Raw genomic sequence first — 144,179 nt, 5'->3', positions numbered from 1 at the left:
TATACGGTGACTATACCAACTACTATAATTTATGCTCTCTTCTATGTTTATTTTGCAATTTACTTTGACGCTATATACCTAGAGAAGTTTAAACAATTCCTATTGATTATACAACCGTTGTACGTTAAAACTGAATTGTAAATTGTTTATTTAATTGAAAATTAATTTAAATTTATATACAGGACATTTGCGTAATTACTATGCATTTTTTCGTAAGTAATTATTTTCTCAGGAATTAACTACGATATCCACTTGAAACGAAATTCGATTTCAAGGGCGTTTTATTTTCTATCCTATGGTATAAGTATACATGAAGTGTTTGTAGATTTAGTGTTACTATTCAGAGGAATATTGAGATATTCGAACGAAACATTCCGTAAACTTTTGTATTTCCATCAGGAAGTTTCTACAATTCCTATTGATTATATAGACTGGCGTGCAATAAAACTGGCTTATAAATTATTTATTTAATTGAAAAAACATAAGATACATAAGTTAACCCTTTGCACTCCGAATTATATTTGAATTTTGTTACCAGCAGCTTCCAACGCTTTTAAGTGTTTTATTTGAAATTTACGTTAGCTACAAAGTAGGGGAAATTTAAACAAATAGAGGAACAAACAAATTCAATTAAATATCTGTTTTATTTACATTATTGTTGTATTTTTTAATTTTCAAGTGTATGATATGTCCATGGTTTGAACTTGAAAAAATGTCGTGTAGGACTCGACAAAGGAGCTCCTGAGATAAAAATTGATATCGAGTCACACTCGACATAGGTGTGCAAAGGGTTAACATAAGTTCATTTAGTTCCTATTGGAAAAGGTAGGGCTATGGGACGTGTGATTCGAATGAAACGACAATAATTACTAATCGAATGTACTTTTTATTAAATGATATGTAGAAGGTATATCTAAGAGTTCAGTTCTGTTCTCTAAGAGATCTGTTGGAAGACTGTGACTTCACCCGCAGAAGAAAGGCGAGAGTGAAGCGCAGTTCGCCCTAGCGACGAACTCTTATCTTTGTATAATAAACACCATTGAGTTCGTAGAACCCATGGCCAAAACTCCAGACATATACAATCGTCACTGGAGATGATTTTTGTAACAACGTGAGACGGTTAGGAAATCCAACAGTTCCCATGTTGCGTGCAGTATATTTCCCACAAACAGGATCGTCACTCAAATCATCAAATAAACAAACAAAAAAATCCTCGTTTTAATATATTTCGAACCAAACGCACCCGCCTCTATATTTACAGAACGAGGCTCGTAGTTTCGCGCAGCAAAATCAAAGCCGACTAGAAACCTGACTCTTCAACAAAGCACCTAATTACACGAGCAACGACGGAATTAGTCCTCCGGGCGTGGAGAATGCAATAAAACCGCTTCCAGTTACCAAAATGTTTTCGCAGCGAATTTACCTGTCCCGGTTTACCGCCCCCCCGCGCGCGTCCCACTTTCCCGGTCGCGCCAAAAAGCTCGGCCTCGGGTAGACGACGAGCGCCGACGGATGCGCGCGATTGGATCCAGGTGCGGACGTCTGGCCAAAGTCTGGACATTTCCCGACTGGTATAGGTGCAGCCGGCCGGAATGGAACGAGGAGAGTTAACGAGCCAGCCGCCATAAAGTCTAATGCATTTGTCGTCGTTGACGATGCACGGGCTCCCGGCTATGCTGGGTCCGCGAGCACGACGCCCGTGCCGAGGCCGTGGAATTTACGCAGCGCTCGTAAAACCGGGGGACGGATTGACACGTCGACGGTAGTAAACGTTGCCGCTTGCTACCCGCCAACAATGCAAAGTGCTGCATTACCGACTGCATCGTCGCGGTGCAGCGACGTCGACGTAACCCCCGATGTCAGTGGTTTGCGCTCGTCGACAAATCCACGTGTCCTTCCCATTCCAGTCGCCGGACACCCAGGCTCGCCCGTCGCCCTCCTTCGCGGCTCGTTGCATCTTGTCTACCTTATCACAACTGCTACGCTACCCCTTTTCATTCCCCCGTTTTATCCCCGTGAAACACTGCCCGATTCAATCTCACCGTTCCTCGTCTCTCTGTTACGTACCGGTGTAATTAAAATAATATTTGTAACCGGTACGCCGTCCACCCCACCTCCCGTCAAGCATCGCGGATGACCACTCGTCCTACGAATTAAATTAAAATAATATTTGCAACTAGAATATCCCCGCTATCGAGCACCCATGACCATTCATCCTACGAATTAAATTAAAATAATATTTGTAACTTGTACATCCCCCCCCTGTGCACCGTCGATGGCCACGGTTTTGCATTCCGCTAATTATATTAAAATAATATTTGTAACTGGTACATCGCCCGCGTCAAGCATCATGGATAACCACTCTTACGAATTAAATTAAAATAAAATTTGTAACTAGCGTATCCCCTCTATCGAGCACCATTGATGGGTTTTACATTCCACGAATTAAATTAAAATATTTGTGACTGCAACCACCACGATTTCGTAGTAAAATCGTCCATGTTTGGGTGATACCATTTTCCACTAATTGTAAGCATAAAAATGAATACTCTTTGGATGTTAAATTTCACGAGGAGTGCGAACTCAGCAGAATCGTTTGCATTTGTGAGCATAATAATTCTGAGCAGCTATTAAACAGCAATATCGAGACTGTGCAAGAATAAAGTTCATCTAAAAAATTAACGAATTCAAATTTTCCATTCTGTAATTCACTGCATTGGCGTTCCTAATTTTTCCCGAATGAATAATATACCTCCTTGCATTATACAACTCATATATACCGTTTTGCGACGCGTTGCTATGGGATAAATTAATATCAAATACTGTCGAATGAATTCTATTCTTATCTGAAACATGCACAGCATCGCGCAACTATATTTAATCTTGTTTCCGTCCGTCAATTCGCTGAATTCTCGGCAACGTTTTCTGGACTCGTCGACATTACAATGGAAATTGAACTGCTTGTGTGTACATAACGATCAATAGCATTTACCGCAACTCTGTCGTAACATAAATCGTTTCCCTCTAATTCATGCAAAAGTCTCAATTAGAAGATTTTAATCTGGGAACTCGAACCCCCTAATTCAATGGTCACGCGGTTTGATAGCATAATGAACTTCTAACATTACAACTATCAATCTTCGACTTATTCCTATTTTTATCGTATCAGCCAAAATGATTGTCCTTCGTTGTCTTCGGTTTAACTTATTTTTAACACTGTCTAATAATTAGCTATATGTCACGCTTTCCTTACAACGAACCTAAACAGAAATTGAGTATGTTGCCTCATGTATGTAGTCAGGAAAAAATGGGGACGGTCATTTTAAATTTAAATTAATTTGTGGTACAGAAAGGCCTCTGTAGCGATAAATTAAACATAAATATTTTTATATAGCGACATTTATATCACTACAGGTAATCCTTTTGAAACACGATATTTTCTGAGCACGGTCTTAGTAAAACAGGCCTTCATAAACATGGGCAAACCTCATATAACATAATTGTACCATAAAACTGTCTTACAAGAGTTTGAGTGGAATTAACAGAGGATTTCCCCTTGTATGCATAATAAAAGCTTTCCCTATTTTCCTTCTAAACGTTAAAACTGCAGTTATTGTTAGAAGAGACGAGATTAAAAGCTTCGCCAACGATGTGCTCTACGTTACAGGTAGTTTAATGAGTTAATTTACTTGTCGTTCGCTTGATCACAATTTCCAAAGTTCCCTTACGAAAATTTACGCAAGATTTCTTTAAACGTTTCCAGCTCGTCGAAAAGAGAATTTCGACAATCTGAACGATATCAAACACGACCAAACTAGAATAGCTTAACACATTTGAATAGTGTGATTCTTAGAAATTGATAATACTTCCAGATTTTCTTCGGTATCTGATCTCGAAAATTAGTTTCTTTAGCTCCTCGATGAAAAAGGTTCTGTCGATTGGCGCAAGCGATCGACCGGTTTGCACCTTTCGAGAACACTGAAAATCATGGGGGTATTCTGTTGTTTTGTATACGTTTGTCCGTCACTGTGGCAGAATACCTTAGCCGTGTACTTCGAGCTCGTTGTCAACCGAATGGTACGTCGAAACGACGGTCGTCGACGTCGCGCGGATTGCGTGTGCGTGTCACGGTATCAGACAAAACGTACGTCCGTTCGCGTGTGATCGTGAATACGCGGCCTCGCGTGCGTGCATAAATTCGTTCCAGTGTGCGTGTGTGGACCGTGTGTGGGTGATTCTTGAGCCGTGTGCGTGTATCGAAGCCGGAGTTAGGGGCAACGGAAAAGGGAGTAGGGGGACAATAACAGAGCCGCGTTTTCGGGCAACGACCCGTCGCCATCCCTTCAACCTCCACCCTCGCCACCGTTCCGTGTTCCAAACCAACCGGCAATCCACCCCTGGCCCCTTCCTTGCCTCTCTTTCCCTTCTTCGGTTCTTCCTCCTCGCACTTCACTTGTCGAGGCGTTATGGCCCTCTCGCCGAAAGAACACGTAAACGAACGAATCCTTCCCTCCGTGCTAAACTGGACTGGGACGAAACCGCGAACCGAAATCGAGCGATTATTTGATAAGAATAACAAACCGACTGATACGTAAACAGAACTTGGTCAGGAGGATGCTTCCTTTAAATTGCTTATGGCTAATTTTGTGCTAAAATGCGTGGATATCTCTATGGATTTTGTTGTTTCGAAGCAACACGTTGCAGCCTTGCACAGAAATGCAATTACAGCATTTTCTGTGTTTTCAGTGTATTCTATACAGGGTGTTTGGCCAGCCCTGAGAAAAGTTTTAACGGGGGATACTAGAGGCCAAAATAAGATGAAAATCAAGAATACCAATTTGTTGATGGAGGCTTTGTTAAAAAGTTATTAATGTTTAAAGTTCCGCCAGTATTGAATTTTTTTCTTGAAAATGCGCAAGATTTCGAGGGTATGTCTATTCACCAAAAATGATTGTAATCGGCCCCCGCAACCGAAAATAATTTTTCCAGAACGTTTTGAAATTTTTTTGTTCCGTCGAAAAATTTCACACCTTTTCGAATTTTTTTCTAGAAAGTGGGTAGGATTTCGGGGGTATGCGTATTCACCAAAACTGATTGTAATCGACCCCCGCAACCGAAAATAATTTTTCCAGAACGTTTTGAAATTTTTTTTTTCCGTCGAAAAATTTCACACCTTCTCGAATTTTTTTCTAGAAAGTGGGTAAGATTTCGGGGATATGCCTATTCACCAAAAATGATTGTAATTGACCCCCGTAACCAAAAATAATTTTTCCAGAACGATATGAAATTTTTGAATTTAATTGTTAATAACTTTTTAACAAGGCCTTCATCAACAAATTGGTATTCTTGATTTTCGTCTTATTTTGGCCTCTAGAATCTTCCATTAAAATTTTTCCCAGGGTTGACCGAACACCCTGTATACTGTACAGAATGTCGCTGGAAGATATGTACAAACAGATACCAAGTTATTTCTCGTGAAAAAATATGGAAAATGTATAGAATAACCTTTTTTTATTTTGGGAACTTAGTTTTTGAGAAAATCCAGTTTGAAAACTCTTGAGTTATTTTGAATATTGTAACGTGAAGGTGACCAATAAACTTGGGAATAAATATTTAGAAATTTCCCAAATCAATATCAATTTGAATTGTTGTGTATGTTGAACGCAATAATTTGTCCCTAAAGATATTAAGAAATTCTAGAAATGCATGGATTGAATTGGATGATTTATGCCGGAGGAACTATGTTCTTAATTTGCCAAGAAAATAATTAAAAAATTGTCAATTTCACCAAATGCTTTCTTGTCACCGGAATGAACGCATCGGTGAATTATGCATGACTGGTGGAAAATCGGCAGTTGCATACGGTGATTTATTAAAGCACAGCCCTCTGATGAACATCAAAGCATTAATGCCGAAACCATTATTTTGCTCATGCTGCTTTTAAAAATATAGTGCGAAAGGGATTTGCATGCGCCTCGTGTAAAATCTGATAACACCGCCTTGTGCGCCAATAAAAGATCTGAAGATAGAAGGCGTAAGAATTCTGCGAAGGTCTAAGCATTCAGGGAAATATTCCCTCGAAAGTTTACTAAATACTATGAAAACTGACGAGGAAAAACAACGTTAACTGCATCACACGATACGAATTAAAAAAAATTATGTAAATAATGAATTCTCTCCTAAGAGATGATTCTACTTCTTCCTTGTCGATGTTTATAAATTCACGTATGTGTCTTATTATTTAATCATTTATCCAATTTAGTTTGTAAGTTCTTGCCTTTTATTAAAATGAATGTAAAATAAAATGTAAGAGTAAGCTTGTATTTCTTTTAACGATTCGAACGTTTATGTCCATTAAATTTTGCCGCTATATGGACATCGATCGATTGCAATTTATTTTTGTTTTTCTTGTTTACGTTGTATTGCACTCTGTTGCGTTTCATTTCGTTGGTTATTGTGACAAACAATTAGTCTCCAAGCGCCTGGCTGTCAATTTTCTGCTTTAATAAACGTTGATAATGCCATTGATTTTGGAAATTATGGTTCATCGATGCAAAGTAAAATTATAAACTTTTATCAATATAATCCACATTTGTTTGGAAACTAAGTCGAACAGCATTATCTTCTTCGTCAAAGAATCGAAATTACTCGATAATTTAAAAAATTTAAGGGAACAGAGATAGTTAAAGCTATTAATTAGAGTATGCCACTTTAATCATCAGTCGTTGCTAATGATCGCCTTGGTACAATTGAAACTGCATTGCACTCAACACTTAACTGGTATCGTGGGGTATTTTTACACCCCTGCGGTTATATTTTTTTTTTTAAATCCTCCTAACTTCTGGCTAGCTTTAGTATAGTGACAGAGCTGACTGTGAAAAAATAACGAGAAAGCCTCGTTGAAAGCTACTGTGAAAGTGACAGTGACGGAGCACGGGAAAATGTATTTTTTGTAGTATAAAACAGTGATCTCAATTTGGACTATCACAACGAGTAAAATCGTATTATTACTAATTTAAAGATTATTATAGCATTCATCACAATTTAAATATAATATGTCTTGACAAAAATTCTCAGTTTTTGCTAACGAAAAATAATAATTCTTTCTCATGGCAGGTACTAAAAATGGACCCTGATGATTAGTTCTATGTAGAAGCTTTCAGTGTTCCGTTTCTCCTCGCCAAAGATGTTCTAGTTCCATTTTTAAGTACTACAAATATTTGTATTGGAATGAAGAACCCATTTACCAATTTTCGATTAAGGGAGTAGTAATTGGGTCCTCAATACTGACAGTAATGGTGTCAGTAATTCCATCAAACCCATTTCATGCACTACATTCGTGTGTCTTAGACAATTATTTACTCAGCCTCCATATCCATAAAAAAAGAATCCTCTGTAACTCGAAATATTTTTCATCCCCCTTCAACTTCTACCTATCTAGATAGCAATTGACTCCTCAATTCTAACAGTACTAGGGCTGTTGATAATTCCATCAAACCCATTTCATACACTACATTCGTGTGTCTTTGACAATTATTTACTCAGCCTCCATATCCATAAAAAAGAATCCTCTGTAACTAGAAATACTTTTCATCCCCCTTCAACTTCTACCGACCTAAATCTTCCTTGTCTACGTCAGTCAGCCTGCATATCCATAAAAGAAGAATCCTCTGTAACTCGAAATATTTTTCATCCCCCCTTCAACCTCTACCTATCTAGATAGCAATTGGGTCCTCTATCCTGACAGTAATGGGGCTGTTGATAATTCCATCAAACCCATTTCATACACTACATTCGTGTGTCTTATACAATTATTTACTCAGCCTCCATATCCATAAAAAAAGAATCCTCTGTAACTCGAAATACTTTTCATCCCCCTTCAACTTCTACCTACCTAAATCTTCCTCGTCTACGTCAGTCAGACTCTAAATCAAGAATTTATATTTCCCCCAAATTCGAGATCACGTTGAACGAATTTATTAGGAATTTTATCAAATACCGTACGAACTTATTAAAAATTATGTTCGTCGGTTTCGATGCTTCTACCGCAACGCGATAGCCGCGAGTCGGGTACGGTCGTGACACAAGTAAAAACGACAGCAACGACGACGACGACGAACGACGATGACGTCGAAGACAACGACGACGACGACGACGACGACGACCAGGAGAATTTCTGAGGGGCCAATTATCTCTTTTCCCGGGGCAAAGTTTTACGCTCGATCCCGAATATTATCGTCCCTCCAGTCCGTTGTCTGACGAGGCCGGTGTGAACGAACTCTACTTCGGGGTTTGTCCCTCCCCCTTTCCGGTCCCTCTTCAAACCGCCGCTATCCCCCCGGCTCCTGGTAGTAAAGTTGGCCAGCCAGACGGATATTCGGCGTCGTGCGTGCACGATGTCCCCAAGGGGGCGGGGGACGAGGGGGTGGAGGTTGATGGGACGACAGGCGGAAGGGGTGGAAACGGCCGCAGAGGATGAGAGTTACGTTTGTCAACAGAATTCGACCTCTTGCACGAGCCTGACAAAGGCCGGGCACTCTGGATTAATTATTGTAATTATATCATCTCTCTTCTGCGAATGCTGTGCACAGCTTTTGACGATACGGACGTTAATTGACCAGACGTGCACGATTCCCCGGTGGGTGGAAAACAATATCGGTGGACGAACGGAACGAATTCGACTCGACTCTGCATCGATAATTCTTAAGTTTCTTTTTTTATTTCAAGCGAAACACCACGCAGGCGACGTTTCTTGAACTTCTTTCTCGCGACAGGAAATTATTAACGATCCCCAGGTACGTAAAATGTGTAGATAGCACGAGCCAAAGTCGAACTCCCAAATTCGTGTTTTATGTAAGGTGACCTCGCGAAGCGTGGAACGCCTGGCTTTAAAAACTTGTCGAAACTCGCGAGGAAGCTCGGTTATGTATTCAACAAAATGGGCGACATTCTGAGCGGTTTCGCGGGCGTTAACGTCGCGATGAGAAAGTTGATCAAAATGTGTTCTTTAAAAATTAATACCGGATGGTATTAATCGGAGTTTATCTCCAGAAAACAAATATGTACGGGGGAGAGGAAGGATCGCGATGATAATTCAAATAAAACGTCGACTTATTCTATCCTCGATTCCTGACACCGCCTCAGACTTATGTTCGAGAACTGAATTCTGGACACGCTCGAGCGGCCATAGTGGACGAACGATAAAAAGCGAAAAACGTGGAGCGTTTTATTCCTCGGCCGGCGCAGTGTGTTGTCCGTTCTCAGAGCTTCGCGAAAGCTCCAAGAAAATTCCGTTTACGGACAACGTGCTGCGCGAACAAAGTTGAGAGCTTGCTTGGCCCGACGCATATCCTCGATGCGTGCGCGAAGCCCTCGAGAGAGTGGACTACCCTGCCACCCCCTTAAAAGAAACTACGGACGAGAGTAGCGCGGTGAACGTCAAATGGACTGAGATTTAGATGGCATAAAACGGAGTATAAATGTCGATCGGAACGACGAGTATAGACAAATACGTTATCTAGGGAAAATTGAAAAGTTTTCCAGAGCAAACAACTTTGTTGTAACGCGGAATAGATTCGAGAGGAGGTCAAAAAGTTCGTGGAACTAAAGGGACGGCAGAAAATGTTCTATTATTTTATATTCTTAATATAGCCTTCGATACACAGGATTGGAACGATACGTAAATATTTTTACACCTTATATGATATACTTTAATAATCTGTAATTAGCTACATATATCGAAAGGTCACGCGAAATATCGTTTAAATACTCGATAAGCTCGTTTATTTATTCCTCGTAAATATAGCTTTCGGTCTGTGTCATAAAACAAACTAAAATTACACTTTTCGTTTGTCCATCCTTCTCAAATTTCTTCTCGTAAAAGACTTTTTTTTGTATTTAGGAATAAACGATAATCACGCGAGGCTGAAATTGTAGGGAGGGTGGTTTAATTTTTGATAGCTACATTCGTGCATTCTGCAATTTTCTCTCTTGACATTTTCCATTCTAATCTAATTACGTGATCTAAATTATAAAAGTTGATATTTATAATCATAATGAGTTATGCGATAGAACCGTTAGCCCTGACAAACCCAACTTTTCGACTCGCTCTCGTAACTACAAAACTTATTATTTTATTTTATTCTAATATTAACTTTGATCCATGTTTGTTGAACAGAGGGTTGGATTATTTCATTCATTTATTCTCAGTTTAAAAAATAGGTACCAATTTGAACACTTGAGTAGAGAAAGGAAGATGAAAGGAAAAGATTCGTTGAATTGCCACCTTGCAATCTAACTCAATCTTTGTAAAGATACATTATTTTCAATATTGAATTGCAATTTAAACGTGGGTTTAATTTAATGTTTCCTTCTGTGCGGCGCAATGTTGTTATTTAAATAATAATCGCGTTTGTATGATACCACTATCCCCGTAAAACATGATCTGCAATGTAAACGAAGATGAAAAGCTTGCGAACCAGAATCGCAAGTCGTTCGTCATGCATGCTCGCTGCGCATGTAAGAAGCCGTCGTGAGTGGGTAAGCACGATGTAAAAACACCACGAACGAAGGGCGAAGATTTCGATAATATCAAAACAAGCGAAACTTGTTTCAAACTATAACGCAACGTCTGAGAAGCAATTAATACCATCAAGTGTTCCCGGGGAAATATGATTACTTCGACGATCGTTGCTGCGAAATGAAATAAATTACACCTGCTTCGGAGGGGCTAACAGAAAACATGTGAATAATAATACGACTATAATAAAACAAAATTAAACTTTTCTTTTTTTAAATATTTCTATTCCCAATTTCTAGGGGTACAGTTCTCAAATCTTTCATTAGCCCCCTTTTATTCTTTATACCTGCTCCAGAGGAATAAAAAAAAACACACGTAAATAATAAAACAAAGTTAAACCTTTCTTTTTTTAATTTTTCATACTGACGAAAGGGTACGGCTCGAAACAAATTTCTATAAATTATAGAACAGATAAGAATCGATACCAAACATTTCTATTTCTAATTTCTAAGGGTAGAGTTCCCGAATCTCTCGTTAGCCGGCTTTTATTCGACCTCTTCCAGATCCGTCACACGTAGTATTTAAATATTCGAATTCTATTTGCAGCGTTCGAATGTCCGCCAAATGACCAAACAGTCCCGTCCCTATCGTCGAACCGGCAAAAGTGAATCGATAATCGTCGATAAACGATCGTCTCGAACGGCTCGCTGACCATCGCCGAAAATAACTGGCGTCCGGCGATAAGTCGCTCCGGGGGTTGGAACAACGAGCGTCGTAAACGCACATACGCATTGCGTGCGTGAAAGGTTCGCTGGATGGTTGACCACCGCCACCCCCCTGCGGGCAGAAGGAGGCGAAGGTGGAAAAGGGGCAGAGGTTTGGATAGGACGCGGAGAAGGAGGTGGACGAGGCAGGGGGTTGGCAGGGTCGTCTGGATGAGAGAGGGGCGACGGGGGTGGGAGGGTGGGAGAGCGGGTTGCGTCTGGTAGCGCGACTTGACCCCGGTTGACCCGAGACTCCTCTTTCCTCTTCCTCCGCCTCCTCTTCTTCCCACCATCCTACCTAGCCTCCTCCTCCTCCTCCTCCTCCTCCTCCTCCCCCCTCCCCCGCCGGCCTCATCCACCCCTGACGTCCCCCTTCGCGTCTTGCCATCCCCTCGCTGCCATGGGTAATTATTGATGTGTCCGCCGCCGTCGCTGCCGCCACCGCCGCCGCCTACGCGCTCTTCAGGATGGTGCAAAACGGGGGCTTGGGGGAGGGTTACGTAGGGCGAGGCAGGGTGCGTGTACGCATCCGCCCTGAATGAACGTGTACGCGCCAACACCCTCGCGGGAACATGCGAAACACGCCAAGTTCAGGCATGTCCTCTCCCAACAACCGCGCCGAACGTCTGCTACCAAATGGAGAGATAACGCGGATTACGGAACTGTTTCGACGTTCAACTTTTCGGTTTCGTTCGTGCATCCCGAATTTCGAACACGGAATCGTTCGCGAACCGTTCTTCATTAACCCCTCGCCGTACGACGACGAGCCTGACTCGTTACAATTTCTCGATGCCAAGTTTCACGATCGTGAGGCTACTTGTCATCGAATCTTATACATATATTAAAATCAACATTTTTACATTTAGAAAGTATTCGTAAATCTCATCTTTTTCTAACCATTGTACGAAGAAGTTTAAATAAAATTAAATAGTATACGTTCGAAGAATTATTTGAAATTAAATCATACGTCAAAGGGTTAAGCTTCTGCTATCGTTTGTTTTTTGCTATTTTTTTATTTTGACCATTTGTTACGATGGATTGTAATCTGGTCGAGTGGGAGAAAAATTGATATACTTGGAATCAATCGAAACCTCTCGAAATTCTATTTCTGACTTTTTGATTATGTAAAAAGTATAGTAAGGGTGCCTCATGAGGACGATAAATTATTAATACAAAAAAGTAATACGAATCGTAGAAACATTACAGTTTAAGCTCTGAGATTTATTTTGTACGTTTTAAAAATAACGTTTCAATTTTGATATCGGTTCTTTTGACGATCTACCAAGAACTAATGAATTACCCAAAATGAAAAGAAGGTTCCTGCATTAAGGTATACAAGAAACGAGAGGGTTGATACTGGTTGTGGCTTTCGGGTGTAAGCCGTGTCCTTTGAGGAAAATATTCCGAACATCAAAGGACGCGGCTTACATTCGGAAGCCTCAACCAATATCAACTGTCAGAACCCGGACCGTGAAAGCTTCGAATATCTTATTAATGAGAGGGTTGCTGTGCTTGATTGGGGCAACTTGAGATATAGGCTATACCAGATTTTAATTTCATTTTGAAGGGGGGACTCGTGATCCTTTTAACGGGTCAACTGCCAGATCAAACACGTAAACTGTTCTACCAAATAAAAATTTTATTTTCAAACACTACGTGACCTAAAATTTGTGGCGATATTTATTTTTGTAACGTTGAGATTCGTGAATCCTGTCCAATTGCTATTTCCTTAATAAAACCTCCAAAGAATTTATCAATTCAACAAATTATTGAAATCCCCGCACGTTTCTCCGAAACAAATGAGAATTTTCAAAGCCTGAAATGCATATGTCGAAAAACACGTGTCCCCGAACCATTCGGTGTTGTCCTTTATTTTAAAAGAGCGCGACCTCGAATGACACATTATTTAACGACAAAAAAGGTCTCGGAACAATAAACGCAACGCGTATTTTTTTGCCAGCAGATGACACCAGATAGTGTAAAGATGCAAACGCGAGACTGTTTGCGTAATTACGTATTATGTAGAGAATGTAAAAGTCCCTGTATTCTCCCAGTTCATCCGTGTGGATTCCTTTAAAAAAAAAGTGAATTAAAGGCTGCTTTGATGTTACACATAACTTTTTCTCGTTCCTTTTTCAACGTTGCCTGGCTAACAATACGCCACGGTTGGTCAGGAAAGTGGAAAGAGAAGTCTAGACGCAGGGCTGGGCAACGTGCGTGTACGCAACGATACGCAGTCACCGTGAATGATGGCATGCGTTTTATTACCACTTCAAAGATAGGTCCTACTGTTCAATTATTTATTTCGTTATCTCGAAACACGACACACCGAGATAAGATCCTAATAAATCTACCTGGACGTGAACGCGTGTAACCTGACGTATCAAATATTTCTTAAATTAAACTCGTTAACCCGACTTCACCCATTCCACGGTCGACAATGTTTTTTCTCTAACAAAGATTTGAGGGCTGAAATTACACGTGCGGCTGATCGTTTCAGTTCCAGTCTATGTTGACTCTTTGCCGCCACTTCTTCCGCTCTCTTGCTTCCCATAAGAGCGAAACGTACCCACTCGCCCCGCGTCTCAAAAGAAACGGAAAAGAAAGAAAAAATAAACACGGAGACACGTCAAATTTCTACGCTTGTTTCCTACCGTCGGATATATCGTAACTCGGAATTAATACAATTGCACCTAATTTTCCAATTCCGAGGAAACTGAATATGTTATTTGTTCAGTTTGCATTGTTTTAAAATTATTTACTGTTGAAAGGAACACTATATGATCGAGTTGTTTAAGAGAAGATTATGTTTTTCCAGTAAATATTCCCGTTTTTCTATTCGATCATCAAGGTACAAGTTTCGGTACGAACTTATGGGACGACATAACAGTACCCTCATACTCGGGGTCGATCCGAGAATCGACCTTTGTCCCCCTTACTTCCTGCATTTAATGGCTCTGTACTCAACCGTGAGTTAAGTTCCGCATATTTCACAATTAGGTGGATCCGTCTTTACCACCGGGCGATTACGGGTCAAAGGTTACTCCTACCTACTCCATTCAAAGTCTTGCAAATGTTTGTTCTTTAAAAAAACATTTTAGAACGACCATCTTCTGGTATGATTTTCCCCCCTAAATTAATTTATCGTTACGTCTTACCCTCTCGAACCAAGAAAAACTGATTCAAGTTTTTACTGTTAAGTATCGAATTACGATTGACCTAATATAGACGATCAAAGGCCGAATCTATGATCCGGGAGGTGCTGGAACACCGGTCAACTAACCTTTCGTTTCTCGTAATTTCGCATGAGTCACGGCCGTATCGTTTGGCAACAGAACAAGAGAATAATTCACGTTTCACATCTGTGTGATGACGTGTCGGTCTTCGTGCTTGAAAAGCAGGGTGTAGGCACGTAGTTATCGATCAAGTTAAGTCGACAAAATGGGTAGCCTCGTTAAGGAACTTCGTTACACCCCTACCACCTAGCGCCACTTGCTCTCCTTCCCTGACACTCTATAGTCAAAGTAGCTTTCAAACTCGCAACTTTCCACTCTGCAGTAAGTAATGTGTATCAGTCAAGTAGCAAGGTTATTAGGCGTTGTAATCGGCTGTTACGTTGCACAAGCTTTTCCATCTCTATTCGTCCCCGTTCGCGGCGCAAAATTTTGATAATTCGCCCGGCCGCCGTGAAAAGGATCGCGAGATCTTTCGATCCGTCGATACGATAACTTTTAACACGCTCGCTGACCGCCCACGCGTTAACGCGTGGTTGATGATCTGTCGTGCGACGCCTACAAGTAAATAATGGATGATGGACGCTCGAAAGAAGAATTGAAATCAGTATGCATTAGACAACAAAACAGTTCGTCGAAGAATAAAATGAGCAACGAATTATCTCGCATCTGACGCCTGGACGGTTTTGTCCGGCAACGGCGAACGTGCAAAAGTCTCGAAACTCGTTTCGAACTACAACACCCCGAGTCTTGGAAGCAATTAATGTCGTTAAATGTTCGCGAAGAAATATGATTGCGTCGGTTACCGTGGGACGAAACAAAAGAAGTATCCGTTTCGATGGTTCGACTATCGCGCACATAAATAATTATAGTTGACTCTCTAGGCGTTATTGAGAGGAATGAAACCAGTATGCATCGGAGAACTGGTTTCTTAAGAAAACAGTCGTATAAGAATGTACATTTTATTCGATAAATTTTAAATAAATGGAGATCTACTTTTTCGATGAGGAACGAAAGTTAAACGGGAACTTTTATCGTGCATTTGCCAAGTATATTTTCCCCGTTAATGAGGCGAAGATCGAATCGGTGTTACGAGCAATATAAATACCGGTATTTTAAAGCTTTAACGATTTAACTAATTTGGAACACCGCAATATTAAAGAATCGTAATTTTGCCATCCATTGGCGATGCAAAATATCGCAGTTTGAGTTTTTGCAAGGTGATCTTTGACCTAATACTATACATAATAAAGTAAGTACATCAGCTTAGTGTTAGCTCGATTATTTCTTGAAATATGGTCAAATTTTCGCAACAATTGTCGATAATTATGAATTTTTATCTCGTTAACCTAATATTTCTAAACACTCAAGGAACATATTAATAGTATTCCGTATTACGAGCACTGTGAGCCTAACATGGAAAATGAGGACCTCACTAAAAAAAAGTAAACGTTTTCTAAACCGTTATTATATTTTCAATTTGACTGCTACCAGTTAAAAGAGCATAAAATTTCCTATAAATTCGTAATATATAAGTTTGTATAACATGTGTATAAAAAGAAAAGTATTCCCTTCAGAGAAGTAAGTTCTAAAAGTTTGAAAACAGCATTTGTTCGTAAAGCTAACCAGTTTCGTGGGGATCCCTGTTCGCAACACGCGGTTGAAATACCTGACATTCGGACAATTTACGGGCTGAAAATTTCTCGTATCAACCGTTTAAATATAGCATTTTACCGTGCCGAATTCGTGAAAGTAGACCCTCGTGCAAACCCGCCGCCTATTGTGCCACTCTGTCGCGGCCTACCCTCCGTTGGAGCACCATCTCATCGCTCTGTAGACGACGTTTTAAGCGTACAGCATTAATGTTGCAAATTTCGAGCATTCCGGGCGGCCGCGAGACCCCGGCACACGGTCTCGATTTGTCTCAATTTCGCGTTCCCTCCTTCCGGAATGTATTCGTAAAACTATGCTCTTGTGCAAACTTCGCTCATCCCGAGCTCCCCCTTCTGTTACACCCGACGTCGTCCCCCCTCGCGCGCGCCGAACACCGTTAAAAAGGTTCCGGCGTTCGCGAGCGCAAGTGCACCATCCACGAAACCAGCGGGAGTTGGACACGCGTCCATTCATCCACCTGAATGCCACGTTTACATACATAATGCCGCGACCGTAATGCGTTTACCACGTCGGCCGTGGAAGAATTATGCTACTGTTTAAAAAGAGCAGTCTCCCAGGCGGTTGCGTCACGGGCAGAGAGAACGCGCGAAAAGAAAAGAAGACGAGAGACACGGCGGGGTCGCGGGCACAGGGTAACCGAAGATGGGGGTAGAAGCGTAGGTGGATAGGAGGAAGCGAGAAAGGGCGGAGGGACGAGGGAGAACAGCGTTAAATACCCACAGCTCGACGCGACCCACTGGCACACTGTTTCCATGCAAATTCTGTTTACTCTCTCTCCCCCTCCCTCTCGTCTGTCGCCTCCTCTTTCTCTTTCACCCGCACCCTCTACCCGTGAAACCGAGGCGACGCACGTGTGCATATCCGGTTTGCATCATGCATACATACCTCCCCTCTCGTCGCTGCCCTGCGGTTGATCTACATTATCCCTCATTTCGTGTCGATTCCATCACCTTCGTCTACTCCATCGACCTTACCAAAACAAACTTTGTACGAACGTTCGTTAATGATCCACTGCGGCACACGCCGCTGACTGTGCGGGATCCATCGCCGTCTTTGCCAACTATCGTTCCTTCCCACCCCTCCCGCGGTTCCCACGCGTGTTCGTAAATTCAATAATTCCCGTAATATTGTAATTTTCGACGCTCCTAGCGTTGTATCGATTAATCGCGCAGTCTATGCAAACATCTATTTTCCAACACTCGGTGCTTCTTCGACTCCCACTCTCGACTGAATTATTTTACTTAATGTCGATTTTTACCAAATTGGTAAATGGAAATCAACTTTCCTTTAAAAAATAATAGACTGACGGAGGATTGCATATATCGACATATATTATACAATATTAGTTTAAACTTGTGGAGAGCCCAATAATCAGTATTTTTAAAACACTCTTCGGGACATATGCATAAAATAGAATTCGAAAGGTCGAACTCGCCCCAATCAGGGCAAATTTTGAACAGACCAAGATCGACGCGTGTCAACGTCCCGTAGACGGTGGCGAAAAGGAAACCACGGTCGAACCAATAATATCCTCGGTACCTGGGTACGCTTAAAGGCCACCCACTCGAGGGACCCTCGTGTGTCCTCACCAACGCCCCCTCATTTTTGCCCGCGGCTTCGACCCTTCCACGGGCGCCGTAGCTCCCTCGAATCTCGATCGCATGACCCATATCGGTCCCGAATGCCTGCAAAACTATCCGTCGATTTACGCCCGTTTCCCGTCTACTTTCCTAACGTTTAAAACGCAACGGTGCAATTTTCTCGCGTGGTCGATGCAGCCCTCTCGTAACGTCTTTCGTGCCGACCGCGCGTCGTATCGTCGACTCGAAGAGAAAGAGGCAGGCGGGCGGGAGGGGAAGGGTCGAGGAACGGTGGGTGGGGGACGACGGGGGCGGCAAAGGGGTGGAAAGGGGGCTAAAATGGCATGGTTAGGACAGGGCGAGGGGACTGCCGGGACGGGAGGTGGGGGAGGGGGGGGAGGGAGTGAAACGAGACGGCGGGCCACGTTAGGTACCCGTTTCGGCAGGGTTGCGTGAGAGTCGACGAGGCCTCTGCGTGCGTCGCTCCGACGCGAGGTGGTTGAACCCCCGCAAAAAGCTGGAAGCTCAAAGCTGCTCGGTGGTGCACCCGACGATGGTAGTAGGACGGCAGCGGGAAGAAGAGAGGTTGGAAGGGCCGAGGGCGGAGGCGGAGACGAAGGAGCAGAGGGAAGAGGAAGGCTGACGACGTTCTATCTTGCTTCGTTCGCGTTTCTTCCTCTTTTACGCTCTCTCTCCCTCTCTCTCTTGCCTGCCGGTAGTGCTGGGTCATAGAAGTGGCTAGGATCTAACCTCATGGGACGGAGGATGAGGGTTTTGTGCGGTGCTTTCTACGCACACACTCGCACACACGCCCACGCACGCACACCGGCACGCGGACGCGTGTGTACAGTAGTGTAACAAGCGACGCGAATTTTTGGGCACTTGCATCCATCTACGAAATTTTTTTTTTGTTAAAAAGAAGTTGTTTCTTTCAATCACGGTGGAACTCCATTTATCAGTGGTGACCATTTACGTGCAAGTCATATTTTAATTTCTGAATATAATGTTCCGGGGAAGCTTCTGAATTTTCCTATTGTCCAACAAAAAAGACTTTATCGAAGAAATTTAGGGTGCACTAAATTGGGCATGGAGGAAGATTTCCTTCCAGGAAATGGAGTTCCACAGTAGAAGTCTATTATCTGGGCGATAGATTATCAGAATACGAAATAAAAAGACGCTGTTTCGAAGATGCTCCACTTTCTTTTAATCACTGTGGAACTTCATTGATCAGTGGTGGCTATTTACCTGCAAGTTATACTTTAATTTCTGAATATGTTGCTCCGGGGAAGCTTCTGAATTTTCTATTGTCCAACAAAAAAGACTTTATTGAAGAAATTTAGGGTTCCCTAAATTGGGCATGAGGAAGATTTCATTCCAGCAAATGGAGTTCCACAGTACAACTCTATTCTCTGGACGACAGATTATCAGAATACGAAACGAGACACGTATGTCTATAGCATCACCAGCCCTACACTAACTCTGTTTACTCTTTGACACACGTATCCATCATATGTAAACGATTTTACTAACCTCTGCGATACATTGTAACTATAATTCAAGAGTTCTAGTTTAGGAGTCGTGATATGTCATCGCATAGTTGAAAGAAACACACTTCATACGCTGCACTACTAAGAATAGAAGAAACACGGTACTGAGATAGCAAGAAAAATTGAACAATAAAAGTTCGAAAATACGTACATTGGTAGTCCAGTCAAAAATTACAAAACACTACGATGCAAAAATGGATACGTGCAATAATGTTCAAAAAAATAAATAAAATTCCCGCAACGAAGAAAAGTGACGAACTCCAGAGACAAAGCCGTTTCTTTGTTATTGTCCACGGACAACAACCGTGTCCAATAACCGAAACAAGGGTAGGAAATTTGATGCCACTCGAGTGCGTCCCGCAAAGTTCTCGGTTTCTATCGGCCGGTACGTTTAACGACCAAAACTCTCCCTGGTTACGTCACTGCATACAGAAACACGAACGACCATTGTGCGAGGGTGTACGTGCGGATCTATACGCGGAGCGGGGGCAATGCTTTTCGCCCGTTCCTTTTTGCCCGGTGTCCTTGCGAATAGGACATCTTTATCTCCGTCGATGGGGGCGAGGCCCTCTGTTCCGTCCGTGAAGAACGAGCACGGCAGAAGGAGCACGGAGGAGGAAGAAAAAATTACGACTCCGGGTAAAGGGGAAGTCGACGAACCCGGTCCGTCGTTCTCATTATCGTCTCGGCTTCGATTGTTCCGGTTCGGCGGGTACAGGTGCAACCAGGTACACGCTCTATTCCGCTTCCGTTCGATTCTTCGAGATCTACTACGAGAAAGAACGTATATACACGCGCGCACAGCCCCATCGAGGACCGTGCACGTATTCGTGCACGTCTATGTGTACGCGCGTCAAAGATAGAAGCGGAAGGAGAAAGATCCGCGCCGAGGTATGTCGGTCGATCTTTGATTATGTCCGACAGAGTCCACGATATTAAAGACAATTATGGTCTCTACCGTAGTAATCTATGTCTACCTTACCCTCCGTCCTGCCATCAATTCTTTACAACCTGTAAAAATGCGGGCAGAACGCCAACAGGGTTCACTCGAAACAATACTACCCCACTTTTTAACGAGTCTTAACTGCCTCGCGTCGAACAGGCTAACCGGGCTCCTAGTCCTGTATTATATCATCGTACGGGCATAACTATCAACGGGTAATCATAGTATGGACAACGATACGTGACGTGTTTTTCGGAACTAGGCTACTGGAGATTATTGAAAACTAGAATTCTTATGAAGCTCCATCGAATATAGCGTGTCGGAAGTTATTTTCACTTCATCGTAAACCGAACGATTAGACGCGTGTAGAGTTGAAACTCGTTTGCAGAATTTCTGATTTATTTTTCGTAATAATAAATTTTAAACGTAAAAAACATTTGAGAATTTATTCAAAGGGAGTTCCAGTTTGTTTGTCATCCAAGCAATAAATTATTACATTGTTACATCTTTGATTCGCATGATTGAATTGTACAAAAAATAGTGTGGCAAGACGTACGATGTATAGCGAAAATAAAATATAAAAAAACGCGAGTGAAAAAGTATGTAAAAATAGGAAAATACTAATAAATATTAAACAAATCGGAGCACTATCATAAAAACTATAACATTCATTGTTGTACTGGTGGAAAGTAAATAACTCGATTCCGAAAATTATTAAACGTTCTAATAGAAATACATTCTTTTATCGAGAATCGATTCGAGTTGGCCTTGACTTTTCTATCTAGAATAAGAATAAATTAAATTATTCCTATTTGATATTCCAAAGAAAATAAAATTCTAAACGTGTGGAATATTCTCACAGGAAAGAAGTAATTTTACCCGCGATGTTCGATTCTTATCGTCCTTGAAATTTATTTATCCGTCTCGAAGAGAGAGGATATTCTTACGAATAAAACAGAATTCTATGAAACAGATGCCAGACGAATAATTAAAATTAAACAAATATTCCATTAATATATCCGAGGTGTAATTACTTTCCTCTTTGCAAAACTTTACGTATGTAATTAAGAAACACTTTGGAAACCATCTTTTATTATGGAACATCGATCCATAAATTGTATTCTCGTCTTCTTTGACAGAATAATTGCTTGACAGAATTAAACCGGAAGATCGAAGGAACGTCGATTCCTTCTATCTCCTAAGTTTAGTTATCTAAGAATGTGAAAAGGAGATCGATGGAACTTGGATTCCATCTATCTCCTTTCGGGCCCCCTTATGCAGGCACCTCCTCGTGGTGAGGCCTGGTAATCGGTGTTATCCATGATAGGAAAGCTTTCCTTTTGAAAAGCTGGATAACAGCTAATGGCTGTGAATTTGTAATAAATTATTCAAACGTAAGAGAAAATCAAAAGTGTATGGAACTTTGAATATTTTAATATTAGCTTCTGGTGTCGAATAGTTTTCCTCGATTCTTCTCTAACGAAATTAATAACAACGAGCGTTCGGCAAAAATGGCTCGCGCTCAACGAACCGTTCGAGTATCAAAATTATGCATAACGCCACAGTGGATGTACACCCACGTTTAGGTCGTAGCGTTTCCATCTGCCACTTCAAGGTTGGCAGTTCTTCCGTGTGAATAATTGAAAACCGTTCTGGACACGGTCTACCGAAACGACACCGGCGTGCCTTCATTATTTATAAATATCAAGTAGACTATACGCCGTCCTATGCATTTCTGCTAAAAAAACACGCGGACGAAGCTCTGTCGCAAATGGGTAACCCAATTTTCGTCACATACATCAGAAAACGTGTTTCCACCGCTTTGAAGCGGGAACCATGCCAAGTTTGAATAAGTTAAAGTCGTTCCAGCGGCGATCGCATATCTAACGTTACCGAATACGCTGCACCTCGGATCGTGTCACGTATTTAACCCATTCGATGCTGCGGGCACTCGTAAGAATTCGATCGACGAGGTTCGTGCGTGGGACGCCTATGGGCGTTCTGCTTCCGTGGTCGCTAGACGGGACTATCGAATTCCCGCACGTAGCGTGAATTGGAAACTCGAACCTTTTTGTTCAGAACGTAATGCAAATATAGAAATATTCGATGGTGTACGTGTTACTGTATAACATTCCTGACAATTCCTCATTGTAAACGATCTTAAATTGTAAATACAAAGAGTCTGTCACAAAAATACGAAACGTATGAATGTCGACCTGTTTATCGCTTTATATTCCGGGAATGGTTTATCGGGAAATCAAGAAAACTGATACAGTACTATTCTGATTATCTGGTGCTCGGTTATCCGAATAACTATAATAGAAGGTGGAAAAATTTTTTGGCGAAATTAAAAAATTTCAAATCATTCTGGAAAAATTATTTTCTGTTGCAGGGGCCAATTACAATTATATTTGGTCATTACACATACCCATGAAATCCTACGCACTTTCGAGAAAAAAATTTCTTACCAGAAATGGTTCCCAGAAAAGCGAATCTTTAAAACCTCATAACTTCTGAACGGATTGAAGGATTTTAATTTTTCAAATTGTAAACAACGCGTATTTTGGTGGAAAATATGTGGGAATTCCAAAAATATTCGAAAAGTTATTCCTTGACTCCGCAAAATGAGAAAAACCCCATAAAAATGGTACAATTTTCAAACAGCCAGAACTCTTACAATAGTGAATATATTGCATTGAAATTTTGGGAGGAAGTAGAGTTCATGGATACCTACAAAAAAGTATTAAACAACTTTTCTGTACAGCGTCAAACAAATTTATTAAAAATGAAAAACTAATTTTTAAGAAAAATCGACAGGGTAGGTGCCTAAAATCGGCAAAAACAAAAATTTCAAATCGCTCTGGAAAAATTATTTTCTGTTGCAGGGGTCAATCACAATCATTTTTTGTGAATAGATATACCCCTGAAATCCTACCCGCGTTCTAGAAAAAAATTCGAAAAGGTGTGAAATTTTTCTACAAAATTAAAAAATTCAAATCGTCTTGGAAAAATTATTTTCAGTTGCAAGGGTCAATTACAAACATTTTTGGTGAATACACACACCTCCGAAATCCTACCCACTTTCCAGAAAAAAATTTAGTAAGTGCACAAATTTTTCGGCGAAAAAAAAAATTTCAAATGGTTCTGAAAAAATTATTTTTGGTTGTGGGGATCAATTACAAACATTTTTGGTGAATACACATACCTCCGAAATCCTACCCACTTTCTAAAAAAAAATTCAGTAAGTGAACAAATTTTTCGACGAAAAAAAGAATTTCAAATGGTTCTGAAAAAATTATTTTTGGTTGCAGGGGTCAATTACAATCATTTTTGGTGAATACACATACATCCGAAATCCTACCCACTTTCCAGAAAAAAATTTAGTAAGTGCACAAATTTTTCGGCGAAAAAAAAAGTTTCAAATGGTTCTGAAAAAATTATTTTTGGTTGTGGGGGTCAATTACAATCATTTTTGGTGCATTTATATACTCCCGAAATCCTACGCACTTTTGAGAAAAAAATTCTTTACCGCAAATATAACTTATAGCCAGAGATCTGTGATTATATTCCTCGTTTTGATCACTTCATATGTAGATACAGTCCAATTATCCGGCATATAAAATTTTAATAGGATCGTAAATGATCGTAAATTGTAAATATAAAGTGCCGGTCACCAGTGACCACCACAGTCTGAAATACATTAATTATCAGAGTTTAACAACTACCGGAGTATCTATCTGCCACTCATCTTGGGCTCTGAAATTCCCTTCTTTTTAGGGATCGTCTTTTAAAAAATGTCGAGACCGCTGGAATAAGATACAAGGAGACGGAAGAAACTAAAAGAAAATCACGCGGAACGTTCGCATATGTGATCGTATATCCCATTCCTTGGTCACGGCAGAAGGAAACTTCCGTGTTGCGTTTCATCGGTGTAGGTTCTCCCGCGCGTGAATAAGTTAGCAGCGTCGCGGATACACAACTGCGTGCCCGGAACGCTCCTGTACACGCAGAAACGCACACTGGCGAACAGGGTTGCGCATATGTGTGTCAACGCTGACAGGAGGAGCACACTGGAACCGTGGCTGACTTCATTAATAATGGAGACGATTCTATTACAATGCGAAAAAGGGGGCGCAGGGGTGGTCACTGGCAGCGTACGCCACCCTAACGTGTGCGCGGAGATCTAAATACATGCGTGAATGCAAACACGCGTGTACTACGGCTAAGGCTGACGGTAATAATAAATGCAACGAAAGGTATAATCAAAGCTAATGACGTCTAATTGATCTAAACGTCGTTTGCATGGACGAGGGAAAGAAGAAATGGTGAAACTTATTACAAGGCAAAGTCAATTCTTTTTAACGTGATTATACATTACCGAGAAGAAAGATATCTTTTGTGATTCTGGTCTCTATTAAATATATTAATTTATGAAAGCATAATAGAATATTTCAAAATTCTGTGTGAAATTGCTGGTCAACAATGTGTTAATTTTTTATTGAATGTTGCTAAATATAGAGGTGGGATTTAACAAGGAACAACGCACCCTCGACGGTCCGAAATGTCCAAAACGGTTTCGCGTAAGAAATCGATTGGAAGCGGATCGATAAACCGAAAGAGTACGATCTGTGCGTACGATCCACGATCACGGGTACCTGCTTATAAAGCCCCGGGTTATAGGAGGCTAGACCGCGGGCCGGCCAAGACGAGATAATTGCGTAATGCCGCCAATTTGAAGAAACCTTTTTGTGACGTGAACGTGAAGGTAGAAAACCGTGTAGGTAGATATCCTGGCGCATGCCTATGTATAACTCGCGCGGGAGCTATCATCTTCTACGTAAAGCAGCGTAAGCACTTGTACGCGCCGCGTTCATAAGATAATTGCGTAATCTACTCGAGCGCCACAATCAACCCCCGTGGACGCCTCTTCGTCTCCTCTCTGCGTCCCAACCCTGCACCGACGCTGTCCGCGTGTGCACCGTGTGCATACATTCACACTCACACAACTAGCTGCACAGAAATCCACGCAGAATCACGTTCCGCAAAGTATAGAAACCAGAACTTACCGTCCTTGTCGTGTACACGGCCCACGATTGCGCCTTCCACGGCTGGAAAAGAATTTTAGAACGCCACACGGGTCACGAATCGATTTACAATAGTCGAATCTTATTTTTATCGTCGCGATCGAATGTTTTTCTTACGGAGGATAAATTCATTAAGATCGTTAACTTCTACGATATTATGCAATGGGCCCACTGGCCTCGAATATGACATAAAAGAAAATTGTTGTAATACTAATATTATTTGAATTCTATCGGATCGCCAAAATTTTTTAGTTTTCCATTATTCGTTTATCAATTATTACGAAATTATGTTGTTCATTGATAGGTATAAAAACAAAGAAAAGGAAGACAAAAATTTACAAAATTCTTCTTTCGAATATCTCAATATTCCTTCGAATATTAACGCTAAACCTACACTTTATGTATACTCATACCATAGGATAGAAAATAAAACGCCCTTGAAATCGAATTTTGTTTCAACTAGGTACTGTAGTTAATTTCTGAGAAAATAATTATTTAAGAAAAAATGCATAGTAATTGCGCAAATGTCCTCTATATAAATTTAAATTAATTTTCAATTAAATAACCAATTTATAATCCAGTTGTATCGCACACTAATCGTACGATCAATAGGAATTGTTGAAATTGCAAAATAAACATAGAATAGAGCATAAATTATAGTAGTTGGTATAGTCATTGGATAGAGGATGAAATGCTCTTTAAAATGAGTGTTGGTACAAGTCGATAGCGTAATTAATTCCGGAGATATGAGGATTTTTGTTTCAAGTCGATGCGGTGGCTAGTTACGGAGATACGAGGGTCCGAAAAGTTTGTTTACATTCATTGACGCGAGGTGAATGACCGCGCGCGCTTGAAAATAGTAAACAGTGCGTAGTAAATTCTTGGAAATATTACGACTTCCTGGTTACGTAAATGTCTCGACTCACGTGCGAGAATTAAAAAATTATCCCTTTACATAAATTACGATATCTCGAAAACGGAATGTCGAATCGTCAAAAACCAAAAGCCATTTTAAAGGCGAGGTCTTGCCACTTCTAACAGTGGCTCAATTATGGATAAAACATTATTAGTTTCGGAACTGTACGCGTGTAAAGTTTAACTATCTTTAATACACGTTGTTAGACTATTCTGAGACAGTGGAAACTGAAGATTCGCTCCTTATATTTAACCAGAATTTGATACCAAATTTTGTCCAGTGTTTTACAAAAGGAGACAAGAGTACATATTTTTCTCAGAAATCAAACAATAAAAATACAAGTGAATGTTAAGAAAATTCGTTATACGTATGCTATAAGAACAGTCGTGAAGTTAAATGTGTCTAAAATAACATTCTATGTTAGAAGTTCTAAACGAAATTTTAAAAACGGTTATTTGCTCGGTCAGTGGTAGATTTAGCGTCAATAGCAACATCCGATTCTAATTAATCACCAGATTCATCGATACTCGATACAGGCCATTCTCCCGTATATCTCGCGATACGATCGTCGAAAATTGATTACCATTTTCTAATGGAAATTTAAAGACCGCCGTAAAGGAGGATCCATGGATCATTCAACGCGATTCAAGGTCATCGAATAAAGAACGGCACGTTGCACGGCGGCGGGAACTGCATGAAGAAATCGATTTGCCGCGCTCCTCGTGATCGGTCGATCCGCTCAAGTGCGTTCGAGTATTTCGACACGCGTATCCCGTGCGTTTCTCGCGGTACCGGTCTGCCTGTCGAACCATGAGAAACTCAAAAAGACAAAGAAGAAGCGCTGCTCCGATAAACCGTCTCGCGCATTCATTCGATCCCCTCCATCCGCTCCCGGCTGAAATCGCGTTCGAGCGTTCGATGAAACGCGAAGATCGAAACCTCGGCTGCAAAGTGGTAACGCGTACGGATGCAATCGGCGCCTCCTGGTCCACGGACGACCAAACGAACAAAACTTGTACCATTCGACGACGTACTAACGCGATAATGCAAAATACTTGGGCAAAAGTACCGTGGACAGCCTCCATATTGCGTGACAATAGTCAGGTGCGACCATTGTCTGTTACGAAGCTTGAGGACAGAAAGAATCTACTTTTCTGCATAGCTCGATGAAGAAACTAATTAGCGACTTATTAGAAATTATTATTTTATTCGATCTTAAGAAATTTGCTAAAATCTTTGAAGCATGGATCTCTAGCTTGGTTCAACGATGTTTTGAAGTCGAGGGAACACGCTTGAGTAAACACGGATCGCTAGAATGAAATTTCACTAGACTCATCAGCTGACGATTTCTCAATGTCAGATTCAAAGCAGCCATACAACCACGTGTCTTCAGTAGGGCAAACGCATCCGTCCGAACGTACTTGATGATCCAGGAAGAACATCGTACGTTGCAATCCGGCGAACACGTCGAAAACGAATTAATAATAGTTTATGAGAGTGCATTTTACGATCTTATCGATTCTCGTAAATGCAGAACGAAGCTATCGGTCTCTCCTGAGATCCAGTAAATTGGCACTCAAGTGCGACATGTCATCCAAGCAGAATTACTCTTGAAACGAACAAGAATATCCCCGATAATAACGCCAAAACGTGCCACGAGTGCAGTAATATCGAAGATTCTAGACTTGCGTCTACCGAACGATCTTTATCGATATCCATGATAATCTCACGACGTCAAATCAGTGTTCAAATTGCTTCACGATACGAAAAGTAAATACGAAAGTAAATTTTATAGATTAATGGGGAAAACCACTGTGACGAATTGAAAAAATCGAAATTAAAAATTGAAATTTTATCTCTTTTCAATGCTTGGAGTTTTAAGAATGACCCTGAAGTTGTTCGACGTGGTGTTAAAAGAAACATAGATTTTGTCACAGTTTTATAAGATCTTTCCTTCGAAGTTCCACCATTGTATAATAAATAATTATGTTTAAAAATCCTTACGTGCAACAGGAGCTATTGTCTTTTAATTGAAGAAAATTGCATGATTTCTTGTTTCACAACTTGCAGTGAAATATTACACGTCCGCCTATTTCTAACAAATTTTTGAAGGCCTCTCAAGCTGGTTCTGATTATGGCTATAATAATTAATATTTTTATACGAAATTTTTACAAGAAGTAGTTCAAGAAATGTACTTTCGAAAATGCTAAACATTTATCAGAAAAAGTTTCATGGTTACTCCCAAAAAATTCTTGAAAATTGCCTTTATTTTCAGCCATCACTTTGTGCAACCCCTAAAATCTCAAACCCTCTTTCGAACACCCTCTATAGAAATCAAATCGTGCCTTTGCAGAATATTTTCTTCGAAGTAAAAATACCGAGTCCAAAATACAAATTATAAAAAAAATCCCCAAAATTGTGTCCAAAGACCATCCCTTTTTGGCGTAGCAATACGAAATCAACGCGTGTTACGAATCTTTCGAAAGAGTGGTTCGAACACGCTCGAGGAACGCTGGAATTAAACATTTTAAGACCGATCGTGGAACTTTTCGACCAAAGTTCGCAAGTTTTAAAAAACAGTTTCGTTGCTCGGAGAGCCGGAGGAGCCGGAGTCGGTCCGTGTCTCGTGTCTTACATTTAAGACATGGAACCGTCGGGAGGCTGAGAGGCTGATGACGCCAGCCGGACCCGGACCTAGGTGGCGTAACGGAAGGGAAGTGGAAGTCTGTGGAAGGAGGCGCGCACAGACGGCGATATCGACCGCTCCGGACCTGCCCCACGCCACTCTCTAACGCCACCACATCGCCACCCGCCGCCATCCGCCGTGCTGCCCCACTACCACACTGTACCGTCTTGCCTTCCGTTTGCGCGTCAACGTGCACGCACACCCACGCCGCTACGCATTGCACGCGTACTTGCATAAAACAGTGCAAAAGAAAACACTCGAGGCGCGCATTTTCTGCACGTTCACCAAATCGAACGACCACGTCCGGTTATACCTCCAGCAACACAAAATCTTACTTAGCAGAATGCACTGGGCGAAATAACAATTCAGAGACACTTTTCAGATGTACTGGAACGGGATCAATGATACGATCGATACTCGTTAACCACTCGACGTATGTACGATTTAACGCTAGACCTACCAAACCAGTCAAAATGTTGCCCAAAATTTACTCTACTGAATTTTTGACAATTTACGGTAATTTTTTATAAATTGGAAAATAGTATAGCAGTTGGTATAGTCATCTGATAGAGGATGAAATGCCCTTTAAAATGAGTGTCATTCAATTCGTCATTTAACACAATTTAACACTGGAGCTACCAAAGCAGCCAAAATGACACTATTAATATTGTAAAAAATTACTGTTTTGGTAGTTCCAGTGTTAATAAGTATATCATATAAATCACCAAGCATACTATCGGACAAATATCAGAATCAGTTGTCATCTCGTTTCTTTTGGTATCTATTCAAGCATCAAGTAGCATCTCGATACGAAAACAATAAGCACCGTCCACGAGGCAAAGTCTGATTGCATTTGTTAGTTCGCTAATTTCTTATGGAGTTGAGCAATTACTTTTTTTTTTTAAAGTTAGCAAAGATCGAAAGGATAGATATTTCTTTTGTTTACCGTTCGATTGCATTTTGCGGACAATACGCGGCAACCGTGCACGCGCGACCGTATCTTCGAGTGCACACGCGCGCTGAGCAAACTTCTACGCGAACGCGAGTTTCGCGAACGTCACCACGCACACACGTGCGTGCCTTTACGCAACGCACGCGCGCCGTATTTACACGCTGACTAACAAGTCCCGTACGTGTGCTGTTCGAGTGTCTGTGCACGTACGGTTACGTATTGCAGTATTCATCATGCAAAAGTATCGACGTACTTGATATCGACCGATCCGGAATTATCAGACCGAAACGGTTCGCGGTACCCACGATTTTCGTGACACGCTTTATTCGTTGTCATTACCGTTATTTATTCGCGAAAGAAAGAAACTGCGCGACAAAACCATTAGACGCTCGAGAATATGAAGAATACGGAATTCCTTCTTCTTTCGTACTTCGTACAATTTTACGAATTTTTAACTAGACCAAATTGGAATTTTGAGAAGTTCGATTGTAAATGTAAACAATATTGAGATTTTTCAGCTGCTACAAAAATATAAAATAGTTGCATTGAAAATGAAATTTGAACACCGCAGGAAAGTAGCTGACCGAGTATCATTGAAATGTTTAGATTTAATGTTTCCTCCAGAATACTAGGTCATTCTGAATTATTTCACATGGGACACCATCGAACATTTTATGGCTTCTACAACCCTTATAATCGTATAATTCTATCATTTAAATAAATGTTCTTCACTTGGCATCTCCTTCTAATTATTCACAATAAATCTCATACTTATTTAATTTTATTTATCTCTTTCTTTACTAATGGATATTTAATCCCATGAATAAATAAACAAAATGTATCCTAGTGGACGATCTATTTCGAGCAACAACTTAGGGGTGGTTTCAATTCGATCCTCGAAACATGGCAAATTAGAAAAGAAGCTAAACAGATGTAACCTGTTGGAGACAGTATAATAATAGGATAGATAGAAAAGCTCGAAATATAGCGGAATAAACTGGTGAAAAAAATAGTTTCGAGACGAAAAACGCTTTAATTCGGATGATCCTGATGGATTGCACTATTATTTTCATGACCCGAGAAAGGAACAATTTGTACAACAGAAGAGACAAATGGACGGAGGCGGTGTTACGGCATGGGCCACGATAGACTGCCGTGATAAAAGTGATGTTAAGTTTGTTCGTCGTGAAATGAATAGCTGGGTGTACGTGCAAACGATCGAGGAACAATTGATCAAACACGGTCGACGAACGAAGAGAATTTTATTTTGGATATTTTGAAGGATATAGTCTTAGGAATATATTTACGAGAATTATTATCGAGAAATAATAATTTTTTTGCCGCGATACCTTAATACTTTTTTACGTAGAATAGACAGGGGAATGGATCTGTGCAACAAAAAATTTCCATTTGCAATTCTTAATTGCAGTGTTGAATTTAAAAAAAATCTAAGGTCCTACAGATGTAGTGCTCTTCGAGCCACTTACATTTCTCCTTTGGCATTTTTTCGTAAATACATTAATAACGGAGATATGACCTGGAACAGTTGCATGGACCATCCCCTGTCTATGAAAAATGCCGATGCAAGAAGTAGTACAGTTTCTTTATAAAAAAAAAAATACCAAAGAGAGCATAAAAAAACGCGTTTTACAGTACAAGACCCTCCTTAATTCGATACCCTCGTGAAACACGCGAAAGTGTTGGCCCTCGTTACGTTTTGCCACCCTATCGCCTAAGATTGCATCTTTCGCCGTCGTGGATCCTTATCTCTCCTCGATCGAACCCGACCCCATCTTCGTCGCATATTTAATTACGGGTTCACTGCACCTCCGTAAACGGTCCGTGCCCGAAATCGTTGCATATTTCACTATCGTCAGCAAATATCTGTCCTATTTTGCGTCTGCGAATAGTTGGACAACGACGTCGCCCCGGCGCAGACAATTACCGAATCAACGTGCAATTAAATATCGATGCCGTTTGCATCGACGCCCGTTTCACGGGAACGTTATACGTCTGAAAGGTAAATGCTACCATAGATGATAGTTACGTGTAAACTTCATTTAAATATTGACATCATTAGCAACAATGGGAGGCCGGGTCTACGTGGTCGCGTTAAACATTCCGACAGTGTAAATAACAAGGTGCGTACCGGTTACACGCCAATTTCCATTGAGCAATGACACCGTTGCCGCCGGGTCGAATACGTTACCGCTGTACCATTGCCGTTTACAAGTTGTAACAATTCGAAACGATTGCATTATCGTGCCCCCCTCCCCCCCACCCCTCTCCTCGTCTCCGTACCCTCGAGTCAAATTTAAAGGGAACAAAGTACCTTTGACGACAAAACACTCAACATCGAGTTCGGTTATTGTAGAACGAGGGACAATTGAATCGAGCGGGGCGAGAGACCAAAGGGGTGGATAAATTTCTCTCCCTTTAAGATTGCGTTTAAACCGGGTATCCTCCCACGCTCGACGGGGTTAGCTTTGTTGAGCTGTCTCCCCTTAGTCTAGCCACACTTTCCGTATTATGTAAGATAATCGGTAACGCACTAATTACGAGTTAACTGTTACAACTGCTGTTATGTATTGTAACACGACAGTTACGCGAACACGGAACGAATATAATGGTCTATTGTAACCTGTTCATCCGTTTTATCTCGTGCACAGACGCGTACTTCATACCGCCTTGTTGCGTTATCCGGGTTAGTACCTACTCAACTTCGAAGCACGCCGTGATGGCAGTTTCTACTGAGTTATTACTTCCCATAAATTCTAACGAACGAATGATTTGCAGCGACCGAACTAATTGTTAATATATTACGTATCAACCAGCGGACGGAAATAAGGAGATTAGGATAATTAAAATGTATTCCTCGGTCGTGGGGCAAGCGGAGCCCGGGCGTTTCCATTTCGTAAATAGACGAAAACAGACGGATACTGGCGAGAATATTACGTACGTAATTTCGTAAGTCTTTGGCTCGGTCCTTTCATACATATTTTTTAAATATTTAGCAACGTTGGATTATTAACACTTTGACTCATTCAAATTCTAAACCTAACGTTATGGAATTTATAAAGAGTATTTGTTAGCAATTCATGTTAAATTTAATAGTTGTAACTGTCGATACAGCAAATTACAATAAAAATATCACCGAGTGTCCTGTAATCTAGTGTTAAAATAGTCTTTCTTTTCGGCACACGCAATTAAAATGTGGTATTTTGAGGTGCTACGTATGAATCTGGATTAAAAATTGAGACATTTAATATAGTGGATCCAATATGGCGGGTATAGCCACCAAATATGCGTGTAGGAATTCTTTTTTCATACGCCACGTTGAAACTTATTGAATATGGGTTATTGGAAATCTTCGAACAGCGTTCAAAATTTCACTATTTTAACTGAAATTCTGAAACTGTGTCAGGGAAAAACTTTGACAACTTTCGCGAAATTCCGTGAAAACCATAGAAATTAGTTATAAGTTAAGGGGGGAAACCACTGCAACGAATTGAAAATTTTAATTTTAGGAGTTCGGTGATATGCTTTAATCAAATGCAAAAAAAAAAATCGAATTCTTTGGCGGTTTACAGTCGAAGCCCCCCTTAAAGGAAGTTTCGGGGTAATTTGTGTGCGATTCGTCTTTATTTTTCATCCCCCGCGGCGTCAAACGAAATCCCATCGTAACGATAACCTTATTACGCGTTGTCAAACTTTCTCGCTATTTTTCGCGTAGCGAATTTAAAACTAAAAAAAAAAAAGGATGGACGAAAGAAAAGGAGAGAAAATAGGACAAGGTCAATCTGTGAGAGAAGCACACAAACATGGTCGAATAATTCCCACTAAACGGAAGCATTTACCCCCGGTAGTAATATAAAAGCGTTACCGGGGGTAAAGTGGCGGCCGTTATCCAGGGGAGGGCGACGCTCGTCAAATCTCAGGGAGTGTACTCTCGTAGGAGAGCAGTTTCGGTTTCTCCCTACCCCCTTCGCGAGCACCTAAGTTTAAAGGGAGCGAAATATCGGCGGCAACAAGGCAGTTAACGCTGCAGCGGCTGTCGTAAAGAGCGAGGGAGGTAAAGAGACGTAGTAAAGGGGGGGTCCGCGGAGGGTGGTGCGGGCAGGTAAATTCCCATCCCTCGATAGTCTGTCGTTAAACAGAACCCCCCCGCGATACGGGGCCAGGGTTGTGACGCAGTCTCTCCCTAGTCTAGACGCAATCTCTCTCTCTCTCTCTTTCTCTTTGGCTCCAATGTCGGGTTCGCACTCAACGGCACGCATCCATAGTCATTCCGTCTCACTCACACGGACAAAGATTTACTGCCCTATCCCCGTGTACCCTGCAAACCCCCGCGACTACCCTTCTTTCACCGTTAATGCCGCGCCACGTACTCTCGAACACGTACACGCTCATAAAGATACGGCCCGTAAACCCGAACAAGCGCGAAGACGTGCATTTTACTGTGTGCGCGGGTACACACAGACGCGGGGCCAACGATTACCATCGGCGGGGGTGAGAGCGAGGGAGCGCGCGAGCGCACCACACCGAGGGGGATAGCTTCTACGAGCATAATGAAAAGCAGATTAAAAAGTTTCGTCGGGGACGGCCAAGAACGACGCGAGATGATTGGGGGATGAGAGCTTCCTGGCTTTCTGGTCTGGTTTCGTACCTGTTTCTCTTCTCTTTCTCCCCGTCGGCTCGCGGGGCCACGATAGCGCCAAGAGTTATTGAGTTGGGCTAGGTCATGTTTATGATCTACTGTGGCCGCGCGCGGCTTCGTATTTAGATTCGGCCCCGCGGATTGGCCCGACGCTTTTACTGCGTCGCGCAGAGCGCAAAAATGGCCAACACGCGGACAAAATATGATATCGATCTATGATCTCTACGAAAATTAGTACGTTACGGTTTTTGTGGTCGATGATTACGGATCCAATGTCAAATTAATGTTTGAATCGACCGTTCATCGATAAAAAATATTTTCAATATGAAATAATGAATTTTTTAATTTCGTTATTAATAGTTTAAGATATTATTGCCACGTACAGTTAAGAAAGAAATAGTATATTGAAAATCTAAAGCTATAATATTCATAACTTATTTACTTAAATTAAAATCGGAACTAATTATTTCTCTATGTATTTTGTTCCTATAGTATTCTTTATATTATTTTATTATATCCTCATATATTTCTATTTGATACATTATGCTATTTAGTGCATTATACTGCATTCTTTGTATTTCTGTTTACTTGTTACTTTTCCATATCATATTACATTGCAGTAATGTGCAAGTTTATTTATTATTTAATTATGTCATCATTGTCATTAATCGAAGCGTTCCCTACTTATCCAACATTCTGTGAGTTCAATCAAACAAAATAATTTGAATTTATTCGTAAGGTTCGTAAACTAAAATTACCATTTTTTAATCAACGCTCCTTTAACTGTACATACGTAACAATTAATTGAGAATATCCTAACCTGGCATGAACTTACGAGTTATGGTCTCCATCAAGGGTAGCTGTTACGTGTAAGAAGAGGCAGAGTGTTATATAAGGAGGAAGGGATATTCTATCCTTTAATTTGCTCAATAATTGAATAATGTTTTATAGAAAATTGGTTCGAAATTATGTGAGAACATCAACATCTTTGGAAGTATGTGTGACAGTAGCTAACGAAATAGTACAAGATAAGTTAAGGGTACTTTTTAGGCCCTCATGAATTGCATCGATGAGTAAAATAAACAACTTGTTATATTTTATCGTGAGGTTCGTCTAAAATATTAACGAACGTGTTAATATTTCATTATAATAAATTCAGTCTGACGATGGGCCGTTACGCGACATTGTGCTATCGAACAAGGAGGGTCCTTTGGTCTAATCTAATAAATGCAAGCCGCGAATGTTTACAAGCTGAAAACATTATGCAAAGAAGGCGTACCATCTAATGTACGTAATGGATAAACGGGGCAAGCTTAGGAAAGAAGATAAACCGCGATCGCGATGCAAACGAAGGAAAAAACGCGGGAAAAGTGATTTTTTATTGTCAACTTCGATGCTGCATCTATAGTCCGCTTACGTCCACCTGGAAGTGGTTCCCGCCGCGTCGAGCCGGCGTACACAGTAGCTATGGGCTTTATTAAAACGGTATATCGGCTGTTTTATCTTATACCTACACAGCCTTATATTTAAGGTTTTGAAATTCAAATGAAGCGGCCCGGTGCCTGCCATCTGCCATTGATATGCGAAATATCGCGAGGCTACCGGGAGGGGGGTGGGGGGCGCCCGGTCTCCTATGAACGATGCTATAAAATGACAAAGGAATATACTTGCCGTGAAAAGAAAAAGTTCATGGTTTACCCGGCAAAGGATACTCCAACGATTTTTACGATAAGTCCTTTATCTGGTTATAATGCTGCAATATCGCGGATAACATCCTGCTACCCCGTAATTCTTGTCTAACATTTCGACGATTATTCAACGAAAAAAAAATTACTTCCAAATAGATCAGAGCGGAAGAAATATATTATAGTTCGATCTTTACGTAGACTTCAGGAAAATAAACAACGTTTATCGTGTAGATACAACGTCATGCAACAATCTGGACAGAATTTATAGACGAAAACGACAGAGTATTTTGTCCATGAATCAGTGTATATCGTTGCAATCAAAATATATCTCTGTTTTTGGATCTTGTCGCAAAATAATATATATGTTGCAACTTCTGTTATCTTTAATTCTCGTTTAAAATCGATGGATTTTCTACCTCGAAAAGACTATCCAAGTATTGTACGAGGTATACGTTACAGAGACACAAGTGTTTTGCTCCGCCACCCATTACGATTTCAAATTTAGCTATTGAAGTTCACGAATTTTTTGTCACGCAATTTTTAGGGGAAACGCGTGCCCCCGGAGACGGTTTCTTTGTCGCTTGTAGGGTGATTTCCAGTCGGAAAGGAAAATAGAGGCGAGGATCCAGCGAATTTCACGCGATCCGTCTCGCTGGGTAATCCAAACAAACGCACACCGGCGCACGGACAAAAGGTATCCGTTGCCTTCGATTGATCGTGGGTACTTTCATCGAGGGATATCTTTCGGACACGTAGCCGCCTAACATCCCGGCAGACCGAATTTTCCTCGGCTACGTGTGCCGGAATGACGCACGTGTACCGTCGCGGCGCACACGTACGCGGGCACAGGGATGGTCCCGGGGCGCACACACGCCGGGCGAACCTCGCAAGAACGGAAAATCGAGAGAGGAAGAGAGAGCCGGACGGGCGGAAGGCTAGGATGGTAGAACGGCATAGAGAGAGAGGGAGAAAGAGAGAGAAGCAACACGCAGACACTCGCGAAATTACGACCTTCGCTTACGTCTGGATACATCGCTCGAGTGAACGAGCTAGCGCCAGCAGACGACCAGGGTTTATAGGGTTGTCAGAGGCATGATGAGGGGCAAGAGGAAAGGGCGGACAAGTGGCAAGAGGAAGACGGCGAAAGAGAACGAACCGCGGGCGTTAAAGAAAGACGGAGGTAGAAACAGAAAGAAGGGGATGGGGTTGGTTAGCGAACGGTAGGGGATGGGGGTTGGAGTAGGATGGTGGTTACGGGGACGCACACACCGGCGTGGTTTTACTGTTTCGGAAGTCTAGCCGCCCCTAGGCTATCCAGCCCCCCCCCCCTTTCCGGCAGTGCCGGGGTCCCACCATCCACCCTACGACCACCCTTCGTCCTCCCATGGGGGTGGACCGCCCGCTTATACGACCTTCCATCCCCTTTGGCCAGACTAGCGCGCACCGAAGTCGTAAACCTGCACCCTGCTCTCTGTTTGTCTCGTTCGCTACCCTCCCCCTCTCTACCGCCAACTCTTGCTTTCGCGCTTGCTCCCGCGCTTTGGCTCCTCGTTCCTCGTTCCTCGTTCCACCCTCGTCCGACCAGGCTGCCTCCGCCGACTCGCCCGCGTCCCTTCAACCTAGCGCGCGGATACCTCGAATGCACCAGCTCTTTCTCATCGTCTGTCTGACACGCACGCACGCCATCGCTACCGCTGGATGGATACAGACACGTATCGCGCGGACACGTGTGCGCGCGTACCGACGCCTCTATATACGATCTTTCGCTAAAGGTATGGGGAAGAACAGTAATTCCATCGACACCGGCGGTGGTACCGCGCCAACGACCCCCCCTTTTCCCTTTTCGCCGCGATCCGGGAACCCACGGCGGCTGGATCACGAATTCGTTTCGACGAAATTGTTCGAATCGACGTTCGGCATTATCGGACCCCCGGAGCGGTTAAACGACAGCCTAACTGCTTCCCGGCCGCCAGTATGTAGATCAAGGGACGCGTACGGAGCACCCTGGCTCCAGACGACGCGAAGAACGCTCGTTCCGGGAAACTTTTCCGCGTCAATTAGACCCGTTTACGACCCGCTCGACGCTGACTTCCCGATATTAAGACGAAGCGCTAAAAGATTTCGAATAAATTCCAAACGGACGATTGTAACTTCCGTGGCTATAACCGCCGGGGCCAGCCAAGCTGGGCTGGCTGGTCCGCGGAATCTAACTTTTTCGAAGCCCTTTTATCTTTGGATGGGCATGCAACAACAACGTTCGGTTCGCTACGACATAACTAAGTTTATGGAGGATTTTAGGTGTGTTTTCATGGAATTAATACAGAGTTAAGTTTCGCGGCCATAAACTAGATCCAGACGGCAGTAAAGCGAGCGAAATGGCCGGGGACAGTGCCGTCTCGCCGCGGGCCATTAATGGATCACGAGACGCGGCTAACTATAAATTGATAAGAGAACCTGACCTGCTCCATTAAGACTAGAAGTTCGCCGGACTCTTTGCCTTTTTTAAGCCCCGTGACTTTTTAGTTTCGGCGCGGCGGTTATTTAAACTTGCCGGTTGTAAAATCGTTCGGTGACAGACGGAAGGAAGCCCGGAAGCTTAACGACCTTAAATAATGAATCCTCGTCTTAAACTTCAAGTTGACGCATCAAAGAATCATGTCGGTTTGCGGTACTCGGCTTCGTTCGTTCGACACTTTCGCGCGGAAAGACAATTCTCAGCCAACAATGAGAAACGACTCGTTGAAAGCAATCTGATTAGTGCTGAGGTTATCAGTGTAAACTGGATTACTTTGATTGAATAATTATTCTAATTAGTAGACTGCGGATGTTTATGTCAAAATATACAGGAATATACAAAACATGTTCAAATATTTTTATTACTTGAACATAATAATAATTATAATTTAAATTACAATATGTTACGAGTATTTTTTCAATATTGTCAAGAATTAGTTGATGATGTTTATAGCTTAAAGTCAATTTATAAACTGAAAACGAACGGTCAACGTTAGAAGATGCAATTGAGCCATATTTGAATTGACTGAAGCAGCATGCTTTATATGTTTTTGGTTCTTTAACAATCTGACTTCATAAAATTCGTTTCCGTAGTACCTATCTGCCAAGAATACTTCAGAATAATTAATACTATTCGTAGCATCTATGAACTGTTACCATTAATGATTCGCTATAGGTTTTCATGACATGAAATAGTTATAGAATATTATGAAAAGAAATGCAATAAACATATATGACATATGTAGTATGTTTCGTCATATGTTTTTATAAAAAATATATTTTTAAACACCTCTAGTGATGAAACAATTTTCTATTCAGGTTTCACTCTTTTATCTGTTCTCTAGAAACATATTCATTTGCATAAACATCCACAGTCTAATAATTACATTACGGTAGATGAGTCGATGAAAGTGTGGTCGAAAACGTTCTGTAATAAATAAACTTTACGATTGTTTCAATCAAATTGAACAATATTTAAAACTGGCGTTCGATCCAGACTTCCAAAACTTAAATGCAATTGAAATTTGACAGATTCTGATGTTTAAAAACTAGGCAAAGTAACGTTTTTGTTTTGACAGTGATTCTTTCGATTAGAACCAGGTTGATAAAAGTATGAAAATGTGAATTGCGTATCCAATTACACGGACCGCGTTCGTTAAAAACCATGCACGAGGATCAAAGAAGGTTCTTGATTTAAGTAGTACGCCGTTAGATAACAAAGCCATTTACGCGAACGACGGGAATAAGTAACCAGCGAGGGATAGACGTTAAAAGAGCTACAATACGGAGCCGCGTAGCTCGTTACGCTAAATATTTGTCCACGGCGGAGATTTATTCGGGTACGGGTAATTTTTATTCATCGTTTCGCAACAAGTTAATTTATGTATAAACTGCAGCGTTCGCCGTATACGCGATCCCGTCGCATAAATTCTCCCGAAGTATTTGGAGCATCTCCGGCGATGCGAATCCAGTGGATTCTGCGCGTCGAGTGGCGTCTCGTTAATACGAGCCCCGGAAGATGATAAACGAGGCCAACTTATCAGGAGTCTACGGTCACGACCAAAAAGTTTCAGGAACCAAAGTGGCGGCGCCGACGAAAGTCGGGAGAGAGAGACGGCAGAGGGACAAACGGAAGCGACGAAAGGGGGGAACGAGGATGAAGGAGCAACGAGAGGGTCGGGTAAGTCGGTTTTCGACATTGACTAAACGAGACACGGAGACATGGCGTCCGAAGGAAGGATGGTAAGTACATCGACCACCGCCCGCCCGTTTCACCCGCCCGCGCTGACGCCGTCTCTTCGTGCCCACGTCAACCCCCTTTTAACTTCCCCTCGACGCCCCCTCTACCGTTCGCCAGGAGCTCTAGGCATGTAACACCCTCTGCTCCAGGCTCCTGCCCACATTCAAAGGGCACTGCTGCCTCGCGCTGGAAAGGAGCCCTTCTTCCTCTGATGCCACCCCTCGGACCCTACCACGTTCACCCTGTTCCGTACTCGCGCTACTTCTAGACCCTTTCAACCGCCTCCGTCGTCCCTCTCTCGAACCCCATTGGCAATCATACTGCCATGGTATCTCCGCTGCAAAATGGCCACCTGACCTTCTGCCCTCTTAACATCCATCCGCGACTCACGACCGAAAAAATTTCTCGCATAATTAATCTTGCGGACCACGGCAATATTGCACGAGTCGCCCCAAAGACGCGATTCAAATCGACGCTCTTGGACGAGCTTACTTTACTATTCGTTAACGTCTGGTATCATGTAAAGCAATGGTTAACCCTCTATGAACAAGATCACATGCTAATATATCGACATTTTACCAAATACTTTTCGTTTTCTCACAAGATATACGTCTTAACTATGTCATTTCTCTGAGATAACTAATAGGAATATCGATGATCGTTGGCAGCAGCATAGAGTGTTCATAACATTATTATTATATAATGAAAGCGGAAAGATGAGTTTCTTTAATATTATTAACATCACTCAGGATCATTCTTTGCAACTTTATGGAATATTTGATCTAATACAGTAAAATGTCGATTATCCGAATTAGTAAGAGAATCAAAGTTGCAAACTATGTAATAAAATAACGTCAATTTGGCTTTTGGTGGCACAAAATGACCTCATAGTAGTACATATTATTGGTCGAGATTTAGTACCACGTAAAGAAATGATTAGCGTCATTATTATATAATGAAAGCGAAAAGACAGATTTCTTCAACCCCTTGACGTATGATTAAATTCCAAATAATTTTTTAAACGCATACTATTTAATTTTGTTTGTATTTGTACGTACAAGGATTGGCCACGAAAAAGAATAGATTTGTTTTACAAAAACAAGTGTTGATTTTAATATATAAGACTTGATGACAAGTAGCCTTATGATCGTGAAACTTGACATCAAGAACTTGTGACGAGTCAGACTCGTCATTGTACTATAAGGAGTTAATATCATCAACACCACTTAAGATCATTCTTCACAATGTAGTCTTCAATCCGTTACATAAAACAATGAAACGTCGATTATCGGAGTGAATAAGAGAACAAAAGTTGCAACCACGTAATGATATACCGTGAATTTGGCTATCGGTGTCAGAAATTGACCCAAAAGTCCCAAATACGATCGCGTCCTTGAACTCTTTCGGCGACTGGGAAACGAATTAAGCCAAACGCGGGTGGGTGGTTCGTTCCCGAAAAAATTGATTTTCCCATTTGGCTGAGCTTTCGCAACGCGGATAAACGCGTTGTAAAGTGCGCGAGGACGATTTCTACCGCGACCTCGATTCTCCACGCGCCTCATCGTCGCCATCGTCGTCTACTTTGGAGAGGCGGATGGGGGATGTCGGTGGCGTTACGTGCCGTGAAAAAGGAATTTTGTGGGAGAATTTCGGATTTCTTGGCGCGAGGAACGAATGTCAGCAACCACCCCCCCCCCCCCTCTGGCTCTCTATCTCGGCGATCTTTACAAGAGTGTTAGCGCTTCGAGGGTGAGGATGAATCGTGAATGCACTGCGAACCAGGTGTAACGCTGAAATGATTTTTAAGGAGTCGAACTACCGTCTAAACGATGGAAAAAAAAAGAATACTCTCGCGTAATGTTTGAACGGCGGTGCACCTTGCGCGAATAACGGTGATTCTGAACGCTCTTGCTTCTTAAACTGCTAATATTACAGATTTTTTATTAGCGAATGAAAATACCTTAAAACTGTGTTTCACGACGGACGAGATTCTTTTTTGAAATTGCAATTTAGACACGATGTTTTCTGGAACGTCGAGTGTATTCCAATTTCTATATTATGCTTGACAGTATTTGCAAAAGTGACTTGTTCGAATTAACAGTTCCAACTTACGAATCTTACGAGACAAATATATTACCTACGCGCGAAATATTTAACATATTCGTGCATATTGCACTTAATATGTGCAAAGCATATGCATTATGCAAAATATGCAGAAAAATATAAGTTTAGAACCCTCTAATGATAGACCAAACTTCCGTCTGACTTCCACCTTTCTATCTGTTTTCTATAAAAGTATGCATTTGCATGGACACCCACAGTCTTGATTATAAACACTATAAAGACATCTAAGACATTATTCATAACATGTGGCGAACAAAAAGCAGACAGAAAACCACGTAACCTTTTTTTTTCAAATAAAAACCACTAAAATAATAGGTATGATATATCTGTACATATCGCGTACCAAAGTTCATTTTAAATTACCAATAAATTATGGTTACCACCAGTCGACGTGCACTCGTACTTCTGAGGATCGCTACGTAAATGAAAGAACATTGATAGAGAATGCAATAGCGTTTTGAGAAAATGTCGTGAAATCGTTCGAGAATAATTTCTTTCTTCTCCTCGCAATATCGTATTTTGGGAGCGTACTTCGCATTTCCAAGGAACGTTTCTTCTTGCATCAAATCTACCGTGCCGCGGGTATTTGAATTACGAATGGGATGCAGCCAGAAATGTCGCGCCCGCGAGAAGACAAGAGAACAGAATGAATAAAATAAGTGGGAAAAAGAATACTCATAGATTTCGTATTTTTTGGCGCTTCATACCGAGCTGCTATTTTCTTCGCGACAACGTTACCGCGGTACCGAGAAAGAGTTCGCATAAATGTAGCGTGAACCGAACCGAATGCTCGCGGAAGATACTTTTCTTTGCTCGATTGTTGGGGGAAAAAAATGGACACAAAACGTTTTACAAGCACTTTTCGCCCGTTCTTTAACGTCTTCTCCAAGAAAATATACCGTAAGAAAGAAATTGACATTCACAAATTCCAAACATTATCTTCAAACGATACTTTATGTGGTCTTTGATAACACAAATACATTATTATGTAATACTATAATTTTACAATGTATGATTTTTGTAAGGAAACATCTTTGCACCAGACTTTAAAAAAGAATCATGGAATTGTTGTGAATCGAAATATCAAAAAAATATTTTGAACAGCCAATGTGTGCATATATGTAACAAGGTAACCAATAATATACATATTATGTCCTGGAAACGGTATAACGACATATTTATAACCTACCTGTTGCCCTAAGGTGAAAAAATTCCCTCGATTTTCCGACCACCTCGATTATGCAACCAACCTTCGTTCCTATTTTGTTGGACGATCTAGGAACTGTTGTACTCAGACGTGAAACAGAGTATTGCAAGAAAAATGGCGCGAAGAAAATAATGAGAAATTCGAGATGGCTGACAAAAATGATTGAAGAGATTGGGCCAAATCCTGAACTCGTATGAGGATAAACGAGAACGATTTCGGGAAAAAATTTAGCAAATTTCCTGCTTTAAAACCAATTAAGCGTAATTAACAGGGAACACGTGGTACGCGGAAAACATAAAAAATATCGCAATTTCGTTTCTATGTTTGTCCATGAACAATAAGTCACAGTGAAAGAAGATTGCGAAGGATTTAAGGCTTAGAACAAATCCTGCCTGCGGTTGAAACGACGTTTTAATGTTATAAGCTCTTTGTTCCCTTTCCACTTACTCTTCCGCTGCCACCTAGTAAAAAAGAATTTATACTGCGCGAACTACGCAGAATGGAAACAATAAACGGACAATTAAATTCAAATAATAAAACTCGGGGCAAGACACGATCGATTAGCAGCCGCAATTATATTTACGCGATGGATAATTTCGTTTCCCTTGTTTTAACGACGTATCGCGTGTTTGTTTCCCAGTTTCTGTTCTTAATTTAGTGTAATGGCATTCTCGATTTTTAAACCACTTGCGATAATTGGACAGAAAAATACTAAAATTACTCCGATTCTTTAGTCTAAAATTGAATTTTAATTGATTGAATGTTTTGTCATTTGTTCGTGTTGTTATTGACAGAAAAAATTAATGTTTCGCCGTGGGTGTAAAATTAGTTTTCGTATAGATTTTCCAGAATTTTATAATAAATAAAATTATACAGAGTGGAGAGCGAGGTTCAGTAAGGAGGTAACTGTTTTTAAACGTGACCTCAATATTCTAAGTTTTCGAATCCTGATTAATAGATTCACTGTTAGATCAATACCGAACAAAATTCTGCAAGATTAAAATTTTGATTTTAGACCATTCTGAATGATATAATTTAAAATTTATGTCTGGACTTATTTTTGTAAGGTTGCTAAAATTTAACTGAACATCTCAACTTGGAAATTAATTTTTCTTGTATGAAAATCCTGTCAGCCATATATGAATGACGTGTCAGTCAAAGTCCTAACCCCTCGTCATCGAGTCATTAAAATTTACACATTTTCACATTCACGATATTTGTAAATCTATTTTTTCTTGCACGAACAAATTTAGACGAAATTAAATAGTATACGTTTGAAAAATTAAATCGTATGTCAAGGGATTAACCCTTTGGATTGAATTTTTTTGTATCTGGAAGTGCTTTATGAAAACGATCGAGCCGAAATAGGACACTCTAAATTGATTCATTCGTATCTAATAACAAAGAAAGATGTTCCAAAATGTCCAAACTGTAACGTAAATCGTATAAAACGCGTTACATTTGAGTGCAATGATTTTCGTCATAGTAGAGAAAAACACGGAATTAAAAATGATGTGAAAGAGGTAACGGACTAAATTGAAAATAGGATGGAACTTATCAATTTTTTAAAGGGCATCAATGATCTAAAATAAAAAAAAGGCATCATGGAGAGATACACGGTGTAAATTCTTTTCGTCATCGAGGATAGAAATTTCATAAACGTTGAAATAATATGCATTCGAGCTTCCCGGAATGACAAACGGGATTTCAAGGGGTTGAAAGTGACAAAAGTTAGACAACGAACAATTTGAGATCGAGAGCCGCGCGCGGGTGTCTGGGGGTTGAATTCATCAGAGGATATTGGCGTTACGAATGCTTGGATCCAGTTTCTAACGTAAAAAGGGACAATTCCGTAGGAAGCAGGAATCAAGGTCCCAGAGCGATAGGTCGAGGCGGAATCGACAAGCCGCATCCGAAATTGCGCGCGATGTAATACAATAGACCTACCCCGGGCGTCCCGTATCGAATTACGTAAGACAGCGAGGATAATGACGGCGCAGGGGGTGGCGCGGGGGGGTGGCGGTTGGATCGATGGAATCGATGGAAAAGAAAAAATTCTACCCCTGTCCGCGGTTCCGGGGGTTTTTGGTGGGTGGCTGTAACAGTCAGCGTCATACCTTTTCTTCCTCCTGTTCCGTAACGTTCTTCTCCTAACGTCGGTGTCGGCGTGACAAAGCAGAAGTGGGTGGACAGAGTGAGTGGAGCACGGTCCAAAATGTGGCTCCTTCTCGCAGGACGCCGAGGACGAGGACGAGGACGAGGACGAGGACAACGAGAGGGGTTCTAGGGACTAGCGCGAGGGCGGATCAATACAATCGCTAATCCGGTGCATTGTGAGGCGAGGCGTGGCGTAGCAAAGAGGCGAGGTGAGGCGGTGGTGGTCTTGCTTGCCTTCTCATCCCCCCGCGTCTCAACCGCCGGTTTCAACCCTCTCCGCCGACTCACCCTTCCATCCCGGCCACCTCCTGCCCGCTCCTCTACGTTTCAACCCCTCGACGAGCCTGCCTCTGCCTTCCTTCGTAGCCGTTCGGCCCACCCGCGCCCCTACAACGTCCGTTGCCTTCCACCGCCGGCACCGTCTTGCCGCACTTCCGTTTCCAACCCTTAACCTAGCCGTCGACGTACCAACAACCCCCTTGGCGAGCAACGGTGTAGGATCACCGACGCTCGGCTACGAAAACGTAACTCACGCCCAGAAGTAAATTCGTCTTTCGACGACTTCTCCTTTTTTACTCTACCATCGCCGTCGTTTCCTTCCGGCCAACTCTACCCCGTTCCTCTATCCTTTTTCCTACGCCCAGAGCGAAATCGCCGATAAGGGAATTGCGATGAATTAGAGCAATAAGGGATTTCTCCTCGTTCCCCCCGAAACTTCGCACCGGAATTCCTTGCCGGTTCGCCGCGACCCTCTTCCAGATTTCTGTTCTACATCTTTTTTTTCTGCGATCGCGAGGAATTTGATTTTGATTTCGGTGCGCTCTGTTGTCCAATCGCGATTGCCTCGGGTCTGAGAAGCGGGGAACAACGAAACAATAACCTAAATCGCAGATTATTAACACTAGAACTACCAACAACTATGGTTTCCTTTTGTATACCAAACAACCCCTCGATGTCTCAAACCCTAAATATAATAATTCGTATCTCGCTTTAAGTTTTTCTTAAATTTTTGCATATTAAGTGCATTCTGCAGTTTTTTGAGTCTAACCATTACAGTGTACAAATACGAGTAGGAGTAACTATATATATAGAGCAATATGTGTTTTATATGTATATTTATATAATTATTCGACCACTCTATTTTTAGTAAAATAATCAATAGCAAACATGTAATTAAAAATACAGTAAGGAGCAAAACTGAACATTTTACATTTTAATAAAAATCATTTTTTATTCAATATTTGCATGTAGGATATAAAAGGAACAAAATATTTAATATTATCTGCAATCTTTTGGCTTTTCAAAACAAATGTAACATTTGTGATATCATCATTATTATTGTTTTGAAAAGCCAAAAGATAATACTGAGTATTTTGTTTCTTTTGTATTCTACATGTAAATATCGAATAAAAAATTATTTTTGTTAACATGTGCGTTCAGTTTTGCTCCTCACTGCATGTTAACAAGAATTTCGTCGATAATTCACGCAACCTTGAACCTATATTATTGCATTTATAATTGGCTCGATATAATTACGCACTTTGTGGAAAAGTCTATGATAATGTTAACCGTGTATCTTGTAACACGCCTCGTGGCTGTGAAGTAACAGCTCTGTAACATTACAAAGCGTAATTGTTGCTCACATAATAACACGAAACCACAAACACGACTACGAATAAATGCATTTAATTTCAACGACGCCACTACACTGTCAAGCTTCCCTCCTGTAATTTGTACTTTAGAGAATGCACATTTTTAACGTTTCATTAAAGCTATTCCTCTCACCTTCAACAAATTTTTACTCCGCGAGTAATTATTAATAATGAGGACTATGATGGAAAAAAAGGGAAAACTAATTAATTTCGTAACAACTGGTAACTAGGACGGATGAAAGTATTTATAGTTTTCATCGGGCAATTTTATATTTTGTATTTAAAGATGGATATTTCCTCGACGCGTTTATAACCGGAAACGAGATATCTCGTTCTCAAGTTCTCGGTCAAAGTATTTACTTTTTCTTTGTAATATTGGATAAATAAATTTCAACAAATCTTTATCGATAGTTTACTACGTTTATATTAGATAATTTGAGAAATCAAACTTCTGGGTTAATGTAATGGTTAAAATTAATTGGTTAATTTAATGGTGATTAATATGAATAGTTAACAGTGAACGTAATGGAAACTAAGGGGTATTTGTCCCTCGTTTGAGCTGGTTAATATAAGACAGTACAAACGTCAAAAGCAATGCAATACATCGTTTCGAAAGTCGAGAAATCTCATAATTATACAAAGCGCTCTCCTCTTCTTAAGTACTTAATACTAGAACTACCGAGAATTATGGTGTATTTATTTCTATCAAAGGGATTAAAACGATAGACACTCGAAGAAATGTATAATGCAATGGAAATAAATGTTTATTCATTCTCTCATGGAAAACTACGATGAATTTACAAAAATCCAATCGAGTAAATTTTTTACAATTTTTAGTAGAAATTACCAATCATTCTAACCACTTCCTGTAGCTCTAGCGTTAAGTATTGGTTCATTCCAAGGTTAGAAAAATATGAGAAAATCATAAGATTATTAATATGAAACAATTATGGTGTACTTATGTATACCAAAGAAATTACAAACGATGGATTCTTGGAGGAATGTATAATGCAATGCAAATGAATGTTTATTCGTTCTCTTATGAAAACCTGCGATACAAAAATCCAATCGAGTAAATATTTACAATTTTTATTAGAAATTACCAATTATTTTGACCACTTTCTGTAATGTTAATATTAAGCAGAATAATTAATCTCTATCGAGAACTGCACGGATGCCCATAAATACGGAGAAAGTATATTACAAACGATGGATTCTTGGAGGAATGTATAATGCAATGCAAATGAATGTTTATTCGTTCTCTTATGGAAAACTGCGATACAAAAATCCAATCGAGTAAATTTTTTGGAATTCTTATTAGAAATTACCAATTATTTTGACCCCTACTATAGTGTTACTATTAAGCAGAATAATTAATCTCTATCGAGAACTGCACGGATGCCCATAAATACGGAGAAAGTATATTACAAACGATGGATTCTTGGAGGAATGTATAATGCAATGCAAATGAATGTTTATTCGTTCTTTTATGGAAAAACTGCAATACAAAAATCCAATCGAGTAAATTTTGTACAATTTTTATTAGAAATTACCAATTATTTTGACCCCTACTATAGTGTTACTATTAAGCAGAATAATTAATCTCTATCGAGAACTGCACGGATGCCCATAAATACGGAGAAAGTATATTACAAACGATGGATTCTTGGAGGAATGTATAATGCAATGCAAATGAATGTTTATTCGTTCTTTTATGGAAAAACTGCAATACAAAAATCCAATCGAGTAAATTTTGTACAATTTTTATTAGAAATTACCAATTATTTTGACCCCTACTATAGTGTTACTATTAAGCAGAATAATTAATCTCTATCGAGAACTGCACGGATGCCCATAAATACGGAGAAAGTATATTACAAACGATGGATTCTTGGAGGAATGTATAATGCAATGCAAATGAATGTTTATTCGTTCTTTTATGGAAAAACTGCAATACAAAAATCCAATCGAGTAAATTTTGTACAATTTTTATTAGAAATTACCAATTATTTTGACCCCTACTATAGTGTTACTATTAAGCAGAATAATTAATCTCTATCGAGAACTGCACGGATGCCCATAAATACGGAGAAAGTATATTACAAACGATGGATTCTTGGAGGAATGTATAATGCAATGCAAATGAATGTTTATTCGTTCTTTTATGGAAAAACTGCAATACAAAAATCCAATCCAGTAAATTTTGTACAATTTTTATTAGAAATTACCAATTATTTTGACCCCTACTATAGTGTTACTATTAAGCAGAATAATTAATCTCTATCGAGAACTGCACGGATGCCCATAAATACGGAGAAAGTATATTACAAACGATGGATTCTTGGAGGAATGTATAATGCAATGCAAATGAATGTTTATTCGTTCTTTTATGGAAAAACTGCAATACAAAAATCCAATCGAGTAAATTTTGTACAATTTTTATTAGAAATTACCAATTATTTTGACCCCTACTATAGTGTTACTATTAAGCAGAATAATTAATCTCTATCGAGAACTGCACGGATGCCCATAAATACGGAGAAAGTATATTACAAACAATGGATTCTTGGAGGAATGTATAATGCAATGCAAATGAATGTTTATTCGTTCTCTTATGGAAAAACTGCAATACAAAAATCCAATCCAGTAAATTTTGTACAATTTTTATTAGAAATTACCAATTATTTTGACCCCTACTATAGTGTTACTATTAAGCAGAATAATTAATCTCTATCGAGAACTGCACGGATGCCCATAAATACGGAGAAAGTATATTACAAACGATGGATTCTTGGAGGAATGTATAATGCAATGCAAATGAATGTTTATTCGTTCTCTTATGGAAAACTGCGATACAAAAATCCAATCGAGTAAATTTTTTGGAATTCTTATTAGAAATTACCAATTATTTTGACCCCTACTATAGTGTTACTATTAAGCAGAATAATTAATCTCTATCGAGAACTGCACGGATGCCCATAAATACGGAGAAAGTATATTACAAACGATGGATTCTTGGAGGAATGTATAATGCAATGCAAATGAATGTTTATTCGTTCTCTTATGGAAAACTGCGATACAAAAATCCAATCGAGTAAATTTTTTGGAATTCTTATTAGAAATTACCAATTATTTTGACCCCTACTATAGTGTTACTATTAAGCAGAATAATTAATCTCTATCGAGAACTGCACGGATGCCCATAAATACGGAGAAAGTATATTACAAACGATGGATTCTTGGAGGAATGTATAATGCAATGCAAATGAATGTTTATTCGTTCTCTTATGGAAAACTGCGATACAAAAATCCAATCGAGTAAATTTTTTGGAATTCTTATTAGAAATTACCAATTATTTTGACCACTTTCTGTAATGTTAATATTAAGCAGAATAATTAATCTCTATCGAGAACTGCACGGATGCCCATAAATATGGAAAGAGTATGACTTTGCCTACGCCAGTGTATCGTCCAACCCCGCGATTCCAGCAATACCACCCCTAGGATCCTCCAGCAGGACCGCCTACTCTTAAACGAGATGGACCCAAACAAACTCGTTCTGGAACAGCCGAAACTGTGTTACTAGAATAAACTCTGTCCGACGCAGAAGCAATTTACCAGCATACGCGGCGGTGGGAACCCGGAGAGCTACCGGCCACCAGGTTCGCGTAGGCGCGCGCGAAAGTTCTATTTGCAAAGGCATTTACGTGTAAATGTATGTACAAGTTACGCCGCATTTACGCCGACCGACACCGCCACCCGGGGAATTCCCTTTCGGTTGGCATCAGAAGTGGAAGAAAGTGCGATAAATTCGGCGTATAATACGACGACTAAAACTTCCCGACGACCGCGACCTGGTGCACCCACCAGTCGACGCCCGTTTCGCGAAGAGAGGAGAGGCAGATATTCGCGAGCAAGAACGGGCGCAACAAGCGTCCGTTTTATTGTTCCTCGAAAGGTTCCCTCTTTATTGTGCCGCCAGACGAGAGGGATGTAATTCAACTTCGCTAAATAGACGGGAACAAACTTGTAAAGATACGTCCGATTACTCGCGAAAACTAAGGAACTGCCGCCCTCTTCCCTCGAATTGTTACGTTTCACGCCAAAGTGTTCGCGCCCCTCGAGTGCTAATTATTATTAACTGTTTGCTCGTACCGAGTGGTTCGCTTAACATCGTCGCTTAAAATATGATGTTAACCCTGGCGCTCCGTTCGCGTTTAGCACTGGTGCTGTTCCAGTCGATGTAACTCGGTGTTTACTGTCGTTGGAAACAGACCTGGACACTTCCGAAATAACACTAATTGAAATATTGTTTCAAATAATATGTTATTTTATTTTGTAATTATTTGAAATAATTATGAAAATAACTTTAATATTTGGATTTTCGAAATTCTGTTTCGGTGGAAATTGTGTTCTGATTGTCAATTCTGCAGCTGATTTATACTTTTATTGATCGTTTTTTCTTATTACTGTTCCGTCAATAAGAGGTTTTCGTTCTGCTACGCGTATTATTACTTGCAAATGAGAATCTGATTCACTTTCTAACAGATTAGTGCTTTCTTCTTGCGTCATTATTTGATATAACACCTTAAATTACTGTACACATAACTATCATTAACGTATTGATTATCGTTCTCAAGTATTCAAAAAATGATTGGAATTTTGCGTGGTAATTGATGAAAATCGATTGACAAAATTCGCGCTTTCAATCTGTAGATTTTAATTTTTTCTCAATTTTACGCGATGGAATTCCTGTCCTGCTCGCTAAAAATGGCCGTTGTTCGCTTTGAGCTGCTATCGAATCAAATGCATTGAATCAGCTGCTATTGTTTAATTTTGATTTAAAAAATTTCGAACGAACCTCGCCTCTTCTCCCAAATTTCTACTGCTATGAGCTTATCGATACGTCTTTCTTAGCGAGTATATCTGTTGTCAAAACGTATGGATATGGTATAAAGGGATGTATCGTAGAATTTCGAGCTACATAATAGTACACAATATACTGCCACCAATATATGCATCCCATAAACATTTTGTAGACCTTCTATGGAACTTGTAAAGGCCTGGTAATAGCAACAGCACTATACACGCTTGAAAAGTTGCAATATTTTTCTACTTTTCACAGTACACTCTTCAATATTGGTCGTTTGAAATAAATATAAATTCAAATAGAATTTTTAAACACCTTATTACAATATTACCACCGTAGTAAACTTTTTCATTAACTAATTTTTACAATTACACACATCATTAAAAAAACACGCATCAAAAATTTACGTGAGAAATTATCAAAATTACTTATCCAAGATAAAAAGTAAGACGTGTTAAATTAAATTACTCGAGAAGTAATTTGAATTTGGAAATTGGGTCCGTGTTAAAATCAACTCTGATCATTTTGAATAATATAGAAATAAATTGCCTTTCGCGACAAGGTCCCAACGAGGAAGAAAATATGGCGGACGATTAAATGGTTGTGAAACGGATCGCTGTAAACAGCCAAAATTTCTTTCGCGGGACGGTGTATGCTCGCGCGATGATATAATAAATGAAACGGAAATAACGAGAACTTCGACGACCGAGTAATTTTCATCCTTCGAATGGCCATCTGAGGACGTGCACGCGGACAGGAACGTGTGCATACATACGCGAAGTGGAGCCAGCCAATTATCAAGTGATTGCTCGCAGATTATAGGAAATGCAGTTCCACAAATGGGAGGTGTGCATTGGCACATGTAGGACCGACTACCTACACATCTCCGCGATTCTCCACTTCCTCTGTCGTATCCTTTGCGAATTGCCTATCGGTGTTTGCTAACCGTCACAACCGTGGTTCCAAAACTGTACCTAGCTTCGACGGGGCTTTTAAATATCAATTTCGCTTTCAAACCGAACGGGCACGTTCTGGTACACATTATGCACAGAAACGTAATAAAACTGATCGTCGGAAAGCAAGATACAATTAAACGAAACTGTTGCCTCGCCTGTAATTAAAAAATTTTTAGACGACTTTTATTTGAACAACGAGAATACCTCTTCTTTCCAATCGATTCTTTTCAACGTACGTTTGATCTGTTTTATTTGTATAAACGGTGTTGTTTATATTTTCCTTCTTTAACTTTCCAATTCGGAACATGACTCGAATATAAAATCGAAACGAGACCGAGGTTTCCTGTTTATTCGTTTAAAATATCTCCTAGTGTATTGAGATCGTTGAACGAACGGTCTCCATTTGGTAACAGTTACTCCTCTAGTAAAGTACTAAATTTATGTAAGAAACTATTTCTCGAGGTCGATGGACAACTGGATAGTGGAGACTGTCCTATCACGAGCATCGACGTACGTAACGCCTACTATAATTTTGTGAGAGATTTACTATTTCTAAATAGAAAATTGATAGGATTTACGATACCCGATGGTTCTGCTTGTGGAGACGTCCCATCCTCCGTGGACAATGTTTGATGAGGCGACATACTCTGTTTGGACGATGTCATTACGTGCAGTATTGGCTGTCATCCGCGATATCGCCCACGCCCAAGTCGTTTCTGTTGACAATACAAAAAAAAAAGTGGAAATAAAATAACCGATCTCTGATATAATACGTATAGAGTCCAGAATAAACAAACAACACAAATTCTAAAAATCTGCAATTTGATTCGAGAACCCTATAAATTAAATTGCGAAGTTACGACTTTATTTATATAGATTTATCGCGTGTAATCTACGTAAGATTTTATTTACCCGGGAATGTGAAGCTGAAAATACTCGCAGCACAAACGTTGAACCACTTTAAAATAATTCGAATTCCGTACTTGACGCGACGCGGGCTGTACGGAGACTGACTTTCAGTCGTAGATGCTTCGTCGATGGATAGCAACGTTCCACGAATCTACAAAACCTAAACAAAATGCCAGGTCAAACACTATTACTGTATTGGTCCCCTTCGAGTGGTTGTAAATACGTAAAAGTCAAACAGGGAACTAACAGAAATGCTTATTCCAGGGTCGCTGATCCAATCTCCGCGAATACGATAACGCTTCATGAATACTGATTACAGTAAATAAGACATTGGCGTTTTCAGAGCCTACCGACTTGTCGACTACCTGAATATTTCGAACATCATTGAAACCGTGGTAAACACAAGGTGAAGAGGGGAGATGGGAAAAATTCTAATGGGAGATTCTAGAGGCCAAAATAGGACGAAAATCAAGAATACGAATTTATTGATGGAGGCTTTGTTAAAAAGTTATTAACGTTTAAAGTTCCGCCAGTACTGAATTTTTTTCTAGAAAATGCGCAGGATTTCGGGGATATGTCTATTCACCAAAAATGATTGTGATTGATCCCCGCAACCGAAAATAATTTTTCCAGAACGATTTGAAATTTTTTTTTTCTTTAGACACCTACCCTCTGTCGATTTTTCTTAAAAATTCGTTTTTCATTTTTAATAAATTTGTTTAACGCTCTACAGAAAAGGTGTTTAATACCTTTTTGTAGGTATCCATGAACTCTACTTCCCCCAAAAATTTAAATGCAATATATTCACTATTGTTGGAGTTATGGCTGTTTGAAAATTGGACCATTTTTATTGGGTTTTTCTCATTTTGCGGAGTAAAGGAATAACTTTTCGAAAATTTTTGGAATTCCCACATATTTTCCACCAAAATACGCGTTGTTTACAATTTGAAAAATTAAAATCCTTCAATCCGTTCAGAAGTTGTGAGGTTTTAAAGATTCGCTTGAAATTTCTGGGAACCATTTCTGGTAAGAAATTTTTTTCTCGAAAGTGCGTAGGATTTCATGGGTATGTGTAATAACCAAAAATAATTGTAATTGATCCCCGCAACCGAAAATAATTTTTCCAGAACGATTTGAAATTTTTTTTTTCTTTAGACACCTACCCTCTGCCGATTTTTCTTAAAAATTCGTTTTTCATTTTTAATAAATTTGTTTAACGCTCTACAGAAAAGGTGTTTAATACCTTTTTGTAGGTATCCATGAACTCTACTTCCCCCAAAAATTTAAATGCAATATATTCACTATTGTAGGAGTTATGGCTGTTTGAAAATTGGACCATTTTTATTGGGTTTTTCTCATTTTGCGGAGTAAAGGAATAACTTTTCGAAAATTTTTGGAATTCCTACATATTCTCCGCCAAAATGCACGTTGTTTGCAATTTGAAAAATTGAAATCGTCCAATCCGTTCAGAAGTTATGATGTTTCAAAGATTTGCTTGTGGGGAACCATTTCTGGTCAAACATATTTTCGCTAAGGAATTTTTTTTTGGAAAATGCATAGGATTTCGGGAGTATGTGTATTCACCAAAAATGATTGTAATCGACCGCCGCAACTAAAAATATTTTTTCCAGAACGATTCAATATTTTTTAATTTTGTCGAAAAATTTCACACCTTCTCGAATTTTTTTCTAGAAAATGCATAGGATTTCGGGAGTATGTGTATTCACCAGAAATGCTTGTAACTGACCCCCGCAACCAGAAATAATTTTTTCAGAATGATTTGAAATTTTTCAATTTAATTATTCATTTAATAACTTTTTAACGAAGCTTCAATTAAGAAATTGATATTCTTGATTTTCGTCTTATTTTGACCACTAGAATCTGCCATTAAAATTTTTCCCAGGGGTGGTATAATGTAAAAAAAGTAAGTGATTATTCATTCTCTTATAAAAAAATTACGGAAAATATTCAAAAATTAATCGAGTAAATTTCTTACGAGTTTTATTAGAAACTATGAATGGGTCATTTCGGATGTTTTGGTATTTAAGTTATAGTACAAAAATCAGCGTATGGGACTACCTTAAGGAGACCAGGCAGTCAGATTGAGCCTTTTTATAAGGGCCTATTAATAAAAACGATCAGCTATAAATAATTTCCCTTTTACACGATGTTTTGGTAGCGTAAAATGTATACGACCTACCATCTATTTAATTATCAATTTTTGCCTGTCCTTTTAGTACCGGTTGCAGAAAAATCTATCCTAATTAAGTATCTTTTTCACTTTTTCGGTACACGATTGCGTACGGGGCTCTGTCCTGCCAATTTCTCGTTGTAAAAATTTGTGAATATTACTGAAAGAGTAATAAACATATATGCGAAACGCGGATGCAAGAACTTGCATAGATTCTTCATCAAAAAAATACCAAAGAGAACATAAAAAAAAACGCGTTTTATAATAGAAGACTCCCTTAAGACAAACAGCCAACTATCTAAAAAAGCCCAAATTTTAATCTTCCCCGATAATTTGAATTGTCTTCGACATGACGTCGCAGCTGGTTCCGTCGAAGAAGCAAGACCGTGTCCACTTAGAAAAGGGCTATCGGTTATTAGACGACCCGGTTCCACCGGAGCACCGTGTCCAGCCTGTCTGCGCCAAGTTCTGCAATCGGTCCTCCCTTTTTCCGTCTCTCTCGCGACACGGATGTTCTGTTCCTGACCGGAGTGCTCTTTTTCCCCCTCGTTTCCAACCCCCCCACCCCCGGCCCCTCCTCCTACCCTCCCCGTTCTTTCTCGTTCTCCGTTGCTCCCTCTGTTTCTACCCGGGGCTTCCGGGTTTACCTCTTTCTGTGCGAACGGCCGCCGCCTCCAGCCCCTTCATCGCTCGCCACTCAGACTTCAATTAATTTCGCTGGTTCTGGACCGGCCGTTTTCCAATTTCGAATTTCTCCGGTGAACGCGAAACACGGCCCTCGATACGATGAAATGGTCGCCCGGCGAAGATCCCGCGAACGTGTCGTGGCGCGCGTCGGTGTACGGGACCGCGGCCAGCTTAACGCGAAAAATTAATTACGTATGCACCCTGACGCGGTTTCGGGCCACGCGCGCGCCATAAGGGAAAACGATCCACCCCCTCGGTCGGGATTAACGTACGGATTACAACGGTCGGGATACAGGGAAACACCCGGCCGTATCCGGGGGGGGGGGACTGAAAGTTTCGGCGTGACGTATGGACGCCGCGACAAAAATTCCAGATAAAATCTCGCGAAACTTCCCGAGCACGCATGGCGACGCTCGTAAATTGGTGGATTCCGATATGCACGGCCCCGTGGAGAAGTTTTATCGAAGTTTGGTCAAAGTTCCCGGGCACGACAGTGTTTACTTGGCTCGTCGTACGTCGTGGAACCGTTGGAATTTAGGCCACATTCGGTGACACGGACGACGTCGATCGTCCGGGGGACCACGGCAATGATTCTTTAAATGAACCACCGTGATTCGTTCGTTGAACGTTTCTGTACCTCCCAACTAGCGGGGGTACGCGAAAGACGTCGTGTAATACGCGATAAGAGTAATTGTTTATTTTAGTTTAGTTAGAATTTAATTCGTCCGATGATAAACATTCACCGCATACTATTACGTTATTTACAATTTACAAACTACGAATTTTTCATTTTCATCGGGTAGAAGATAAAACGCCCGTAGAAACCAATTTTGTTTTGAGTCGATTAGTAAATTCCGGAGGAAACAATTATTTACGAAAAAATGCTATTAATTATGTAAAGATCCTGTAGACAAATTAAAATTTTTTTTCAATTAAATAAACAATTTATAATCCCATGTTATCGCACAGCAGACGTATAATTAATTGGAATTGTTGAAACTTCTTTGGGTGCATAGAGTCAAAGTAAATTGCAAATAAACATAGAAGGCAGGATAAATAATAATAGTTGCTATGGTCATCGGATAGGGGATGAAATGCCCTTTAAAACGAGCGTTCGTGGAAGTCGATAGCGTAATTAGTTCCGGAGATATAGCGATTTTAGTTTCAGGTCGATCGGATGGCTAGTTTCGGAGATAGGGTTTGTTTACGTTTCGTTGTTGACGTCGCGAGTTCATTGACCTCACGCGCATAAATAGTAAACAGTGCGTAGTAAATTCTCGGAAATACTACGACTTCCTGGTCACGACTCTCTGGACTCACGTGCGAGAGAGAGGTCCGTCAGACGCGTGAGACGGAGACAGAGTCAGTCAAATTAAAAAATTACCCCACCATTAAAATTACGATATTTTCAAAACGAAAAATCCGATCGACATAAACCAAAAACAATTTCGAAGGGGAGGCTTTGCCACTTTTAACAGTGGCTCAATTATTAATAAAACACTAGTAACTTCGGATAGTAATAGCTGCTGACCCTTTCCCTAAATGAGCCATAGATATTGTAATAAAAAAAGCATCTATTCCTTAATATTTATTACTCATTTAGGAAAAGGATTAATCACTATATGGAGGGGGTCATCAACTATATTCGATACTCTACCTGATGTCCTGATTTAGTAACTGTTGTTCTGTTATTAAATTAGACATTCTAGACTGATTTAAATCTAATTGTAAATGCTGTAGAAATAGAAATGTTAAGTCATCGAGTAACGTATACAGTTGCTGACCCCCCTCCATATAGTGCTTGACCCCTTCCTTAAATGAGCCATAAATATTGTAATAAAAAGAGCATCTATTCCTTAATATTTATTACTCATTTAGGAAAAGGATTAATCACTATATGGAGGGGGTCATCAACTATATTCGATACTCTACCTGATGTCCTGATTTAGTAACTGTTGTTCTGTTATTAAATTAGACATTCTAGACTGATTTAAATCTAATTGTAAATGCTGTAGAAATAGAAATGTTAAGTCATCGAGTAACGTATACAGTTGCTGACCCCCCTCCATATAGTGCTTGACCCCTTCCTTAAATGAGCCATAAATATTGTAATAAAAAGAGCATCTATTCCTTAATATTTATTACTCATTTAGGAAAAGGATTAATCACTATATGGAGGGGGTCATCAACTATATTCGATACTCTACCTGATGTCCTGATTTAGTAACTGTTGTTCTGTTATTAAATTAGACATTCTAGACTGATTTAAATCTAATTGTAAATGCTGTAGAAATAGAAATGTTAAGTCATCGAGTAACGTATACAGTTGCTGACCCCCCTCCATATAGTGCTTGACCCCTTCCTTAAATGAGCCATAAATATTGTAATAAAAAGAGCATCTATTCCTTAATATTTATTACTCATTTAGGAAAAGGATTAATCACTATATGGAGGGGGTCATCAACTATATTCGATACTCTACCTGATGTCCTGATTTAGTAACTGTTGTTCTGTTATTAAATTAGACATTCTAGACTGATTTAAATCTAATTGTAAATGCTGTAGAAATAGAAATGTTAAGTCATCGAGTAACGTATACAGTTGCTGACCCCCCTCCATATAGTGCTTGACCCCTTCCTTAAATGAGCCATAAATATTGTAATAAAAAAAGCATCTATTCCTTAATATTTATTACTCATTTAGGAAAAGGAACAATCACTATATGGAGGGGGTCATCAACTATATTCGATACTCTACCTGATGTCCTGATTTAGTAACTGTTGTTCTGTTATTAAATTAGACATTCTAGACTGATTTAAATCTAATTGTAAATGTTGTAGAAATAGAAATGTTAAGTCATAGAGTAACGTATACAGTTGTTGATCCCCCTCCATATAGTGCTCGACCCCTTCCTTAAATGAGCCATAAACATTGTAATAAAAAAAGCATCTATTCCTTAATATTTATTACTCATTTAGGAAAAGGATTAATCACTATATGGAGGGGGTCATCAACTATATTCGATACTCTACCTGATGTCCTGATTTAGTAACTGTTGTTCTGTTATTAAATTAGACATTCTAGACTGATTTAAATCTAATTGTAAATGCTGTAGAAATAGAAATGTTAAGTCATCGAGTAACGTATACAGTTGCTGACCCCCCTCCATATAGTGCTTGACCCCTTCCTTAAATGAGCCATAAATATTGTAATAAAAAGAGCATCTATTCCTTAATATTTATTACTCATTTAGGAAAAGGATTAATCACTATATGGAGGGGGTCATCAACTATATTCGATACTCTACATGATGTCCTGATTTAGTAACTGTTGTTCTGTTATTAAATTAGACATTCTAGACTGATTTAAATCTAATTGTAAATGCTGTAGAAATAGAAATGTTAAGTCATCGAGTAACGTATACAGTTGCTGACCCCCCTCCATATAGTGCTTGACCCCTTCCTTAAATGAGCCATAAATATTGTAATAAAAAAAGCATCTATTCCTTAATATTTATTACTCATTTAGGAAAAGGAACAATCACTATATGGAGGGGGTCATCAACTATATTCGATACTCTACCTGATGTCCTGATTTAGTAACTGTTGTTCTGTTATTAAATTAGACATTCTAGACTGATTTAAATCTAATTGTAAATGTTGTAGAAATAGAAATGTTAAGTCATAGAGTAACGTATACAGTTGTTGATCCCCCTCCATATAGTGCTCGACCCCTTCCTTAAATGAGCCATAAACATTGTAATAAAAAAAGCATCTATTCCTTAATATTTATTACTCATTTAGGAAAAGGATTAATCACTATATGGAGGGGGTCATCAACTATATTCGATACTCTACCTGATGTCCTGATTTAGTAACTGTTGTTCTGTTATTAAATTAGACATTCTAGACTGATTTAAATCTAATTGTAAATGCTGTAGAAATAGAAATGTTAAGTCATCGAGTAACGTATACAGTTGCTGACCCCCCTCCATATAGTGCTTGACCCCTTCCTTAAATGAGCCATAAACATTGTAATAAAAAAAGCATCTATTCCTTAATATTTATTACTCATTTAGGAAAAGGATTAATCACTATATGGAGGGGGTCATCAACTATTTTCGATACTCTACCTGATGTCCTGATTTAGTAACTGTTGTTCTGTTATTAAATTAGACATTCTAGACTGATTTAAATCTAATTGTAAATGCTGTAGAAATAGAAATGTTAAGTCATCGAGTAACGTATACAGTTGCTGACCCCCCTCCATATAGTGCTTGACCCCTTCCTTAAATGAGCCATAAATATTGTAATAAAAAGAGCATCTATTCCTTAATATTTATTACTCATTTAGGAAAAGGAACAATCACTATATGGGGGGGGGGGTCACTAACTATATTCGATACTCTACCTGAGCTCCTAATTTAGTGACTGATGTTCTATTATTAAATTAGAAATACCAGACTGGTGTGATTCTAGAAGAGTAAATTTAAAAGATTCGATTGATCTTTCGCGCCCGAAACATTATTTCACGTCAAGTTGATAAAAATTAACGAAGGTTAATACAGATAGCAGAGAAGTCGGCGTTTCGAATCGAAGACAGACGGTGGGCCTTGTGAAAGCACGCACAAAAGGCGCGTATCGCAGAAAGCTCGACCCTTCCGCATCGAGGGCCACCGATTGATTTACAATGGCCGAAGGTGTGGCAGAATCCGACACCAATATCACGCCGATACTCGGGCGCGTGGACAATTATCCTGCTGGACAAAGGCGTACGGGGGTGTATGCAGGATATCCTACACGTATGTGCGAGCGGAGGCTAGCCTACGGCTCTTTACGCAGCTGACGCGCCTCGTATTAAGAATCGCGTGGGCCCCGCACGTGCGTGGGCAAAACACCCGCACGTTGCAGCACACGCAACTCCGAAGAAAACTCGAACGTTCCTCCAACGCGGCTAGAGGAGGTGCAAGGACCTCCCGATATTTATCTGCCATTGAAAGCGACGCGGGAACCTCGAATGAAACTTACGAGACGCGCTCGTCACTCCTACTTGAAACGGACGACCGCATTTCTGAGCCTCCAGACACGTATACGATACGGGACCAAAAGATACCACGCCTCGAGATTTAGAGAATTTCTATTCGTTTGGTCGAATTTATTTATCGTAGAATTAAATATTCGACGAAATTAAAAATTTTTTATTCTACGATAAATAAATTCGACTGTATTCAATTTAACGGTAGATTTACGTACACGAGTCGCGCATATTTTTAAATGGAATTTATTAAATTCAACAAAAATTGCTAGCAAATAATATTTACGAGTATGAGATAAATGGAAATTTATGGGAAATTTTAATTTTCAAAAAAGCTACAGAATGCAGTTGATATAAAAAAAATATAAGAAATACTTAAGATACGAATTATTAGATTTAGGGTACAACCCTCTACGAAGCTCCCATTTGATTAATTCTATTTGTGAGTCCTGTAAGGTTAAGTTCGGAATCTGAAACTCATCGAATCGATCGTATAATGTTTGATCGATTACGTAATTTCCATTAGTCTCTCTTACTTTCCCCCGCCGTTTCACGAGCTTTTTAATACCATCTTCGTAAAATTGTTCTGCCCTTCGCGAGAAGTACTCTCGAAGGGCGGTTCTTAACTTCCTCGTAAGTGAAGTCCCCGAAGCTTTTTACGTTCCAGATAATTTTTTAACTCGCCCGAAGAAGGCGATAATCTGACGATGTACCATAATTTCCCAATTCAATTCCTCGTGGAACCGTGACTCATTTTTTATTTAGAGGTATTGAATGATTTATCGTTAAATTTGTACGCGTGCAACGAAAACGGTACGCGTAAGCTGAATAGAATTTACGCTAAACACGCGCCGCGGTGTATCGAATATTCGAATAAACCATCGCTTCGTATTTCTGATATTTTCTACCCGGTACTACCATTGTTCTTCGAGTGATAATGAACTCGTAAATACTCAGCAATCATCGAATAAGGGGCGCAACCATCGTATGTTCTTCAAGGCATACGTATGCGAATAACAACCAGTCGTCATTCCTTCCTTCATGACTGACAGGTTTATGTCTTCGCTCGTCACGCCTCTACGTGCTGAACAAGACCAACCCCCACCGATCTTTCTCTTAACTTCTCTTCCGTCTCATTCTACCAATTTTTACTGGAAGAAGGAGAAGAACGGGCCGAGACGAATTTCAACAATTTATGGATCTCCATATATATTGTGAATTCAATAGAAATTACGCGATAAATATCGACCTGTCATGGCGGATAGTAATTGAACGCGTTTCCATCGATTCGAAAAAGCGTAAATTGAATTAACCAAAAACTTTGGGGTATCGTACTCTACTCTCCCTTAAGAGACACTCCGTTTTTTTTAAACTAACCTTTAGGGACTAAGTTATTGGGTGTCGTGAAGAGAGTTTTGCACAATATTTTTAGAGTTTCTTCTTTGTGGCAACTTGGAAAATTTCGTAGGAGAACAGAAAAGGAAAGGAGGGGTGCGTTTCGTCCTAGCAGGCCCTGTCTTGGACGACTGTGATATTGGGAAGTCGTTCGAGGATTGTAAATATAGCAACCGAGTAATCGGTCGAGCGCTTGTGAGAGCGCGACCCCTCTGGTGGCGAGCATGGGAGGCAACACCACACCTTCAAGCTCGAGAACGAGACCACACGTTATGAAACACTCTATACTTGTGAATGATTCGTTAGAGTCATCTAACTACAAAAACTCCCGTTCTCAAGTAACCTAATCGGGGCCGCCAATTCGCTTGAAATCGGAGTAGGAGTGATTTTAATCTCAAACTGTGATCAATAAGGATCGTTGCGATAAGAGTCACTAAAGTTGAAATATCATTCGCACTACGTAAACATAGACGGAAGAAGAAGTTCGTTTCGTTACTTGGGTCTACTATAAAAATTGACGCTTAAAAAAAGAAATTGCTATAGTAAAGATGAACAAAATGCTGTCTGTTTAATGAAGAAACATTTTTACTGCTATGCTTTACAGTGCTCGACAAACGTGTTATTTTTCAGAAATAAAAATCTAATTTTATAATTGAAAATAAAACACGAATACTATAGTTAATATCCCTATGTATGTCTCTAAGCATATTATATTTTAAATATAATTTAGTACCAAGAGACATTGAAATGTATAAAAACCATGTGCTGCCGTCTACAGACGCATTAATGCACTTCATGTGCAAGGAAGAAAATTACCAGCATATGATTGTATAGATATGTGTATGTAATTAATTATCATAACGGAAATTAAACTAATTAAAGTAACACAGACAATGACCATAGTTAGAATGTCAGACTAAATATGTATCTAAAATAGTAACTGTAACTTTGATTTTCACTTTCTTTACATTTTTATGCAAATGTGAATCGTATGTTTTACTGTTTTTTATACGGTTCATAGTTTTTTAACTGTGCCTTACCAACTGTTGATATCACAGAGATATCAATATATATAATTTAAAATTACTATGTTTGCCAGTATCTTGGTTTTTTGCGTTAAAAAAATGAAATTTCAACTTATTTTGTATCATATTGATTCATTTTACTATATTATGGAAGAGTTTTTGCAAAATAATAATAAATTCAATTGATAATGAAGTTGATCGTTATGCAATTACACTTCGATAATGATCCAAGTCATTTGTTTCTCGTATAAACGTGTCACTTACGAAGAAGTGCACAATTATTTTCCTATTAGGTCATTAGAGAATGGTTCAAGTAGATATAATAGTGAATACCCACAAGATCTAATTACTGTTACCGAAAAATGGAACAGAATGACAAAACAAATATATCACTTATACCCAATTATTTAAGGAACGATAACCACATTAATTAATTTCACAGGAAACTGAAAAATAATTCGAACGATAATACTTATCGGTAACCCTAATTGTTATCTATATCGGTCTTCACGCTTCATCCTATGACACAATTAAGATTCAAAAGAATAAAAAATGTGACTCACCCACAGGAAGATACGCAGAACACATCCTTTTCGTCATATCGCTGTTGATTCTCTGCCATGAAAATATTTTACATTAATTGTAGTCAATTGAAAACACAAATCGTGTTTATGCACATTGTAAAAAGATAAATATGTAACAGATTACAATTTGGAAATGCTGTTTTAACATTACACGAAAGAAGCTGGTGTACACAAATAATCGCAAATCTATCGAAATACGTTGAACTAACGATCGAGTTATCGAAACGATAGTAAGATATTTCTCGTAACGTCGAAAACTCTAAAATGAATTCGATTTCAGTGCTCAGTAATAAAATAAGTTTAATTCTTTAAATAATGGTAGTGTACACGAATTTTTTATCTGCGAAAAATAAATCTCAAACATAAAAGTGATAAAAGAATAACGTTATTTTAAATATTTACAAGTGCTCCATTTACATATTACAAAAACTTTCAAAAATGTATCGTATTATTAATAATTACAGTTCAGAATTTATTTATCATCTAAAGTATATAAAAACCTGCCCCAGACATGCAGCCACTGTGAGTACTCCTGATATCACTGTAATTTTTTATTAGATTAGTTAAACAAGGTGATCGACAGTTATTAGTACCTTTGAAACAACAACAGTACTTTAGAAATAGCAAATTTTAATGGAAGTGTTAACATGTTACTAATATTAACGTCAACAAAATTAACTATAAGTCTTGTTTTAATTAAACAATTTATTTTAAGAACTGTTGTCTGGTATAAAATTCATCAATTTATTAAAATCAGGATATTACATTTCGATTCCACATGTTTGTAACACTCCCAAGTAATTCTGAAGACTCCTCCAAGGTGCATTCAATTAATGTACATTCAAACTGATCTTGGAAAGCATTTTGAAATAATGGTAAAACATCTTGAGTAGTAACATTTGCATTAAGTTCCTTGGTAATACTAGTTACACCCTTTCCTTCAATACCACAAGGCACAATGTGATCAAACCAACTCAAATCTGTATTACAATTTAGAGCTAAACCATGTGTTGTAATATACCGACTTCCATGAATGCCAATTGCACAGATTTTTTTATCATTCACCCACACACCAGTATCTGGTGATGTTTTACCATTAAGGCCATACTCTGCACACAAACGTATAATCATTTTTTCTATTTGACACACATACCATTTCATGCTACTTTTAAATTGTTTCAAGTTTAGTATAGGATATGCCACTAACTGTCCTGGTCCATGAAATGTTATTAGACCACCCCGATTTGTCCTATAAAATTCCGCACCCAAACTCTTTAACTTCTCTTCATCTTGCACAGTATAACTCTTATCTCTAATACCAACTGTATATACTGGATTATGTTCAAGCAATACTAATGTATTAACAGTATCTTTTTCTAACTTTTGATAATGTTGATCAAACAATATTTTTTGCAATCTGAGACCAGCATTATAACTTAACCGACCTGCCCATAAAACCTTCACTATTTTTGATGTCATAATGAAACAATGACTAAATATTCTTTCTATCAGATCTGATTTTGTATATATGTATATATAAACATTTAGATAACTTAAACGTTCTGACAATTCATTTTTTCTTCAGTACTTTTTTCATCAGCTTTCTTTTGTATAACAGTATGTAGAAGCCATGAGACCTGCCAAAAGAGTAGAAGGAATTATACAGATTTAACATAATTAAATTAGTAATAATCTGATGGAATAATACTAATGATATCTTAATTAAAAATAGTAAACGTACATAGGCATCCGTTGCAGCATAATTTTTTTGCTCTTCACTTAGAGGATGTATGTGCCACTTACTCATTCTAACTTTTGAGTTTTTATCAATCCTTTTTTTCAACTATATTAAGAAAGGAAAAAGATTATACGTATTGCAAAAACAATGGTGCTATACCATTTTAATATTCAATTATATACCGTTTCACAATATTAAATTTAAATGTAAATTAGACAGAAGAAACTAACCAAATATGCTGTTAACTTTTCTAAACTCCAACGACAAGATCGATTTAATACTTTATTTGCAAATGTGCCACTATCCATGCAATTATTTTCTACAACTTTCTGAGCTGGGAATTCTTTAAAATCTCTACCAAGTTTCCAAACATCGCTATAAATTAAGAAGTTATATGACATAATATAAAAACATGTAATATACGACGCATCAGTGTCACATTAACGTCATATTTTACTTACTTTTTTATATTGACTCCAACAAGTTTTACCTTTGGATGACTTAAAAGAATTACAAATGCAGCAGGTAATTTGTTTAATGAATATATATGCAATAAATGACAGACTGTTTCGTTTAAACAAATTTGCGCTAAAGCAGTTTTTCCACTACCTGTCTGAAAATTAAAAGGCCACTCTAAATCAAATCCTACTGGTACTATTTCATTATCACATCTCTCCACATCTTTTCTAAAAAAAACAAAGAAAAAATAGACAAAAATATAAAAAAATATTTATAATTTCATATCGCATTCATCAGTAATCATAATAATGTAAATCTTACATAATATCATCGCAAATGTTAGCACACACGTTAAAATCTCTGGTATAAGTAATATGTCCCTTAAACACAATTGGCGGTAAAAGACTAATATCAGGGTCTCTTTCTACGGCAGTTTTCTTTTCACAGTTTTCCTATTAAAATATTTATAATTAGCAATGAACAAGCTTAAAGCATTAAAAACATTTAAGTTTCACTGTAATTTAAACAAAATACTTGTACACACGAGAGATATTTCAAATATTTTCTTTGATTATTAATAACTAAAAAAATAAGGTATGTATATAGAACATTTATTCATAGGATATTCTTAAGCTGTTTTAATGTGTAATTTCTATTCCTTAAGTATTTATATGTACTTCTGAAACATCCAGTATCTTTCACATTCTTTGTTTGGCAAAATATGAATATTTAACTCGAAATTAACAATCTATAAAATACACAATATTGGAAGTCTGTTTATTAGAAACACAAAAGTGGTGTCATCTTTCAAGAGGTTACCTGTAATCAAAATATAATTATATTAACATGCCTTTAAATGTGCTGGAAGATTCCTAGGTGATCGTCGAACAGAAAATTCCTTAACCTCTAATGTATGCTAAAAATATTAAAGTTATGTAATATCACTAAACCAGCAACAAACACAATAAATGTTGTATGTATTAACCTCTCTAGAGTTACTAGTAACTGTTATTTGACGTGAGCCCCTGGTTATCATCGTGAATAAACAAAAACGAATATTCGTGACTACTATTTAACAATTAATTTAATGAAAGTGAAATAAAACAAAACTACAAACTATTTTCAAATTTGTTAAATAAACATTTTCAAACATTTGCCGATCAACAACTTTCCCGCTAAAATTCTTCCTTACTTTTCACCACCACGTGCATATACTCCGCAGGCATATTTCTATGTGCATTAGGAGAAGCACAGTTTATAAACCGTGGAAGAAACTTTGAATTACAAAATATAAAATTATTAAATTTACAGTATACATATTATTTTTTTATCCTTTCTTTATATTATCCAACTATATGCTACGTGTATACTATAACCGGTACGTATACATTTAGTGGATGCCTTCAGTTTACAAGAATATCTATTGTCTTAATCTTATTTCCTATTTCTATGTACATAAGTACTTGCCCCAGTGTGGCCAGATTTTGCATAATTGGGTATCACATTTTATTTGATTTCTAGGTGTTAATTAATTCTTTACCTATGATTCTTTTTCTATTTCAGCATTATTTCTTTAACCTGTTTAATTGTGTTGATATTTTTAACATTGCATGAAAATAATAATGAAATATCGTTTTCATTCGTGTGTCATGATTTTCATTTGTATTTTTTATTTGTATTGGCGATTAATTAGTATTTTTATTGTGTACATTTCATTAGGTGTTTCATACATTTCCTTTTTGTATGTTTCAATATAAATATCATTTTTGATTTTATTTTTTATATAAATTAATCGCAAGGACATCAAAGGAAGAAGTCGCATCCGCCGAGTGACTTTTAATTCTAAGTCGATTAGACATAAACCTCATCACGAATTTTAAAGTTAAAATTTTTTTTATTTTAAAATCTCAAATATACACATAGACTTTCAGGGCAACATTTCTAACCTCGCATTATATTTTCGGATAAGAATTTTTTCCGCGAAAATGCGTAGAATTTTGGGGGTATGTCTCTCGACTAAAAATGATTGTAATTGACCCCCGCAACCGAAAATAATTTTTATTAGCATTTTTAAACAATTAAATTTATTACGAAGTTCCTCAGTATGTAATTGAATTTAAATAATTCCGTTTTTATTCTTTTTCCTATGTTCTTCGTATCGTCTATCGAGTAAACTTTTGGTTTTGAAATGCCCTACACGTAAGAATCTAATGATGCAATGTTGTTTCTAACCCTAAAACAAAGCGTTTATTCAGAAACTTTTTGTATAACATTTATTTTTTCACTTTGACCTCCAGACTAAGTTCTTGTAGTTTAGCAAAAACCCACGGGACACCCTGTACATTTATGATATATGTACATATATTTTATTACGGGTTTCAAAACGATGGCATAAGTTGAAATAAGCAAATTCCTCATGCAAAGAAAAATATAAAAGTCCTGTAATTATTTTGTAATTTCATGCTTTGTTTCTGAGACATAAGTAGTTAAAGTTTTTAGGTGAGAATGACACGGAACATATCTCTCATGTGTGCATACGTATATAGTACGCTATTTATATCGCAAGTCAGCTGATTGCACGGCTGCACATGCATGTACTTATACGCAAGAAATACGTGCCCCCATGTTCTTACCCGTAAAAATTTTAACTCTTTATATTTCGAAAACGAAACCTCAGATCGCAAATTGCTATAGGACTTTTCGATTTTTCTTCGTATAGAAAATTGACATGTTTCGGCTTGGTCTATAGTTTTGAAACAACCAATTTATACATACATATATATTTGTACATATAATAATTATTACAGAATATGAACTTAATTTAAATCGATGAATGGCAATATTGGTGCAATAGTGTAAAAAGCTTAAGTTTACCTTTATTGCTAATCTATCTATATATATATATATATATATATATAATATAATGTATATAAGTTTCTGTTAAATATTATATTGGAAGATTTTAACAAAGGTATCACATTTTTATATTTTTAAAGAAAAGTGCATTGTTACATTACAAATTAATATTACATTCTTAATATCATTCGTGTAATGTTATCAAGAAACAAGAAATTCTTATGACTAAACAATCTATAATCCAAAAACTTTGTGTGAAGAAGTAGTTCAACTTATTTTATCAATATAAAGTTAAGCATTAGGTTCTGCTGCACTCAAAGTAGCTTGTTTTGGTGGAGCAAAATCAGCTTTCCATACATGTTCCTTGCAGTGTTCAACAGCCTTAAAATAAGAAAGTTATTAAGTGATGTATATACGTTTTAGATTATTTATATATAATAGGTTAAAATTAAGTTTACTTACTTTACATTCGAAAGCTGTTTCATTTGTGGAACACCAGTAAGCAGGTCCCCATGTACAGTGCTTTATGCCGTATTTTTCGTAAGATCGTTTAATTCTTGAACCTTCCAAAGATACTGTCGAATAATCAGCAGGTGCGCAAATACCTATTTTACTACATATTTCTTTCGATATAGTTTTGCGTTCTATAAGATTTATTATACTCGGACCATAAACCTTTATCATTCCAACGCACTAAAAATAATAAAATATAACACTACTTCATAGTAATTATTATAAAGAATAAATAATAAAACATTGCAGATAAATTCTTACCTTGCTCTGTTTACTCGCTGGTAAGTATTTACATGCTTTAGATACTACACTTGTAATATTATTATCAATGTTTGAATTTCCCAAAAGCTCATCTACTACTGATATAAATCCTTTGCACAAAGCACATTCCACTACAGACGCTATAAATATAAAGGAAACAATAAAATATCAAACTTTTAACCCAAACGATTAAACTACATTTAACATAAATTATACTTAAAAATATTACAATCCAACTCTACGCCCAAAATTTTAAAGTTGTTATGAATATTTAATACTTTAAATATATACAAATATCGATATTTCTATTAGCAATGAACGTAAACAAAAGCAATATCAAACTTTTATCGTAAATCCAGATTAAATTAAATTCTACAGAAATTACAATTCCATATACCTTTCAGTTGCTCTGTCATTGACGCTGGTACTAATCCCATTATACTACACACTGTTGTAGGACTGACACCTTTGGTAATAATATCGATGACTTGGTCGCCATGCTTGTTAATAAAATTGTTGCACGACCGAGACACTGTTTTCGGAAGTTTGTTACATACATGATGCACGACATTTTCAACCTTCTGCTTTCCCTTGTCGCTACCAAGCTCTTTGTCAATAATGTGGAGAGCAGCATCACAAGCAACAAAAGCACCAATTCCAGCGTCCTCTAGTTCGGTCTCAGAACTTGCAGAACTTGTTGGCTTTTCATCAGACACTGAAACAGGATTTAGGTCGTAAAATATTCAATTAGATCTCCACATACATTCACTATTCACTCATTCTATTCAAAAATCGCAAACTATTATGAACATTTGCCAATCTAAATACATACATATCAATTTTACCACTTCCCCGTCAGAAGTAGACGTTAATATGAAGATTAAAATTTCAAAATCTTGAACTAGATGTAAATTGAATTAAATAATAGAGAAAACATATTTTAAAATACCTTCGAATTCCTCTGCAACTGGTAATGAGGCTAATCCTATAACTTTGCACACTTGATTGGGACTGACACCTTTCGTAATAACATCGATGATTTGATCGCCATGTTTGTTAACAAAGTTGTTGCATGACCCAGAATACTTTTTCGAAAGTTTGTTACATACATGATGCACGGCATTCTCAACTTTCTGCTTTCCCTTGTCGCTACCAAGTTCGTGATCAATAACGCGCATAGCTGCTTCACAAACAATAAAAGTAGCAGGTCCTGCGTCCTCAAGCATGGTCTCAGAACTTGCAGAACTTACTGGTTTCTCATCTGTGACTGCAACAAAATTGTATAGGTCGTAAAATGTTCTATTAGGTCACGATATTGTTTCCTTCTATTTCAAAATTGCAAACTGTTATGCATATTTGCCAATCTAATTACATGACAACTTTACCATTTCTGTCAGAAGTAAATGTTAACAAAAACGATGAAATTTCTAACTCTTCGACTAGATGTCGATTGAATTAAATAATAGAGAAAACATATTTTAAAATACCTTCGAATTCCTCCGCAACTGGTAATGAGGCTAATCCTATAACTTTGCACACTTGATTGGGACTGACATGTTTTATAATAACATCGATGATTTGATCGCCATGGTTGTTAACAAGATTGATGCACGGCTGAGAAAGTTTATTCGGAAGCTTGCTACATACATGACGCACTACATTTTCAACTTTTTGCTTTCCCTTATCGCTACCAAGTTCTTTCTCAATAACCTCCATTGCAGTTTTACAAGCAAGGGTAGTAGCAGCTCCTGCGTCCTCAAGCCCGGTCTCAGAACTTGCAGAACTTACTGGTTTTTCATCTGTGACTGCAACAAAATTGCATAGGTCGTAAAATGTTCTATTATGTCGCGATATTGATTCCCTCTATTCAAAAATCGCAAACTGTTATGAACATTTGCCAATCTAAATACATAACAATTTTACCACTTCCGTCAGAAGTAAATGTTAACAAAACGGATAAAATTTCAAACTCTTGTACTAAATGTAGATTGAATTAAATTATAGCGGAAACATATTTTAAAATACCTTCGAATTCCTCCGCAACTGGTAATGAGGCTAATCCTATAACTTTGCACACTTGATTGGGACTGACATGTTTTATAATAACATCGATGATTTGATCGCCATGGTTGTTAACAAGATTGTTGCACGGCTGAGAAAGTTTTTTCGGAAGCTTGTTACATACTTGATGCACGACATTTTCAACTTTTTGCTTTCCCTTATCGCTACCAAGTTCTTTCTCAATAACCTCCATTGCAGTTTTACAAGCAAGGGTAGTAGCAGCTCCTGCGTCCTCAAGCCCGGTCTCAGAACTTGCAGAACTTACTGGTTTTTCATCTGTGACTGCAACAAAATTGCATAGGTCGTAAAATGTTCTATTAGGTCGCGATATTGATTCCCTCTACTCAAAAATCGCAAACTGTTATGAACATTTACCAATCTAAATACATAACAATTTTACCACTTCCGTCAGAAGTAAATGTTAACAAAACGGATAAAATTTCAAACTCTTGTACTAAATGTAGATTGAATTAAATTATAGCGGAAACATATTTTAAAATACCTTCGAATTCCTCTGCAACTGGTAATGAGGCTAATCCTATAACTTTGCACACTTGATTGGGACTGACATGTTTTATAATAACATCGATGATTTGATCGCCATGGTTGTTAACAAGATTGTTGCACGGCTGAGAAAGTTTTTTCGGAAGCTTGTTACATACTTGATGCACGACATTTTCAACTTTTTGCTTTCCCTTATCGCTACCAAGTTCTTTCTCAATAACCTCCATTGCAGTTTTACAAGCAAGGGTAGTAGCAGCTCCTGCGTCCTCAAGCCCGGTCTCAGAACTTGCAGAACTTACTGGTTTTTCATCTGTGACTGCAACAAAATTGCATAGGTCGTAAAATGTTCTATTAGATCGCGATATTGATTCCCTCTACTCAAAAATCGCAAACTGTTATGAACATTTACCAATCTAAATACATAACAATTTTACCACTTCCGTCAGAAGTAAATGTTAACAAAACGGATAAAATTTCAAACTCTTGTACTAAATGTAGATTGAATTAAATTATAGCGGAAACATATTTTAAAATACCTTCGAATTCCTCTGCAACTGGTAATGAGGCTAATCCTATAACTGTGCACACACGTTTAGCAGTGACACCTTTTGTAATAACATCGATGATTTGATCGCCATGTTTGTTAACAAAGTTGTTGCACGACCCAGAATACTTTTTCGAAAGTTTGTTACATACATGATGCACGGCATTCTCAACTTTCTGCTTTCCCTTGTCGCTACCAAGTTCGTGATCAATAACGCGCATAGCTGCTTCACAAACAATAAAAGTAGCAACTCCTGCATCCTCCAACTCTGTCTCGGAACTCGCAGGACTTATTGGTTTTGCTTCAGTGACTGCAACAGAATTGCATAGGTTCTAAAATGTTGTATTAGGTCTTGATATTCATTCACTATTTATTCATTCTATTCATAAATCGCAAACTGTTATGAACATTTACCAATCTAAATACAAAACAATTTTACCACTTCCGGTCGTAGTAGACGTTCACAAGAAGGATAAAATTTCAAACTCTTGTACTAAATGTAGATTGAATTAAATTATAGCGGAAACATATTTTAAAATACCTTCGAATTCCTCTGCAACTGGTAATGAGGCTAATCCTATAACTTTGCACACTTGATTGGGACTGACATGTTTTATAATAACATCGATGATTTGATCGCCATGGTTGTTAACAAGATTGTTGCACGGCTGAGAAAGTTTTTTCGGAAGCTTGTTACATACTTGATGCACGACATTTTCAACTTTTTGCTTTCCCTTATCGCTACCAAGTTCTTTCTCAATAACCTCCATTGCAGTTTTACAAGCAAGGGTAGTAGCGGCTCCTGCGTCCTCAAGCCCGGTCTCAGAACTTGCAGAACTTACTGGTTTTTCATCTGTGACTGCAACAAAATTGCATAGGTCGTAAAATGTTCTATTATGTCGCGATATTGATTCCCTCTATTCAAAAATCGCAAACTGTTATGAACATTTGCCAATCTAAATACATAACAATTTTACCACTTCCGTCAGAAGTAAATGTTAACAAAACGGATAAAATTTCAAACTCTTGTACTAAATGTAGATTGAATTAAATTATAGCGGAAACATATTTTAAAATACCTTCGAATTCCTCCGCAACTGGTAATGAGGCTAATCCTATAACTTTGCACACTTGATTGGGACTGACATGTTTTATAATAACATCGATGATTTGATCGCCATGGTTGTTAACAAGATTGTTGCACGGCTGAGAAAGTTTTTTCGGAAGCTTGTTACATACTTGATGCACGACATTTTCAACTTTTTGCTTTCCCTTATCGCTACCAAGTTCTTTCTCAATAACCTCCATTGCAGTTTTACAAGCAAGGGTAGTAGCAGCTCCTGCGTCCTCAAGCCCGGTCTCAGAACTTGCAGAACTTACTGGTTTTTCATCTGTGACTGCAACAAAATTGCATAGGTCGTAAAATGTTCTATTAGGTCGCGATATTGATTCCCTCTACTCAAAAATCGCAAACTGTTATGAACATTTACCAATCTAAATACATAACAATTTTACCACTTCCGTCAGAAGTAAATGTTAACAAAACGGATAAAATTTCAAACTCTTGTACTAAATGTAGATTGAATTAAATTATAGCGGAAACATATTTTAAAATACCTTCGAATTCCTCTGCAACTGGTAATGAGGCTAATCCTATAACTTTGCACACTTGATTGGGACTGACATGTTTTATAATAACATCGATGATTTGATCGCCATGGTTGTTAACAAGATTGTTGCACGGCTGAGAAAGTTTTTTCGGAAGCTTGTTACATACTTGATGCACGACATTTTCAACTTTTTGCTTTCCCTTATCGCTACCAAGTTCTTTCTCAATAACCTCCATTGCAGTTTTACAAGCAAGGGTAGTAGCAGCTCCTGCGTCCTCAAGCCCGGTCTCAGAACTTGCAGAACTTACTGGTTTTTCATCTGTGACTGCAACAAAATTGCATAGGTCGTAAAATGTTCTATTAGATCGCGATATTGATTCCCTCTACTCAAAAATCGCAAACTGTTATGAACATTTACCAATCTAAATACATAACAATTTTACCACTTCCGTCAGAAGTAAATGTTAACAAAACGGATAAAATTTCAAACTCTTGTACTAAATGTAGATTGAATTAAATTATAGCGGAAACATATTTTAAAATACCTTCGAATTCCTCTGCAACTGGTAATGAGGCTAATCCTATAACTGTGCACACACGTTTAGCAGTGACACCTTTTGTAATAACATCGATGATTTGATCGCCATGTTTGTTAACAAAGTTGTTGCACGACCCAGAATACTTTTTCGAAAGTTTGTTACATACATGATGCACGGCATTCTCAACTTTCTGCTTTCCCTTGTCGCTACCAAGTTCGTGATCAATAACGCGCATAGCTGCTTCACAAACAATAAAAGTAGCAACTCCTGCATCCTCCAACTCTGTCTCGGAACTCGCAGGACTTATTGGTTTTGCTTCAGTGACTGCAACAGAATTGCATAGGTTCTAAAATGTTGTATTAGGTCTTGATATTCATTCACTATTTATTCATTCTATTCATAAATCGCAAACTGTTATGAACATTTACCAATCTAAATACAAAACAATTTTACCACTTCCGGTCGTAGTAGACGTTCACAAGAAGGATAAAATTTCAAACTCTTGTACTAAATGTAGATTGAATTAAATTATAGCGGAAACATATTTTAAAATACCTTCGAATTCCTCTGCAACTGGTAATGAGGCTAATCCTATAACTTTGCACACTTGATTGGGACTGACATGTTTTATAATAACATCGATGATTTGATCGCCATGGTTGTTAACAAGATTGTTGCACGGCTGAGAAAGTTTTTTCGGAAGCTTGTTACATACTTGATGCACGACATTTTCAACTTTTTGCTTTCCCTTATCGCTACCAAGTTCTTTCTCAATAACCTCCATTGCAGTTTTACAAGCAAGGGTAGTAGCGGCTCCTGCGTCCTCAAGCCCGGTCTCAGAACTTGCAGAACTTACTGGTTTTTCATCTGTGACTGCAACAAAATTGCATAGGTCGTAAAATGTTCTATTATGTCGCGATATTGATTCCCTCTATTCAAAAATCGCAAACTGTTATGAACATTTGCCAATCTAAATACATAACAATTTTACCACTTCCGTCAGAAGTAAATGTTAACAAAACGGATAAAATTTCAAACTCTTGTACTAAATGTAGATTGAATTAAATTATAGCGGAAACATATTTTAAAATACCTTCGAATTCCTCCGCAACTGGTAATGAGGCTAATCCTATAACTTTGCACACTTGATTGGGACTGACATGTTTTATAATAACATCGATGATTTGATCGCCATGGTTGTTAACAAGATTGTTGCACGGCTGAGAAACTTTTTTCGGAAGCTTGTTACATACTTGATGCACGACATTTTCAACTTTTTGCTTTCCCTTATCGCTACCAAGTTCTTTCTCAATAACCTCCATTGCAGTTTTACAAGCAAGGGTAGTAGCAGCTCCTGCGTCCTCAAGCCCGGTCTCAGAACTTGCAGAACTTACTGGTTTTTCATCTGTGACTGCAACAAAATTGCATAGGTCGTAAAATGTTCTATTAGGTCGCGATATTGATTCCCTCTACTCAAAAATCGCAAACTGTTATGAACATTTGCCAATCTAAATACAAAACAATTTTACCACTTCCGGTCGTAGTAGACGTTCACAAGAAGGATAAAATTTCAAACTCTTGTACTAAATGTAGATTGAATTAAATTATAGCGGAAACATATTTTAAAATACCTTCGAATTCCTCTGCAACTGGTAATGAGGCTAATCCTATAACTTTGCACACTTGATTGGGACTGACATGTTTTATAATAACATCGATGATTTGATCGCCATGGTTGTTAACAAGATTGTTGCACGGCTGAGAAAGTTTTTTCGGAAGCTTGTTACATACTTGATGCACGACATTTTCAACTTTTTGCTTTCCCTTATCGCTACCAAGTTCTTTCTCAATAACCTCCATTGCAGTTTTACAAGCAAGGGTAGTAGCGGCTCCTGCGTCCTCAAGCCCGGTCTCAGAACTTGCAGAACTTACTGGTTTTTCATCTGTGACTGCAACAAAATTGCATAGGTCGTAAAATGTTCTATTAGGTCGCGATATTGATTCCCTCTACTCAAAAATCGCAAACTGTTATGAACATTTGCCAATCTAAATACATAACAATTTTACCACTTCCGTCAGAAGTAAATGTTAACAAAACGGATAAAATTTCAAACTCTTGTACTAAATGTAGATTGAATTAAATTATAGCGGAAACAAATTTTAAAATACCTTCGAATTCCTCTGCAACTGGTAATGAGGCTAATCCTATAACTGTGCACACACGTTTAGCAGTGACACCTTTTGTAATAACATCGATGATTTGATCGCCATGTTTGTTAACAAAGTTGTTGCACGACTCAGAATACTTTTTCGAAAGTTTGTTACATACATGATGCACGGCATTCTCAACTTTCTGCTTTCCCTTGTCGCTACCAAGTTCGTGATCAATAACGCGCATAGCTGCTTCACAAACAATAAAAGTAGCAACTCCTGCATCCTCCAACTCTGTCTCGGAACTCGCAGGACTTATTGGTTTTGCTTCAGTGACTGCAACAGAATTGCATAGGTTCTAAAATGTTGTATTAGGTCTTGATATTCATTCACTATTTATTCATTCTATTCATAAATCGCAAACTGTTATGAACATTTACCAATCTAAATACAAAACAATTTTACCACTTCCGGTCGTAGTAGACGTTCACAAGAAGGATAAAATTTCAAACTCTTGTACTAAATGTAGATTGAATTAAATTATAGCGGAAACATATTTTAAAATACCTTCGAATTCCTCTGCAACTGGTAATGAGGCTAATCCTATAACTTTGCACACTTGATTGGGACTGACATGTTTTATAATAACATCGATGATTTGATCGCCATGGTTGTTAACAAGATTGTTGCACGGCTGAGAAAGTTTTTTCGGAAGCTTGTTACATACTTGATGCACGACATTTTCAACTTTTTGCTTTCCCTTATCGCTACCAAGTTCTTTCTCAATAACCTCCATTGCAGTTTTACAAGCAAGGGTAGTAGCGGCTCCTGCGTCCTCAAGCCCGGTCTCAGAACTTGCAGAACTTACTGGTTTTTCATCTGTGACTGCAACAAAATTGCATAGGTCGTAAAATGTTCTATTAGGTCGCGATATTGATTCCCTCTACTCAAAAATCGCAAACTGTTATGAACATTTGCCAATCTAAATACATAACAATTTTACCACTTCCGTCAGAAGTAAATGTTAACAAAACGGATAAAATTTCAAACTCTTGTACTAAATGTAGATTGAATTAAATTATAGCGGAAACAAATTTTAAAATACCTTCGAATTCCTCTGCAACTGGTAATGAGGCTAATCCTATAACTGTGCACACACGTTTAGCAGTGACACCTTTTGTAATAACATCGATGATTTGATCGCCATGTTTGTTAACAAAGTTGTTGCACGACTCAGAATACTTTTTCGAAAGTTTGTTACATACATGATGCACGGCATTCTCAACTTTCTGCTTTCCCTTGTCGCTACCAAGTTCGTGATCAATAACGCGCATAGCTGCTTCACAAACAATAAAAGTAGCAACTCCTGCATCCTCCAACTCTGTCTCGGAACTCGCAGGACTTATTGGTTTTGCTTCAGTGACTGCAACAGAATTGCATAGGTTCTAAAATGTTGTATTAGGTCTTGATATTCATTCACTATTATTCATTCTATTCATAAATCGCAAACTGTTATGAACATTTACCAATCTAAATACAAAACAATTTTACCACTTCCGGTCGTAGTAGACGTTCACAAGAAGGATAAAATTTCAAACTCTTGTACTAAATGTAGATTGAATTAAATTATAGCGGAAACATATTTTAAAATACCTTCGAATTCCTCTGCAACTGGTAATGAGGCTAATCCTATAACTTTGCACACTTGATTGGGACTGACATGTTTTATAATAACATCGATGATTTGATCGCCATGGTTGTTAACAAGATTGTTGCACGGCTGAGAAAGTTTTTTCGGAAGCTTGTTACATACTTGATGCACGACATTTTCAACTTTTTGCTTTCCCTTATCGCTACCAAGTTCTTTCTCAATAACCTCCATTGCAGTTTTACAAGCAAGGGTAGTAGCAGCTCCTGCGTCCTCAAGCCCGGTCTCAGAACTTGCAGAACTTACTGGTTTTTCATCTGTGACTGCAACAAAATTGCATAGGTCGTAAAATGTTCTATTAGGTCGCGATATTGATTCCCTCTACTCAAAAATCGCAAACTGTTATGAACATTTGCCAATCTAAATACATAACAATTTTACCACTTCCGTCAGAAGTAAATGTTAACAAAACGGATAAAATTTCAAACTCTTGTACTAAATGTAGATTGAATTAAATTATAGCGGAAACAAATTTTTAAAATACCTTCGAATTCCTCTGCAACTGGTAATGAGGCTAATCCTATAACTGTGCACACACGTTTAGCAGTGACACCTTTTGTAATAACATCGATGATTTGATCGCCATGTTTGTTAACAAAGTTGTTGCACGACTCAGAATACTTTTTCGAAAGTTTGTTACATACATGATGCACGGCATTCTCAACTTTCTGCTTTCCCTTGTCGCTACCAAGTTCGTGATCAATAACGCGCATAGCTGCTTCACAAACAATAAAAGTAGCAACTCCTGCATCCTCCAACTCTGTCTCGGAACTCGCAGGACTTATTGGTTTTGCTTCAGTGACTGCAACAGAATTGCATAGGTTCTAAAATGTTGTATTAGGTCTTGATATTCATTCACTATTTATTCATTCTATTCATAAATCGCAAACTGTTATGAACATTTACCAATCTAAATACAAAACAATTTTACCACTTCCGGTCGTAGTAGACGTTCACAAGAAGGATAAAATTTCAAACTCTTGTACTAAATGTAGATTGAATTAAATTATAGCGGAAACATATTTTAAAATACCTTCGAATTCCTCTGCAACTGGTAATGAGGCTAATCCTATAACTTTGCACACTTGATTGGGACTGACATGTTTTATAATAACATCGATGATTTGATCGCCATGGTTGTTAACAAGATTGTTGCACGGCTGAGAAAGTTTTTTCGGAAGCTTGTTACATACTTGATGCACGACATTTTCAACTTTTTGCTTTCCCTTATCGCTACCAAGTTCTTTCTCAATAACCTCCATTGCAGTTTTACAAGCAAGGGTAGTAGCAGCTCCTGCGTCCTCAAGCCCGGTCTCAGAACTTGCAGAACTTACTGGTTTTTCATCTGTGACTGCAACAAAATTGCATAGGTCGTAAAATGTTCTATTAGGTCGCGATATTGATTCCCTCTACTCAAAAATCGCAAACTGTTATGAACATTTGCCAATCTAAATACATAACAATTTTACCACTTCCGTCAGAAGTAAATGTTAACAAAACGGATAAAATTTCAAACTCTTGTACTAAATGTAGATTGAATTAAATTATAGCGGAAACAAATTTTAAAATACCTTCGAATTCCTCTGCAACTGGTAATGAGGCTAATCCTATAACTGTGCACACACGTTTAGCAGTGACACCTTTTGTAATAACATCGATGATTTGATCGCCATGTTTGTTAACAAAGTTGTTGCACGACTCAGAATACTTTTTCGAAAGTTTGTTACATACATGATGCACGGCATTCTCAACTTTCTGCTTTCCCTTGTCGCTACCAAGTTCGTGATCAATAACGCGCATAGCTGCTTCACAAACAATAAAAGTAGCAACTCCTGCATCCTCCAACTCTGTCTCGGAACTCGCAGGACTTATTGGTTTTGCTTCAGTGACTGCAACAGAATTGCATAGGTTCTAAAATGTTGTATTAGGTCTCGATATTCATTCACTATTTATTCATTCTATTCATAAATCGCAAACTGTTATGAACATTTACCAATCTAAATACAAAACAATTTTACCACTTCCGGTCGTAGTAGACGTTCACAAGAAGGATAAAATTTCAAATTCTTGTACTAAATGTAGATGGAATTAAATTATAAAGAAATTGTATTTTGAAATACCTTGAAATGCGTTTTCCATGAATGTTGTGCATATTCCTAGGATTCCACAAACTAGGTTGGGGCTAACATCTTTTATAATAGCAGTGATTATAGCATCGCCATGTTTGGTAACGAAACTACTGCATGATTGAGAAAGTGTCTTTGGAAGATGCTTGCATACATTCTGCACTGTATTTTCAATTTTATGCTTTTCTTTATCACTACCAATTTCTTTTTCAATATAACGTAAAGCTTGTTTACAAATATCACAATTAACACTTGCTCTCTGCAGCCATATGTCAGAGCTTACTGAAGAATCTGGTATTTCATTAGTTACTGAAATGGCATGTAAAGAGCTTCTTAATAGTGCATAAACTCTTAAAATGTGTACTGTATTTCTACACCTAAATTAAAAATTATCCACTTATTATAAATAATTAGTAATTTATATACATACAAATTTCGCCATTTTCGTCGGTAATGAATGTGTTTTTTGGGCCAACGTCTTTTGTGTCATCGCACATTTTAATATAAACACATATTTCTTGAGGTGTCAAGTCTGCTATGAGCAATTCTACAATCTCTTTACTGTAACCTTTCACTAAGTCTTGACATTCTTCGGACAAACTTCGCGGTAAAGTAATGCACAATTTGTCCAGCGCAGATTCGATGTTTTTCTGTAAGTAAGAGTGACCTGTTTTTAATGCTACTAGATTTTAAAAATATTATTGTTAATTTGAGTATATAAATAAAGCATATGCTATAACCTCGGTCTTATCATTTTTGATAACATTATAAATTTGTGTTATAGCAAGCAAACATAATGGACAACCAGGTTTTTTCTTTGTTTCTTCAAGCATATATTTTGCTGGAATACTGTCCCAGATTTGCATTAACTCATTAGTAGGACAGAGACGTAACATTGGGCATACCTATAATTAGATTTTTTGTAATTTTTGCTTTCATCGCGGTATTTAAATTAATACATATTATATTATATATACTAACTTGGGATGGGTCAATTTCTTGAGCTAGTATAGCTACAATAACGTCTCCATAATTATCTACAAATTCGGAACATTCACCTTCTACACTTTCTGGTAATTTCTTGCATATGTATTCTAGTCTTTGTTTTAGTTTTTCCTATACAATAAAATAAATTATTTGTCACGTCAGTGGAGTAACTATATATTGTCTTCTTTGTTGAATTAAACACAATATAAGAATATTTTCATAATATTTACCTCATTAACAGGATTCGTTATGAACTCTTGCATAGAATGTAACACATATTCACAAAGTACACATGATTCTTTTCCTTTAACATCCTGTTGAGCCATGGACATCGGGAAAGGCAGCATCCTTTCAATAGGCAATTGCATTGCTTCCACTTCTGTTTTAGTCAATTCCTCATGTTTTTCACTTTTTAATTTCTTCTCTGAATCTTGGAAAATACGTATTCCAATTTCTGCTACATTGTTAGGTACCAATGGCCAAATTGGTTCATTCTAGATAATATTACATTTGAAATTAATGCTAATTATATATTAAACCGTTCAATTTATATTTTTAGTACCATCATGTGTAACTACCATGTAATATACATTATTAATACAAAAAATATGCACCTGAATTGTTTTACCGGGAACAGGGCATAGTCCGGACATTTGGCAAACAGCATAAGTATTTAGATTTTTTGTAAGATACGAATAAATTTCTGGGTAATATTCATCAACTATGGATGTACACTAAAATAAAATATTTATAATTAGTAAATTATTCTGCAAATAAATACATACACAACAAATACTAAAATGCTTACTTCGCTTCTGAACGACTTTGTTTGTTTGCACAATCCATCTAAAACTAGGCGGAATTCCACTTCTGTAGTATTAGCTACTAAAAGATCTCTTAAATGTCCAACAAGTTGTTCACACAATTTACATGGAAGATCATCGTTCACATCAACCATACCAACACTTGATAGTGGTCTAATTTCTACTTTCGGAGTCTGGAATATGTTTCATATAATTAAATTAACTTTATATTACATCATTAATATAAAGTTACCTTAAACTTACCTTATCTGTATCTTCATGTTTGTGGAAGTTAGCACTGCATTGTCCAGATAAATGACATACATTTTGAGTATTGAAATTTTTTTGTAAATGATCATATATTGTATTAAAGTAAGTCAAAACTGTTGCTGAACAAGCATCTGTAAAAGTATCAAATTGTGCACATAAATTAAGCATTTGCTTCAACATCTTATCACGTGGAGTGTGATTTAGTTTATATTCCATATGTGCTGCAACCGTATGGCATTTGGTACATTCATCAGGCTCAAGTTCATCATCATCCAAAGTCTTCATTTTATTAACCTGTAACAAATACTTAAATTTTACATATATATATATATTTTAGGAAATAATATGTACATATGTAGTTATGGATCTTATGTGACATTTAATAATTAATTAAAAGTTCCACGAACAATTATACAACACGTAAGAATATAAAATAGTACCAAAGAAATATAAAATACTACCTTAATTGTAGATTCTTTCAGTAATTTATCAATATGAGCTGAATTACAAAGACCAGCTACGGAACAAACAACTGATGGATTCATTTGCGATGCCAATGTCTCCACAAGATCAGGAATATATTGATCTACAATTTTTACGCATTCGATTACAATTGGTTTAATGCGTATTAGTTTGCAACTTCCTTCAAAAACATCTTTCAAATCATTTTGGGTTTGATTGCTCTCTAGTTGATCACGAGCTTGTTGAACCATATCTTTGCAAATGTCACAAACACTATCATTATCTTCTGGTACTTTCATATCCGCCCATATTGTTTTAATACAATGTTTTGTGGCATTACATCCCGATGCAGTTCTGTATTTATACAAAATAAAACATTTTAGTATACATACTAAACATAATATTATATACAAGTTTAGTAATATTTAGAAACTCGTAGCAACATGTACGTTAAGAATTGTATTAATATATAGCATAAAAACTATTCAAATGTTTTTGGACTAAAAGTTTAATATTAAAATTTTTAAAAAGCAATTTTTGAAAATACACACAGTATAAAATATCACAGAAGCATTTAAAAACCATAATTCTTCTATTGATCAATACTATGTATATTATCAAGGAAGTGAAATTGTTATAAATAACATATTTAAGAAAAATGCAAACAAATGCAAGTATCAGAGAATTAATAATTGAGTAGTATGTTAAAAGCAAATTATATAATCAAATCATACGATTGTTTAGAAAAGGTAATATATAATATTTTATCTATCTTACTTAATATTTTCACACCAATACGAAGGTCCCCATGTACATTTCTCTTGGCCCAGAAGGCGAGCATCAGTTGGATCAACAGCATTAATTACCACTCTAGCATTACATACTAAAACATATAAATTTATAATTCATTAAAAAATGATGTTATACATTTACATAATATATGAGTACATAACAGTGTAATATATATTTTCAGGAATGGACCAAATGAAAAAATACAAAGAATTTGTCTTTGAAATTACGTTAATTTGGCAATAAATATATTCATTGAAATGTTCTTATTTAAAAACAGATACACAGCTAATAATTCGTTCATGTAGTTTGAACAAATACAAATTACTTAGTAGTATTTTCATTAATCACGAATTATTCCACAGTAAGTAGTAAAGTACTGACTCATACATCTGAATGAACAAGTCCCATCATCTCTTACAAACAATAGCAGCATAATTATCAACTGCATTAACGCAGAAGAACTCATTCTGCTAAATACTAATATACTTTAAGTGGTGTAATCTTAGTAACGTTATGGTTCCAATGTTCAATAATAATATTGTATATATTCGATAACATTTAAGAAACTGTGGCAAAAAACGCATAGTTTCTAATACAGGGTGACAAAACTACGGTTTAATAAGAACAGTGTATCGCATAGAGGACTACGTGACGAACAAAGGAAAAGAACATTGAATGCTGAATAATCGAGACACTCACCAGCTAGAATCGCGCTGAGCGCGATTAAAATCTTCATTTTCGCTGCTTTGCTTCCCAATTTTTTTCGAGAAAACGTGCAAATCAGCAATATAAAGATTCAACAACGTTGCTTCTTTGTTACTATATTATCCACGATGCTATTCAACGATGACGTGCTAACTACTTTCGTAATGGATTCCGTATGAGTGTAGCAAAACAGAATACCGACAAATTATTAAACAGTGCTTCACTGGACGCAACTGTCAAATGACTGTTCCGATCGCTTATAAGTACGCATTTCTTAACCAATGCGTTCTCTCTTTCGCTCTCTTTCTAATTTCTTCAACAGCCAATAGGAATTTAGCATTCCCGACACGTGATACGCATCTCTTTCCTTTCTCAGTGTATGCAAGACAATTGATAGTGTTACACTGCGCGTAACATTTTTTAAATGTGAGACATCATTAATTTTCCCTGAAGTAGAACCGGTATTATCAATAGCCATCATTTTTCTAGCTACGTTAAAATTAATAAAACTTTGTAGTTAATTTCCGTTGGATTGATTTGTATTAAAACAGATAGTGGCGTGCCCTGTCGGTGTAAAAGTGAGAAAAGCAAATACAAGCCAAACATCTTTGATTATTCATTCGATTGTGACTTATTCTTTCTTAATCATTGCACAATCACGAGAGAGAGGGAGACAGAGAAACAATAAAAATATCATTCCCTAAAGTGAGGGGAAAATATTACCGACGCGCAATTATGTATGGTACTAATATATCAACAATAGATAAACAAAATCTTGATAAAATAACATTTGATCGATTGTATGTATATTTTGATATTCCTTTATCGCAATTAAGCATAAACGTAAATTCTTATTGTTTTATATAGTTAAGAGTAACCTTTATAATTACACCCATGTAGAATTGCACATTCGATATTGTAGTCGTTTTGTTATCGGTTATCGTATAGGGTTTTTGTATGCAAAATACTTCTAATTTAGTGCAATACCAACAGGTACACATTAAAGACGTCGAATTTACGTCACCCGACCAAAATGCAAAAAAAAGTCATTTAAAATAATGTCGCATCATACTATGTAATATTGATATTGTTAACCATTTTTTATTAAGTCGCGAATTCGAGGCGAGCGATACAATTGAACATTTCCAGAAATGTCTTCTTCAATTCAAAAGATTCGTTACAAAAAATAAAATGTCTGGAAACATGAAATTTTTTGCGCTCGCTTTAACGTTTGCATTTTGACGTTGCAACAGTTATTTAGTTGGAAAGTAATGTATCTCCGTTGATATTATAATATCGCGTACGAGTTTATTATTAAACATTGTAATGTATTTATCAACAACACATCGTAAATATTAGTATCTTTCGTGTATTTAATTGTTCGTTTGAAATTTACAAATTCACGGGTATAATTTTAAATCGCGACCAAAAATTAAGCAACGCACTTTTTATTGCGTAAAGAATTACACTTACTATGGTCTTGTAAAGTTTGTAATTTACAACTATTTAGTAGGCAAATTTTTAACGATGGTCTCAAACGTAATATTTTGTGTCACAAGGAAACAAAATATATTATGTCACGTAAATTTGTATTTTCAAATTTCTACATAGTGAATTATTTTAATTGTAAATAAAAACAATCGAGGTTAATCGATATTTGGGAGTTAAAGGTCACTGTATCATTATACATATATCTACGTACAATTAGTAGAAAAAAAAAAGAGACGAACAGAAATGTTTTCTGAATGAATCACTATCGTGAAAGATTTGAAAAACTTCCTGTGATAAATTCTTGTTAGAAACACTCTTGAAAGTAAATATGTATTTCGAAATATGCTGCATCCATCTCTATAATTGACTAGTAATTTAAAAGATAAATTGAAGACATAGTTTTTATTTGATTCAAATATTATTTGAAGTATTAACGTCACTAATTGAAAGTACTTGAATCGAATAAAAAATATATCCTCAATTTTTCTTAACGCGTTAACGTCATCGGTGAAGTTTAATAGATGGAATTGTTAAATAATCAGTGACACGTAATTCCTTCACTCCAGGTGTTCGAATAAAAAACAACGATTAGTTAATCAAGATATAAACTTAGTTTTCAGAACTTTTATTTTCGTTTTTATATAAAGTGATATTTATTATTTAAATTAATTTAAATAAATTTAATTTACATAATATTACATGCTTAATTTTCTTTCAAAAATTGAATTATCTTCGTTTGAAACAAATGAGCTACAATGTTATTATTGTAAGCAATCGTTGGGGCGACCGTCGCAATTGGGCGACGCGACGGATGTTTAGGTTATAAGATAAGAGGTGTCGATCCCGAAAAGGGAGGAGAGCGGAACGATCCCGAGGAGAAACGAGCGTTCTGCAGGCAGTCAAATAAAACCTCTTAAGAAAGAAGCATCTCACCGCCCTTTAGTTTTCTTCACCCTTTTGTCCGCTATATTATGTTCATTAGAATCTGAAATAATGACAAAAGTGTCATATTCTAATGAATTGTCCACTCAATGATAATCAACTGTTCATTTGTTTTAAGCTGAGTTAATAGAATTTTTTGATGATAAGTAACGAGTAGATAATTTTTTTAGACACAGTAACTTTGTCATCATTTCAGATTCTAATGAACATGATAGTGTTGCTATTCATTAATTACAAATGAAAATAATAGAATTTCTGGCGATAAGCAACGAATGGATAATTCTTTAAAACATGGCAACTTTGTTAGTCTCTATTCCGAAATCGTTACATTTTTATAAATTTTCAATCGTGTCCTTCTCAATCCATATTATTTTATCCATGGAAGCTTGATAAATTTTGTTAAATAGTATTATGTTACACATCGTTCGAATTCTCTCTTTCTTGTATCATAAGATATTAGCCCTATCAATTACAAACCTCATCTGAATTTATTATTCTTTAGAGTTGTACAGAATTACAATTGTATTGCTCCAGGAATTATGATTACAAAATGATTGATCTACATCGTAACTGAATTACATTATAATTTGTAATTTAGATCTTTAAATCGGAAAAGTATTTTATTTAAATACTCTGTAAAATACTAAATTATACGAAGTGTTTCCGTGGTGTAGTGGTTATCACATCCGCCTAACACGCGGAAGGTCCCCGGTTCGATCCCGGGCGGAAACATTATTTTTTTTTCAATTTCATATTTTCTGTATTAATATAAAACACAATTGTTTATTCATGTCAATATTTTATTTTACACAAATATATAAATGCCTTTTAAATTTAGTTAAATACATATTACAGTGAAAACTCGATAAATGTCGCTACTCCGGGTCCGGTCAGCAACACTTACGGAATAGGAGAATCGTCTTTCGAATTTGATTGTAGTTTGCCGACGCTTCGAACGTAGAAAGAGTCAGTAGCTAAAGAAGAAAGAGGGACTGATTTATCGCCCCCATTTTAAATATCCGCGTCAGTGTGACCACACTACTGCACAGAAGAAAGTTTTTTATTTTTTACTTTTTGTTAATAAAAATTTCACTATCATGTTGGGGAGATTTCTCTGATTAAAATGAGGCTAAACACGATATAAATCGGTCAATATTTGGTAGCATAATATTGAATTAAATATTGTACATGCGAATCTTTCTCTCTTTATTTATCCTTCTTGTGCTGTCCTTTTCTATGTTCGGAAATATCAAAGAACGACGCATCGAGGTGCTGGCTACATTTATCGAACGGCAGGTAGCTATTTTCAAACGGAACGGTTCCACCGTTTCGTAAGTGATCAAAAACTGCAACACTTATGAAATAGGGGGTTTCGTTAGCTACCACTGTTCGATAAATGTACCAATCCACTGACCTTGCGAAGATACGAGTACACAATATTTAATTCAATATTATGGTAACAAATATTGGCCGATTTATATCGTGTTTAGTCTCATTTTAATTAGAAAAATCTTCCCCACATGATAGTAAAATTTTTATTAAAAAAAAGTAAAAAATAAAATACTTTCTTCTTGTACAGTAGTGTGGTCACACTGACAGGGACATTTAAACTAAGCTGACGAAGGCAATAAAGATTTTTAAAGAAAGCCGCTACGTCTCCGGTTACACTTCGCCTCACTGGTTCAAGGGGGATCCCCCTAGTGGTGGGGATAAAAATGTATCATTTATGGAACAGCTCTTGATGACATTTATCGAGTTTTCACTGTATATCAATCCAAGAGAATTCATAAAAATATATTTTGTTCAAAATTTCACTATTTTAATTTTTGCTTTTTCCCACAATTATTATAACTCTCTAAGTAGGTGTAATGTCGAAAGAACAAGATATATAACGAAATATTGTGTTAATCGTGAATTATTTTTTCTTTCTTGCTATTTTCGAAATTTCTGTGTAAGTACATCAACATAGAAGGGAGAGAAAACTAAAAGTACACATTATTTTTCGAAGAACTCGGTGCTTCATAAGAAGAGTTTAAAATAAGAAACACTGACGAATAGTTCGTTTCCTTCAACGCTAGATGGCGCTTATTTACCGACCTTATAGCTCTTTTGCTATACTAATATTTAAGGGTGATTAGACAGCGGATGTGGTTTTCACAATATTTATTTTCAACAAGAATTAACAGTAACAATCAACAATTAACAATAACAGCGAACTTTGTCTACAAACACGTGTGCGCGGGTCGAGAGCTAATAACGGAAGGCAGTACTCAATTGTTTTTGATGGTTGAAACGGCATCGTGTGCAGCGCCAAAGCTACGGACGTTGGCCACAACCTCAAACCCCCTGGTGCTAAAACGCCCAAGCTTGTCGAGAAATCCATCTAGCGTGGACGATATTTATTTTTTCTTTTTTGCTATTTTCAAAATTCCTGTGTGAGTACATCAACATAGAAGGGAGAGAAAACTAGAAGTATAGACCTTTGAACGAATGAATAGACCTTTCACCTAATATAATTTTTCGGCCGGAGTTTCTGGGGTCCCGGGACCCCATTACCACTTTCGTGTCACTCGCAACGTTATCAACAGATTTAAAAATTAACACAAGAGGAAGTGAGACAGAAAATAAAATTACATAAATTTTATTATTTTTTAACGGAATGAAAGTTGTATGGTTCAGAATTGAGCATCGATCGATTAATTTCATTGGAATAACCAATCGATTGAGATTATTTAAAGATTTCAAAATTATTAAAATACGTAAGGATCTCATTGATAAATACACCGCAAATCCTCTATTGTTTATTTTAAATTGTAATATATTATTTATTTAAAAACTAACTCGGCAAAAAAGTATTTGCGACTCGAAATCAGTGTTATTAGACCGCACACCAGGACGAAGAAGGTATGTGGAACTATAAGAAGAACGCAGCCATTAGCTCATATTATTTGCTATGTAATTAATAATTATATTAATTACATAGTAAATAATAATCCCCAGGTCTCACCTCGTGGAGGTTGCTGCGACTGGAGACCCACCCTAGCCTCGCCCCAACCACCCTTCCTTTGGCGAGGAATTCGAATACCTATCTAAGGGAGAAGCTATCGAAAAGTTAGAAATGAGCTACAAAAGGAGAGTTCTTAAAAGAACTGCCCAATCAAGAGATGAAGAACCTAACAAAATGTCAATACATGTTTTCTAAAAACGAAATTGAAATGTGCAACTGCACGCACGAACTCTGACTGATGAAGAGATCAAAAACCTAACAAAATGTTGATACATGTGAAATAATCCATCACATGTTTTCTAGAAACGAAATTGGAATGTGCAACTGCACGTATGAATCCTGATTACTAAAGTATCAATATGTACTTTATTATTAATTGTTCCTTCTTAAATAAATACTTGCATTATGACAGTGCCTAACAAGACACACGTACAAAACGAAGAAAGGATTCTGAAGATCCAACCAGAAATGTGCAACTGCACGTATGGACCTTGCATATTAGAATACTAATATATATCTTAATATTAATCATTCCCACTTAAATTTACGCACACGTTTCGGTAATATTTAATAAACGGCAGGAGAACGCTTTTTTATCTTATAATCTATATACATTTGTACTTATATTCTAACGCAATCTGTAGAAACATGAAGAAATATGAGGAAATATTTTCTTCTTGGTGTCTTCGTCAATCCCACGATGTTTTTCTAAAACATACACTCATATACAATAAATATAACCGACACGAAACAAAGAAATATGACAAGATATTTTCTTCTTGGTGTCTTCGTCACACCCACGATGTTTTCCTGAAACAAAAACTCATATCCAATAATATATATAACTCGTATAAAACAAATAAATATGAAAAAATATTTCTTCTTGGTGTCTAGATTAATCCCACGATGTTTCCCTGAAACAAAAATCAGACAATAAATAAAATTGTATGAAATATTTCTCTAAGAGCGATCAAGATGGAATCCGTGTACCATTTCCAATTCCATTCTTCGATGATTATATATTCTGTAACAAGAACTTGTTCAAAGGATTAAAAGCTGAAACGAAAGTGTATTAATGAACACAGAAAAAAATAATTATATACCGTCAAGATAGACTAATGGTAATCGATCATAGAAAAAGTGATATTATGAAATTAATATTTGAGCTTCCACGAGTAAAAATTGATATTAGAAAGTTTAAAAACATAAATATTACGTGAAATTGAATGAAAATTCGTCTCAGTGTTAAGAGAAATACGAAATAGATTGAAAATTTTATTTATTTGCTACCCGTAGATTTTATTTTTCGTTTCCTTTATGAAATAAACAATTTTTCAAGACGTATACATTGCAATAATTATATTTTACTGTATTCAAAACTATATTAGGTTCATACAGAAAAAGCAATAGCTAACGAAAATGTCGATTCTACGCGACAATTAACTCTCAATATGAAATATCGAATTGCAATTTGCATACCCTTTTGATGCAAGTATTCTATTTTCCATCGATTAAAACAATAATTGCGAATAAACTTTCATTTATGCAAAGAGTACAGAATATTTATAAAAAATTCACTATTTATAAATAACAATTGGATTGCAAACGTTATTATATCCCGTAAAAATTACCAACTCTAAGAATGAATAATTAGTGATATAGATATCTATATAGCAATCATAAATTCAATCTACAATAAAATTAATCATAATATAGAATTTTTAAATGCATCACAAATCTGTGATGAAAATACATTCCCATATATTACAGATTTTAACACGTTATGAAGAATAAAACAATTGGTCTATTCGCAACAGTACCTTCAAGCAGTATTTCTTTTGAGAATAAACTCATAATTGGAATAAACGTCCACTCGTCTTAAATTCAAACAACCCGTGAGTGGACCATTCTTTCTTTCGCAACGCTAATTTATAAAATAAAAAACTATACGCGAATGGTGCTCGTTATTCGTAAAATGAACCATACAGGGTTCCTTTATTAATTAAATCGCGTGCACCCATATTCAATCATGCGCAACACTAATTTTAATAATGACGTTGAGCCATTCGAGGCTTTGCAGAATCCCAGCTTGCTTCTCGATGATCCTGGCGCAGTGAGCAGCGTTTTGACCAGCTTTTGGGCATTGGATCGCAACTCTAATTAATAAAAAACGCGACAAGATCGCAACGCTAGTTTATAATAGAAAAATTCCAAACGCGATTTCTAACAATAAAAGCAACCGCGAATGGTGATTATTCGCAACGCTACCCTGAAAAGTAAACGCGAAAAATAGTAATTCGCAACGCTAAGAACAAACCGATCGGTACGTTCGCAATGCTATTCTTAAATATCAATAAATGCAATCGCGTATGGAATTCGCAACGCTACCCTGAAAAAGAAACGCGAAAAATAGGAATTCGCAACTCTACGAGCAAACGCGATTATTGTATATACGCGACTCTATCTTTAATGGAAATACATTTATGTTTCGCAACGCTAATGCAAATCGCGTTGCCCAAAAACGCTGGATCAGGTGCTGGCGTCTTCGGTTGTAGCTATAAACATACATGCACAAAATAAACTAACTACATCAAGCTACTTCAAACTACAATAGAGTGGCACATATGGGGATAAAGTTAGACGTTTTAAATATCGCAACACTACGGGGCAACAACGCGATAAATCAACAATCGCAACGCTAATTTATAATAGAAAAATTACAAACGCGATTTATAAGAATAAAAGCAACCGCGAATGGTAATTATTCGCAACACTACCCTGAAAAGCAAACGCGAAAAATAGTAATTCGCAACTCTAATTCGCAATCGCGTTTACTAAAAATTCGCAACGCTATTTTTAAAGCAAACGCCCGGTTCCTAGGTTTGCATAAAGACAATCGCGAATCGTATTTATTCGCAACACTGATATATCAACGCGATAAATATTTGTTCGCAACTCTACGAGCAAACGCGAACATTGTATATTATTCGCAACTCTAACTTTAATCAGGGGCTATTGGTACATGTACATAGACATGTACTGGCCACAAAATAAACTAACTACTACTAGTACTACAATTGGGGTAGAATTTGGGCATTGAAAATATCGCAACGCTAAATAAAAAATCGCACGATTAATCAAGATCGCAACGCTAATTTATAACATGAAAATTACAAACGCGGTTGACATCCATTATATATATAAAAGAGTAAAAAAGCAACGCGAATCGTGATTGTTCGCAACACTACCCTGAAAAGCAAACGCGAAAAATAGTATTTCGCAACTCTACGAGCAATCACGTTTATCAATAATTCGCAACGCTATTTTTAAGCAAACATTCGGTACCTAAGTTTGCGAAATACCAATCGCGTATCGTGTCAAGGCGCAACACTACCCTGAAAAGGAAACGCGAAAAACAGTGATTCGCAACTCTACAAGCAAACGCGATTATTGCATATTCGCAACTCTATGTATATCATAACCGCGAGTTATGGGGAGGGATGGCTGGCATGTATGGTACAATCATGTACCATCAGGTACATGCATACGTGAGCCAGTCAGAAAAATAAACTAACTACAACTACGGACGAGTTAAGTGACAAAGTAGTAACAGGAATGGCTTTCCATTCTCATCCGAGGATGAAGATGAAAAGCCATTTGTTGCAGCCCACTCTTGAGACAGTTTGTCAGGGCCTCTTCGGCTCATCGAGAGCCTTTTCTTTCTTCGGCGGTCCTGCCGATGCCTGAAACTTACGAAAGACTGGGCTCGAGATTTTGTGCAATACGTAGTCTTCCAACAATATACGAATTGTTGCAAGAGCATACGTGGTGAATCTCGAGGGGGCGAACGTTTCGAAAGGGACCTAATCGCGACCGCGAGCGCGAGAGAGCGACTTTAAGAGTCGCGCGATTCGAGGAGTCGAAAATAAAGCCGAAACAAACAGCACAAGTGCACCGTTTGAATCAGCAAGATTTCTACTCTCGAAATCGTAACTACAGAAACAGAACTGCCACGCGAAAACGCGCCTACCCGAATTACTAATGTGGACAGTCCTGCCCTGACCCTACCTACTTAGATTAAGCACACACACACCAGAGAGAAAGTTACCTACCTACCTAACCCTGTATTTAAAAAATTGCAAAACTCAGTCTCTCAAACAAACACTCCACGGTTCTCATTCTGAATGTCCGGGCGCGACCTAAACTAGAGAGGACTCCCCGGGGTTCCTCCGACACCCGGACACAACCTCATTCATACTCTAATTGTGTACGTACCAGTTTTTGCAGTGGACTGACAAAGCTAGTGCCCATTGCGTACTTTTATTATTTATGTAAAACATTTTAATATATCTGATATAGTCTTTATTAAAATATACTCTATACATATATGATTATATAAGATTGAAAAGCTAATTCATTATCACATTTAACAATATCATTGACGTATATGCAATACGAACAATTGCCAAGTAAATAATAACTGTAAGTTTAATATTATTATTACGATTGTTATAAATCTAAGGGTAAAAAATTCTGTATCTGAATTGTAATGAACTTTTGATACGATGCACTTCCACAACTTAACCACAAACACACATATGTGGACAGTACATCGTGCATGATACACTAGCATTGTCAGTCGCACGGATAAATTATTATTGTAAATGTTACAAACTAAGTCATCGTGCCCCGTTGCCTTCGCTCGTGCAAATAACACTTGGGCATGTGCACGAACTTAGGCAACGAACACGGAAAAGTATCCTGAAAATCCTCACTAGAACAACTGGTTATTAATAATTAACTAAACGGTATCTATTCTCAATTAAAATGACTCGACTTGTTATATGTAATATATCGACAATAGAGTACGTTAATATCGAAAGATATTATTATTCAAGAAAAATTTGTGACTGAAATTTAATTGTTCAAAATGTAAGACTTTAATAAAGATTGCATGATAAAAGAATTTACTTTGCATATTGAAATAAATTTGTTAAATTACTATTCAAAATATTCAATTAACCATGGTCGATTCTGTCGTCAAAGTAAATTTAAAAAAAAATAAAATTAACATGCATGTTCCTTTGAGTTGAAAATCGACCAGTCGCGAAACGCCTTCTTGCACATAAAATACATCATATGATGTATTAATTGATAAAACGAATATTTAATAATTATATTAATGATGTAAGATATTTTACTCAATCGTACAATTAATATAATGTTTTCACATAATGTTTTCACATTATATTAATTCATATTCTACTCGATTATATAATTCATATAAAGATAATAAACATATTTCATATATTTTATCAAAATTGTGTAATATTTATTGATAACATTAAAAAACGCGAGTGCAAGAAGATCCTAGCCTGCACTAAAAAAATATAACTCATGGGTATTTTTCATACCCGCGGTCACTTAACTCGTCAAAAATACCAAGTATACAACTGGTCACCCGTGTTGATTCGGATCTTTCATCCTACAACATGGTTGGGGACCAGAGGAACACAAATAGCATGCGACTCACGAGTGATGAACTTGTGCCTCTGGGATGACTGCATAATGATGCTGCTGCTGCCCGGTAGAAGTCATCAAAGCCCCCTGCATGGTCCTGCTATAAAGAATAAGAAAGCAATTATAATCTATTGTTAAAATTATAGAGATTTTTAATTAACAAATTTCAAAGTATAAATTTATACTTACGTTGTTCGCTCGTGGTCCACCGCCCGATACCCCCCGGGTGCTGCTGCTGGTTCCCAGGATCATGTTCAGAAACTGTAAGAAAACTGTAAGAAAACAATTAGAATCTATTGTCAAAACTGTAGAGATTTTTAATTAAAAATTTTCAAAGTATAAATTTATACTTACATTGTTTGCTCGTGGAGCATCGGCTAATAGTCCTCTTCGGTGATGCACTGACTCTAATTCCGGTAACGAGGAGTTTAAATTTCAAATTAAAAAAATAATTAATTTGATTGGAAAGTATTACATTAGATTACCGCGGCCGAAGATTGAAATCGGCGAACAAATGATTCTATTATCGCGATTCAGAAAACAGAAAGAGCCACGATGCTTTGTAAATAATTTAATACCGCGTAAGAAACACTGCTTCTATTCTCGCGTTTGCCTAACACCGTGAACGATAACGTACTCGGGGTCACTTTGCCCCGAGAAACAAACTTGTTATTACGCACAATCACTGAATCTACCGGCCGCATTGCGCGCGGCCAACAAATTTCCTGGAAAGAAAAGAGCTGAAAAGAAAGGGACAGGAGACAAGAAACACAACAAGCACACCTGTGCTTAGCCTACTGGTTTTCTTTTTTCATCTTCTTATAAGAGTTCGTCAACAGAAATACTGCTTTACTTAATACTACTGCATAATACATAATTTGCCACGTAAAAGTTCAATGCCACGAAGGCGAAATATTCTCAATCAATGAGAATTTCAACGATAAAATATTATCTACGAAAATAATTACGTACAAGTAATTATTCAATTTATAAATATTATATCACTAAATTTCATAGTTAGAGTTGTAAGCATGATTATGTTTACTTCATCTAATGTGAGAGTATCCGATAATTTTTATAAATATTCCGAAATTTGCAAAAATTAAAGTTCGTTAATTATTTATGCTTTAATAGCATATTCCAACTACGTGGTTTCTACGTTTTCTTAAACTTGCATCGAAATATATATGCAAATTGCAATTACAACAATTCATAAAGAAATATAAAAAATCAATTAAATAAATAACACTCGGAAATATTCAATCGCGATCAGAATACAGTTAAATATAAACTATTCCAATTTATCGTCGATATCTACCGACGCCATTTCTGTATACTTCGATATATGTACATACATATATCGAAGTGGATAAAAAGTTTGTCAAAGATTTTCATAATTTATCTTAACAATGGCCGATTACAAAATTAAGATCATGCTTGCATCGAATAACGTAATAATCAGATAAAAATATATAAATATTGATATGGATATTAATTTTTGTTATAATTGTTTACAAGTTACCAATATTCCCTCCAAAATTTGTCGACTCGTCTGCCATCTGTTATGGTGTCGTTTACGCGCCAATGAAACTTTCCATGGCGTCGAATTTCAATCCGAGACTGCAACAGAAATGAAATACAAATTAAATCATAATTAAACAATAATTGATAATAATGAAGAAACATTAAAAGGTTAGAAACACGTATGTACCTCGTTGGTCGCGAAACGCTGACATGTCTTGGCAGGTTCCAACAAGTCTTATTATTCCTTAATTTCGAGTTCCAATAAGAGACTGTAACAGAAACGAAATAACGATGCATTAAAGTACGCAAACGATTATTACAATTAAGTAATGATTAAATCGAAACCGTATTGCAAGAGATCGTAAGTAGTAATACGCGAGTAGTAATAGTGGAAGGATAAACAGGTTAGAAATACGCACCTCGGTCGCGAAACGCCGATACGTCTCGACACGTCTTGCTATGTTTATTTTCAAAGTATGAATGATGGCCGTCCTCTGTGCTCGGCAACGCTCGCGAATTAGGCGGCGGGGTGGGGGAAGCTCCGATGTCTCGCGAAGCTTGTATTACGAACCCAAGGGATGCCTCAAATAGAAACCGCGGATAGACTGATTTTAGCAAATTATTTACAACTTTAACTAGTCAAGGAAACGCGAATAATTCGTACTTTTCAACTCGTATGCATTTACACTAATTCAGTGAGTTTCTCAACTGACCGCCATCCATGAGAAGAGGCCGCTAAAATCAGCTCCGAATTTTCAGGTCGGTATGGCAGTCAGATTCGGCCGCGAAAGTCCATAAGGTGAAAAGTCTACTCGTATACCTCGTCTGTGGTATAACCTCCCTATCTGTAGTATTACTCATTTTCTATTCGTTAATTTTTGTTAATACGTGTCTTTTTGTACATCAGTTCGAATAATTGCCATACCGAGTGAAAAATTCGGAGGTGATTTTAGCGTTCTCGTCAGTTTAGAAACTATTCACTGAATTAGTATTGATGGACAGACAGTTGTAACGTGTGCGTAAATACATGCGAGTTGACTATGGGGAAGGGATTGAAATTCATTTCTGAATCTGTTAGTAATGTTGCGGGTGACATGAAAATGGTAATGGGGCTCTAGAGCTCCAGGAAAATGGGCCAAAAAAATACATTGGGTGAAAAGTCCACTCCTATACCCAGTCTGTGATCCTATCGTCTGTGCTTCCGGCTGTTTGTTAACTTTACCGATATCAGCACTTCAATTGGCTATAGTTCCGAAGATCACCGTTCTTTAAACATAAAGGGCGCTCGAGAACCATTGGTTTTTTACTAAGTCGGCATTTCAGTTCGTCTATCCTATACCTCGCGAGTATTAATATATTTACCGCTTGTCAGTATTGGTTCACTATAGCTTTCGTCGATAAAACAGATATCACAGAAAGAAGTTGAAGTTTATTACGACATGTATTGCCGAATATATTGACATTGTTACCTTGGAAAATATTCAGTATTGACTTAATTTAGCTTCGCGTGGATATACTAGTATTTCAAAGCGTTGCTAAGAAATTTATTCAGTTCTTATCGTTCCTCTTCGCTTCGCTGTAAGTCGAAACAGTCTCTTTTATCATAAAGGTCAGTATTTTTAAAAATTTACTCTCACTGTTTATTAACTTTTCTTTATCATTTGCTACTTTTGTCTTCCTTGAGTAAATAAATGTCAATAGCTTGTTATTTATTGATTTTAGAAAATTCAATTCTATACAAAATATATTTTATTCGATAGGGCTCGTCGAACAGAAGTATTTCACTGTTTTTGTATATTTTTCGGAATATCTAGTAGCCGATAAATAACGAATTTATTGATCTTGACGTGGTCCCTACCCTCGAGGCATACATTATTTCTTGCAACTATTGTCTTCATCGAATAGTACGATCTGGAATGCTAAAATAAGTTCAGTAACGAACAGGATAAATCGCTGGTCGGCTCAAGCAACCTTCCAGTAAAATTTCGAAACCACTGAATCAACGATAAGGACACTCGATATCTTTGCGTGTTCGATTCCCCTGGCTGTCGTCGGGATGTGATTACGGTGCGGCGTACGCGGACCTATCGCAATAATAATATTCACGAGTCGAAACAACTCCCACAGGTGAAATGATCAAAGTTTACTATCCGGATTGTTGTCCGTGGCTGTCGCCGTCAATTTCTACCTAATATGTCACGTAGAAACTACGGAATTGCCTGGAGGGCGTCTTTGATCTCGCAAACGGAACCGTGCTTGCCCACCTTCCGAAAACTCACCCTTCGAGTCGCACGCCACGTACAAACGCGCGAGGGTCGCTAAATCCAATTTTATTGTTTGCACGCTTAGGAAATCCGAAATTACGCTACTCTGGCCATGAAACATAAATCGTTGGCCTCGATTTCGAACGAGTCGAGATTATTTTTAAAAAAGACTTTGAATGCCCCATGGGGCTGGTTAATCAATTTATTCAACGCCCACGGCGGCGGACCGCTTCTTAACATTACATTCTATTCTTGGTAATATCGTATAGAAAGAGTGTATATAAATTTCCATCGTGATATACTCTTAAAAGACGCTAAGTAACTTTTGGCTGACTTAAACTTTAAACAAAATGGCAACTTACAGTAGTATACGAATTTAGTTTCAAGTTTTTCTTCAAACGAGGCAGTACATATGAATTTCGATGATCAGAGTTCTGAAAATTTAAACAATCGAATATTGGATAAGTAGGATTGTTAATGAAACCGAAGGCTGGAAACGTTGAACAGATATAGTTTGTTCAAAATTTCATTATTTTAAGGTTTGCTTCTTCCCACAATTATTATAACTCTTTAAATAGGTGTAATGTCGAAAGAACAAGATATACAGGGTGAAAAATTTTAATGGGAGATTCTGGAGGGCAAAATAAGACGAAAATCAAGATTATCAATTTCTTGACTGAAGCTTCGTTAAAAAGTTATTACAAAATTAAATTAAAAAATATCAAATCGTTCTAAAAAAATTATTTTCGGTTGTAGGGGTTGATTACAATCACTTTTGGTCATTACATATACCCCCGAAATCCCACGCATTTTCGAGAAAAAAATTCCTTACCGAAAATCTAATTTGAGGCCTGAAATGGTTCCCCGAAATTTCATGCGTATCATTAAAATGTCATAACTTCTGAACGGATTGGGGGATTTTAAGGTTTCAAATTGCAAACAATGCGTATTTTGATGCAGAATATGTAGAAATGCCAAAAATATTCGAAAAGTTGTTCCTTAACCCCGTAAAGTAAGAAAAACTCCATAAAAATGGTCCAATTTTCAAATGGTCATAACTCCTATAATAGTTAACATATTTCAATGAAACTTTTTTCTGAAGTAGAGCTCATGGGTACCTGCAGAAAAGTATTAGACAACTTTTTCGTAGGGCGTTAAATAAAATGATTAAAAATGAAAAATTTAATTTTTAAGAAGAATCGACATATTTAAATTTTTCGACTAAATTTTTCGACAAAAAAAAAATTTCAAATAATTCTGGAAAAATTATTTTTTGTTGCGGGGGTCAATTACAATCATTTTTGATGAATAGATATAGCCCCGAAATCCTGCGTATTTTCGAGAAAAAAATTCAATACGGGCGGAATTTTAAACGTTAATAACTTTGTAACGAACACTCCATCAATAAATTCGTATTCTTGATTTTCGTCCTATTTTGGCCTCCAGAATCTCCCATTAAAATTTTTCCCAGGGGTGGGCGAACATCCTGTATAACAAAATATTAATCGTGAATTATTTTTTCTTTCTTGCTATTTTCGAAATTTCTATTTGAGTACATCGACATCGAGGGGAGAGAAAAGTAGAAGTACACATTATTTTTCGAAGAAAAATATTAATATCGTTGCAACTATTTATTTACGGTTTCGCAAAAATTGTGATTCGGTATTCGGGGGTGTCTTTTAATAGAAAATTAATGTAAACAGCACGGAAAAGAGGCGTTTCTGGCCAGAGAGAAGCAAAGGAACGTAAATAGCGTGGAAAAAAAAGGGCAGCAGAAGGGCGAAAAATTGACTTGGCGATCTATGTTTGGCACGATCATAGATCATTCCATTGTTGCAAAAGGGGGTGTGTGTGCACATTATAACAGGGACATAATGGCGCACCAATGTGTACACACAACGGGGACGGCGGCGACACAGAATGTGCGGTGTTTGGTCTCCATTAATATCGGATCGACTGGATGGTTGCTGCAGGCCATCTCTTGTATCTCTCGCGCTTTTTTTTTTTATAGGGCCATATGTCTCCTGTGTATCGCGTCCCGGAGCGGGACGCTCATTTGTCAGCACGCAATCTGCTATTGTCGCGATTTGATGCGAGGCAGTCAAAACACCTACCCGATTTTTGAGCAATTCTACAGTTCGGCGAACTTTTTCTTGAACAACTTTTGCTCAAAAAGCTTAATTTTATTACACGAGGGATTCTAATCCAAACTTACGCGACGTAGAATGGAGAAGGGTTAAACTATGAAATGCAGACTCAAGTCAATGATACATAAATGGAATTAAATTGTAAAAAAAGTGCATACAATCGCAATTCCATATTTTCCAACTATATAACCCTTCGCTCGCCCTTCGCGAAAATGGCATAAGCGATTACACGGGGAAGTTTCGAACAGCGACGGAGAATGGAAGTTTGATCGGTAGAAAATACCGAAAGGTTAAGGAGAGGGTGATTCCCCGCGGTGTATAATATCAATGGACGAACGGCTGGCTGGCGATGATCGTATCACATTAGCAGCGGACCGTTCTATGAGCAACTACCACCAGTGCGGCAGCTCCTATGCTCGCCCAGAACCCCACGGGGTATACATATATTATAAGCTGGAAGTGTCACCCTAACTGCGGCGCCTCGGTGCAAAATAAACGATACCTAATTACACGCATCCCGTCCGCGCGAAAGCCGAACGAAGGTGGCCTCCTGTTTAATGGGATTACGAAATTACAATTTAAATTGATTGTCCGTGCACGATCGCTCTTTCTGCAAGTCTCTCGATGCATTTCAGCGCATGAATCTTCTCTTCTTTTAAAAAAATTCGAACGTTCTGCTATGTCCGCGAGAATCTCACTGCATCCTCAGATTTCGTGATAACTGCTTCATAGCGGTGTGTTGGGAGTAATACGAACGCAATATTTTTCGTAGAAAGTCAAAGCATTGCACGCGGGGAAAAACGAACTCCAAGTTTGCTCTCGCCCTACCAATTTGTCTTTTTATCATCTTCTATGTTTAAATACGCGTTCAACGAATCGATTCTAATGAGAGTACTACGCGTACTCGATAGTACGAGAGATCTTGATGGTGTGCGCAAGGTAAATGCGCAGAAGATTATTCGCCGTCCATTACTACATGCGCGCGCAACGAGACTTAAGATTTAAGATTTGAACAGTTTATTTGGATGTCAAAAGATTTCTATCTGTGCATTAACATTATTACATTTTGAGGACCTTCCGAAATCTTACTTTTTAGATGGCTTAAAACAGTTGGAGAAACGTTTGGAAAAGTGTATAGAGCTAAAAGGAGATTATGTTGAAACATACAAAAAAATCTACCTAAAATAATTTCTTTTTCTAAGGACTTATGGAACGAACCTTGTAGAAACTATAACGATACGAATAAAGTTTGATCGCAACAAGCAAAATAATCACAAAAGTCAAAGCATCGTACAGGGCACACCATTTTGTAATTGAATAATTTCGTAATCGTCCAGGATCGAACGAAACGGTCGAAATTTTGTCTCCGATGATCCCGGTTCGTAATTTTTGCGCGTAATCCGTCCGCGTGCAATTGCACCGGCGACATAAATTTTTGTTACTCACCGCGATCGTTTTCAGTGTTGTCAATTCCATTTAAAAATCTCCGCCGCGCGGCTGCCGCAGCTTCGACATCTGGATGTACCTCGTAATATATAGAGGTGTCTGCGTGGCGGACCGCGTATATCAGCTTCGCTTGCTGCCAAGAGGGTGGCTTGCAGTGGGTGTGCCTGGCGATGATTAATTAGCGTTTGATGAATATGTATGAGAGAAAGGCAACCGACTCTGCTACACACGCGCACACGTAGCCCGACGGAACATCCCCTGCGTTACAATAACGTCCAACCCCCTTCGTGTACCTAGCTTCAACCCCGGTTTGCTCTCTATGCTTCACCTCGACGAATTCTGCGACTCCTCCGTGAGCTGTATAACAATGCGTTTTCGGGCAAAAATTTCGTTACAGGGCGACGTTGCTTCCGCCATCTGTTATGATTTACGTCCGTACTAGCAAATTCGGGATCCTCGGGGAATTTCGTTAAAATATACCGCCGGATCAGAAACACGTTCGGTGCACAGGTACAATACTGTCTTTTTAATCAAATTTAATCAAGGAGACTTATTTATCCAGTTGAGGGTAGTAAAATTTTCAGTGAAAGGAGCATACGGTACTACAAAATTTTTTTTATGTTCCATATTTCGGAAAACGCGTTACGCGAACCCCAATCCTGGCCCGTCGCGTCGATTTTCCACCGATATCCATCGGTAACGCGTAAAACGGGCGTTGTATCATGGCGAAATATCATCTCGGGACGCGGCTGAGGGGTTTAGATTTCGCCAAAATGCGAAGCTGAAAGGCTGCCGCGCGGATTGTTCGCGCCGCGACGGAGAACAATGCAAACAATGGCAGGGACGAAGCGCTGCGGTGAGACTCGGCTTACGCGGTGAATACAATTACATTATGAACTCGATTACCATTTAAATGGAAACAAACGTGAAATGCTAAAATACACCGACGACTCCCCCCCCGCCCCCGCCCCCGCCGGCCAACCCGCTCCGCCGTGGCACTGCAACGCGCGCGAAAATGTGCAACCGCCTCTCGAGTCCTCGATCATCGGTATGCAAATGGCGTTGCGCGTGTAAGGGTGGCGCGAACGCGTTCGACCCCCACCCCCATCCACCCCTTTCGGCTGAAAACTATCTCGCGCGAGAGAATTTTTCTCGCCCCGGAGAATCGGGATTTCGAAAAATTATTTGTTCTAATAATTCCTTTTTATCCAAACTGGAATTAATTTTGCCCCGTTGATCCGAAACTTTCGCGGCGATCGTTGACTTCCGTGTTTGGACAGCGAAACGTCCGTATGACGCTAAAATTTTCAACAACGAGAATCGAAACAGTAGCAGCGACCATTTGTTTTTTATTTAAGACATTTATACAAAAAAGATTTTATTCCGATTAAATTACAACAGAATAAGCTATTTTATCATTTTGCAAATAGACGTTGTCTTAAGTTTATTTAAACGGGCTGAGTTTCTCTGAGTTTCGTTTCACTGAGACGAAACGTTCTCGTGTGAAATCTGCCCTAAGGTTCGTTTCGGTTCCCACCTTCTCTGTCTGACCGTCGCTGGCGGAAAAGACTTCCGTTTAACGTGTCCCATCAGCACCCCAATTCTAATTATTATACATTTAATTTCCTAATGAACCGTATCGAACGCCAGGGTCGACGAAACGGCGCACTCGTGCACTGATTTCACGGGCCACCTGTCGCACTACTGTCGTACCCACCCCATTGGTTTCATCGAATTGGACACGCAGGGTGTAAGACATTATTCTACGGGAACCGGGGTTCTAGAGAGGTCGATGAAGTTACAAGTATTTTTCAGGCCATATACTCTGATCGAGAATTAGTTCTTTATCAAAGGCTTCTGACATCGTGCGATCGACTGTGAAATTTTCTCGCGACGGAAGTGATTTCGCGACGCCAATAATCGGATGTTCCGCTTACACCGAGCGATCGAATTGTTAGAAAGACTTCGAGATCACTGGTTAATTGATATTTGATTGATAATGGAATTTAAAGTATACTTAACCCCTTGACCTACGATTTAATTAGAATTCTTCAAATGTATACTGTTTAGTTTGCATTTAAATTGATTACTGTATATAAAATGTAACTGTTTCTACGGAATAACGTTTTTTGAATCGCATAGACGTTACCTGTTATTCAGTGGCCCTTTGTAGAATGTTCCTCGTTTCGGGGTTCACAAAGGAACGAAAATCAGGGGCGTGTCGTTTATATTTTGCTGTTTGGACGTTTTCGAACAAAGCTATATCAATATTTCTTGCGTTTCTGTGGTCATATGGCGCGACCTATTTCATTCTTCGTAGTTTTCGAAATGTGACATTCGAACGAAACGTATTTTCGACCGATAAATGACTTTCAGTTGAAATTTTTTATATACATTAACGAATATTTTATTTTATTATCTACTATTATAACATCGCTTCTTTTTAAGTTTAAACAAGAAATATCAGATTTCTATGATAGGTGAAAATTCGGGGTGAAAACTACCCTCACTGTTATGGGTAATTCAGTCAAATTTTTTGAAAATTAATGCAGATAAAAAGGGAACGTCAAACATCTATAAAGATTCGTTTTCGACATGCAACAATATACACGACACCCCATTGTGTCTAATCGGATTTATCGTAGACTGATCCAATCTATTTTGGCTATTATAGCACCATCCATTTGCTGAAATTTATATTCACATTACCATTAGTTTCCTAGAAATATAACTAAGTAGGCATTTCATGCACAATTTCAAGGGTTAGAACACAAATGTATAAAAGAGAATACGTGACTTTTTCTGAATTTTTTTGTGTTCATTCGACGGAACGCGTTCTTTCTTAGAGTAGGAATAGCGACAGGAGAGTAACAATAATGGAAAGTTGGATAGGTATGCGGTTAAAGTCGACTGTTCTTCCGAGGATCTACCAGCGAACATACGGCGTTAGAAAAAAGAAAGAGGGAGAATGGATCCCTTGTAGATAGATAGGTGCGGTCACTGTCAGGAGGGTTGACAAAGGCTGACCAGGGGTAGGTACATTCAAATGGTAATCGGCGCGCGTCTAACATACACCGACCCTCCGACCCCCGTGCTCACGCTTAAGGGGGTGCGAGCACACCCTTGGCATACACCCTGCACATTCGCACCAGAATCCAACCAAATATTGGCAATATCATCCCCGGCGTTGCTCTCCGCGACCTGCCTCCTACACTCGCTGGGAAACGATGTCCATTTGAATGCACGATTCCATTACCGATGTCGATATATCGGTCGGAGGATATTACGGGATTAGGATTTCAAGGGAAATCTGAAAGAATACCCTGCTACTCTGCCATCCTCCGATGTATATGTAATACACTTGCACAATTTAACGGCGGTGTTGATCGGATGCTGCAGTTTTGCACGCTTGTAGAATTATTTAACCGATCCTCGAAACTAACGGCAGGATTTACGCGAGTATATATATCAGCAACACTGCAGCAACACCTAAATTCAAAGGAAGATTTCCTTTCTTATTCTTGACGCAGCTTCTTTCGATTTTACGACAGGTTATTATCTCATCGTTGCTGAAACGTTGATATTTAACAGTTTGTTCAATTTTACGTTACTGTTTGGTACCGAAATCTCAATCAATATTCATCTTAAAAGTATTAGTATTCAAATACCAATACCGGATGCATTCTATCGTTTGATACGATTGGGGTCGTGTTATTACAATGCTGGAAAGTTAACCGTGTAAATTTTTATGAAAGTTAACCGTTCGTAACTGTCGTCACATAATCGTTCTCACCCCTCGACGTTCGCGATCGTTCGATAGCACGCGTAATCCAGCATTCTTCCGTGTAAACGGCTACTTATCTCGCTGGTCATCGTTACCGGAGATCAGGTGGTAGGAACAATTATCTCGTAAAACGCTTGGCAAGGCTTTACCAGCCGTATTCGGTATTCACGAATCGGTCCGTGATTTGCGATTGGTGTTGATTCAGTGCCGCGCAACGTCGCACGTGCACCGATGTAGACGCACGCAAAGCTCCCGCAACCCGAACTTTAGCACGCGCCACGATTATGCGATTACGCGATTACGCGTGTCGGCTCCTGGTATCGTACCCAGGGCGTCGAAGGAGAGGTCCGTGGACGATACACCGTGCCCGTGCAACGACACGGAAGATTCTTTGCCCTTAAACACCCTCGTTCCATCCTGCAACCGGCGCATCTGTCGGGGGAAAAAAACGATCTCCAAGTTTGCTCTCGCCCTACCAATTTGTCTTTTTATCGTCTTCCGCGTTTAAATACGCGTTCAACGACTCCACGAAGCGCGAGAATTTCTATTTTTCCGACTAGAGTACTCCGCGTGCTCTTGATGTGCGCAAGGTAGATGCGCGGAAGATTATTCGTCGTCCATTACTATATGCGCGCGCAACGAGATTTAAGATTTGAACAGTTTATTTGGATGTCGTAAGATTTCTATCTGTATATTAAAAAAAAAGGAGAATAAATGTACGTCTACGTTTAATACCGTGTCATAAAGGATTAGCAATGTACACGTACACGCGATGGTGCACAACGTTTCCCAACACAATTGCACGTTTAAAATCGGTAGTAACGTATCGATGCACGATCGTGTATGACGCCTGTGAACCGAGTGGCAGCAAGAATTAAGGGAGGCGGGAGTGATACACGCAGTACCGGCACGAGCCGACACGTGGCTGTACCGCTTTATACAAACAGCATTATGCACGCTCGTGCTAACATAAATTACTGCGGGTTTAATATTGGACGTCGACGTTGGCCATGGCCGACCACCTCCTGAGCAAAACATGTTAAATGCGGGGAACCAAGCATACTCGGTGGCGTTGCTTACTTTCTTCGATTCTTCTTTCAGGTGTTACCCCAAACAAGGGGGTTACTTATTCGACGAGTCAACACACAAATTCGTTACACTTTAGACACTTTCCTAGAATTTTGATCTTTCGAGAACGCGTTATTGAAATATTATTCCGCTTTTTCCCGTTTCGGATTCAAGAGGACGATCGTGAGTTTCTAGCTAATTGCACTGATTACGAAAAGTTTCAGAAGTTTTGGAAAATAACTGGATCGTCGATCTATATCGTAAACCCGGTCGATTCGTTCAAGGCTTAATATCGATAATTAAGACTACGCCCACAGATAAGGTTTTCTTTCTTTTTCTCGTTATTTCGAGATACGGCTCGACAAAACAACATGGCCGTTGCACCGATCGTATTTAACCAGTTAACTGTGGCACGCTCGTTTGAGAGCGCGCACCGTTTTGTGTCGCCAGAATCGAGCCATGACGAGTATACTCGTCAATCACAGAGTAAGTTGCGCTGGTAAGATATTGGATCAAAAAGATGGGTTTATTTTATAAAATTGACAATTTTATTAGTAATATTTACTTATTTGTTTAACATACACATATATTACATACATATTAAACTAAACACGCAATAAAAACCCACTCGATAGCTAGATATCTTCGGGCCAGTAGGTATCAATAGGCTCAGCGCCTGGTCGGTGTCACGCATTTGTCCCATGACTGACCATACCTGAAGGAACCCTATTATAAATCAACTTTCTGACTTTTGCCTTTGCCCCTTTTAGGCTAACATCTAAAAAACGTTATCATTGCACATAAATAAATTCGTTATGCGAACTGGTAAGCTGTTTCAGCCGGTGCATACGGGGATGCATAAGTTCATCTCAAATTATTTATATTTTTTATTTGCTTGTTTTATTCCGCCATGGCCTCAAAATATTCTAAACATCTTGAAATTTAAGAATATGTTTTGTTTTTCTCAAAAATTACAATTTAAATAGTCAATGGTAACTACTTTATAGGCATGAGGAGTATACTCGTCAATACACAAAATCGTGCCACTTCTCCATGACGAGTATACTCGTCAATCACAGTTAACTGGTTAAAGAAACGATAAAGAAATAAATAACAGTCCGCTTGTTTCGAATCGTCGTCTTTATAAATATTTAAACAGGGTGGTTATACGCCTCGGAGGGTTCTTCCGTTTTTGTAATAGCAGATTAATAACAAGCGTCGTAAATATATGGAAAATTATCGATTCACAAGTTTGAGAAACACTGGACTAGACGAAGTCCTTGAAAAAGAATGTATTTCAGCGAGGCGTCGCGAGCGGAAGGAAGAATTTAATCACCGGCATCGAGCACGGTGCAAACAGCTGACTACTTGGATGTAAATGAAGACGGAGAGGCAGCCGTGTATGAATGGCGGCATTCGGGGAAAGTCTCGGTTAAATTTTACAATAAGCCCTTTCACGGCTGCTGAACGTGGAAGCGCTTGTAAGCGACTTTGGGGGAGTCTTACGAGACGCCCTTGGAAAGTAGCCTGAGCGACTGTAAAGGCGAGAATGAACGAAAGGAGAGAATGAAACGGGCTCGATAAGTGGACACCCCGCGGAGAATGATGGGATGCAGACCTCCTGCATGAATTAAAGGCGTCCGTTTATGAATGACCGCGGATCGAGATCGAGATTCCACGAAGTGAAATGTTTCGAGTGTGGCTGACCCTTTGCTCGACACCAAGCCGCGTCTTAATCTCCCGAAAAAGGGAAGCAAAGACCGGATGTTAATCCTCGAATTCAGCCGTTCCATCGATCCTGGTGAAACGAGGACGAAGGGGATCGAGTGACTCTAAATATTTTTAGAAACTTCTATCGACGCACAAAGTGTTTCGAAATTGGAAATACGAGCTTGGCTGGCTATCAGAGCTCGTCAAAATGCAGTTTTAATATTCTTTCGTGTTGTAAAGGAATAACGATACCTGATGGTTGTCTTTTTGTGACACCGGACATATTTCTCTAAATATTTTTTATAATTTTCTGTATTCGTGTCAAATGTAAAAATTGTATGAATGTAATAATAGAAATGCATCGAGAACGCGCCGTGCACTCTGAAATTTTATATTTGTTAACAATCGTAAAAATATCGTTTGTTTTGAATCGATTGGGTTCGATCGAAAGTATTTGTAAGCCTATTTCTCGTCGCGTTTCGATACACGTGCTTCATAATTATGTGATATTTTAAGGGATAGTGAGTCACCCAAATTTTTATACAAAATCGGTGGCGTCTACGGTTGCAGATCGTGGTAAAATGGCGGAAGTGAGTTATGTTCGAAATCCTTACCCGGTGCCCGATGTTGTTCGCGAGGGAACGTGGATCCAACGACCTGTACTGGGTAATAAAGTTTCGCCGAACGATAAACGCTGGAGCGCCAACTTAAAATCTTACGAACGTCTCTTTGCTCATCATACCCTGAATAGTATACGGAAAGACGCTAGACTTATGAGATTACAGGTAATACATCGTGCGTTAACCTAAATTTCTTGTCGCTACTTAAGTATCCCTTTTACTACGATCCTTCGTAATTGCAAATTTTCGCTTTCATTTAGTTAATCTCATTTAACAGTAAGAGAGCAGTTTATTTTTTAAAACAGTAATGTAAATTACAATTTTTGTTTAATTAACAAGTAATTTTAGCATTCACTGTATTATGAGACGTATTATACAGGGTGTTCGGCCAACCCTAGGAAAAATTTGAATGAGAGATTCTAGAGACCAAAATAACGTTTATCGTATTATAACGAAATTATTGTTAAAAATTATTATAAAATTTGTCTACCTACACGAATTTTTTTCTCGAAAGTGGGTAGGATTTCGAGGGTATGTCTATTCACCAAAAATGATTGAAATTGACTACTGCAACCAAAAATAATTTTTTTAGAACGATTTGAAATTTTTTAATTTTGTCGAAATATTTCACATCTCGAATTTTTTTCTAGAAAGTGGATAGGAATTCGAGGGTATGTCTATTCGCCAAAAATGATTGTAATTTGCCCCGGCAGTCAAAAATATTTTTTCCAGAACGATTTGAAAAGTTTTTTTCACCGACAATTTTTCAGTCTTTTGGAACTTCAAACGTTAATAACTTTTTAACGAAGCCTCAATCAACAAATTGATATTGTTGATTTTCGTCTTATTTTGGCCTCTAGAATCTCCCATTCGAATTTTTCCTAGAGATGGCCGAACATCCTGTATAGTAAACGAAAGTAACTTGCTCCATAATTGTATTTATTATGAAACAGAACATGTTTGACTTAATCCTATGATTTTTAGGAACCGAACGATGCACTTGATTTGGCGCTGACAACCGTGTACGTTCACAGTAAAGACACACTGGTGCCCAAAGTGTACGTTACTATGCAACCGGAAGCATTAGGACAAAAGACATGGCGCGTTTTGAAAAATCAGATCGAAGTAAAGTATAGTATAACATCAAGTAATTTGATTATTATAAGATCGAGCTGTATATGATTTTCGTTTACCAAGGTTTACAAAAGAGCAAAGGTGTTTGAAGAAGGCGAGGATGATCCCGTGTCATTGTTACTAGAGAGATCGCATTGTTATCGTGGCCCAGTGGCAGAGAGAAGAGGTCATCCGAGTAACGTGAAATTGAATATCACCGGTCCACACTCGGTTCAATCTAATCCCGGATACAGTCGCAAAATCGACGGAACTTTTTACAGTATTTAAACACGGATTTATACGATGTTTGAAATGAAAACTCACGAGCCGAAGCTGAGCTAACAATCGTATTTGAGGAAATTAAATCGACGATTTTATAATTATCATTGCCACCATCGGTCGTTTCTATGTATTCTGTTTAGGAATACATTTCATTTTCGGATAATTTAATCGACGAATCCCGTACCTTCACGGTTAATTAACATGTCGCTTTTGTCATCGTGCTTTAATATATTTTTTACGGTTTTAGCTAATTGTATACAAATATTCTTAAGCAGCATGTAGATAGTGCTTATAATTTACAATTGCAATTTTAACTTTATATTTACATTTTAAAACTGCACTTTTAATTGAAGTACGAAATAAACATAAATCGAATCAACGATGCAATGAACTATGAAATATCTTAATATGCAATTAAAATGTCAACAGTTGCCCTGTATTCCTCTATTCGAACGTCACAGGTCCTCCATATTTACCATTGCACCTCTATTCAACAAAAATAAGTAATAAACAATTATTAATAAAATTGCTAAAGCAGACCTAATCGCAAGCTACCAAACGTAGTATTTTGTTCCAGCTGTCCAACCGATTTTTTATTTTAATAACAAAGTAAAGCATTCAAAGAAAGTCTCAGAGTCAAATAGCCAAAATCGAGGATAGTCCCTAAACTGTAGAGCAACCCGAGAGAAGATAGTGATCGTTTGGCGGCACATTAAAAAGTTCACGCGTCTATCATCTCGTGCAAACAAGGTTAACCTTTCCGTAAACGCGTGACGCCCTTCGAGCCCGCTCGTATCTGCTCGTGTTGACAAATTTGTTCGATAGATATCGCGATATCATAATGCAGTCCCTTAAGAATCTTGGTCCGCGATCTACCGCTCCCAAGCTTCAGATTCGCCCTTTCAGACAACGGTCGGATGAGAAGGCAGGCGATCAGCGTGAGTCAGTGCACAGAACGTTTCTCATTGCCGAAGGGACAGAATGTCCTATTACCCCGGGTAATCCTTGTTTGTAATAAACCAGCACCCTGCTGCCACAGGGGGTGGCGACCACCCTCGCCGCATAACGTCGCAGAGGTGGAGCCATCTCCGTACGCATATGCTCCTCATGGAATATCATTTATGTTTCACCCCGTGCAGACGTCTATCTTGCCCCCGTTTGACCTGTTCAACCCCTCTCCTGGCACCCTCTTTCGGTAGGCACCTCGATCCTTATACATACGCCTAATCCGGCCATGATTGCCGCGGCGACCGCCTCGTCACGAAAACTCCTCCTCGGCTCGTGCCAGCTCACCCTTTTTCACTACTAGCGCCCTTATCTTTTTAACGACATTGGAAGGTGAATTGAAGGGAGATATCCACTGGTAACCGGTGGTTCGCCAGATTATCGTTTCGTTGTCGTCGAGCGAGAATGTTGTCGATGGTGAGTTCCGATGTGCAGACAGTGATTAGCTTGATCAGCTTGTACGAGTAACTAAAATCAGAAAGAAAATTTGATAATGTTGGTATAATGGTCGAGTACTTGCGAGAGAGGTACAGGTTGAGCGTAGCCCTCTGTTAGCGAGTGCCGGAAGCGCAGCCACTAGGTTATCCTTGTAAGTTTCGTTCGACGACGCGGGGGACGAGAAACGAATGTTCTCCATTGTTAAATAAGGGTTGATAACGGTAATGAAACAGTTCTTTCGTGAATTGGATCACGTCAAACGTCTATCGACGTGGATACGCTTTCTTTTCCAGTCGGGGAGCACGGAAAGTGCTAGGAACGACGGTGGAGCGATCTCAGACCGTCGTGGGTAACGAGCGACGTAACCAGCCAATTACTTGGCTGAGCGGTTTTATTTGTATTTAATTCTTATTTAATTTACTTTTTACGGCCGCCCTCGTCGGGATACTGTTAACGAAATGGAAGATCGTCCACGTCATTGCAAATTCACGGAGCCGTATCACGTTGCGACGAGCGCAATTATTTTTCAACGAAAGAAATAAATTGCTTTCCCGTATCTGTCGCGCCCTTCCTACGCCCGAATGTAATTCGCGAATCAACAATTATCGTGGAAATTATTGCAAAAATTTGTCGAATGTTCATCCTTGGACTGTTCATCCTCTGCAAATTGATTTCCTGTTGTTAATTCGATACATAAGCTACTCAAATTGGAACAACAATTTATGCATTGACCAGTTTTGCAATAGAAACGTGGAAATAAATTAGGTAGGTGAAATTTGACCGAAGCATTACCATTCAGTGCTAGCAGTTTTCCATTGTCGTGAGTTTCGTTGTCAAAGTTCTGTTCTGAAAACAAAAATTTGTACACGTTAAAATAACTGAAGTATCGAACACGTTCAATGAAGAAAAGGTAAACGAAAACAATAATCGATTTGCCATCTTTTCGATTCCTGCGCGCATACGTTTACTCGAAAGGAAATTCTGCGTAAAAGTCGCGGCAAAGTCTCATTGATCCCCACGGGATGAAGTTGTTATTCCAGTGAACTTGTTACGTTATATTTATCAGCACGGTGCACACTGCCGCCACCCGTCGAGCTTTATCGTTCCTTTCGGTCCCATTTTTGCTCCCCCGACTTTATTCACCTACGTACTGTCAAGACAAAGCCGCAAACGACGTTATAAAGGACAGCCAGAAATAGGCTGCATTAAACGAATGATACTACTGATTTCTCTTGACGTTCAGCATTCCTGGGACGAAGTAATGCAGCTGGTAGTCGAGAGGTCTTTGCAAACATACGTTATCTAGGCGTGAAACGTTTTAATTTTCACGATTACCAGGCCTTGTCGCTGTCGAATCAATCATTTTACAATTTCTAGCAAATATATATATGTAAAATAAAGGGGTAAAAATTGTATAGAATCGTCCACGTGTAATTTTACTGTAAAAACTGAAATCATTGTACAGTTGGCTGCGTGTAAGAATAAATACGGAAAAGCTCGAAAGGTACGTGCTTAATCAAACAGCAGAAGGTTCGTGGCTGAAAGTTTACCCTCTATTCGAGTCGAGCTGGTTTCTCAGCCCCTATAATACAGAGAGGAAGCCACCCGCTTTCTAGGAGGTCAGATCTATACGAACGGGTGGCTTATGAAGCTTATTTTTTAATTTTTGTTCAATATGTTGCCACGCCGCCAGAGTGTTTGTCCAACGTTTTAAAGTTATTTCAAAACAACTCCGCGCCATCGTTCCGCCCCGGAGGGGTTTCTGCTCCAATTGTCTTTTCTATTAGAATAGGGGGAGCGAAATCACAGTCGTGCGATCGCGAATTCCGTGAGAACGGGCGACTCTTTTCCCTCCCCCTTGTTGTTTAAATAAATACATCCTGCACGTTTCCAAGAGTCATTCTTATTATTTCGTTCTCGTTTCATAAAACATAGCACGATTTGTCAGTAATTTGTTCTTAATATTTACGAGCGACAGTGTACCTGCCGAAAAGACTTAATTAGAGTTTGGACAGATCTTCCCCCGGTAAACCTAATAATTTCGTCTCGTGTGTATCTTACTTACTCTTGTATACCAGGGGCCATTAATAAACAAACAAATACCTACGCGAACGTACGGCTACGTGCTCTGTCATTCTCGTTCTATTTTCGTGCATCTCCGAGGCACAAAAAGCTGGTAACGATATTGCTTCCTGCGCGCTCGGTCGGCGGCTTCCCTTTTTTTCTTCTTTCTTTTCGCCTGGGCGAAAGGAAACCGGATTAAAAAGTGAAACGGCGGGGAGGGGGAGGGGACAGAGAAAAAGAGGAGTTTCTAAACGACGGTGGAAGGTCAAGCCCGAGATTACGAAAGGCTCGTGCGACGTTTGCTCGTTAATTAGGGAGTTCTAATTATAGTAAATGCGTGAGCAGAGGCAAGGTACGCGGAGATCGTGCCGCGGCAGAAGCTCCGGGGATCAAAATGCAACCCTCCGCGAACGAGCCAAGATTACCTTCGAGGGTCCTCGCCGCCCTCTTACTAAGGCCGGGCCCACAACCTGCGACGAGAGTCCTCCTCGTGCTGCTTCGTTCACTCTCAGATATCACCTAAAATAACATCAGCCTGGATCCGCTCGCCAGGATAGATTTTACTGCTCGGTGTATAACAAATGGATTAGTATTTCGGTAGACGCGTCCTTAATCCCCTTTCGTTATGAGCCCCGAAGATTATTCCGATCGTCTATCCGCTCGATTTCGGTCGATCGACGCTTCTCGTATCTATTTACGTAACCAGAATCTCGACGAGAAAGAATGGAGTCGTTCTTTTAACTTATGGCGAACCGATGTCCACGCGTTCTTGTTGGCAGAGTATTATTAGTGGGAGTTTCTAATAATAAAAAAACTCTTTAAACGTGTTTCAATCAAGGGGGCAAGAGGTTGGAATGGGTCTTCCTGCCCTTGGACAGGTCGAAAACCCCGATTTAGTTGATGTTCTCCGATAGCTGGACGACTACCTTCGTAGCGATCACGACGAGGCGAACTTCGACGAAGTTGGTGGGCCCATTCTGGCTAAAGACCACTCGCCTCACCTCCACGCTGGGGCCTCTGGGACTCTGTACGGCTTGGTACAGAGTGCGAAAGAGCGAGTGGCATGCGAGCAATCGGTCAATCCACTGGATGTGTCGTTGAAAATCGAACTCGATTAGAATTTGAGCACTTAGAATCAAGATAGGTCGACTAATACTCATCCTCGATGATACGAGAAACCTTGAGTGGGCTGATAATTCCTGACCATGGCCCCCAGTAGTTGTTGGAACAAATAGACTCTATCTTTAGATTTCCAATCACTGACCAAGAAACTCCCAGACGTTATTTATAGAAGTTGAAGGACTTTTTAAATATACAGAAACACGAATCCTTGCTTGCGCGACGACGATTCTCCCTAATTGCAGAGGAAACACGTCTGTGTACAGAACGAGAGCCTGTACACAAGCAAATAGGGCGTATCGTTTCGCAGGGGCGGTTATTTGCAGAAAATTTCAAGAATCTGCTTTATCTGGCCCATCCACTTACGGCTGCGAAGTGCACAAATATGTGTTTCGCATCTGTGCTGTATGGAAAATGTGCACGACGACGCAGGGGCGCGTGCAACCCCCCCCGTGCGAAGATTCTGCGACGTCGTCACGTGGGAATTCGGACACGCGTTCCTGTTCCCCGACGACCGACCCTTTCGTGCCCCGAACAAGGCGTCCGGAACTCACAGTGTCACCGTTGCCCTTTTTGCCCTTATTGACATTCGCCCGTTTTCACCGCGATACAAAGCGCAAAGTGTTTTTTACGCGACGTCCACTCGTCAGTTTTCGTTGATTGTTCTTTCTTTTTAATAAAATTTGTTCGCGTTAATAGTTCATCGTTAATTAGTTGAAAATTTTAAATAATACCAAACGAATTACGAGACAAAGGATTGGTCGCCCGAAAGAAATAGCCCACGAATAATTTCCGATGATGATGTTTCTCCCGACATATTGTGTTTTGCTTCACCAGAGAATGAAATGTCTCATTAGAAAGTGACATTTATTTCTTAATAACAGCTTACCTCAGAGCGATAATAACTTGCCCCACGATAGGGTGAGAAGTTCCACTTCTATCAATCACAGAAAAACGATTTTCTATGAAAAATTTATTGCAATATATTGAGCTGAAAATCTTAAAATAGAATAAACTTAAATTCGTCAAGAGTGAAAAATTTATTTTCACAAAATCGGAACTTCTAGCCCCGGTCACCCCTAAATGTAATAACGCGTAAACAACAGTTTGAACGAGATCGTTTCTTGAATAATATTTTTTGACGCTGATATTCCTTATTAAATGGAAGCATTATGACGCTTGTATCGTTGCTCCACGCGTTTGGATCCCCTCGACGCGTTCTGCAGCTTTTTCTCAAACGTTCCCCGGGTTTGACATACGCGTCGACCCAGACACGCGGAAAATATGGCGAGTGCGCGGCCACGCATCGCGTATAATAGACCAATAAGTTACGAATTCTGTCCCGTAGCATGTACGCAACAATTACTAGCGCGAAAGTGACTGACGTTTATGTCAGGCCAGCCCCGTTTATCCGAAGGGTCGCCGGCAGTTTCTTATCTGACGATTTCGTGCTCCGCGAAACAAATCGGGCAACGTTAATGTGCGTCCGCATCAAGCGGAAAACGCGAAGGGATGCGAACAGAGAGATATAACTGTTGATTGGACGTATTGAATTTGAATGGGATATAGTTGCTAGCGATCCGCGCTCGAACGATTGAATTATGGTTTCGAACAATCCGTCGTGCGCGATCAAACGTGAAATTAAAATTCCATGACGTGATATTAATTGGTCTGTGATTGTGTGCCACCAAATTTTTGAGGTAATCGCGTTGATCGGTTCACAGAAATTATTCTGTACATGCACAAAAGGATGATTTATTGTAGAATTGTAGGATTTGTAAATGCCGTTTGTATTCATGGGAAAAGAGACGCACAAAGAATCTAGCTTCATAAATCTCTATTTCGGTGATACGCACTTCGGGCTAAAACTACGACAGCAGGACTTAGCGAAAGCTCAAAACATCGTTCTACGAAATATTTTTATATTTTTAAATGTACTTTTGCAACAACGAACGGATTATTCGAAGTTTCGTGGGGAATGAAAGAATGTTTTTTAAACCATCGATATAAATATCAAAAAATTTAATATGGGATACGAGCTACTTTTACGGCTTAAAAGTATATATATTAGAAATTATCTGGACTAATAAATAGCGACAGTACAAAGTTACTCTTTGCGTTAAAAAATTAATCCCAGAATAAAATCAATATCTAAAATATTACTACTCCTTATGAAGTGACAATTACTTATAGACAAGTAGACAATAGTATCTATAAAATATCAGCTAACTCGTGCAATAGGAACTCAATTAAAAAATATCTATATCTTCGTTTCTTTATTGCACTTGAACTGATAACAGCGTTTCTTTCAATTCGTTAAATCCGATTGTGACCTGTGTACAGGGATGTTGTTCATACTTTGTTTTATTCTTTATCTAATACTCGACGCCTAAAAATTGTTATTTATACGTTATTTATACATTAAGTATTTTGCAGTTTTCTCTCTTCGTTTTACAAATTCTTTTATCCTCTTTTTCTTTTTCAAACAGCCAATTCGTACGAAACTTAGCCTCGAAAGGTCCGGTACCGCGTTCCTCCGACGTCTGCGATTCAGGCGACAGCAAACTTGGCCTCAAGGTAGCACAAAGTTCTTTTTATTTCACGGACGTAAAACGCTCCGTGGTCCATAATTACGTTCATAAATCAATTTCGTAACATATGTTGTTCAGCGAGTTTCTGATTTCTATGATTCATTTCTTTGCTCGTAACGTATTTTCGGTACGTGCTGCCGCCAAAGCAAATCTCGTTCGTTCGCGAACCTCGCAATTCCGCGCGTAATTGCGCGAACCATGTGACAACAGATCGACGATAAGATAATACGTTCGATCGCGCGATTAGGCGCGTTGACCACTCCGGGTCGTTCGTTTCGGGCGGAATTTTCGAACGACGTCGAGCAGAAGGTCACCGTCACGAAATGGAAGGCGGATGCACGGAGGGACGGGTGGAATTTTCGTGGAGAAACGCGTGGAAGCTGACAAGATCGGTCGCGTTTAATCGTTTCTCGTATTTGCGTAAACCGAAACGGGGCGATAGCGACGGAAGAACCGCTCGGTTGCGTCTGAACAACACACGATAAGGTTTTATGGCCCGTCAGTCATCGTCGAGACGAGCCGCGCGAGCCGAACCAGCGAATTGATATCATCCGACCGACCGACGTGAATTCACTCCTCGCTGTAGCGGGAGAAAATCCCGAAAACTTGGTAAAAATATCCAATACTTGACGAAATATAGCCCCCAGAACTTCTATGAGGAAAAAACGAAAGAAGTTAGTTTGCAAATAAAAAGGAAAGGGGAGGGGGAGGGACACGCGGCGCGATTTAGCAAACGATGACGAATAAGTATCCGCTAATTCCGCCGCGAAAGATAACGAGCGCCTGTGGATTGGTTTATTGCCGTTGAAATTAACGAGACACGACGAATTGTTGACGCGTCTTAGACGTTTCGGGAGAAATTCACTTTGACGTGTATTATACAGTCGTTTATAAATTACCACCGATGTTTGTTCGTGCACTTTTACTGGAAAATTTTTGGATCTTTACCGATCCGTGTTTGTACGCGGTTGATAAAAATTTTTAATTAGAAGGCTCGAAATAGACGATCGTAAAAAGGTCAAGCTATAAGCGACTGTCGTCTCGTGACGTTGCTTTAAAATTGAATAGAGATTTGGTAAATATAGACTTTGAGATGGTAGTAATTCTTAACCGTTATGCACACCATCGTGAAATTGAATACACTTCGTCATTTAATGATCCGTTGAGTTTGTATTCTTTATAGATTTCAACGTTGTTATTAGAATTATTCATGATTCAGAGTCGTTCCAGATTTTTCTCTAAACCGTACCATGAAACGGAGATGAAATCCTCTAAATTATGTCGATGATCGAAATGAGATCTTGAAAACATCTTGTTACTCGAGAATGGTAAAACAATAATTTATAGAATAATTCGCGTATATAATATTTTTACTATTATGCGATAGTAATAATTCATTATCCTACTCTACATGGAAGAATGTGAATCAAGATTCGCGAAGATATTTATCAGCAATCATTTTATCGTTAACGCAATCACTGAAATATCAGGTTTCCAAAAAAAGCCTGAAGAGCTGATTAAATAGTTAGATTGAAATATCGAATTAGTGCTTGAACTACTTGACATCGTCAGGTATGGTAAATATTGTTTGGAAGAAAAAATTACCTTTATGCTGACATTCAGCATCGTAAAAATATTAAAGATAGAAGCAGATATCTTTATTATTATAGATTTATCGAAAATTTGTATATAACAAAAAAGGTTTGGAATTTAATTTATAATAACTTTTGTTATATGTATTTCGCTTTGAAAACAAAGATAAACAAGATATCGTGCATTTGTAGTTGACGTTCCTCATAACTACCCTTATTCATCTCTAAATTACGCAGCCATTTTATAATATATTCAACACGAATATAGAGAAATCAGATCGACGGTGAATTTAGAAACAAACATTCCATAATATTGTATGAAATTACATAACAGAGATTTTTTAGATACCTTCGCGGTATCTTTGAGGATTAGATATTCAATCAGTTATTAAATAGCTAATTTTCTCTCAGGTGTCTTAAACCAATCGCGTGCCCAAAATCAGTGCTCTCCAAATTAATACGTGCTTGCTTGCCTACTACATCACTCAAGTACTCGTATCGAATTCCTGAAACGTAATGTTTAAAAATAACAATTGCTTACTGGCGATTAATAATCAACTATAAAAGAAAAAGAAGCTAAAAGAATAGAAATTGAATGATAGCTGGTCGAAAATGCACGTTTCATAATAAGCGAAACCTTCCAGCGATGAAATTAAATTTCAGTTTGAGACCCAGTGTTCGAAAATATGCATTTGCATGAACGTCCGCGGCGCAATAATAACCTATAGAACGTGTCGGAGCTTTTAAAGTATCGAATACTGTAGCGAGCGACGAGGTCACGCCAGCAGGTGATCCTCTAATTACTTTTAAGCGCGTGACTAATCCAACATCCGTAATTCCGCGTTGCTTCGATCGGTGTTTCTGCCCTCGGATTTCGCTGCCGCGCATTCCCTCGAATGATTCGTTACATTTTCGGCCAATTATACGACCGCGCGGATCGACTTGATTTTGATTAATGACCGTAGGAGGGTGGCACGCGGGGAGGGTTCGAAGAATTTAAGGAACCGATGGCGCGGTTCGCATGCCACGCAGGAGGAATCGAACCGTGAAGACTCGTCTTTACGGTGGGTTCGCGGCAAAAGACGACTGAACATCGACGGGGGTGGGAGAGGGTGTCGTTCATCATTTCATTGCGGAAGCCAGAATATTCATAGACTACGGTTTCCCGACCCCTCTTCGAGTCCGCAGCATCCCCCGTCGGACGAAGAGAACGGAATAAGAAAGGAGCGAGAAAGAACGGAAAGGGGTCGTGATATATGACGGGGCCAGCACGTGGCTCGTTTCACACCTTCTTACAATCTTTGTCCTCACTGTCTTCGTGGAAGGAACTTATCTTTATGTCGGTCCTTGAACGTACTTTCGGTACACATATAGCTGCATAATACGTGTCTACGTCCCCGCATTCTTCCGCCGGAGAAAATTATCGTCGACAACGCGCTTGGCTCGCTCCCTTTATTTTTCTCCCTCCCCATTGTCACATAACGCGAGTTAAATAACACTGATACCGTCGCGTGTCTTTGACTTTCTTTTATCGTGTGATAGCTCGCACCTTGCGGTTCTTTATTAGACCGTGAGGACTTCGAGCTACCACACAGGTAGGATCTTTTCTAATTTCGCCCGAATTTAGCTACTCGAAAAGTCCTGCCGGGGGAATTTTACTTTCGACGCGGGTCAGACGTTTTAGACGGTTGTCAGAATTCAGAGGAGTTTGAATTGTATCAAATAAATCTAGATAACAGTCTGATCTATTTTAACAATTGCTCTTGTAAATAACAAAGTAATCGACATTGGTTATTTTATTGTAAGAAGTTGACATTCCGTCCAAGGACTGCTGGTACGCTTCGGTAAATCTAATCTAGCAAACATTACGTGTTTAACGTCTTAATTTTTTTTATTGGATACCTAACTTTTAAGCACTGGATACTTGACCGAGCGATTAGGTATATTTAAGTAGGTGATCCTATAATTATTTTAAGCAGTGTTTGTTCTGCGATAATGCTCTTAATTTTGAGCTCTGTTTGACACTCTTTTCCAGTCATCCATTTTCTTGTAGTTCTATGCATGTATCGAAGTATTCGTGTACAACGAACTATTTTTAAACTAGAATTCCATGTACGAATTATCGTTTATGGTTAATATTTTGTGAACACGAGAACTCTCCAAATTGAATCTGCTTTAGATCATACTATTAGCCATAATCGCGGGGGCTGAATTTAATTGGCAGCAAGGGTTAACAGAGCCAGAGCACAAACATACTTTCTAGCGGTTTTTATAGCAATATTAAAATCGGTATAAATAGGGACCGGATAATTATTTTAGGTAAAGACTGCTTAATCCACGCCACGGTGGGAAAATAATTTGCTGTATCACCTAAGCCATTATAAGTTATGCGGAGCTTCAGGTGAAATGAATCCTCCAGCCCGTAGGCAGACGTACAGTGCTTTTCCAGTCATTATTATCCACATAAGAGATTACACGGGGACCATTACAAAACTGTGCCTCCAACGTTCTTTCAAATCCCGTAATGATATATTATAAAAACGCGTTATAATTATTCGTACTGATACAAGCATAGAAACGCGAGAGACTAGAGAGTACTGTTTCAAATGAGTCAGTCATTGTTAATATTCAAAAGGTCAAAAGGTTTATCTGCATAAAATTGTCGAATAATTGGCACGAGATAAATAATTATTACTTCATTACTGGTTAGTGGAGAATTGGAATTAAAATTATACGACAAAATGTTTCACAATGGGCAATTAAGTATTAAATGTTATCTTCAATGAACATCATAAATAAATTGCTCTAGATATTATTCGCTTGGGATTATAAATTAGCCAGGAATTAATTAAAATATTAAATTGTAGAGGCCCTTCAGGTTTTTAGTCAAACATGATATTGACATTGTAAATATATTTTCAAAAAATTAATGATATACGATATTAATCTTTGAATATATTTTGTGGTATGTTTTATTAATTGATGATAATTTAAATTTGCTGGAATGATTTTAATTTCTATTGACATGACACACAAAAGGAAAGATAAGTTCTTTTAAGATGCAATTTAGACCATAGTGATAGGAGAGCTTTTAATTGCATTAATTTTTATTAAAATGAACAGGAAACACTATGAAATATTGGAGTATTGCAATCACGCTTGTTTCCTAAGATGGAAAACTATGACACAGTGGTATTCATATTTATAGTGTTACAAGGTACAGAAACATGACTCGGGGACCACAATATCCAAACTTCAAGATGGCCGATATGTTCTCCAAACATAAGTCCTACTATAAATGTACAGAAAACACTCATCAATCGTATTTATCAAGGAAACAAAATATATTGCTTTTAGGACCCATTTAGGACCAAGTACTCAAAATAATCGATAATCGATCAAACTAAATAAAAACTTTTGTCGACAACACGAAAACAGAAATTTCCCAACTAATTACCAACTAAACTCTATTTTCACTGTGATTAATCGGTAAACAAATTATTCTTCATTAGCGAACTCATACTTCTGCCCAACTGGCAATAATTAATTATTCACGCGAATAATGCAAGGTTAAATTTTATAAAATTATACTTCGTGTAACTTTACATAGCCAAAGAAAAGAGTCAATAATTCCGACCATGAATAGTAAAGAATGCCAGAAACTAGTCATTTTTTATATTTATATTTTTTATCCGGCACTTGTAACCTGCTGTCGTAACGAGCGTCGCGACGCAGCTCGACTGTTCTATGGGAAAGAAAGGATCATCGTACAATTTGTAGAATAGTCAACTCGTCCACCAGAAACCACCTGTTAAATACCAAAAACAATCTTCCCCCGTGTCCGTGTTACGTTTCACTCGCGGCATCTTCGACGAGAGTGACGACCTTCGTCGGGGAGGGTGACGTTCCCGATCACTCGAATCCTTCGTTTCGGTCAATGCGTCCCGACGTGTCACCGGAAACGGACGTCTCTTGGAACAACAATGACAACGACAACAGGAACAATAACAACAGAGAGAACGAGAAGCATCGACGACGGACGTACGAAGTGGATCTTCTCCGCACTGTATTCGCCGACGCCGAGAAAGACGGAGAGCTGCCATGTTGGACGTCGCTCGAGGCGCCGCCCAGAACTCGATACCCCATTGGCTAACGCGATCACGAAACCTTTTGGCGTGGTGGAGGGGGCTATCGGCTGGTACACCGACGCTTCACTCGACGCCGCTACACCCTCACACAGACGCCGATTTTATTCTCTCGCGTAGCGTCGCGGCTCCGCACGGACGCCGAGGGAACACTCGCGCACACTCGATTGCATACAGGGTGTAAATAAATTTTTTGGTATCAAACGAGAATCGAAGTGGATAGATCTTGCGACCCAACAAGAAAATTTTAACTCGTCGTTGCGTCAATTTCTGTTTTTACGTATCGAAAACGTGGCAGAGGGGCGTCATGCAGGGTGTAGATCAATTTTTTAATGCAAATTTTAACTTTTCGGTACGTGACTATTTTTAGCTATTGAAAATACCTCCAAGGGGTTGTGAATGAATTTTTCGACAGAAATTGTAAGGGTTGTTGGAACGTATAGGAAACATGGAAGTCATATTATCACTCTGCTGTATGAGTTTTGATTTTTAACCCCTAAACAGAAGAGCACGATGTAAATGGATAAAGTATATCCAGTAGGATGAAAGAGCAAGATTCAGCAAACCTGGTTTACAACCTAAGCTAATTTAAATTACTTAGTATAGGGTGTAAGTGGTCTTTCGACCCTCAAGGGTTGAAAACTAAATATATTTTTGAATTTATCAACATTTTGTTTCGTTTAATCACCTCCATAAAAGCAAATAGCTGTCATCGCGAATAAATTATTATACGTTGGTTTTATCGGTGTATTATTTGAACGAAATTTTATCGCCTGCTTCCATTAAACCCTCGTGTTGGCACGGGTAATTTATTTACACCCAGTATAGAGGTGCTAGCTTTGTGTGCACGTCTGTGCGAACAACTACACTTGGAGATTCGCATACACGTGCACAACCACCTACGCCGAAGTAATTTCGTGGAGGACCAGAGCTTCTCCTCGGTTTCTCAGGGTCGAATCGAGGGCAAGAACGCGTCTCGTACTGGATAGATCGTAATTTCGAGGACGTTTCGTGCTCCGCTTTCGTCGTCCGTTGATAGAGCCAGTCGAGAGGGAGAATTTTGTATTTTGAATCGACGATTTCTCTCCGAAGGTCTTTCATTCTTCTTCTTTTTCCTCTTTTCCCCTTAGACTGACGCGTGGCACGTTGGACGCAGGATAAAAGGAAAAATACAAACGTCCGTTTCGTATACTATTGATCAACGGACTTCGAGATTTTCAGGAATTTTTATTTTCGGTCATCTGACGCGTTTAATACAGCGAAAGAAAACAGTAATTTTGGCTTGTCTTCTTTCATTGCAACATGGCGTACTCGAAAGCTTTTAATCGACAATGGTACAAAATAGAAACTGTTCGTTTAAACACGTAAATCAGACATGTGTACAACGTCTACGCAGACAGAATATTGAATTCAGGAAGATGTACGGTAAACAAAAATGTTTGTTGCAAAAATTCGTACAGTACACGAAGATATGGTGGTATTCGTACACCATAAAAATGATCCAAGAGCCGTTCGTAAAATATAAAAATGTAAATTCAACAAACAGTGGACACACAGAAAGTCGGGTAGAATAAATATTTACACGAATATTTTTCAGTGTTTTCGAACAATTAATTCGCCTCTGAAATTCTGTCGACATTTTTTAATACGGTCTACACGTTGACAAGGAACATTTTACAGCCGAACGATGTGTATTTCGGAATCGATGAGCGAGCAACTTTTTTTTTTGTCGTTTATAATTTGCTCAATATAAACGGGGAAATGTAATCGTTGAAATCACTAATACTTGTCATTTGCGTACGTTTATTATCTGTACTGACGTTCAATTGTAACCAACGTGCTTCGTCCGTTTTCATTAGGATTAGTCACGTACGAGTCTCGAACATTTGCCAATAATAAAAAACTTGCTTATCTTGCACGCCTCTCTTTATCCTTTTAATCTCGGGCAGTATCCATTAATCTACCAATTCAATAGCAGCAATAATTTTTTATCAACAGCCAGGAAAGATTGACGAATTTCGATACTTTTTCGCGCAACCTTCGACATTTTTGTTCTCGCCGTTCCATCGGTATCCTTTTCACGTACATGAATTTTGAACGTTCGATGAATTTTATCATTTTTTAAACGAGAAGGAGCTCTTCATATTTTTTTAAACGAAATAAGTAAAGAAGAATCAGATCTATTATAACAATTTATTCCGTATTTCTTTAGAAATACCAGTTGCATTTATTCGAGTCCCATTCAGGAATTATAAATTATGTTTATAAATATCAGTTCTGATTGTTAAATTCTGTACACTGTATTTTCGATTAACTGATATTTTTGGACTGTGGAATTGACGCTAAAATACGAGTATAATAACTTAAAAAAAATTTCATAATCGTGTTCGTTGCAAGTATGTACATAATTCGTAAATTTAATGTCGATGAGTTTCGTTGCTCAAAGTTTTTTAGTGGGAGATGGAACGAGTGAAGAAACCATACTGTTAAGAATATCTATATGGAAAAAGGTACGAGACGAGACTTACCTCCGGACCGTTTAAAGGAGCCACCATATTCGCGGTAACGGAGCAGAGACTTCTTTGTGATTGAAAATTGATGGAGTGGAATCAAGAGGGCTGAAAGAGGCCGGTTAAGGGGATGATGGGGCTCGCGGTTCATTTATCAAAACACGCAAAAGGGTGATGCCGTTTACGCGTGCGTGCAAATCTCCAAGATGAGAAAAGATGGATAACGCGAGATGAATAACAGCCATGACGCTTAAACTCTGTATATTCGATTAAGAACTGACACACTTTTTACATCACTGTACATAAATTTTTGAACCGTGGAACTAGAAATAGTTTTCAATATGTTCAAAGCTACCATTTTTATTTTACTTATGGTTTTCGGAGTATTATTTCCCTTTCGCCGACATTTAATTATAAAGTTATGTAGAAAACTATGAAAATTTATTTACTTTTACAATATTATTTACATTTATTAATCATATGGAAAAGGGTATTTGACCGAAACGGTCATCGTCGATTAATCGTTAAACAAATTCAAATTATGGTCAAATGTTTCTTTGCACTCGAAATTAATTTGCTCGATTTTGTTTAAAATTGCACCATTTTACGTACGTACGACGAGTATTGCGAAATATCTCGTATATAACGTTATCGACGATGATTTAAGACTCTTTCTGATTTTCAAGAAATCGTTCGGCTCCTTGAAAAAATGAAAGGAAAGGAATGAAAATAAAACGATAACAATTAACGACGGTATTGTCGCGCGCTAAATTTGAAGATATTTTTGAAAGAGTTTCATTCAGATCTTTGGTGAAAATCGTCTCCATTGAAAGCTCGTTAACGAGATCGTTGACTCTAATGCCACTAAGCCATACTATCGCCGAAAGGCTGACCGAGCAAGAAGCCAAGTTTTCGCCTACTTTCCGTTCATCTTAAACAGGATTAACCTTAAACTGGGAATAATCCTTGCCGTATAATCGGCCTGTGCAAGAATAGTTTCGGATCGACCGATTTCCGTTACGCGTTTTTACGCTTTCGCTCTAATTAACCGGCAGGAATGTTTCTGTGATCTATCATCGTCGATCCCAAAGATCGGATTGAATAATTACTACCCTTAAACGCACATTATTGCCAAATTGTGCGCTGAAAAAGTGTACGGTACAAGGTAATAAGAGTTATTGGGCTTTATTATAGTAGAAGAATTTTAAAAAATGTACGAGCTTAATAGAAAACAATAGGGAATTCCAAAGAGGGGAATATACACGTGTGAACTCATTCTTGATTCCGTTTCATCGTACTCGAATGGATCGTTTTCTTTCGAAAGGTTCTCTTTTTGTTTAATTTGATCCTATTAAATATCGTACAGAACAAGTAGCTGCACGCGTTTAGATATTTAAAACAATAGGTTTCTTGCGTTATTTCATTCGTCCTTTCGTCGTTCTCTTTCCGTACGAATTGGGATACGAATTTGCGAAATATAAAAGTTGGAAGTCAAGAAGGCGAGAGAACCGTATCGCGACGAAGGGGTTGTAACAGGCGACCGAAAGAGAAATTCGAGCGCGGACGAGGGAAATGGGGCTGGAAATTTACAGTTCCGCGAGCAAAGTGCCGTGGACGATTACGAAATTTTTAATAAGCCGGGACACGAAAGAAGCGTTTCTTGATAGAGCCGGTCGGTGATGGGTGCAGACCACCCCTCGCGTGCCACATCATCCCTTCCCCGACTCTCCCTACCCTTTCATCCCTCCTTTTCTTACCCCGAGCCGACGACCGTGCACGAGGGGGTTGAAAACCGCTCCGCCCAGCCACGTGACTAGCGTCCCCCGTCAGGGGTCGACAACGAGGAGGGATAGGTTTCGGACCTACGAGCCCCTCCGCGCTCGATTCTAACCCTCTTCCTTCCACGGTCGGCTTCTCGACGACTTTATGCCTCATAAAAATGATATAAAATTTGTAAAGACGGAGCGCTGTAACGACCAAACGGCTTCGCCGTATAGAGTGGGAGACGAGGGTGAGGCTCTCGCGCGGAAGGAAAACTTACAAGGAAACAGAGCCGCGACGGGGGTGGCGCGGGGGTGGCGAGTAGTAAACGAAATCGAAGGAGAAGGAAGGACCGTGTACCGTCGTCCTTGACGGCAGTCGATATGATTCCGCGCGGGGATAAAATCGTGGCAGTTCCGAAACTTCAAAAACGGAACCATAAAATGTACAACTTACTTTCTCGCTGTCATTTTCGCGAGCATCTTCCTCTCCAACCTTCGATTAAATTTTATGAAACCGATGGTGCACGATCGTAGACGGCGTTTTCGTTCACCGATACAAATTCGACGATCGTTACAAGGATTCTGACGTTAACCCTGATGGAGAACCAGAGTTAGGCGTCAGTCGAGTGAATTTTTATTGCAATCAAATTTTATGCCAATAAATTTTGCTAGACAAAGATCGAACTGGATGCTATTTATGACCAACGAGCAAAGATTCATTCGCTTGTTATAAACTTATAAAATGCATAAATTTGCAAATATTTCATGCAGTTATAAGATCATCAGGTTTATGAATTTATGGTGCATAAAAACATGTTTTTGATATAACTTTGACAAATATATAAATAGTATGTTTTATAAACAATTTTGTAATTCATACATTTTATAACTTTATAAAAATTATTGTAATACATTGGCGGGCAATCGAGTTGACGCAACTACGCATCATCGTGCAAACTGCAGAATAAAACTGCACTCCAAATTTTTTCAAATAACTTATCTTATTTTATTATAAGTATAACAATGTTATTTTTCTTCTCGATGTAACCAATGTCAAAAAAAGATAAAAATTTATTGCCAATAAAAGCGAGATAAGCGTATTTTATGCGATACAAATTGTTTTCGATGTTTTGACCACGTCCATACGATATGATCATCTGCAGGAAAAAAACAAGCGAGCTTTATTATTAATATTATAATTAAGTGAGAACACGTAATCAAGTTTGCTTGGAAAAACCACCAAACGACGATTTTCTTGCTAAGCTTAATATTCCTTTGCACAGTATTTAATCGTAATAAAAACAGAGTTTGTTAAATCAGCTTTACCAACGAGTAGCAAGCCTCGTTTATCAAATTTCAGCATCGCATCTACTAAATTAAAGTTTACTCTATATGCAACAATAAACAGTAATTAGTCGATTCGTGATTGTTTCAACTTCGTTATCGATTAAATTGTAAAACATCTCGATTACGCTCGACGGGACGTATATATCATCGTCGACGCGTCTTTATCACAGTGAATATTGTATTTTACAATGGTGCAATAAATTAGATATATATTTATCGCGTGGTCGAGCAATTGGAAAAAAAACAAAATAACTCGCAAGAGTTATAAATTATTGTGCCAATCTTATATCTTTCTTGGAATCGTTTCCTCATGATTGAAATATCAGAACGAAGCGGTCAACTTTTGCATGCTATCGCGAACCTTCTCGTTTCCGTAGTTTTCACGATCTAGATCGAAACTATCGAACGCGACTTTCGCGATGGTTGCCGCGAGAACTTATCGGGACACTGACGATGGTCGTTTTGGCCAATTACCGAAATATTTCGCCTCGTAGCGAACCCTAAGCGAACGACGTGCGTCATTGCGAAAGTCAGGTCGGCTGAAAACCCGAATAATCGATTACCCTGCAATAAAAGTCGAGAGATGCGTATCGTTCGGCGAAAAACGACGATAAGGCGAAATACCCGATACTTGGACGTTCAAGGAACGCAGAAAATTTGACGATTTGACCCACCGATGACGTCGAACAAGGTTCCGCGTTGTCGACTCTTTGTTAAAATTCCGTGGGCAGAGAGAAGGCCAGAGCAGGTACATACAAAGGAACGTTATCGGCGGCACAGATACGAATCTCGAAAACGATATTACGAGCGAAATATCGATTGTTTGCGTTACGGGACGCTTTACTATCTCTAATAAAACACGGAGCGACTCGTGTCGGCGGCAATTGATCTACCGCGGCCATAGAAATGCTTCTACTGATAGATCCTTTACGGGGCCCACACCGACGACCAGCTTGTTTACTCAGAGTGTCCGGATATTCTAAATAGGCCAACGATAGATCCTTGGCCCGTGAGATGTGGAATAGTGTGTCTCGGCCGTGGAAGGCGATCTTTCGGTTTCCGGCAGATAGAAAATGGACGCGGCTGATTAATTGCGTTCTTACCAACCACAGTCCCGATAGACTCTAAGAATTTATCGTCTTATCATTACAGAATCGTCATTACGCCGATAAGTTATAGCGTCAACTGTATATTCATACTCGCGATAGTAATTTCTTTTACAAATGTAACGAGTAAATCTTATACGTCGTTAAAACACATATTTTACTATTTATTTTATTATTTCCCCACAATTTTGACCTATTACTAATACACTCTATAGTTATAGTCAAAAGATTAGTGTCGAAACTTAATGAAGAAATCCTATTGTGGGCATTTGAAGCTTGATATTTAGCAAAAATACAGTTTTCGATCGTTATCTCTGTGAATAATAACAGTAAAGGGAATATATAAAATGGCATACACTTGTTTTTCGTTCAAACGTAAAAAATTAATTATATAAGTATACTTTTCAGATTTCTTTAGTGTCGTCAACAAACGTCCATAGTAGATTTAGTTCAAGACTCACGATTCTACTTTGTCGGGAATTTCAACGACTTGAAATTTGAAAATTATTGGAAAAGAGCATTTTGCAAAGTTCCTGAAGTGGCGCGATTATAATCCAGCTGGCCGGGGAAATGTTAAGACTTCGCCGGAGAGGTTCATGACGAGACGCGAGATTTATGCTGTTCGAATCCTCCGATTTGTCTTCTTACAGCTTACTTTTATAAGTCCGTTCCTTGCTTAGGTGCTTGTTGGCGTATTAGGAGAGATCAACGAAATTGAATTTATTTCTACCTTGCCACTACCTTTTACCCAGCGGACACTTTCGAGATTACGCTCCGTCTTATACACGAACTCTGTTTTTTCCCCTTTTCGTCGCTAACTCACGAGTTGGCGCGACTAACCGTAAATATATTTGCAGAATTTTTGTTCGAATCACCCCTACTCTCACCTGGAAACCTTAACCTAACACGCACCTAATTTTGTTGTTTAATTCTTGTAATAAAAACATCGTGAAGAATTTGTTTTTATATTATACTACGAACCTCGTATGAAATTAAATATATTTTTGGGACTTTTGAAACATCAACCTCAACAAAAGCGTACGTTGGGCGATTAGATATTAGAGGAAGGTTGCCATAATCGGATTCCAGATAAGGCGAAAGGGTTAATTTTAGAGAGCGTGATTAAAAAATATCGCGATGTAGCGAAACGTTGTTTCGTGTCGGCTGTTATTCCTGCCAAATCATGACCATTCGGTAATATTTGAGTAACGTTTAACGCCAGTTGTATAGCTCTAGCAAAGTGTCGCTGTTAAACGCGTAACCAACCATTCGTAGCTGATAAATGTCTATCTTATCCTTTTATGGCATCGCAGCAATAACCCAAGTTTATGGGTATCGTTTTGCCGATATCAAGCGTACGACGAGTATAAATAATGGCGACGCGATGGAAGAGCAATTATAATTTCGACCTTTTAATTAGATAACGCCATCGATGATTACTCGATTGTTCAAAATTTTCACGCGTGAAGTGTCTCGTCGTTAAATAGCAATCGAGCTCCAAAAATACCATCCAACAGATTGTTGAAACTTTTTAATAAATTTCCATTCACGTTTCTCGAGAAAATAATTTTCTAATGTATCAAGATATTTTTAAATTACAGCCTTCTCGCGTGGATCTTTCCTATCGCGATTCAAAGTCTTTTTTGCTTGAAAGTTAATTCGCTGCTGTTAATCGAAACGAGCTAAATTTCTTCTCGAATTTCCATCGATACACGGGATCGACGGATTCAATTTTACTGTACATCAGATTATACCATCGTGTGTCAGGGAGCCAATTATGAATAGTCGTTGACCGTGCGGCAGTTTCATGTCCAGGTCAGCCGCAAAGCTCCGCTGTCGATCGACTGCGTTCAGAGATAATCTATAATCCTTCAATTGCTACCGCATTACAATAAATAGGAATACCGTACACCGCGTTAATACGCAGCCATTTCATTTTACGTAAACCCCTCGAACGCGGATCGAGGAAGAATTCGAAAATAAGAATTCAATTAGTTTCGTTATTTTCATTGATAGAACGATATTTGTATTTACCTTTCTACGATGATATATAACAATGAGTTTCGTTGCTAGTCTCTGTATTAAAAGAAAAATTAACCACAACTGGAAGTTACGAGAAAACAGTGATTATGGTTTCAGCGAGAGAGCTCGGGAGTTGGTCTCCATAAAATCTCGTAAGTTCGTCAATTATGTAGATTTTAACGTAATATTTTAGGAACGTGTTCTCAAGACTTAATACTTTAAGGACGTGCAAACACTCGGAAATCGATTTTTATAAAGTGTCCAGTTATCGGTAATCTTTTAAGGAACATGTTCGTACAAATTCTTAGTGTCCAACAAAGCATAGGGAAAGGAATTATTTATAGAGAAATTGATACGCGAGCTGCTTTATTCTCGATAAAAGACAAATTTTTTAGAACTTGAAATTACGTACTTAAAATTTTACGACTGTATTCATAGAATTAAAAAAGTTATATTTTTACGAAAGTACTATGTGGGTCAAAGAATACTACTTAGGAACTTTAAAGCTGTTTTCTTCGGAACGACTTTTCGTGACTTGGCGTTGATAAAAACTTCAAGAAATAATTAAGCATCTAGCTTGGAATTTAACGCGTTTGTTGAGAAAGAGTTCATTTACGATTGGTACAAGAATTATTATCAATTACTGTTTTTGACACGGAAAGAAAGGGACTTTTAATTCAATATGATTAATATTATGAAACATTTGTATCTTTTAGAAATTGTAAATTGAAATTGAAAGTTAGTTTTGCATCCATGGAAAAGTTTAAATGATTCATTTAATAGTTATTTATGAACAAAATTCCTAAATCGACGAGTGGTGATTGATGTTCTAGCAGAAGACGTTTCACGGATTGTGAAACAGTTGTATTTGTTCAAAATTGTAGAGTAAAATCTAAGGTTACTTTTGCATCCCGGAACAAATTTAAACCCTTTAATAATTACTAGACGGCGGATTTTTATGTAAATTCATATATTTATTAATAGAATTAATAAAAATGGATACTTTGTAGAGGTTTGTTTCAACCCCTAAATATAGCAATTCGTATTTCACTTTAAGCATTTTTTATATTTTGACATAAAAGTGAATTCTACAGTTCTTTGACAATTAGAATTTCCTATACATGCATAGAACATTCGCAGTAATTACCCATGAAAACAATTCTCCCTTAATGAACGACTGGCGATCGATGTCCTAGCAGGAGATGTTTCATAAATTTTGAACAATTCCACCATTGTGAAACAATTGTACTTCTAATAAATAAAATCAAAGATTACATCTCTTGAAAAAGATCTAACCGTTTTGTTTAGTAATTTGGGATAAAAGGAACAATCCCAAACCTATTTTAAGACACTTTAATGTGATGTCCCTTGACCTAACCCAGATCTAATTCCATCATTGTAAAATAATTGTATTTTTCAAAAATTGTTAAATAAAATCGAAGATTACATCTCTTGAAAAATATCTAATCATTTCGTTCAGTAATTAGCAATACAAGAAACACTCTCAAACCTATTTTTAAACACTTTAAGATAATACTCTTTGACCTAACATAGACATAACTCAGCCATTGTGAAACAATTATATTTCTCAAATATTGTAAAATAAAATGGAACATTATATCCCTTAAAAAAAATCTAACCATTTCGTTTAGTAATTAGGGATAAAAAGAACAATCCCAAACCTATTTTTAGACACTTTAGGGTAATGCCCCTTGACCTAACACAGATCTAATTCCATTATTGTGAAATAATTGTATTTTTCAAAAATTGTTAAATAAAATCGAAGATTACATCTCTTGAAAAATATCTAATCATTTCGTTCAGTAATTAGCAATACAAGAAACACTCTCAAACCTATTTTTAAACACTTTAAGATAATACTCTTTGACCTAACCCAGATCTAATTCCATTATTGTGAAATAATTGTATTTTTCAAAAATTGTTAAATAAAATCGAAGATTACATCTCTTGAAAAATATCTAATCATTTCGTTCAGTAATTAGCAATACAAGAAACACTCTCAAACCTATTTTTAAACACTTTAAGATAATACTCTTTGACCTAACATCGACATAACTCAGCCATTGTGAAACAATTGTATTTCTCAAAAATTGTAAAATAAAATGGAACATTATATCCCTTAAAAAAAATCTAACCATTTCGTTTAGTAATTAGGGATAAAAAGAACAATCCCAAACCTATTTTTAGACACTTTAGGGTAATGCCCCTTGACCTAACCCAGATCTAATTCCATTATTGTGAAATAATTGTATTTTTCAAAAATTGTTAAATAAAATCGAAGATTACATCTCTTGAAAAATATCTAATCATTTCGTTCAGTAATTAGCAATACAAGAAACACTCTCAAACCTATTTTTAAACACTTTAAGATAATACTCTTTGACCTAACCCAGATCTAATTCCATTATTGTGAAATAATTGTATTTTTCAAAAATTGTTAAATAAAATCGAAGATTACATCTCTTGAAAAATATCTAATCATTTCGTTCAGTAATTAGCAATACAAGAAACACTCTCAAACCTATTTTTAAACACTTTAAGATAATACTCTTTGACCTAACATAGACATAACTCAGCCATTGTGAAACAATTGTATTTCTCAAAAATTGTAAAATAAAATGGAACATTATATCCCTTAAAAAAAATCTAACCGTTTCGTTTAGTAATTAGGGATAAAAAGAACAATCCCAAACCTATTTTTAGACACTTTAGGGTAATGCCCCTTGACCTAACCCAGATCTAATTCCATTATTGTGAAATAATTGTATTTTTCAAAAATTGTTAAATAAAATCGAAGATTACATTTCTTGAAAAATATCTAATCATTTCGTTCAGTAATTAGCAATACAAGAAACACTCTCAAACCTATTTTTAAACACTTTAAGATAATACTCTTTGACCTAACCCAGATCTAATTCCATTATTGTGAAATAATTGTATTTTTCAAAAATTGTTAAATAAAATCGAAGATTACATTTCTTGAAAAATATCTAATCATTTCGTTCAGTAATTAGCAATACAAGAAACACTCTCAAACCTATTTTTAAACACTTTAAGATAATACTCTTTGACCTAACATCGACATAACTCAGCCATTGTGAAACAATTGTATTTCTCAAAAATTGTAAAATAAAATGGAACATTATATCCCTTAAAAAAAATCTAACCGTTTCGTTTAGTAATTAGGGATAAAAAGAACAATCCCAAACCTATTTTTAAACACTTTAAGGTAATGCCCCTTGACCTAACACAGACGTAATTCCACCATTGTGAAGAAATTGTATTTCCCAAAAATAGTAAAACAAAAAAGGTTACACCCCTTGAAAAAATCGAAACCCTTCGTTCAGCGATTAGCGATAAAAGAAACAGTTCCAGACCTATTTCTCGAGTCTTTGGGGCTTCCCCCCTCGAGGCGACTAGAAACGAAGCTGTTCTAGGGTTAATTTCGAGGCAGACGGTACACTGCCAGGGCCGTCCATAACTCGGTCGGTCGCTTCAAAAATCAGGAAACACCCGTGGACGTTTCCCCCCCGTCCCTCGGATATCGCGCGTATCCCACCCAGCTACGTCGAGCTGCTCCCACTCCGGGTCGTCGAAGTCACACGCACACACTGCCGCACGACGCCCACGCCGCGACCCGGTAGGCGTGGCCACCTTGTCATTTGTCTCCTCTACTTTTCCCGAGGCGTTCGGGGATCCCGGGGATGGCGGTCTGTTCCCAGCTTGACGTATGTACTGCCGCTACCCAACCACCCCCGCTTCCGAGAACGGGCTCTTCTTCGTTTTCTGCGTGGCCGTCTTCCTCCACCGGGTCGCTCCGTCGCCGACTGGCCTTCCTCTTTCTACGCGTACCCGACTCTCTTCCCACGAACGCCCGTCGCCCGAGGGTTTCCCTCTTTTTCGAGCACGAAATGATCCGGTTTGTCATTCGCCGCGTTTATCTTCCCTCCGGTTTGCCCTACGCGGCACGCTCGCCCGTGATCTTTCTTTTACGATCGCCGCTTTTGCTTTCCGTCGATGTACTCGCCGACCCGGTGCCGGATCCCACGACGTCCGGCAGTTTAAGTCCGCAGCCGCTGCTCGCCTAATTGCGATTTTGTAGGCGTCGGTGCACGGGGAACCAGAGATCTTGCTCTAGAAATTAGGGAGTGACTGACGATACGAGCACTGCCTATTCGTCAAAAAATTTGACACCGCCTTTGTTGCGACCAGTGTTGAGCTGCAATCGTAAACAGTATCACCTATTGGCCCCGTTTTTGAAACACAACTACCGAGACACACGGATATAACTTGGCTGACCACGTCGAGAAACGTCCCCTTCCTACCTCAAACGTTTTGAGAATTCTTGTCAGGTTACCGATATTAACTTTAGGCTAAGACAAGGTCAGGGAACCTATGGTCTTCTGTGCTTTTTCGCATATTTTGAAATGTGACATAGTCCAAGAAAAATCAGACTTTTAATCATCATTCTACTGGTTTTTACTTTATTTAAAAAATACAGGATATTGAATTCTTTTATATTTGCCTATTCAAGCAGATTTTTCTGTTTTAAAAGACACATATGTATTCGTTGACACTAAGTGAATTTTTCATACGTAAACGTTTTCAAGTATAACTCATCTTCAAATGTAAAGTATAATTAAGCCTTCTTTATTCTGGAAAAAAGTTATCTGTAATTGACGAAATATTTGAACATAAAAGTAGAAACATTAATGGTCACCTGCTGATCCACCATTTTACCCATTTCTTGCTTCAAACATATTTCGAATAATCAAGTTGTTTGAGGAAAAAATAATATTTAATAATCCAGTGTTATTTATCGCTAACCTGTATACTTTTGGACCGTTCGTCGCGATGGCCAGACACGAAGCACTCAATTATGATTGATTAATTAATAAATCAATATTTCTCCTTTTCCTTTCGAAAGAAACAAGGCTACAAATATTTCTTTTCGCACGTCTAACATGTTATTGTTTATATCTGAAGATAACCTATACTCAAGTGGAAATATTTACGTAAATTCATTTAAAGTTAATCAATACGTGCGTGATTTCAACACCTGTGCTCTATCTGCTATTTTGATTTCACTTTCGAAATTATACTAACGATAATATAAGTTACGAGTGAAAAATATGCATGGAAAAACTTCCATTATTTTGGTAGAAAAGTATATCAATGCTATTACAATTATTTATAATTTTACTAGCAGAAGCGTAATTCTACGAGAGTTTCCTCTACTCGAATAGTCGGGAAAGAAATGTTGCAACCCGTCGGAAAACAAAATACTACCGTTTAATGTCAAAGTCTCATTTATTACACTTTGAACTTTTAAATTATCCACCAAAGTTCTTTTCTCGCTATCGTATGGGTTACATAAAGTTTCGAATAAGATCGTTTTAGAATTTACACGTTGTAAAATTAACTTTTTAGCTTGAAGTGCAATTTATTACAAAAGGCTAATCCTTTACGATGGCAAAAATAAAAGGAATTTATCGTACATTTGATATTTTCAGAATGAAATATTCATCTTGTTCCGATTTTTTCAGCTTCCAAACGAATCCTCGTCAGCCCAAATCGTTACCTTTGATACACGGAGATAGCTTTCAGCTGTTCCGTGTTGAAATATTACTTATTCGCTGTTCGACGTTTATGTTGTTACAGAGAACGGAGCAACAGAGTATAAAACACAAGGAATGAATCGTATTGTACTGAAAACATATATTTTACAATTTATATTATGATATAGGAAACGTTTTACTGTGGTTAGTAGGTTTTCTAACTGCTTCTGATTTTTATTTACACATCTGCTACCACCATTCGATTTGTAACACATAATTTTATTTAATGCCCTGCATATAAATACACGAACATTAATAATAAACGAACAGACAAGGAAATTATTTTTTTCGTTGGAGCAGGTATTAAATAAGTGCTTTTTTCATTTATTTCCATGGAACATGTTGAATAAAAAGAAAGAATATGTTAGTTCAATATTTAAATCTCATATACAAAATAACATTGGTTTTATAGCCTCTACGTCATTTGTTTATACGGATAAAAAAAATACAGAATCATCGCTGTCACAAATGGCTGATGTTTTACTCTGTCACGTGAATTGACACGTCATGCGTATGTGACGCATGGTAGCGATCTTATTGAAGTAACCTTTAAGAATGAAAAAATCATCGAGTGCAACGTGCGATCAACCACGTACGCAATTTTTCTGCCAAAGTGTGCTCCATACTTAGCATTCTAGAATTTTCGTGCTGTTTGGTTGGCGTTCGTGTTTATTTCACAAGTATGTTGGACTGTACGGTCACTCCGAAGCGTGTAGTTGAAACACGATAAGAGAAATAGATAAAAGACTGCTTGGAAATGGCCGAATTAGATGGAGAATTTGATGTGTGGAATTTTTTGTGATCAGATTAGCCTACTCGTAATTGCAACGATAATTATTGCTGTTTTCGATGGTGTCGTTGATCCAAATATATCGAAATCAAACAATTAACTATTATTGACGTTTCTATTTTTATTTTCTCGTATAAAAGAGTCGAGTATAATTCGATCAAAACTCTTTTTAGCCTTATTCAGAACGTCCATGATATTAATTAATAAATGGCAAAAGAAATTCTAATTTATTATTGGTACATTTCGAAATAGGAAACATAAAAATTACGTATTTGGATAGTCAGAAATTTGTTTCCAATATAAAATATATAAAATTTCTCTCACCTATAATAATAACAATTAAAAACACGTGGTTAAACTTTACTTAGACTTCCTGTTATAAATATAAATTTCATAACTTATATTACCGAAGAAATCAAACAAGTGTTTCAACTGGTTATCTTACAGGTAAGAAGAATTATAACAAAGAAGGGAAAATTGTTTATATAGGTAAATAGTATGTTTTAAAATTTTCATTATCATATTTTATATTATTATAGAAATAACCAGTTACGTAATTCTTATTTTTCCACTTTCGAAATTTTGTACGAAGCTAATATATTATTACTTAATACGGTATAGAGTTAAAGTAGAGCGTAACGATGCATTTTTATTCGGATAAGTTTCGTCAGTTTCGCGAGCAGCTGGGCGACTAAATATCCGTGTACCGGGAATTGCGATTTTGCATTCGGAGCACCATTTTGCCAAAATGTGCATCGAAAGCTCGACACACCTCTGTGTCGGTTGAAACGCCCAGTAGAGAACCGATCTTTCTCTATGAAGATAGATATTTGCTCCAATAGATAAGACAAGCGATAACCGCGTGCACTCGACTCGAATCGCGGTAGATATCTTACGAAAGATTTTCTAGCCCGTATAGAAAATTTTTATCGCGCGATAAAGAAAGATGGCGGAAACGGCGAACGGAGCAACGCCGCGAGACGACTGGCCGACACGGTCGTCGCGCGTAAAAGGATTTATTAAACGCGGGACGATCGGATGTATCGTGGATCGCGTCGGCCGGGACAAAGGATTCGGTATCGGGCCGATTCGACCCGCGCAAGAAAAAACCCGGTGTCTATTTGCATTTCCAAGAAAAACGAAACGGCGACGGGAACGCATCGTTGGAGATTAAGCCTCACGCACGGGGGAACCAAGGCAACAAACGTCGACGAGAAGAAGCAAACAATAATCAGAAGGTGGGCGAAGCTCGCCGAGCACGGAAGAGAGTAAAAGAGGAAAGAGAGAAAAAAAAAAGAAAAGGGAAACACACAGGGTGCGTGCGATCTCTGGGACGTTGGAGGGGGAGAGACGCGTCCATGTGTACGTAGGAGGGGCAACGTCGACGTCGTTGGAGGGGGGCGATGGACGCGGGGTGGGGATGGGCGAGGAGAGGAGCGTCGACTGTTTCGAAGCGCGACGGGACGAAAAGGGGGACGCGAGTGCGAGAGATCGCGTCAGCGCTCGAGGAAGACGGAGGATGTAGCTGGTAGTGGTAGAATAGGGGTCCAATCGAGGGGGTGCTGGGGATGAAGCAGGAGATGCAGGCGTGAGAGATCGCGCGACAGGGTGAGACGAGGGCGAGATACCACGGGGTAGCGTAAAAGAGAGAGGAAAAAGAGAGAGAACGAATAGGAGCGCGCTAAAAGTGGGGAGCGTGCGTACGAGGGAAAAGGACGCGGTTCTATGGGGAAACGGAGGGATGAAACGGGCGAGCGATCGTGGCGCTGGAGAGAGACGTCGAGGGAGATAACGAGAGACCAGAGTGGGAGAGCTGAAGAGAGAAGAAGCGGGATGGTGGGGAGTAAGAGCAAGCGAGCCAGGGAGAGGCGCAGTCAGACAGTCAGGCAGGCCGCCCGGCAAGCAAGGAAGGCAGGCAGGCAGGCTAGCAGGCAGCCAGTGCACCAGCCAAGACCACTAGATCCGCTCGGCTTACCGACTTAGAGACTTAAGCCGGCAGGCAGTCCGAAAGGCTCAACCGGCTAAGCCTGGCGGACCCACCTACTACCGACGCGCGGCCACTACACGTTCCATCTACTACGAAAACCGGCTATACTACCGCGACCTGCAGCACCACCGACGCCTTTCTTACGTTTCCTCTGTCTGTCCCTCTTTCTCTCGCACCCGCGTTGCCTGTCCGTCGTTCCTTGACGCGTGCCGTCAAGGTAAGAAGATCGAGCGCGGACGTCGCGCCACGTCCACCATCGACGTACCGGTGATCGCGATGTCGCGCGGTCCTCGCGGTGACTTTTGACGCCGGTGCACACTGGCCGCCGGGGTGAACCGCGTGGATGGGAAATCCTTGGTGTCGTCCGTCGCGCGAAACATCGCGTTCGAGTGACCAGCGTCGCGTACGGGGCCGTTGCAGTCGGCCATTCCGGGTGTCGCGGTATATTCGGTGGTGATATTCGAGGCTTGGGATGTACACCGAAAGTTGTCTGTGATCGACGTACGGGAGGAGAGCAAGTGCAGTGACGGGAGACCAACGACCAGAGGACTCGAAGTGCTCCGTAGTTACCGGAAAGGTCCGGTGATCGTTGACGTTGCCACGAAAAGAGGATTCGCGGGATCGAGAGTGCTTCGTATTCGACACGAAGAGAGCCGTAGTGCTGCCTATCGCGACCACAGTGCCATTTAACCTACTTTCCATCGTGGGTGATTCTAAATCTCCCACTATTCGCCTAGCAGTCTCTTAATCCTTACGTAACGCGC

General features: G+C 38.4%; 4 protein-coding genes and 1 non-coding gene across 19 annotated transcripts; 2 read left to right on the top strand and 3 right to left on the bottom strand.

Moving 5' to 3' along the window:
* Positions 1–66,015: 66,015 nt before the first annotated feature.
* Positions 66,016–66,769, bottom strand: LOC122404509 (putative lipoyltransferase 2, mitochondrial). The gene has a single exon (XM_043408528.1). The coding sequence runs from the start codon at positions 66,767–66,769 to the stop codon at positions 66,044–66,046; it is 726 nt and encodes a 241-aa protein (XP_043264463.1). The 3' UTR covers positions 66,016–66,043.
* A 52-nt stretch (positions 66,770–66,821) lies between these two features.
* Positions 66,822–68,622, bottom strand: LOC122404505 (Werner Syndrome-like exonuclease). The gene is made up of 7 exons (XM_043408514.1): positions 68,473–68,622; positions 68,338–68,403; positions 67,809–67,939; positions 67,490–67,714; positions 67,259–67,403; positions 67,032–67,133; positions 66,822–66,927 (listed from the first exon to the last, which is right to left on the bottom strand). Exons 1-7 carry the CDS (start codon positions 68,521–68,523, stop codon positions 66,844–66,846), a joined length of 804 nt encoding a protein of 267 aa, XP_043264449.1. The 5' UTR covers positions 68,524–68,622; the 3' UTR covers positions 66,822–66,843.
* A 1,825-nt stretch (positions 68,623–70,447) lies between these two features.
* On the bottom strand, positions 70,448–86,615 carry LOC122396524. Of its 15 annotated transcripts, XM_043395032.1 has the most exons (34): positions 86,374–86,615; positions 85,660–85,765; positions 84,882–85,236; positions 84,415–84,714; positions 84,156–84,344; positions 83,962–84,081; positions 83,578–83,841; positions 83,342–83,476; positions 83,101–83,265; positions 82,791–83,010; positions 82,355–82,669; positions 81,806–82,123; positions 81,268–81,585; positions 80,719–81,036; positions 80,180–80,497; positions 79,632–79,949; positions 79,094–79,411; positions 78,545–78,862; positions 78,007–78,324; positions 77,469–77,786; positions 76,931–77,248; positions 76,382–76,699; positions 75,844–76,161; positions 75,306–75,623; positions 74,768–75,085; positions 74,219–74,536; positions 73,681–73,998; positions 73,143–73,460; positions 72,605–72,922; positions 72,067–72,384; positions 71,515–71,832; positions 71,118–71,257; positions 70,806–71,036; positions 70,448–70,724 (listed from the first exon to the last, which is right to left on the bottom strand). In XM_043395032.1, exons 1-34 carry the CDS (start codon positions 86,408–86,410, stop codon positions 70,635–70,637), a joined length of 9,027 nt encoding a protein of 3,008 aa, XP_043250967.1. In that variant the 5' UTR covers positions 86,411–86,615; the 3' UTR covers positions 70,448–70,634. The 15 variants fall into 15 exon arrangements, with proteins under 15 accessions (XP_043250967.1, XP_043250985.1, XP_043250977.1 ...); XM_043395050.1 differs by lacking the exon at positions 74,219–74,536; XM_043395042.1 differs by lacking the exon at positions 76,382–76,699.
* Positions 86,616–89,471: 2,856 nt separating this feature from the next.
* On the top strand, positions 89,472–89,544 carry Trnav-aac. Its single transcript has one exon. It is a non-coding gene; the product is annotated as a tRNA-Val (tRNA).
* A 22,319-nt stretch (positions 89,545–111,863) lies between these two features.
* LOC122395583 (protein C1orf194) lies at positions 111,864–113,303 on the top strand. Its single transcript, XM_043393271.1, has 3 exons — positions 111,864–112,067; positions 112,887–113,049; positions 113,128–113,303. The coding sequence occupies exons 1-3, from the start codon at positions 111,864–111,866 to the stop codon at positions 113,301–113,303; spliced, it is 543 nt and encodes a 180-aa protein (XP_043249206.1).
* Positions 113,304–144,179: the final 30,876 nt, after the last annotated feature.

The sequence above is a fragment of the Colletes gigas genome, unplaced genomic scaffold, assembly GCF_013123115.1.
Source record: "Colletes gigas isolate AHSC1104 unplaced genomic scaffold, ASM1312311v1 Colletes_gigas_Sc00001, whole genome shotgun sequence".
Lineage (NCBI taxonomy): Eukaryota > Metazoa > Arthropoda > Insecta > Hymenoptera > Colletidae > Colletes > Colletes gigas.
This window is presented reverse-complemented; position numbering and strand designations above follow the sequence as displayed.

Excerpts from the sequence above, each read along its gene's own strand:
- LOC122404509 (XM_043408528.1), bottom strand. The coding sequence starts at position 66,769 with ATGACATCAAAAATAGTGAAGGTTTTATGGGCAGGTCGGTTAAGTTAT.
- LOC122404505 (XM_043408514.1), bottom strand. The coding sequence starts at position 68,523 with ATGATAACCAGGGGCTCACGTCAAATAACAGTTACTAGTAACTCTAGA. Across the intron at positions 67,940-68,337 it reads ATCTTCCAGCACATTTAAAG|GAAAACTGTGAAAAGAAAAC; the intron begins GCATGTTAATAT and ends ATATTTTAATAG. Across the intron at positions 66,928-67,031 it reads ATGCTGCAACGGATGCCTAT|GTCTCATGGCTTCTACATAC; the intron begins GTACGTTTACTA and ends CTCTTTTGGCAG.
- LOC122396524 (XM_043395032.1), bottom strand. The coding sequence starts at position 86,410 with ATGAAGATTTTAATCGCGCTCAGCGCGATTCTAGCTG. Across the intron at positions 83,842-83,961 it reads TTCCCGGTAAAACAATTCAG|AATGAACCAATTTGGCCATT; the intron begins GTGCATATTTTT and ends AATATTATCTAG. Across the intron at positions 73,461-73,680 it reads AGTTGCAGAGGAATTCGAAG|TCACAGATGAAAAACCAGTA; the intron begins GTATTTTAAAAT and ends ATTTTGTTGCAG.
- LOC122395583 (XM_043393271.1), top strand. The coding sequence starts at position 111,864 with ATGGCGGAAGTGAGTTATGTTCGAAATCCTTACCCGGTGCCCGATGTT. Across the intron at positions 112,068-112,886 it reads CTAGACTTATGAGATTACAG|GAACCGAACGATGCACTTGA; the intron begins GTAATACATCGT and ends TATGATTTTTAG. Across the intron at positions 113,050-113,127 it reads AAAGTATAGTATAACATCAA|AAGGCGAGGATGATCCCGTG; the intron begins GTAATTTGATTA and ends AGGTGTTTGAAG.